This window comes from Urocitellus parryii, chromosome 12 (genome assembly GCF_045843805.1).
Source record: "Urocitellus parryii isolate mUroPar1 chromosome 12, mUroPar1.hap1, whole genome shotgun sequence".
Classification (NCBI taxonomy): domain Eukaryota; kingdom Metazoa; phylum Chordata; class Mammalia; order Rodentia; family Sciuridae; genus Urocitellus; species Urocitellus parryii.
This window is the reverse complement of record NC_135542.1, coordinates 18349714-18471037: the sequence shown is the minus strand read 5'-3', so window position 1 is coordinate 18471037 and position 121324 is coordinate 18349714. Positions and strand designations below refer to the sequence as shown.

Here is a 121324-nt window from a genome sequence, read left to right as displayed (position 1 = left end):
AAGGTGTAGCGGCGCATCGTGGCGGCAAAGTGTGAAGGTTCGCGAGCGCCGCAGCGGGGAAAGTGGTGACGGAGACGAGAACGGCTTTTGCCAACATGGCAACGGTGCCTCACATTTCTACAATACTTCCTAAAACGAACACAGGTAGAATGTCTTTGTGAGCCTTTGGCCAGCAAAGAGCCAGGTCATGTATGTCACCGCTTAAAACTCCCCAATACTCTCAGGCTTCTGCTTTGTCTCGGCGTGAAAGTCCTGTGGGTGGCCCAGGGGCCCTACACGACCGGGTCCCCTCTCCTCTCTGGCTTCGTGTTACTCCACTTTCATTGATACTGGCCTCTCAAGCAGTCCTCCACCTCCAGGCCCTGGCCACGTCCTGTAGATTTGGAGGTAAGGAAACAAGCTGCCCAGAGGGAGCTCCATGGTTTATCATGACACTGACAGCAGGGGAAAGCCAGTGTGGTGTCAGCTCCCTGTGACCCTAGTCCTTCGGGTTGACACCAAACCAGGTGGCTGTGCTGTGGAGCAGAGCTCTGGAGCCACGCAGCCTTGCAGACTCCTCAGCCAGGAGTGGCCTTGGCTGTGGCCTTGGCTGAGATGGAGACTGAGGGAAGGTGTGGGAAGTGCTGTGCTGACGCTTTGGAGGAGGGCAGATGGCCTTGTAGTGCAGCGAGCCTGGATCAGACTGTGGCCAGACCTATCTGCGGGGCCTTGGAGGAGATCACCAGGTCTCCAGCGCCTCTCAGCAGAGCTGATCTGTCATTTCCTCGCCTCTGCACACCAGGCACTCTTTCATCTAAGTACATTTTGAAAAATTATTATTATTATTTCTTATTTTTTAGAGATGGTGTCTCCCAATGTTACCTTAGGCTGGCCTTGAACTCCTGGGCTCCAGAGATCTTGCTGCCTCAGCCTCCAAGTAGCAGGAAGTATATACATGTAGATACTCAAATCTCACTTTCTTAATGAGGCTTGCTTTATACAGTGCTCTTCTAGTTTTCTGTCATTATGTGACATGCCACCCAAAACATAGTAGGAGTAAAGCATCAGTCACTTTATGAGATTTGAGCATTCTGTGGGTCAGAGATATGGACAGAGCACAGAGATGTCCTCCAGGAAGCCTTAAGCTCAAATGCTGGTATCTAGAGTTATCTAACACAGGAGTCATCAAACTAGAGAGTCTGTGGCCTGTTCATATGTGTCAGTGGTTTTGGAATATAGTTGGTGGGTTTTTTTGTTGTTGCTGCTGCTGTTTTTTGTACCGGGGATGGAACCCAGGAGCACTTAACCACTGAGCCACATCCCCAACCCTTTTTTATAATATTTTGAGATAGGGTCTGGCTGAATTGTATAGTGCCTCACTGTTGCTGAGGCTGGCTTTGAACTTGTCGATTCTCCTGCCTCAGCCTCTGGAGCTGCTGGATTATAGGCATGTGCCATCACGCCCTGCAGGAAGAGTCACCCGTGTGAGTATCACCTATGGCTGTTTTTGTGCTACAGCAGCAAAACCAAGCAGTCGTGATGTTGCATAGCCCACAGACCCATGTGGTATGGCCTTCTCCTAGCTGGCCCACCCAGGTCTATTCATCTGCATTGTGCCCACGTCACTGGATGATGAGACACAGGGCTCTGGGTTGAGGGTCTGAATGAGGCCAAGGTGGCTACGTGGGACGGCAGCTGTGGCTCCCAGAGCCAGCTTCCAGTGAGTGAGGCAGAGGCTGTGTGACCTCATGTGACAAAGCTCCACAGTACCACGCTCTTTGGTGGAAGCAGTCATATACCTACCCTCAGGGGGAGGAGCCCTACACCCCAAATTCCTTATTAGAGGTGTGCCAAAGAATTTGCAGCTCTGTTGTAAAATCTCCACAAATACCAAAAACTGAATAAATGTGGGACCTCATCTCTGCAGCTGTAGTTTCATCTTTGCCATACGCCCTTACGTGGCAACTTAATGTCCTAATCATGCCAGTGATCAAAATATGTGAAAGGAGGGGGGGAAAACCAGACTCCATATTACACAACTCTTTCTATGTGTACAGGATCTCTGCCCCCAGAGCGACACCTGGCACTCCCCTGAATCAACACTACAAGGCCCACCATGTTCTGTACCAGCTTAGAACTGTATGTCACATGTGGGAGCACCTGCTGTTCCTTAGCTAAGGAAAAGGGATGGCAAGGGCCGGGAGTAGTGTTCATCCAGGTGTGGGGAAGATTATCCCTGCTGATTCAAGTGCAGAGGTCTGTAACTAAAATGAAATGGCATTGAGATCTCAGTCCATGAGTCAGCGTGTCCAGCACATCAGTGACAGGACTTTAGACTTCCCATTGAAAGATCCACGGGAGCACACCACATCATACGTGAAATGATAGACTCCTCTATGACCCCATTCTAAACCCACATCCTGCTCTTCTTTGTCCTCCTACCCACTGTCTCCTGCCCCTCTCCTACCCACCTGTCCCCAGCCGTGGCCTGTAATTGACTCCTGCTTCCAGTCCACCGATTCCACTTTTTCATAGTACAGACGGATGACCTGACATTCAGACACCTGGATTGGCTCAGGAGACTAAGAATGGCAGTGTGCATGAATGGCTCTGTTCCAGTTTCAGTGCTAGAGAGTCACTTGTTCGTTTATCTTTGCACAGAAATGGACTGAGCTCAATTCCAGGTACAAGACGGATGCATGAGATGCGTCACTGAGACAATACACGGCCCCTCCACCAGGGAGCCTAGGTATCATGAACCCTGGTGCCTGTCCCTTCAAGGCCGGCACCACTCTGGCTGTCACCCACCAGCATCTATACTTGAGCCTCCAATGACTGCATCCTGGTTTTCCTTTGGTGAATCGTGGCTCCCACACTCACTGCCTCCTGCCCCTGAACCTGGAGCGAGGGTTCACCTTGCCTCAAGGCCATTCTCTTCTCTCTTCTTTAAGCCTCTGACTTGAAATCTTCCGTCACTGGAGTGGACCAGCCCTGCTCACTGCCCTCATCTACAGGCGTTGGGGTCCCTCTTGCTCCTGCACTACAGACACTACCTTCACTATCCTTGTCATAATTCTTGGTGGTTTCAGTTCCAGATGAGTGATTTCCAACACCACAGCCTCTGTGCCCTTCTTGTTCCCCAATCAGTGTGCTAAGCAACATGTTATAAAGAAAAACGACAAGTTCTGAAGTTTGCTGGGATACTGGGATGGTGCCAATAAGAGTCAGCTCAGCTGGGCTTGGTGATACATGCCTGTAATCCCAGGGAGGCTGAGGCAGGAGGATCACAAGTTCGAGGCCAGCCTCAGCAACTTAGTGAGGCCCTAAGCAACTTAGTGAGACTCTGTCTCAAAAAATAAAAAAGGCTGGGAATGTGGCTCAGTGGTTCAATCTCTTGTACCAGGAAAAAAAAAAAAAAAAGAGTCAACTCATCAGAAGGCCAAAATCATAGGGGAATTGTAAGTATCTTGTAGTTTCCTAGATAATGTAGATGGTGTCTGGAAGAGACTCCATTCAATGTTCTAAAGAACATACTGAGAGTACAGCTGTATGGTTCTTGGGGACTAGGTCATAGAAAAACTGTCCATCTGGACTATTGAATTGAACACAAGGGTCCAACGGCAGTCATAGTCCTATGAAGTAGAAGAGGTCTCCATGGCTACAGATTCACCAAATCCGAAATCCATAGTTTGTATTAAGAAAAGGATACAATATGGCAAACAGCTATAAAGTGAGATTGTGCGTCAATTCACATAAGGGATCTAGAGAGGCCAGGCATAGGACCTCTTGTTCTCCCTTCTGTAAGGAATATGCCTTGACGCATTTTACCCCTTGGATCAGAAATCACTGATGTGTGCATGAAGCACTTTGGAAACTGGGAGTCCAAGAGGGAGGCTCAGCTGAGATTCTTAAAAATTTTTATTTATTTATTTATTTATTTATTGGTACTGAATCTTTAACCCCGGGGGGACTTTACAATGGAGCTAGATCCCAGTCCTTTTTATTTTTTAAGACAGGGTCTCACTAAGTTGCCAAGGGCCTCACTAAATTACTGAGGTTGACCTCAAACTTGTGATCCTCCTGCCTCAGCCTTCCTAGTTGCTGGATCATAGGCATGCCCAGCTTCAGTTGAGGATTTTTACATTTTGCTAGCCTCACAGCATATTCCTACGGCATAATCAGCTCTATCCACAGAGCTCTCTGAGGGGCTCACTGAGACCAGGTGCAAAGTATCTATCTCACTGTTTTTAATAGAAACTACTGACAAGCTAGTACAGATCTCCCTGAACCTCCTCAAATCCATGATTAAAAAGCAACAATATTCATCTGTGTGCTTCATGGCCTTGGCAATGAGTCAGAGCCATGCAGGAACTTGAGCACAACAGCTCAGGCTAATTCCAAGTCTACTAGAATTAATCCTCACAGCACAATAGTTTTTACAGTTGTTGCAAAATGAAATGGTTTAAGTGAAAGACTGCATCTAGCACCACGAACCTGAAAGGGATAGAGCTTGTCTTTTGTATGTTTTACATCCTTGAAGGGCACTCTATCCAGTAGTAAAGCATTTAGTGAAGCCAGGTGTGGTGGCGCACGCCTGTAATCCCAATAGCTGGGGAAGCTGAGGCAGGAGGATTGCAAGTTCAAAGCCAGTGTCAGCCATTTAGCGAGGCCCTAGTGTGTGTGCTCTCTCTCTCTCTCTCTCTCTCTCTCTCTCTCTCTCTCTCTCTCTCTCTCTCTTTCTCTTTCTCTTTCTCTCTTTATTTGTCAATGGACCTTTATTTTATTTATTTATATGCGGTGCTGAGAATCGAACCCAGTGTTTCACACATGCTAGGCAAGCTCTCTACCACTGAGTCACAACCCCAGTCCCTTTTAAATAAAAGCGTATAATTCAACAGTTTAGTGGCGCACACTTATGATCCCAGTGACTTGGGAGGTTTTGAGAAAGGGGGATCACCAGTTCAAGGCCAGCCTCAGCAACATAGCAAGGCCCTGAGCAAGTTGGAGAGACCCTGTCTCAAAAAAAAAAAAAAAAAAAAAAAAAAAAAGAAAAGAAAAGAAAAATTGGGAATGTAACCCAGTGATAAAGCGCCCCAGGGTTCAATCCCCAGTTCCACATAACAAACACCCCCAAAACAACAATAAAAAAGAAAAGAAAAAGCAGACCCCACAATTCAGCTGTTTTTAGTATAGTTGCAGACCTGTGGAGCCACCCATACCACTATCTAATTTTAGAACATTTTCAGCATCCCCCAAAGAAACCCTGTGCCCAGGAGCAGTCAAACCCCACCCTGCAACTATGAGCTGCCATTGGTCCATCAGCCTCCCTCTGACTCTGTGGTACTTCATATAAATGGAATCATACGTGATATGCCCACCCCACCCACTTTTTGCTGGGAGAATTGAATGTTTTGGATACTTAATCACTGAGCCACATCCTCAGCCCTTCTTATATTTTATTTAGAGACAGGGTCTCACTAAGTTGCCGAGGGCCTCTCTAAGTTGCCGAGGCTGGTCTTGAACTTAAGATCCTCCTGCCTCAGCCTCCTGAGCCTCTCCCTCCTCTGCTGGGATTACAGCACCCGACTAATATGTGGCCTTTTGTGACTGGCTTCTTTCACCTAGAATGTTTATGTGTATGCATGCTGCAGCACAGGTCAGTACTCGGTTCCTGTCTATAGCTAGATACATTTCCATGATATGCCACACTCCTCAGTTGGAAATCTATTTTATCCACCCATCAGTTGATGGATACACGAATATTTAGTATATGAATAATAACCAGAAATGCTGCTGTAAAAACTCATGTACAAGTGCTGTGTGAACCTTTCCAGTTCCCTTGGTAGATACCCAGGAGAGTAACAGTGGGTCTTATGGTAACTGTGTCTTTAACTTTTTGAGCGTCTGTCACACTGTTTGACCAAGTCACCACAACTTTTTACATTTTCGTCAGTAATGTACAAAGATTCCACATCTTCATCAACACTTGGACAATGCTTATTATTTATATATATTTGTATATATATAAAATAAATTGTTATATAAATAATATATAAGCCGTTTCAATTATAATAATATATAATATTTATCATAATATAAGTAAGATTATATATAAATAAATTCATATTATATATTGTCTCATTACACACACACACACACACACACACACACACACACACACACAATTTTTTTTTCACTGTCCTGGGCTTCAAACCCAGGGGTGTTCTATCATTGAAATACACCCCCAACTTTTTTCACTTTTTATTTTGAAACAGAATCTCATTAAGTTGCTGAGGCTGGCCTTAAACTTGTGATCCTCCTGCCTCAGCTTCCTAAGCCGTTGGGATTACACATAGGCATCTTTGTTCCAGGCTTATTCTAGTTTTTAATTAGGAATTTTCTAATGACTAGTGATGTTTGTCATCTTTACGTATTTTTTTCTCCTTTTTTTTTTTTTTTGGTCATTTGTATATCTTTGGTGAAATGTCTATTCAAATCCTTTGTTCCTTTATAAACGGATTTTTTTTGTGTTGAGTTTTAGGAATTCTTTATATATTCTGAATAATAGACACATCAAATATGTGATTTGCAAATATTTCCTGCCTTATTAATGTGAGTTATCTTTCACTTTCTTAATAATTTTTTGAAGCACAAAATTTAAATTTTCTTTGTAAATTCCAGCTTATCCATGTTTTCCTTCATTTTTCATGCTTTACAAACCACATCCAAGATCACGAAGTCGTGAAGATTGACACTGTTTTCTTCTATGTGTTTTATAGTTTTACACTCAGGTCTCAAATCAATTTTAATTTTTGTGTGAGGTGTGGGTTGAGATTTTCTTTCTGTTCTGTTTTGTTTTGCATATTCACATTCACTTCCTCTAGCTTTGACATGCATTTGGATTCCCAAGTCTTCCAGAAAAGACTGCTTTCTGCCATTGAATTACTTTAGCAAGTTCGTTACCAAAAAAAAAAAAAAAAAAAAAAAAATCTCCAGGGCAACGTCATGCTCCTGGTATCTGCCCTGACATGATGGGGTGGAAGGGCCTTTACCTCTGTGGTCTTCCTCCCCGAGGTCCAGATGGCCCGCCTAACCATGACACAAATGTCAGGCGAATTCCAGAGACGGGACATTCCATGAAATACCTCAGCAGTGTTCCTCAAGACTCTCAAGTTCATCAAAAACAAGAGGAGAGCTGGGATCATGGCTCAGTGGCAGAGCGCGGGCCTCACATGTGTGAGGCACTGGGTTCAATTCTCAGCACTGCATATAAATAAATGAATAAAATAAAGATGCATCAACAACTAAAAAAAAAACAAAAAAACAAAAAAACAAGACGAGCCTAGGGATACAAAATGAGTCACTGTGATGCGTCCTGAAGGATCTTAAGGATCCTGAAGGGATCCATCCTGAAATGGAAAAAGAACACTAAGAAATAACGAATGAGATCTGATTTAAATCAATAATAAGGCATTGGGTGGGGGGGCTGGGGATGTGGCTCAAGTGGTAGCGTGCTTGCCTGGCATGCATGCCGCCCGGGTTTGATCCTCAGCACCACATACAAAGATGTTGTGTGCCCTGAAAACTAAAAAATAAATATTAAAATTCTCTCTTTCTCTCTCTTTCTCTCTCTTTCTTTCTCTCTCTCTCTCTTTAAAAAAAATTTTAAAAAATAAGGCATTGGTATTGGTTTGTTAATTCATTTTGTAAATCTTTTTGGTACTTTAGATTGAACTCATGAAGGCTCCACCACTGAGCTACCCCCTCAGTCCTTTTTATTTTAAGACAGGGTCTCAGGAAATTGCTGAGATTACACTTGAACTTGTGATTCTTCTGTCTCCGTCTTGAATGGCTGGGATTTCAGGCATCCACCACCATGTCCCGCTGGTTCATTAATTTTGACAAATATATCATACTAATGTAAACATCAGGTAATCCCAGCAGCTCCGGAGGCTGGGGCAGGAGGATCATAAGCTCAAAGCCAGCCTCAGCAACTTAATGAGACCCTAAGCAACTCAGCAAGACCCTGTCTCAATATAAAAAATAAAAAGGAATGGGGATGTGGCTCAGTGGATTATTGCTTCTGGATTCAATCCCCAGTACAAAAGGAAAAACAAGGGTGAGGGGGGACAGGCTGCATGTATATGAGAACTCTTTAAACCATCTTTGCAATATCTCTGTAAATCTAAGTTTTAAAACAAAGTTTATTTGAAAACATGAATTAGTCACATTTGTGTTATTTATTCCTCAGCTCTATATGCTCCATGAATTTGTGAATTTTTCTCCTATAAACCACTCACTTGATAACTATAGCTTAATAGTACCTCCTCTTTAAAAATAAATAAATATATATATGTGTGTGTGTGTGTATATATACACACACATATATATTTATTATATTTATATATATGTATATATGTCATATATACATATATATGTATATCTATATCTATATATCTATATATATATATCAGGTGTAATTGGACACAATGCCTTTATTTTATTTATTTATTTTTATGTGGTGCTGAGGATCAACCCAGGGCCTTGCACGGGCTAGGAGAGCGCACTATCACTAAGCCACAACCCAGCCCCTTAATAGCACCTCTTGGAATCAGCGGTGCGAGTTCTCTAAATGTGCTACTGCTTCTTCCCTGTACTCTCTTGAGTTTTACCCAGGCTGGGAATGACCTTGGATTGTGTGTTTTCTCATATTTCTCACTAATCCTATCCTCATCTCTTCATTGGATTCAATCTTCACTCCAGACAAATATTTCAAAAATATCGTTAATTTTATCTTCCCAAAGAAATCACCCCTGAAACCTTCATTCACTCTATTTTAGATTGCTTTTCTGTAAGTGGACACTTATAGGTTATTTCTCTTAAATATCCCAATACCCATGGTCTTGGAGTTTGCTTGGTGGTATATAAAGCCTGTCTTTTATTACTTAAAAGTGCAGTCATTGGGCTGGGGATGTGGCTCAAGCGGTAGCGCGCTCGCCTGGCATGCGTGAGGCCCTGGTTCGATACTCTGCACCACATACAAACAAAGATGTTGTGTCTGCCGAAAACTAAAAATAAATATTAAAAAATTAAAAAAAAAAAAGTGCAGTCATGGGTAACTGAAAACCTCATGTTCTGAAAAGTCTTAGTTATGGGGAAAATGGGATGGTTGGTCTATTTCAAATATAATTCTCAATCCCTGTGAGTTGAATTCAAGTTTGTAGATCATGTACTGAAAATGGAATAAATCCATAAAATGATGTGATAGTTCATCCACTGCACTGTTAACACTTACTATGTAAATGAACTTGTAGTAAACTCCTTCATTTTCCCCCCTCTTTTTTTTGTCCTCCAATTCTTTGGTCCTTTTCCCCCATCCTATAAAAATCAAGGATGGAGCTGGACAGTGGCTCAGTGGCAGAGCACTTGCCTAGCATGTGTGAGGCACTGGGTTTGATTCTCACACCACGTATCAATAAATAAAATAAAGGTTCTTTGACAACTAAAAGAAATATTTTTTAAAAAATCCAGGATGATTTCAGTGTGAAACACCCTGTTTTGCCTCCTCCCTCTCCTTTGCAGTTAAAACCCCCAAGACTTTGCTTTAACAACAGTCATTTGAGTAGTTTCTGAGGTGTGAAGGAGGGGTGTGATGGCCTTGGCGGTGGCCCCTGTGCAGGCGTGGCAGGGAGGAGCCCAGGAGTCCCTGCAAGGCTGGTGAGGGAGGAGGAGTTCCGCATACGCGTGGGTCCAGCGAGTAGGTGAAGGCCTTAACATGATTATCAGACATATCAGAGACCCTCCCTTGATCTCTGTGGCCTTGTAAATTCCTCGCCCCTCAAGGGTTCTCAAAGGTGACAGGATGTCACTTTTGTGATTACCTTATGTGAGACCATGACTTATTTCTCGCCTTTGGACCCTCTGTTGCCTTCTTGGCCTGCCTGCTTTGATGAGGTTGGGAATCCCAAGTGGCAAGGAACTATTGGTGGCCTCTGGGTGTTGGAGGCAGCCTCTAGCTGAAAGCCAGCAAAACCCTGCAGCCTTAGTCCTAGGATCACAAGGAATTAAGTCCAAGTGAGCTTGGAAGTGGAACTTTCCCCAGTGGAGCCTGGGATGAGACCACAGCCCTAAGCACACACTGACTACAGCCATGTGAGGTGCAAGCAATGAGCCCTTCAGATAAGCCATGGGACTCCTGACCCACAGAGTAACAATAGATGAGTTGTTTTGAGACACAAGGTTTATAGTAACACTGTTACACAGATATAGTTACTAATATAGACATGTATATTTTGTCACAGATTTAAAGTGAGAAATAAGAATTTAACATACTTTTTTTGCATACCAATTATACATGGGGAATTTTGCTATCTACTGGGGTGGGCACCGTATCAAAAGAGGTCTATTTTATTTTATTTTGTTCTACTTAGTTATACATGCAGTAGAGTGCATTTTGACCCATCATATAAATGGAGCATAACTTCTCATTCTTCTGGTTGTACTGGACGCAGAGTTACACAGGTCGTGTTGTCACATTCGCACATAGGGTCATAATGTCTGATTCTTTCTCCTATCCTTCCCACCCTGCAGAAGGGAGGAAGAGTCTGGCATATGTGAGTGAGTCAAGTGGGTACTTAAAGGCCTTAAAATGATTTATCACTTGCTTCTTATTCTCAAAGGTGATGGGGAAAATGGGATGATTGTCTGTTTCAAAGATAAATCCCAATCTCTATGAATATAAATCCCAATCCCCTTCCCTCCTTTCACTCCTCTCTGTCTAATGCAAAGTACCTCTATTCTCTCCCACCCCTTATTGTGAATTAGCATCCACATATCAAGAAAACATTCAGCCTTTGGTTCTTTGGATTGGTTTATTTCACTTAGCATAATGTCCTCCAGTTCCATCCATTTACCAGCAAATGCCATAGTTTCATTCTTCTTTAAGGCTGAGTAGTATTCTATTGGGCATATATACCATATTTTCTTTATCCATTCATCTGTTGAAGGGCACTTTGATTGATTCCATAGCTTAGTTTTTGGAATTGAGCTGCCATAAACATTGATGTGGCTGTGTCACTGTAGTATGCTGATTTTAAGTGCTTTGGGTATAAATTTAGGAGTGGGATAACTGGGTCAAATGGTGGTTCTGTTTCAAGTTTTCTGATGAATCTCCATACTGCTTTCCCGAGTAGTTGTACCAATTTGCAGTCCCACCAGCCATATACAAGTGTACCTTTCCCCTTGCATTCTCACCAACATTTATTGTTGCTTGTGTTCTGGATAATTGCCATTCTGACTAGAGAGAGATGAAATCTCAGTGTAGTTTTAATTTTCATTTATCTAATTTCTAGAGAGGTTGAACATTTTTTCCTACATTTGTTGATTGATTTTATTTCATCTTCTGTGAAGTGTCCTTTCCTTAGCCCATTTATTGATTGGGTTGTTTTTTTTTTTTTTTTTTCTGGTGTTGAGTTCTTATATATCCTGGAGATTAATGCTCTACCTGAGGTGCACATGGTAAAGATTTTCTCCCATTCTGTAGATTCTCTTCACATTATTGTTTCCTTTGTTATGAAGAAACTTTTTAGTTTGACTCCATCCCATTTATTGATTCTTGGTTTTACTTCCAGTGCTTTAGGAATTGTAAAGAAAGTCAGTTTGTAAGCTGACATGGTGGAGATTTGGGACTACTTTTTCTTCTGGTAGGCACAGGGTCTCTGTTAATAGTGCATAAGTCCTTGACCCACTTTGGGTTGATTTTTTTTGTGCAGGATGAGAGATAAGGGTTTAATTTCATTTTGCTTCATATGGATTTCTGGTTTTTCCAGCACCATTAATTGAAGAGGCTATCTTTTCTCCAATGTATGTTTTTGGTGCCTTTGTCTACTATAAGATAACTATATTTATATGGACTTGTCTCTGTGTCCTCTATTCTGTATCATTGGTCTACAGGTCTATTTTGGTGCCAATACTATGCCGTTTTTGTTACCATAGCTCTGTAGTATAGTTTGAGGTCTGGTATTGTGATGCCTCAATGCTTCTCTTTTCTTACTAAGGATTGTTTTGGCTATTCTGGGGCTCTTATTTTTCCAAATGAATTTCATGTTTGCTTTTTCTATTTCTATGAAGAACATCACTGGGATTTTTTTCAGTGTGTAATTTATTTGTTTAAAAAATGTTTTTAATTGACTTTTAAAAAACATCATAGATGGGCTGGGGATGTGGCTCAGGCAGTAGCGCGCTCGCCTGGCATGCGTGCGGCCCGGGTTCGATCCCCAGCACCACATACCAACAAAGATGTTGTGTCCGCCGAGAACTAAAAAATAAATATTAAAAAAAAAAAATAAAAATAAAAAACATCATAGGGATTTTAATAGGTATTCCATTAAATCTGTATAATGCTTTTGGCAATATGGCCATTTTGACAATGTTAATTCTGCCTATCCAAGAGCATGGGAGATCTTTCCATCTTCTAAGTTCTTCTTTCTTTCTTTAGTTTTCTGCAGTGTTCATTGTAGAGGTAAAAGAAGTCTATTTTATGATGGTGGGTCTATCTAGATCTGTATCCAAGATGCAACCTCAGGACCCTTGATAAAGGTCATCCATGCTTGTTTGGTAGACTATGAGAGGGTTAGGAGGATCTTTGGATTCTGATTCCAGTGTATGCCTAAAGTAACATTAGAAGGGGGAGGACGATGGAGACAAGAGGAGCTGTGGGTCTTCTGAAGCTCCTGGATTTGTGGTTTGGACCTCCACCAGGGGAGACAGTTAGTGGCACGTGTAGAAGGATCTGCTTTCTTTTTTCAGAGGGGGGTGAGGGACTGGGGGTGGAACCCAGAGGCTCTGTACTACTCAGCTACATTCCCTGCCCCCCCACCCCCTTTCAGAATATTGTTGAGATAGAGTCTTCCTAAGTTGCTGAGGCTGGCCTTGAATTTGCCTCAGCCACTGGAGTTGCTGAGAGGATTTGCTTTCTTAAGAGACTTTTGCATTCTGGAGCCGGGGTGGGCAGACAGGGCTGCTCACAATGCAGGAGTGCTGCAGGGGCAGGGCCTCAGTTGCCACCTGCAGGAAATGCAGCGACTGCTCTGGCACTTGAAGGATTAAGAGCCTTGGGAGCATTGAAGGGGAAAGATCAGTGTAGACCTTCGAGTCCTCAGAGAGGACAATGCAGTCAAGGCCAAAGAGGCACCCTGAGAGAACTCTTTGAGCAGAGAAGGGAATGCCCAGGAGTGAGAGTTGGGGGAAATTTTTTGGTGACTCTGCTTCAGACCCTGGACAGGTAGTGGTGTAAGACTGTAGACGGGGCTACCTCAGTTCCCTAGAAATAGGGCTGGAAACAAAGAGGAATGCAGCTGCTTTAGCCCAAGACAGAGAATGGACAGGGGAAACACATACGGAAGGGAAGGATGACAATATCATTCTGGCTGCTGCTTTACAACAGAATGCCCCAAATTTTGCACACTGCTGAACAGGGCTGACCACTAGGTCACACAGGATATCTTCGGATAGTCTGTGCAGAAAGACCATGCCTTAGAATAGTCCACCGAGGGAGAAGAAAGAGAATTTAATTAAGTCTGGTTCCTTTCTGCCTGTTCTTGTTGGTCAAAGTTTGCTTTGTATCTAGGTTTCTGTTGACCTCTTTAGAAGCCAGCGCCCACACCCCACAGGGAAGCCATTTATCCAAGTCTGGATAAATATCTTCTCTCTGCAGGAGAAGCCAGAATCAGGGAGTGGGATGATGGCTTGGCTGCACAGTGCGTCCAGGGGAGAGGGCCTGGCTTTCTGCAGCACATGCCATCTGGTAGGGCCATGGAGGCTGGTGGAGATGCAGGCAGGCCCCAGGTGGCTGAGGTGGGACACGAGGTAGGGGTTATGGAAACTGGTGAGGAAGAGAAACTGAGAGATAACTGAGGTGTGTCCTGCTGCTGCAGGTTTTTCCAGAAAATCCTGGTGGGGGTAGAAAGGGACATTGAAGGAAGGTAAAGCCTGTGGGAAGGAGCAGATTAAGGATAAGAGCAGCCCATGTGGGAAGATTATTAATTTGTCCTCTGTATCCTCAGGCCAGGATATTCTAGGAATATTTTGATTTCAGATAAATGTCTAAAATGAAAACCCGGTTTACGCAAAAAATTTTGAGTTTAAGTGCATGTTTTCAATAAGGGGCATTTGAGATAAGGGTAAGGAATTAATCAAGATATCAAGGCAATGAAGTGCAAGGTGTGTTTGGGGAATCTCAGTAAACACTTTAAGTGAAGACACAAAATTCCAGCCAACCTTACATTTTGAGTGAAGAATTAGAACTTTATCTGTTAGATAATAGGAGTAGTAAAATAAAATACTCCAATTAATAATATGAATATCCTCTCTAACACATTCTCTCTCTCTCTCTATATATATATCTTTTTCTCTTTCTTTCCTTCCTTCCTTCCTTCTTTCTTTCTTCTTCTTCTTTTTTTTTTTCTCTTGGTACTGCAGATCAAACCCAGGGGCATTTTACCACTGAGCTACATTCCCAACCCTTAATTTTTTTTTTTTTTTTTTGAGAAAGGGTTTGGCTACATTGCTTAAGGCTTCCCTAAATTGCTGAGAACTTGCAATTCTCCTGCTTCAGTTTCCCAACTTACTGGGATTACAGGTTTGGGATATCGTGCCTGGTTCGTGGCAATATACTCTGACCCTAGAGATTCAGGCAATGGGACATGAAGTTCAAGAAAGTGTTCTAGCTCTCAAAACTGTGATAGTTACAGGTGGACCCTCAGGACGGAGGGAGGGAGGGATAAAGCTGGGCTTCCTAAGATGAAAGCCTGAGAATGTGTCTGCGAACTTCGGAAACTGCACTCCTCCTGCCAATCAGAGTCTGGATCCCACGGGGTTAAAGTGCACCGGCAAAGAGAGAATAGCAGCCATCTCCCTCGCCCTCCCACCCTGTCTGGAGGCACATACTTCCATTGGGGTCAGTAGGCTGAAGCAAAACCAGCCATAAAAACCATCTCACTGAGTGAGGAGGCAGCTCAGGCTCCCGGCGACACACGCAGGACAGGATCTCTGGATGCCTGCAGCGGTGCATGGGTGCACAGAGCCAGCAGAGGCCGCCGCCCAGCTCCGCGCGCAACTGTGAAAGGGGCGGTCGGGCGCGAGTTGGGCGGGCCCACCTTCGCGCTACTGCGCAGGCTCCAGGGCTGCGGACGCCCCACCTCCCGCGACGCCCCGCCCCGGCGCGAGGCAGGTCGGGAAGGCCAAGATGGACGCGTCCATTTGAACGTCTCGCATGCCTGCCTGTCGTTAACAGTCTAGTACTGTCGTTGCCCGTTCTCCCTCCGGAATAGGGGAGGGAGAGGGGATGAGAAGCTGCGGCGGCCGAGGAGTCACCCCGACCGCTCTGCCGCTGCCCTCGGGCTTCCTCGGCCCCCGCGCCTCCGGGGAGGGGCCGGGGCTCGCCGCGCCTGACGCGTCCCGAGTCCTACAGGTGCGGGCCGCGCCGCCGCTAGCGGGTGGGTCGCGCGCCTTGACGTTCGCCTCCGCCCCGAGGGGCTCGCGCGGGGACCGAAGGGGTGGGACCCGGGGCGGGCCAAGGGGCTTCCCGCCCCAGGGTCGCGCTCTCCGGGGCGCGCCTGGCTTCGCCGAGCCGGGTGCGGCGTCCCGGGTGCGGCCCGGGCCTTTGGACCCGGGCTCGGAGCCGGTGTGCGGAGGCTGAGGCGCTTAGCCTGCGGCTTCCACCACCCGGGAAAGGCCAGGCGCTCTGCGCTCTACGGAGACGCGGCTCCAGGTCCCCGCTCTGGATGGGGGTGTCCTTTTTTGGCGCGGTAGTTTTTGCTCTAGTCGTCAGTGCTGACGTTTTGATTGGCACCACATCAACTTACTCCTCTTACTGTAGCTGGTTATGTTGCCTAAATTGTTGACACATTTGTAAAGTAAACTTGCTTTACTGTAAAAAATATTAAATACGTTGCCCTAATCAGAACAAAAACTTACCATACTGTAAAAAATAAGGCTAATACAATACAAATAAAAATTCTGCAGTTTTCTCTCAGGTTCTAAGAAAATACATTAGAAAACTGCACGACTAAAGTTGGATAAAGTCCCGAGCTCTTTAATGTTGGTTCTTTTGTTGAGAAGATAGGAAGGCCAGCTGAAGTTTGAAATTCTTGTAAGTTTTATAAGATGCTTTTAAGGTTCTGTCCCACATCTAGTGTTCTCAATACTGGTTTTCTAGCACGTGGAGCAAAGAACTTGTGCCATATTTCATGCCATAATTATCTCAGGCATAACATTTATAGTGAAATAACTTTGTGGCTCTAGGGGAGCTGTATAGAAATTACAGAGGCTTTGAGGTGTTTGTGCAGCAATTCAAAGTGACACCAAACAGATCTCAGGTGAGAATCTTAAGTCAAATTCGGTTAAACTTTGTTTTTCTTGAGTGCTATTTCAGTCATGCTAAGGGCTCTTTGTAGTGCTGACATCAAGTATTTCGAGTTCTGCATTTGAGGGTTGCACAGCTTAAATGTTATGCCATGAAACCCATTTCTGGATGTTGTCTCAGGGACAGAACTGGCACCGGTACTATTAAATATACAGTGTTAAGATTTTACCCACTGTCACTCCACATGGAAGTGTTTGGGAAGTAAGAGTGGCATGTTTTCACCACAACTCCTCCATGTCTTTGTAGAAATAAACTGGTTTGATTCTAAAAGCTGACCAGATGTGTTTGAATCTATACAGAAATAATGTTGATATCTGGAACCCATGTCGAACTTCTATGAAGAAAGGGCAACAATGATTGCAGCAGGAGATTTGCAAGAATTTGTTCCTTTTGGTCGAGACCACTGCAAGCACCACCCTAATGCTTTGAACCTTCAGCTTCGCCAGCTGCAGCCGGCCTCTGAGCTGTGGTCTTCTGATGGTGCTGCTGGCTTGGTGGGATCTCTTCAGGAGGTTACAATCCACGAGAAACACAAGGTGCCATAAAGATTCTCAGTGTATTTTTGAAATGTTGAGTAATATAAACTTGAAATTTAAGGCTACCCCCATGCAACTGAGAAAAGAGTAAGGTGCTACTTCCAGGGTAAATGCTAAGGTGTTGTAATTTCAGTCAATGCTAAAATAACAATGTACTAAATAATAGTGTCTTAACTGCTAGTTTTAGACATACTGTATAGCTTGTGATTTTATACTGAGAATCATTATTGTGATTATGCTTCTTTTTAAGCATTTCTGTTAATATGTGGAAACTAGATTTTGTGTTATTTGATGATTAAATGGTAGACATTAGAAATGGTCCCTGCAGTTAATCACTTACATGTTTCTTTTTTTAAAAAAATATTTGTTTTAGTTGTAGTTGGACACAAAGCTTTATTTATTTATTCATCTATCTATCTATCTATTTATTTATTTAATGTGGCGCTGAGGATCGAACCCAGTGCCTCACACATGCTAGGTGAGTGCTCTACTGCTGAGCCACAACCCCAGCCCTCATTTATATGTTTCTGAGGAGAGGGAACTGTTTTATAAGAAGATATTTATAATCCCAGCTACTCAAGAGGCTGAGGCAGGAGGATTTTGAGTTCTAGAGCACCTTGGGCAACTTAGCAAGATCCTGTCTCACTCATAAAAAAGCAGAAAATAGAGGCGATTCCCCCAGACCTGCTCTGTTGGCCTGGAGGTTCTCGCCAGGGAGCAAATCTCAATAAAGTCTTGTTCAGCAGCTTTAAAAACAAAAACAAACCCCAAAACAGATAGTACAGTAGTTCTTTAAAAAAGTTTTTTTTTTTTTATGCAGTACTGAGGTTTGAACCCAAGGGTGCTTTACAATTGAGCTACATTCCCAGCCCTTCTTGTATTTATTTTGAAATAGGGTCTTGTTAAATTGCTGAGGCTGACCTAGAACCTGTGATGCTTCTGCTTCAGTGTCCTGAGTCACTGGGATTACAGGCACCCTTTCTTTCTTCCACTTATTTATGGCTGGGACAAGGGAGGGAAGGTGAATGTTTGCAGCTGTGGAGCAGGAAGTTTGCACTGTGTGTGAACTCCCCAGTGATGCTCTGTGCACCTCACTTGCCCTCTTCACACCCTGTGTACACCTAATCTGTCTATTTAGTCTCCCAAGGATATGATTTTCTTTTTTGATCTCTAGGGAAGCTTTAGTTTTTGCTTGTTTACTTTTGGGAGAATAATACAGGGGTATAATGTAAAACATATAATATAGAGAATTCTTTTTTTTTTTTTTTTAAGAGAGAGAGAGAGAGAGAGAGAGAGAGAGAAGAGAGGAGAGAATTTTAATATTTATTTTTCAGTTTTTGACGGACACAACATTGTTGTTTGTATGTGGTACTGAGGATTGAACCCTGGTCGCACGCATGCCAGGCAGGCGCGCTACCACTTGAGCCACATCCCCAGCCCATATAGAGAATTCTTGAGTGAATTTTTGTTTCTGAAAATCCTGTAAGATATATTATACCCTGTGTACTCTATCCTCTGTTCACTAGAGCACCAAACCTCTGAGAAGTTGGGCTGTATTGAGTTTAACTCCTTAGACAAATAAATCTTGCTCCAGGCTATTGAAAAAGCAAAAAGAGTGCTTGAACATGTCTTATATGTGTTGATTTTAAAGGAAAGCTGGCAGTTAAGGAAAGGCGTCAGTGAAATTGGAGATGAAGCGGACTATGATGAGGAGCTCTATGTGGCGGGAAATATGGTGATTTGGAGCAAAGGAAGTAAAAGCCAGGCATTGGCTGTTTATAAAGCATTTACTGTTGACAGTCCTGTTCAGCAGGTGAGTTGATTTGAATTCTAACATTTGATTGAATATTTGTTACATGTGTTTTTTCAAAAAAGCTTTTGTTTCAAAATTTAACAGAAATGATAACAGTATGAAGTTCCCAGCAGCTGTGGGTACATTTTAACATGTAGTAAACATAATAGCAGGAAAATAAAAATTTCATTTTATGTATCCTCACCTTTTTGTACTCTATCCTTTGCCAGTGACAATGACTCAGTATTATTCTTCAGTACTTCAGTTTTTTATTGTCAACAAAAATCTGTTAAGGATATGAAAATATTTTTAAATGCATTATTATAATTGATTGTAACATAAGGAATAAATAAAAATTATGGCATTTATAGTAAAAGAAAAAGAAAAAGAAAACTAATTTACTACCATTGCAGTTGGCTTTTACATTTAACTCTTCTAAAAAAAAATGGTGAATAAAGGGAAGGAATTAAGCATTTGCTGTGTCTTTTCAGGAAGACATGCAGTCTATCTCTAGTTGATGGAGAATTCCAGCAAGTACATGTAGAAAAAGTGATAGAATTAAAATATCACCATTTCATAACCTCCAGTGTAATAATTGGTTCAGCTAAGATTGTAGATGGTTGCTAACACTGTTGCATGAAAGGGTCATACATGACAGTAAGGTTGTCACCCTGTGGATTCCTTGCTAAATGGAAGGGAAGAAATGTACTTCTGTTTTGGAGTTGTCTATTGATCTCCACCTCAACCACCTGATGGACTGGAGCATGGCTAACAACAGGAAGAGGGACATTGTGTGCCCTAGAGTAAGGTACGTGGTGTCATTCTCCAGGTGTTCTTCCCAACAGTATTTAACTGAATATTTAGTCCTAATTTCTAGTTTATAGACAGGTGAGGACTAGAGGATCACATTGTAAAGTAGCATGAGACGAGTGTGTTGGTACAGGTGAGGTAAGAATGTCTGAAGGTTGGTAATTTTTGAAGCTGGCTGAGGAAGATTCATTATCTTACTGTGTTTACTTGATATATATTTGAAATTTTTCTTAATAAAAATATTTAAAGAGAAAAACACCATGAAGAAACTAGCAGACAAAACCAGAATATAGAAGTGCCTGCATTCTGATCTTTTTAAGAAAGTCATTCTGTGAGAAAGAAAAATGGTGAGGACTGTTCTAAATGAAGAGACTCAAGGAACATCACTAAATGCAGTGTTTTTGAATCCTGATAAATGAGCTCTGGTTGACTCCTAGATTTTTGAAGGGAGTGGGGAAATGGGAAAACTGAGAAGGGGCTGGATGTTAGATGATATTAGAGAATTTTTTCCTCCCTTAGGAGGGATGATAATTTTGTGGTTTTATAGGAGAACATCTTTATTTTTAGGAAGTCACAAGTAGTATTTAGGGACGAAGTATCATGATGTGTTTAAGTAGTCACCGACCTCCCTCTCAATCCCATGAGTACACAAATGTACATACATAGACAAATAGGGGAAAATGTTATGGTTGTTGGGTTAGGTGAAACAGATATTGACTGTATTATTTTAACTTATTGAAAAGTTTTAGAATAAAAAATTAGGAGAAAAACTTAATCCATGTACAATTAGAATTAGAGGTTGGGCCATTGCCGGGAGGCTTTGGCTGGTATGAAGTTCCTCATTTATAAATAATGAAATCTTTGTGCTTTGACACTGCTATACCCTCCTCCTTCTATTAATTATTCTTGATGAGCATTGCGCTCTATTTATTTGGAAGTACAGACTGAATTATTCCATAATTTGAGGGCAGATGTGAAAGCATCTATCCAGGAATGTTTTAAGTCACTGATCTTTTTTAAAGGTAAATTTTCTCCCATGTAACCCACAGAGTATAAATGTGAAAAGTGAATTTCAAAAAGTTTTTTTAGCTTCATTGTTCCCATCTTAATTTCTCCAAGGAACAGTTGCTTGTTTGCTGGGTTCCAAGGTATAGTTATCTCCTTTATCTTAAGTCTCTTTTATACTAATATCACTTCTAAGTGTAATCATAAGATTTGGAATTTCAGTCCTTTTGTTCTGGAAAATGTATTGTTAGTCTTCTTGCTAGTGTGGAGAGAGATAATTTTTTATTTGGTTAAGGAATATTAGCAGGTATGTGTGACTCATTCTGTTTTTTCTTTCTTTTTTTTTTTTTTGGTGGTGCTGGGAATTGAACACAGACCTTGTGCAAGGGAGGCAAACACTCTACTAACTTAGCTGTATCCCCAGCCCTGTCCATTCTTTATTGGTCCTACTGGTGTTTAGTGTTACAGACATGGTGCTGGGTGCTGGGGCTACAAAGATGAATACAGTTTCTGCTTTTGAAAGGCTTGTAGCCTAGAAGGTGGGCTGATCAGCAAATAACTTAAGTGCTATAGCTATGGCTGTATAGTAACTGTATATCCACAGTGTGGTGAGAACACAAGGCGTTGCGATCTGAAGGAGGGATTTTCAAAGAAGATGACATTTGAGTTTGAAATTGGTGAAAGAAGGGGATTCTAGGCAAAAAGAAATCTCAGGAAAAAGAATTGCGGAAAACATAACCTAGGCTTAAGTTCAAAAGTACACATGAGGGTATAGAGAGAGGCAGGTGGGTACTGGGTAGATTTAGGCTCGTATCAAATCAAAGAATTTGGATTTTAAGCTGTATGCATAAGGGAGCCTGCAAGAGATTTTTAAATGAATTTTTTAAACCAACAAGGATTTTTAAACTAGTTTTGTAGTCTTAAGAAGAGATGAGGGGGCTGGGGTTGTGGCTCAGTAGTAGAGTGCTCGCCTAGCATTCACGAGATATTGGGTTCGATTCTTAGCACCAAATAAATGTAAAATAAAGATATTGTGTCCACCTAAAACTTAAAAATAAATAAATATTTTAAAAAAAGAAGAGATGAGTTTGGTGGCAATATACAGGATTGACTGAGAGTAGTGAGGCTGGTTAGGGTTATTATTTTGTGGTAGTTCTGTTGAAAGAGATTGGTGCCTTGAGGAAAGATAGGTGACAAAGCTGAGGGAGTTAGAAAAAGGGCTGGTGAGCTCTTAGAGATCAAGGATAAAAGAGATGTTAATATAGTTACTTTTAGAGACCAAGAAACTAGGATTGAATGGAAGTTGAAGCTATAATAGGGGCAGTGTTGATTTTGGACATTTGAGATTGAAGCGCAGTTCCAATGTGTATTTTATTTGTGAATTTTCATTTAATAAAAATGCTATTAAAAACTCCTACCATTGGGCTGGGAATGTGGCTCAGGCAGTAGCGCGCTCACCTGGCATGCGTGCGGCCCGGGTTCGATCCTCAGCACCACATACCAACAAAGATGTTGTGTCCGCCGAGAACTAAAAAATAAATATTAAAAATTCTCTCTCTCTCTCTCTCCTCTCTCACTCTCTCTTTAAAAAAAAAAAAAACAAAAAAAAAACTCCTACCATTTAAACAAAAAAGTCCAATTAAAAAATGGGCAAAAGGACTTAAATAGACATTACTCTAAAGATGTACCATTGGCTAATAAGCACATCAGAATCTGTTAAGTATCACTGGTCACTAGGCAAAAAACAAACTACAAGTGTGAGATGCCACTTTACATATATTAGGTTGGGTGTGAGCAAAAATAATAATAAAAAGTATTATTGAGACTGAACAGAAATTGGAATCCTTGTGCATTACTGTTAGGAATGTAAAAAAGCTGCTGTGGAAAATGGCTTGTGATCTTTTTTCAAAAAGTTACATGCAGGATCACCCTATGATTCAGCAGTTCCACTTCTAGGTGTCTACATGAAGAAAATAGGGACTGCAGCAGAGGCTTGCATCATTCACAGTGGCCAAAAGGCAAGCTTAACCCATGCAACCCCTGGATAGATGAATGGGTAAACAGAATGTGGCATATGCAACTGGGGGAATAGTACTCAAGTTTACAATGGTAAGAGAAACTGATGCATGCCACCACCCGGGTAAAGCTTGAAAACATTACACTCAATGAAATATACCAGACGCAAAGGGAAAATATTGGAAGGTTCACTTGTATGAGGTGCCAGTCATAGGCAGATCCATAGGCAGGGTGGAGCAGAGGCTGGGCGAGGGTGAGAAGGAGAGTATTTTGTTTAACAAGCAGTTTCTGATGTGGGTGAACAAAATTTATGGACGTGTGGTGGCGAGGTTGCGTCAGTTGTGGCTGTATTTAATGCCACTGAATTGTGTGGCTAAAATGGCAGATTTTATATTGTGTACATTTTAGCAAAGTTAAAAAACACAGACATGCCATTAAATAATTTCAGGGATTGTTGAGCATGCCAGTTAAAGTTTAATGGTTTTTCCTAGTTGATATTTTATACAGTGGTCCTTTAAGAAAGGAAGATGTGCTGGGTGTGGTGGTACACACCTTAATCCCAGCTACTCGAGTGGCTGAGGCAGCGGGATCACAAAGTTTGAGGCCAGCCTGGACGACATAGTGAGATCCTGACTCAGAATAAACAAATTAAAAAGATCTGACTCTGGTAGAGTCCCGTGGGTACAATCCCCAGTTACACCCCCCACCCCTGCAAAAAAAAAAGTCTTAGTTTTTTCTAAATATTTTTTTCTAATGTGAGTCTAGAATCAGTTGGTAAATACCTTCAGCTTTGTATAGGATACAGGCTGTAATATAGCCTGAGCCGGGATTTGAATTTTTGCTGCAAAAGGCTTCTGTCTAGTAGATGTTTTGATTTTTGTCTTCTCTTTCCATAAAATTTAATTATAAACATGTTTTATCTTTCCTTATAATACTTATCATTAGTCGTAATTTTGTGTTTTCTTATGGTATATGTTTTGAGGTGAGGAGAGAGAAAGATATTTGGTAGGTATTTTCATTATTATTTAGATGCCATTAGTTAATAGATTATTATTTAGATACACTTTTCTTAGGTAAGCATTTTGTTTTGATTTTAGGCTTTGTGGTGTGACTTCATTATATCACAGGATAAGTCTGAAAAGACCTACAGTAAGTTTCTTTTTGAAATTTTATTTCTTATGATGATTCCAAATGTTTATCTCATTTTTTTTTTCATTCAAAATGCATAGTCATGGTAATGGTTTAAGCTAAGCACTTTCATATTGTGCATAAGAATGTTTGTATCATCAGGTTGAACTCTTCAGCAGAACCCCCTCCAAAATGTTGTGTGCTTTCTTTTCAGGTAGACATGAAGTAGAGAAATGCATTTGTATATTGCAGAGCTCATGTATTAACATGCATAGCATAGAAGGGAAGGATTATATAGCTTCCTTACCATTTCAGGTAAACTTGAATGTTTTAGTTTTTTGTGTGTTTTGTTGGAGAGCAGTATTAAATTAATTGGTTTCAGAGATCTTTTATGTCTTATAATCAAGAATGCTATTTTTAGTCATAATAATTTAAGTTTTAGTAGCTTTAATGGCTTACCATTTTTCTGTTCTTTGCATAAGAAATAAGTTAATGAAGTGAATTATGAAGGTTTTTTTGGAGAAGTTTTTGTCAGTTTCGTTTTTTTTTTTTTTTTAGAGAGAGAGAGAGAGAGAGACAGAGAGAATTTTTAATATTTATTTTTTAGTTCTCGGCAGACACAACATCTTTGTTGGTATGTGGTGCTGAGGATCGAACCCGGGCCGCACGCATGCCAGGCGAGCGCGCTACCGCTTGAGCCACATCCCCAGCCCTGTCAGTTTCAATAATATTAAAAATACTATTTTGAGCCAGGCATGTTGGTGCATGCCTGTAATTGCAGCACTCGGGAGGCTGAGGCAGGAGGATCTCAAATCTGAGTCCAGCCTCAGCAACTTATCGAGCGCTAAGCAACTTAGTAAGATCCTGCCTTAAAACAAAAAATAAAATGGAGCTGGGGATGTGGCTCAATGGTCAAGTACCCCTGGGTTCAATCCCTAATACCAGAATGAAAGTTATCATTTTGCTTCTGTTAAATAAGGCAAGTGACAGACTGGTTTTTTCCAAAGCTGCTTATATTTTTAATGCCTAGTGCTGTGGTTAAAATTTTATCACATTGTCATTTTGATACTAGCCACCGGTAAGAATTTCACATTGAATTATTCCTTAGATTTGTTTTTATCCAAGAGTTGCTTGTTAGAATTACATTTTTTAAATTTTTATTTATTTATTTATTTATTTATTTTGAGAGAGAGAATTTTTTAATATTTGTTTTTTAGTTTTCAGCGGACACAACATCTTTGTTTGTGATGCTGAGGATCGAACCTGGGCCTCACGCATGCTAGGCAAGCGTGCTACCGCTTGAGCCACATCCCCAGTCCAAGAATTACATTTTTAAAAAAATTATAGCTATTGATCATATTATTTTGTAAAGTTCTTATTGAATGAAAATCCAATGTTCTGTCATGTTTCCTAAAGATATTTTTTAAAGAAAGGGTAGGTTCTCTTACTTGTGCCTTTTCCCACCATTTGCATGACAGGTTGCAAATGTTTGGCCCACAAAATATGGATTGTTGTTCGAACGAAGCAGCTCATCACATGAGGTCCCTCCAGGTCCACCCAGGTATTCATTTGACTGAGTTCACACTTGGTTTTGAGGTAAAATTGCTAACCCCAAAGTTCTCTGAAGTCAGTATTGTACATTTAACAGCTCTACTTACTCTGCACTTAATTATCTACAGCTCCACCCACCCCTGAAGTAAATTTGAATGAGCAGATATATTAATAATGAGTCTCAGTTCTTAGCTCTGCAGTTTTTTCTTTGTGTTACTGTGGGCAAATGATTAGAGCTTTCTAATCTTTAGTTTCCATGTCTACTACAGGAATACTGTCATTTACCTCTTGGATTTATGCACACTGACATAGGACCTAGTAGTGTGTATTAGGTGCCCAGTAAATGGTAGATGGTTATTCATGGTCTGCTGACTTTGTCTTTCTCTAAATGTTGTTCACTGAAGAGCAAGAACATATAGCACCTGCCATAGTGTGGGGCAAAAAGCAGACACTTGCTGAGTTTTAAGAAAATTGCTTACAGATTTTAATTTCTTTCTGTTCTGATAGAAGAAAACCTTTTCCCCCTTTATTTTAAAGTCATATTTAACAAATGTGAACTTCTGTTTACTTGATGTTGTTTTACTGCTTCTTTTTTCCCCCTAAGTACACCTATTTGTAAACAGGTGTAGAGGGCTGAGTTTCTTTCTTGGCTGCTATAGTCACACAGCCACCAAGAAAGCTCAATGAAAAGATGGCTTTAAGTCTTTCACTCTCTGGGTTCTGTAGTGACTGCTGTTGGCCCTATGTTCCCTGGGTTATAGTGATTTCCCCTCTCTGTATGTGTAGAACTATTATTAGAAGAGAGATCTCTAGGAATGAAATAGAAAAAACGGAAAAATAGTAAAGTTTGGGTTGCCTTTTGAGAGGGTAAATTTCTAGTTGCTTATGTAATCTGGAGAAGATATTCCTTTGCAAGGAAATTGCAAAATTTTTGCACAAACGTACTCTTATTGTGTTGATGATTAATTGTGTATTTGTTTATTGCTAGAGAACCATTACCTACTATGTTCAGCATGCTGCATCCCCTAGATGAAATAACTCCACTTGTTTGTAAATCTGGAAGTAAGTGTTTTTTTAAATTTTTTTACATAAAGACTCTCTTTTGACTTTAGGTGAGGGATGGAAATAAGCATGATACAAGAGTAACTTTTTCATTATAAAGGTATTTCATATTAACACAAACTTGAAGACCATGATACCAATTGTTTAGTAGCTATTTTAGTAAATATAAGGCATGTAAATCAAAGAACAGTACTGTTGTATTTATTAACCTATCTGGAGTTGACTCTGTTCCTTAATAATTAGTAAGTTAACAAATGATCCTTGCATGAACTGAAAATGTAGGGCCTTATGCCAGTACTGTGTGAATTTTAGGATTTCACTTTCCCTATTCAAAACAACAGTTTAGTGGGATTTAGAACTTTTTCTACAGGTATTTCTAGATGCTATTCTATAAGTTTTAATAATAGGTAATCATAAATAATGAAGACTGAAAATATGTTCTTTGACATTTTTAGTTTTAGGGCTTTATTCCAACAATATATTCTGAAATATCACTGGGGCTTTTATATTCTGTTTTATAGGTTGGCAAACTAGAGTGTATTGGCTAAATCTGGTCTGCAGATTGTTTTCATACTGCTTATAATATAAGAATAGTTTTTACTTTAAAAAATTTTTTCTGGTCCTGGGGATTGTACCCAGGGGCACTTTACCACTGAACTACATTCATTTCCAGCCTGTTTTATTTTTTATTTTGAGATAGCATCTTGCTGAGTTACTTAGGGCTTTGCTAAGTTTCTGAAACTGATTTTGAACTTGTGATCCTCCTGCCTTAGCCTCCCCAGTTGCTGGGATTACAGGAGTGCAACACCTTGCTGGGCTAAGTTTTTACCTTTTTGAAGACAACTGTAAAAAAGATTTTGCAGTGCAATCCGTATGTGGGCCCAAAAGCCTAAACATTTTACTCTTTGGCCTTTTATAGAAAAAGTTTGTTGATTTTTTTATATTATACTCATAACAAGTTGCAGAGAACCTAAGTAAACATGTTAGAATCTCTGACTGAATGATACATAGTCATTACTGATCCTGGTTTTGAATAATATTTAATGACCTTAGGAATGGCATGTGGGATATCATGAGTAGTAGGATTCAAAACTGAGTACAGTATGATTCTGATTTTATAAAAGGCTTGTGATGTAGGTTAGCATAGTGGTGTGCATCTGTACTCCCAGCTACTTGGGAGTCTGAGGCAAGATGATCATTTGAGCCCAGGAGCTTGGGGCCAGCTTGGACAGTGTAGCAAGACCCCATCTCTTAAAACAACAACAACAAAATCAAGAAATAAAACTCCCTAACATATTAATAGGATAGTGGTATTATTATGAATGACTTTTTATCATTTCTTTATAAAATAATTCATTTTTATAAAATAATTAAATTTTATTTTTTAATATTTTAACTGAGAGGAAAGCATTTCAACATAAGCTGTTAAATAAGGATATGGAAACCAATCCATGGTATTAGAGACGTAAAAGCTGAACTTAGTAAGAAAACACTCATTTTTCATGTATAACCTGTAAGGCAGCAACAGTAGTATACTGTTCAGTACTGATTGATTAGTTATTATAGAGGACAGGTATATACAGAAGAAAGTGTATATATATATATGTATGTACAGTAAGAAGTGACACTGTGCAAATAGTTAATTTCAGTTTAGAAATAAGTTTGTTGTTGAAGGAGTCTGGGACTCTTTATATCTAGCCAATGAATTTGATGGTGAGTCAGAAATCCTCAACATTTAGTTGTATGTATATAAGGGTGAAATTTGTAGCACTTCATCTTTGCTGTATTTTTAAAGAAGTTGATGCCCATAGTAAGCTTATTAAAATTTCAGGGCTAATTACATAGTATTTAATGGGTTTTGTGCTTTAATTGGCTTGGTTTCTCTTACTTTTAGGAATTTTAAGAAGTCAGTTCACAACTTCAGTTTTATCAAGCCCATTGTTCTACACTTGATTGCTTCTATTTTATTTTCATTTAATTTTACATTTTATTTTGTTTTAGTTGTACCAGTCCTTTATTTGTTATTTTGAGATACGATCTTGCAAAGTTTCTAGGCTGACTTCAAGCTTATGATCCGGTAGCCTCAGCTTACCCAGACAATAGCTGGTATTAATGGTGTGTACCCCTGTGCCCAGCTTAACTTTCTTTTCTATTTTATATTTAAGGTCTTTTTGGTTCATCACGGGTGCAATATGTTGTAGATCAGGCAATGAAAATTGTGTTCCTCAACATCGACCCCTCCATTGTCATGACCTATGATGCTGTTCACAATGTGCATTCTGTGTGGACTCTGCGGAGGGTCAAGCCAGAGGTAATGTTACCCTCATTAATAGGGAAGACAGATGACACTGAACGCCTTCACATGTTTGTGGCTGACACAATTGTGTCATAGATTGAGCTTTTTAGGAAAAACAGAGTTGGCTATAGCTCAGTTGGTAGAGTGCTTGCCTCACATGAACAAGGCCCTGGATTCAATCCCCAGCACCACCAAAAAAAAAAAAAAGAAGTTATGTCTTTAGTTAAACTTACATGTATCCTGCATTCTCATAAGGAAGCTTCCTTTTTATTCTAATTATTGTCTCTTTTTTGCCCCTTTGTTTTGACTTAGGAAGAGAATGTTGTTTTAAAGTTCTCTGATCAGGGAGGAACCCCACAGAACGTGGCCAGTAGCAGCTCCCTTACAGCTCATCTCAGAAGCCTCTCCAAAGGCGATTCCCCTGTGGCTTCACCTTTCCAGAATTACTCCTCCATTCACAGCCAGAGCCGCTCGACCTCATCGCCCAGTCTGCACTCCCGTTCACCTTCCATTTCCAATATGGCAGCCCTAAGGTGAACTGAGGGTCCCACAAAACAGATACCTCCTTTTCTAGTTTTGGAAGATTTTGAATTTCCCTTGACAAGTCTTGGATATTCTTAGGGGAAAATATCCACAATCCCTGTTGTGCTACCTTTACTTAGTCCCCTAAGTCTACTATGTCACTTTTCTTTGATGAGTCTTGGTTAGAAGCTGTTTATGCCATCATAAGATTATTTTGTTTCTACCATTATGTGGCAGCAGTTTAATGAATGTTAATTCTAAAAATACGGTGGTAGGTTTCTTTGGCTTTAATTTATATTAGTTCTTTTTTCTTTTGATTTTCATGTCTGTCTCTCCATCTGGTGATATAGATATATGTGTGAGTATATATATGTTTTTGCTCACATATATACATATACACATATCTATCTATTTTTGCTGGTATACATATCAGCAGTGAAGATTCTGGGACATAGTTTTGTTAGTATGCATATATATATATCTGTCTATAGAGAACATAATTTAGACCTTTTTAAAGATATAAACGATTCATTTTCTGAGGAAGAAGTTGAATTTTTAGTTGTACAGGTATTTATTATTTTAACAGGAGTTCTAAATCTTTTTAGAATATGGAAATGTTAAAAAACACTTTTCTTTTCTCATTGAGGTTATGCCATGAGTGACCATCTGTGGAGATTTGGGCAGTGTTATTAGATATGTACTACATGAGCCTGAATCACAATTGTGACGCTCTCTGTTCTCTGTTTATTTACAGCCGTGCTCACTCTCCTGCCTTAGGAGTGCACTCTTTTTCAGGGGTGCAAAGGTTCAACCTTTCAAGCCATAATCAATCTCCAAAGAGACACAGTATTTCTCATTCTCCAAATAGTAATTCTAATGGCTCCTTTCTCGCACCAGAAACAGAGCCAATTGTTCCTGAACTCTGCATTGATCATTTGTGGACAGAACCAATTCCCAGTATAAGGTTTGGAATATGTAATTTTATATTCAAACAAAAGCATTGCTTTAAGTCTTGGAAAATTCTTGGCATCAGGTCTGGGAATCTATCTTGGTGGTGGAGGGCTGGTCTAGTGTGTACAAGGTCTTGCCTTCAATTCCCAGCACCTCCAAAAGAGGTGGGGTGGGAAATAGGCATTTTTCTTAAGGCTTCCTTTTTGTATGTAAAAGTTATTAACGTAGATATTTAAGTTACGGCTGCCTAAGTTTCAGTAGTTTATATAATGTTATTGAAGTGATCATAAAAATATTATTTTGTCATTTGATATTTTTTTAACAGTAAAAATGATTTGAGGTGTTTGACATTTTAGAGAGAAATAGCTAATTTCAATAGATTAGGAAATTGGGAATTTTGTAGTATTTTCTTCAGTTTTACCCTCACTTTCATTGAGTGTAAGCTCAGTTTTTGGGAAACACAGCTCAGACCTCTGTTCTGTGTGACCTTTCTCTCCTTTTATGTTCTCTTTAATTATTCTTTTATGTATGTAAAAGTTATTAACATGTAGATATTTAAGTTAAGGCTGCCCAAGTTTCAGTAGTTTATATAATGTTATTGAAGTGATCATAAAAATTTGGCCATATGCCAATTGTGTGCTAATTAATAGGCCAATAAGTTACTATTCCTAAATAATACAAACAAAACAAACAAACAAACAAGGTTACTGTCTCTGTCCTTGAAAAAGAGACAGAGAACTGAAGGGTGGTGGTACAGGAGGGACAGATACCCAGGCTGGTAGAGTTTTGGAAAGATGGATAGGCATTTCCTGGGCAGGTGAGCTCAGAACAGAAGTTGAGAAGTGAGCAAGGCATGTTCAGGGATTCACAGCTCCTCCCACCCTGATTTGTCCAGGGGAAGGGAAAGTGCTGGGAAAGAGGAGCTTGGGATGTTAATCTTTTCCTCATGCTCTTCCTCCCTGGTCTGTTCTTAGTTGCTCTCCTTATATCAAAGAAGACATTTGGCATTTGTTTTTTAGGGATTGGCTAGCTTCACTTAGCATAATCTGCTCTAATGCCATCCATTTCCCTGCAAATTCCATGATTTTGTCATTTTTTTAGTGCTGCGTAATACTCCATTGTGTATAAATGCCACATTTTTTTTTTATCCATAACCCACTTGTATCAAATGTATGAAAGATGATATGTCATGAGCTTTGTAATGTTTTGAACAACCAATTAAAAAAAAAAGAGCTTGGGAGAAGGATTGCTTTCTCAGCTGTTCTTGTTGGTGAGAGCAGCAAGAAGCACTTTGTATGCTGTGACCCAGGGAGTGCGTAGCAGTAAACGGGGAAGCTGTGGCTCGTGAGTGGTGGTGGCTGAGGCAGGAGAGGTGCAAAGCGCTGTAAGGAGTGTGTGGAGGTGGTTCCTGCGGACCTGGCGTGGCAGTTGCAGGGCTTCTTCAGCTCTGCAGTGTGTTGAGTGATCGTGTGACGTGTGGCAGGTGGGCCTTTTCCTAAGCAGCAAGTCTTAAAGTCGTTAGATTCTCACAGGGGCCTGTGACCTCCAAACAGTTAAAACCCAGAAGAGGGCTAAGGACTGAAGTCCTAGAAACTTAGGGTTTAGGGGCGAAAAGAAATAAAGCTACTGCAGAGTGACACAGCAAGAGAGGTCAGATGGGAGCCGCAGCAGGGAACATTGTAGAACACACAGAAAGCCCACTTCAGGAGGAAAGGCACGCCAGGGTTAGGGTGCAGTGTGCCCTGAGAATGGAGCTTGAAGCTTGGAGTGCAGGTGCCTGGAGGGCAGTGAGTTCATGGGTGACCTTGCCTAGATATTTCAGTCTTGGAGGCTGGTGGGGGAAGCAGGGTAGAAAAAGTAAATGGGGGCTGAGAAAGCGAACCCAGGCATGTGGACTACTCCAGGGAGTTTGTATTTGGGGATGAGGCTACAGAGTGAGCTAGTGGGAGTCTGAAGGATTAAGGAGATTTTTGGCTTCTCTGAACTATGTTAAATAAAATTAATCTTTATGAAATTTTACCTCTAAATATCTTGGTGTTTATCCAAAAAATAAGAACATTTTCTAACCTAACTATAATACCAATTTTACATTCAACTAAATTAACAAGTCCTTTTATTTCATCTGATATTTAGTTTATCACTCTTTTTTGTGTTTTGGGAATCAGACTCAGGGTTTGAATCCCCAGTCCTTAGTCCATCTTTTTTTTTTTTTTTTTTTTTTTTGATACCAGGGACTGAACCTAGGGGCACTTAACCACTGAGCAACATCCCCAGCCCTTATTTTTTATTTTTGAAACAGGGTCTTTTAAAGTTGCTTAGGGCCTTGCTAAGTTGCTGAGGCTGGCTTTGAATTGGTGATCCTCCTGCCTCAGTCTCCTGAGTTGTTGGGATAACAGGTATATGCCATCATGCCCAGCCATCCTTTGTTGGTTTTGTTCTGTTGGTAGTATTGGGGGATTAAATTCAGGGGTGCTCTTCCCCTGATTTATATCCTTAGCCTTTTAGTTTTATTTTTAAATTTGATACAGGGCCTAAATTTGGTAAGTTGCACAGACTAGCTTCAAACTTTCTATCCTCCTGCCTCAGCCTCTTGAATGACTGGGATTTCAGGTGGTTATTAGTCCATTTTCTTTATTGCATGACTTTTATGTGAGAACCTAGGCCACTAGGACTATACTCAAAGCAGGGAAAACCTAGAAAATACAGAGGGAGGAAAGAGTTGATGGAGTGAGGGACCTGAAGGGGGCATAGGTGGAGAGATTAGATTTCTCCTTGGGAGAAGGAAATGTTGGTTGATCAGATATGTAGAGAGTGAAGTTTAATTCACATGAGTGTTTTTTGTCTTCAGGATTATTGCTTGATCCAAGTAGTTTATAGATTTGTTTTTAGAATTTTTTCAAAGATTTTTTTTAAGTTACTGAGGTAGATTTTTGGACCAGTGCTGACAGTCTATTAATGTGTCTGTTGCAGAGAGAAAAATTCACAGGCCTCAAAAGTGTTCATTACATCTGACCTGTGTGGACAGAAGTTCTTGTGTTTTTTAGTGGAGTCGCAGCTGCAGCTACGGTGAGTGCATGTGTTTCCCATTTTCCTGTGTAAATACTTTTAGGCTCTTTTTCCCTTATTTCCTTTCTCTCTCTCTCTCTTTTTTTTTTTTTTTTTGGTTCTGGGGATTAAACTCAGGGCCTTGATTCTGCACAGCAAGCACTTTATCTCTGAGCTGTTTCATCAGCCCCTTGTTTACCTTTTCTTTCTTTTTTAAAAATTTTTTAGTTGTAGATGGACACAGTATTTTTATTTATTTTTATGTAGTGCTGAAGATCGAACCCAGGATCTCATACCTGTGAGGCAAGTGCCCTACCACTAAGCTACAGCCCCAGCTCTTACTTTTTTCTTAAGTATTATTTATATATCATAAAATTAACATGTTTTAAGTATACAATTAAATGAATATTAGTATATTTACAGTTATGCAATCATCACCACAATCTGTTTTTAAACATTTCTATCACCATAAAAAGATTCCCTTAAAATGAAATAAAAAATAGAGATTTAAAAAAAAACAAAAAAACCCAAGGGGCTTGGGTTGTAGTTCAGTGGTAGAGTGGTTGCCTTGTAGGTTGAGGCCCTGGGTTTCATCCTCAGCACTACATTAAAAAATAATAAAGATATTGTGTCTATCTACAACTAAAAAAATATTTAAACAAACAACAAAAAAACCCAAAGCACAATTCCCTTGTGCCTGTTTGTGGATCTCATGCACTCACTCTGTGGGTTTTCTGCCTTTATAACTTAGATCAATCTTTTCTGGACATTTTATGTAAGTAGAATTACACAAGCACGCGTGTTGTTTTCTGTTCAGTTTTTTCACTTTGTACCACATCTTTTGAATCCTTTGTGTTGCAACTCTTACAACTACTTCATTCCTGTTCCCTTAGTAGTCTCCCGTGCAGATGTATCATAGGGGGGTCATCTGTTCACCATGGATATGTGGTTTGTTTCCACTTTTTGGCCACTGTGAATTATGGCACTCAGAATCTTCTGTCTTTGTGAGGACATATGATTTCATTGTTCTTGGGTAGCTACCTAGGAGAATTATTGGGTTGAATGGTAAATTCTTGTTTGACTTTTTGAAAATTACCAAGTTATTTCAGAATAGGCTGCAGCATTTTACATTCCCACCAGCAGCACTTGAAGGTTCATATCTCTTTTCTTGGAGCACACTGGAGATGGTCAGTGTCTTTGTTTGCAGCCATTCTAGTGGATGTGACGTGGCTGAATTTGCATTTCCCTAATGCCTTCTGACGGTTTGTATCTTCTTGTGTGGTTATGAGCCACTCATTTATCTTGAATGAAATATCTATTCAGATCTTTTGCCCATTTATTTGTATTTTCATCTTGAAATAATTATTAGTCTCAGGAAATTCCAAAATAGTAGAGAGGTCCTATGTACCGTACACTTTCTCCCCCCAGAGGTAACATGCTACTTGACTATATTACATGATCAAAACCAAAAAACTGGTGTCAGTAGGATGCACACCCTTCTTTAGGACTTCATCAGTCGTATAGAGAACTCATTTGTGTATGTATGTGTTTATGATTCCATGCAGTTTTCTCAGGTGAGGGTTTGTGGTACTGTTCCCACAATCACAATAAAAAATGCCTTTATTACCTTATGAATCCCTTTATGCCGCCCTTAGAAGTTATGCCTGAGTTCCCACCCTTCATCTCACTCTCCAAGTTGCCACTAATAACTGCAGACTTGTTCTCCATGGATAATTTTGCCATTTGGGAATGTCAGGCAAATGGAATTATTATAGCATGTAACTTTTAAAGGCTGTCTTTCCATTCATATGATAGTCTTAGAATTCATACAGGTTGTTACATGTATCCATTTCTTTCTTTTTTTCTTTTTAATATTTAGCTGTGTTAAGTTTCAAGAAAGTAATGATAAAACTCAGCTCATCTTTGGGTCCGTCACCACCATACATGCAAAGGACGCAGCACCAGTGGAGGTAAATGGAGGCACATTTCTAGAGAAGTTGAAAATTATTTTGCTTCATCAGAATTTTCAGCTAAAAAATTTTTAATTTGCTCAGAGTAGAAAATAAATTTGTCTTTTTTAGAAAATAGACACTGTGCTGGTCCTGGAAGGCAATGGAAACCTGGTGCTGTACACGGGAGTGGTTCGGGTGAGTAACAGGCACACTGGATGCTTTTAGCAGGACTGTCTCCACTATTTAAAATTTGTTGTGCTCCTTCCTGCACATTTGGCAGAGATTTTTGTTACGTTGAAAGTCGAGGCTGGTCCTAATTTGGAGTGGTGGGGCTCACTGTTCTTGGATGCATTGGCACTGTGAACCTGACACAAAAGTCAGGATAGTGTCTATGAGTGGGGGTGAGGGGGGTTCACAATCAGAAAAGAACATGATAAAAATGTCGACGACATTGGTAAGCCCAGCCCCTTAGAGGCAGAGATGGGAGGGCTGAGTTGGAGGTCAGTCTAGGCAAGGGTGAGATCCCAAGTCAAGAAAAACAAGACTTGTGTGTAGACAGTGGCAGGGCATCCTTAAATGAGGATAGGCTGAGTATTAACGAAAAAAATAAAGTTAATTCTACTTTTGAAATTGGCATCTGTAATTTGGTTACCGGTGTTTTGTGAAGTTTCATTATATTGATTCCATGCAGTTTTCTCAGGTGAGGGTTTGTGGTGAGGCTGGTCACTGCACCCAGCTGATAAACAGTGCTTGTGGCATATGTTGGTCACATTTTTCTTTTTTAACATTTGCAAAATTTTTATATAGATGTACAGAATACATATACAGATTTTTATATATATAACAAAGAATTAATATGTAGATACGCAGAATAAGATACATTCTACAAATTTAAATGATGATCTTTAACATATATATAATGTTGAGGATAATAAAATAAGCTTTCACATACTGGGACATTAAGAAGTGGAGCCCTGCCACTGTCTACCCACAAGTCTTGTTAATTTTTTTTAATATTTATTTTATTTCTTAGTTTTAAGTGGACACATTATCTTTATTTCACATTTATGTGGTTCTGAGGATCGAACTCAGTGCCTCAAGCATGCCAGGTGAGCACTCTACCACTGAACCACAACCCCAGCCCCTTGTTTTTCTTAAGTTGGGGTCTCATCCTTGCCTAGACTGGCCTCCAGTTCAGCCCTCCCACCTCAGCCTCCAAGGGGCTGGGCTTGTCAATGCGGTTGACATTTTTATCATGTTCTTTTCTGATTGTGAATCCCTCCCACCCCCACTCGTAGACACTATCCTGACTTTTGTGGTAAATCACTCCATTGTTTTTATTATTAGTTGTGTAATTATGTTTGTATCACTAAAGAGTCATTTGTTTAGGTTCCCTTGTTTTTGAATTTTTATATAAAGGAAGTCATACTGTTCACACTTGTTTATTTTGTTCAACCTAGTTTAATAGGTTTATCTATGTTGTTCACTCATTCTTTGTTCTTTAGTATTACATCGTGTTATTATACCAAAATCTTCACTTTTTTGTTAATTATTGAAGTTGTTCCCATTGCCTCTGACATTTCCTTTGATAAATAGTGCTTTTTTTTTTTTCTTCTTCTGTATAGGGGATTGAACCCAAAGATACTTGACCACTGAGCCACATTCCCAGCCCTTTTTTATTTTTATTTTGAGGTAGGATTTTGCTGGGTTGCTTAGGGCCTCACTAAGTTGCTGAGGCTGGCCAATGCACCCAACTGATAAACAGTGCTTTAAAAAATTCGTATCTTGGGCTGGGAGTGTGGCTCAGGCGGTAGCGCGCTCCTCTGGCATGCGTGCGGCCCGGGTTCGATCCTCAGCACCACATACCAACAAAGATGTTGTGTCCGCCGAGAACTAAAAAATAAATATTAAAAATTCTCTCTCTCTCTCTCTCTCTCTCTCTCTCTCTCTCTCTCTCTCTCTCTCTCTTTCTCTCTTTCTCTCTCTCTCTCCTCTCTCACCCTGTCTTTAAAAAAAAAAAAAATTCGTATCTTCAGTTGGGCATGGTGGTGCAGGCCTATAATTCCAGTGACTTGGGAGGCTGAAACAGGAGGCTCACAAGATTAAAGCCAGCTTCACCAAATGTAAGGCACTAAGCAATTCAGATCCTGTCTCTAAATAAAATACAAAATAGGACTGGGGATGTGGCTCAGTGGTGGAGTGCCCCTGAGTTTAATCCCCAGTACCCCCGCCCCCCCCAAAAAAATAAAAATCATATCTTCAAAGCCAGCCTCAGCAACTCAGCAAGGCTCTAAACAACTTAGCAAGACCCTGTCTCAAAAATGAAAAATAAGGGCTGTGGATGGTGCTCCGTGGATAAGTGTCCCTGGGTTCAATCCCTGGTACCACCCCCCCAAAATAAATAAATAAATAAATAAATAAAACTATACGTGTGTCTCCTGGTCTTGGATATGTGGATATTTCACTTGGCCATGTGATGTCAAGTTGTTTTCCAAAGCATAGGTCGTACCAACTTTCAACTTCTCCCTCTCCCTCTCCACTCCAGCAGCATATGAGTCTTCAGTGCTTCTTCACATTCTTGCTAATCTGTGGTACTACGATTAGTATTTTTTTTTTGTTATTCCAAATTAGTGCATTGTTAAAACCAACTGAAGATGAGTATCTAGGTTGCCCACTAGGCCTTTGCTGATGCAACGGGGTACAATTTTTTTTTCATGGTTTGTTATTGTGTGACAGTTTTCCATCTTGTTAAACTGTTCCCTGCTACTTTTTTGATGAGTGAGAACAGGATTTCTTGCCCTCCCCCTTTTTTGGTCTGTTCCCATTAGTGCTTCTGGGGTGTCAGCTTGATGTGTGAGATGGACAGAAATACAGGGAACTCATCATCCTGTCATTGGTTGGGTCTTGAGGTCTTGAGCTCTTCTGCCTTCTCTCTGCCTTTCAGGATCTTATGTTTGTTTTATATACAGCATTTAGGGTTTTCAGCTGTACTTAGCTGGAAGAAGAGTGAGATGTCTCTCTATTCCATCTTGTTGGAGCTGCTGGGATTTTGATAGGTATGGGTTGAATATAAATAAATTTGGGGCATAATTGACATCTTTATAATATTGTCTTTTGAATTCAGGGCTATGCACATGCTAGGCAAGTGCTCTGCCAATGAGCTACAGACCCAGTTCCCATATTGTCATGTTATTTTTTTAAATGTGTGTTCAGTTCCATACTTGTTCTCCTTTCTGCTTCTCCAGTGATGCAGCTGTCAGGCGTTTTGTTGTTGTCCCACACAGGTCCTTGAGGTTCTAGTTTTGGGTCTCTTCCTCCTCGTGTGCTTCCTTGTTTGTGGGGAGAGGAGGGTAGCCCAGGCTCCTGCCCCCACCACAGCTGCAGTGATGGAGGGGAGATGTAGAGGTGCCCCTTCTGGAAGGAAGGTGAGGGCTCTGCCACAGTCCTTCTTGTCCCTGCAGAGCTGGGATGTAGATCTGTCCTGGCCCTTAGCCTCTGTGCTGGGGGAGGGGTGCCTCCAAGTCCTGGCAGAGGGCATGAGAGGGCTCTGCCACAGTTGCCTAGGCCATGCTTCTTGGTGAAGTGTTGGAGAGGCACACATCTTTTTGCATGGTGTTCACCTAGAGTAGGGAAAGTGTGTTGTTTCTGTCCTGCTTGGTCACGCTCTTGCCAACACTTGACTAAAAGAAACAAGGTTTCTTGTGTGTGACCATGGGCATGTCTGGGCCACAGGCCCCTTGAGGTCCAAGGCCTGCTACATAAGGGTTAAACAGCAACAGTAACAAAGACAACGAGGACCTTCTGAGTCCATTTTCTTTTTCCCATCTTCAGAGTCTTCATTTAATTGCTTTATGAGTTTTGAGCAGTGCTTATTTGTTATTTGGTAGTTAGTAGAAGGAATAATGAGGAAAGTGCTTGCTCCATCATCTTGTGAGCTGGGGGTTTCAGGAAAAAAACTTCTATGTCTTGCTACTTCTCATTGTCAGTTTTGTTTTTTAAGGCTAAGGATTTTATTCTGGCAGCTTTTGTTATTTTTTTAGTTTTTGAGTAATACATTAATATCTATATTGTTAAAATGTCATTTTACTCTGAGCATCTTCCTTTGGTCTCATCAGGTTTTCAGCCTGTATGGACCTGAATTTCTGTGGCATTTTTCCTGAGAGCCCTACAGGTAGCTGAAATGCTGGGAGGTTAGCGTGGATTGTCTACTCACTCTTTTAAGGCCAGTGAAGAATTTTGTATATGTGATGTTTTCTGGGGAAGAAATGTTATAGACTTGATGATGGAAACCAGAAATAGTGAGCCGGAGAGTCGTTAGAATTAGGCCAGATTTCAGTTTTTAAGGCACACCCAGTTTCTTAGCCTCTGAGAGTAATTGTGTCACAATTCTCTCTGCTTAGAGACTTGCTAACAAGATCTGCATGTAACCTCTGAAAGCTTAGGGGCCTTACTGTCTTTACCACCTAAAAGGTAGGAACAGGTGTACTACACTACATGGCGTTTTTTTTGATGATCTTAACATTTTCCTCATCCCCTTCACCCCCGCTTGTGTGGGCTCTCTCATCCAGCGAAGAGGTCATGGAACAGGGTAGAGGAGAGTGTGGCTGTGGAGTCGCTAATCAAAACCTCTGGAGACCAAGCAGGATGCAGGTCTGATTTTACTGCGCAGTTACCATGTATATGTAATCAGGCAGCAGCTAAGCAGATTACAGGCAGCCATCAATGCAATTTCTTGCCAGATGTCCTTGCAGCTACCAGTTGAGGAGGGGGCTATGGAGCAAGTACTGGGACTGCAACACATGGCCTCACACAGAGGGCTGTGCCTCCGGGGTAAGCAGTTTGCTGCTCACCCGCCTAGCACAGGGGAGTGGTTTGTCACTCAGACGCCCTTAATTTATGCCATGTATATAGTACCCTGCACTTATCCCCACACCCCCTCCTTTTTTGGGGTATCAGTGATTGAACCCAGGAGTGCTTAACCACTGAGCCACATCCCTAGCCTTTTTATATTTTATTTAGAGAGAGGGTCTTGCTAAATTCTTGGGTCTGGCTTTGAACTTGCAGTCCTCCTGCCTCAGTATCCTGAACCATTGGGATTGTGGGCATGTGCCAGTGTGCCACTATTCTTAATGAAATGGAGTCAGATGAGAAATTAAATCAAGGTGCTTGCAGTTGCTAGGTGGAGTTTGAAAAATTGTCAAAATATTGTTTGTTTTTCAGTTGTGTTTGGTGGGCATAAAGTTTGACATATTAAAAGAAATTTGTGCTTAATTTGCTTTAACATTTTGTTTAAGATTATAATGCATTCACTAAAGCCAGTACTTTCCCCACATCTCTGTTGCTCCAAGGTGGGAAAGGTTTTTATTCCTGGACTGCCAGCTCCCTCCCTAACAATGTCCAACACCATGCCACGGCCCAGCACACCCCTGGACAGTGCCAGTACTCCTAAGCCTCTGGGTAAACTGTTGGGATCCTTGGATGAGGTAAGAAGTGGATTAGGTGTTAGCAAAACTATTATCTATTTATTAACTATTTATTGTCTATTTTAGGTAGTATTTACAGAATGTGTTTTTGAACACACATGATGAAATTGCCACACATTAACCTCTCCTGTGACCTGTGTGCTACTCTCTAGAACCCTTGAAGGTTCTAGAGAGATGAAAGTGATATATTCTTTTCCAGCTAGGGAACTCGAATGTACTTGGATGGAGTAGGTGTACTGTCTAAGAAATTATAATTTAGGGTAGACTGCTTTTATTACTGTATTATTAGGGTAGACTGTTTTGACCTTTGAGGAACAAAACGTGTTCCCTAGACTCACTGAGGTAAAGATGGATCCAGTGGCATGATGTGGCAGAGCCAGAGTTTCATCTCTGAGAGGCACATTGTACTGGGAGACTGAGTATGGAGTCTAAACAGAAAAGGCCTTGGGAAAGGAGGAGTCACAGACACAGGCCTAAAGGCAGCGAAGTGGAGAATAGTTGATAGTGTGTTGACATCTCCATCTCCCAAAATGGTAGGGACTCCATGGATCTATTGAATGGACACTTAGATTTTAGTTGACTTTGAGGTGAGGTAGGGCAGGAGGGATGGTGGTAATGGTAAACCCCTGCTCATTTCCTGTGTGTGAGGCACTGCCGTGTGTTTCATAAGTATTAATGCATTGAAGTCCTGAGAACGGCTTTATTGACTGAGAAGATGCTAGATGATCCTTGTTTATAACTGGACACAACTGTATACATAGACGCCACTTGTCCAGTGCCATAAAGCTAATGAATAGTAGAGCTGAGGTTTATAGGCTTTCTAACATGCGCTTAAAGGTAGAAAGGATAAAAGCTGGTTTTATTCTGAATGCAATTGCCGGAGCATTACAGGTTTTTGAGGAAGGGGTTGTGAGTGTAATGGTATGTTTTAGGTTTCTCTTGGAATTGGAGGTAGGGAGACCACTTAGACTCTGAATGAGGTCTGCGCCCATGTGAGAGATGCAGAAAAGGTCTAGCTAGAGTGGTACGAGACAAGAGGGGGCCGGTGACATACGAGACCTGGGGAGGTGTAAGTAACAGCTTGTCACCTGATTGGTTTTATACTGCTGGACTTGGGAGAGGTGCTGTGGAACAAAGCTCAGACTTCCCTAAGCTACCTGGCAGGTGCCTGTCTTTGTTAGTTTAGGTAAAGAAGGGTATATTTGAGGAACACCTAAATGCAGATATTTAGGGGAAATTCAAAGGGAAAGTTGGTGCTGGCAGTTGTACTGAGTAATGTCTAGGGCCTAGTTTAGTTTTTAAATATGCACATCATTGAGCTTTTTCTCTTTAAGCATATTTGCAGGACTTTCAGAAAGGAAGCTGGAGAAGTATCACAGGGTTTACGTGATTTGGAAGTAATGTAAAATGGTTTCCAGCTTTTTGAAGAGTTCCACAAACTCAGGAATCACTAGTGTCCTTTGAGGTCACTGGAGACTGTGGTTTCCCACTGGTTGTGGGCCTTCCCACTTCTCTGGCAGATTGTATAACTAGGCCTGGGGCTGGTAGCACAGTCCGCTGGAGCTGCATTTTTCCTGACTGTCGGAATGAAAACTGGACAATAAACACATCTTAGACATGATTGGTTCTCAGTGTTGACAAGATGTTCACCTGGGGAAGTTCTGGATTCAGTACAGAAAGGGCCAGAAGTCATGGCTAGAGACTGAAGATTAGAAGCATCTGTAGTTACCATCAAAGAGCATTTAATTTTTTTTTTGTCTGCATATTTGTCGCTAAAAATATTGGCTCTTATATTTTCAAATAAATACTTGCTTAGGGGAGAAATACCACTAAATATGGGTCTCATTTATCTGCTTTTCATTGCTATCCTTTTTCCCTGCTTTCTTAGTTCCTTAAGTCACGTGTGCCCTGCCTGCCTCAAATTGCAGGTTGTGTGTCTAGCTCTGTGAAGGGTGCTGGTGGGCTTCTCTTTGCTGTGGCCACTCTGGCATCCTCAACCTATCTGTATGCTCCTTTGCCACCCAAATTACAGATGCTCAGAGCAGGAGAAGCCCCTCCCTGTGGCTCCTGTCTCTCTCAGATCTTGGTGGCTCCATCTAAGCTTGGTGGCCTCCCCAACTTTCCAGAGCTTTCCTCCATCAGATGCGTTGCTGTTGTTTCCTGTGGGGAGGTTGGTCTGCTGCATGGTACTATATGGTAGGTGCAGTAGAATGGTTTTAAATCATTACATGAGATCATTTGTTAGGCCATATGCACAAGAGAAATACTTTCTTTTATCCTTAATTTTTCAAAAAGTACTTCATTTGTCTTTTATTTATGACGTTTTACAGGCTGTTCTATTGTCCCCAGTTCCGGAACTGAGGGATTCTTCCAAACTTCATGATTCTCTTTATAATGAAGATTGTACCTTCCAGCAGCTTGGAACTTATATTCATTCTGTTAGAGATCCTGTCCATAATAGGGTAACTCTAGTAAGTATATCTTTAAAAGATTAGGTGGTGGGGCTGGGGACGTGGGTCAAGTGATACTGCGCTCGCCTGGCATGCGTGCAGCCTGGGTTCGATCCTCAGTGCCACATGCAAATAAACATGATGTGTCTGCCGAAAACCAAAAAATAAATATTAAAATTCTCTCTCTCTCTTTAAAAAAAGAAGAGTTAAAAAAAAAGAAAGATTAGGTGGCTTTCCAAGAAATATGGCTGTCATTTCAAATTTGTCAGGATGCAAAGTTTTGTCTGAAAAACAAGAACAAACATTTCATACAATTTTTAAAATATTTTGCAATGTGTCACTTTTTTGGCACCATTTTACTTTTAACTTTAGGTGTTTCTGCTTAAGTTTTCTAAAGTCTCTCTAACTTAGTGTGTCTATGAAAATTAGATACTTTTTATTAAATGCTTTTTTGGAAATGTTTTATAAATAGGTACATTTAGTTCAAGTGTTCATTTTTGTTTGAAAAATACTGTTTATTTTTTTATTGACAGGTAGTCTTGTAAAGCTCAAGTTCTGTGTGTCTTATTTGTTTCTGTTCTTTTCACTAGGAACTGAGTAATGGCTCCATGGTTAGGATCACTATTCCGGAAATTGCCACTTCTGAATTAGGTATGATTGATAGTCAGACCTCACTCTTTGTGAGAGCTCTGGTAAGATTTGAAGTAACTGCTGATTTATATCAGCAATGGGGATTTTAACACTTATGTTGCTGTTTTGAAGCCACCGGTCAGGTTTTTCATTTTGCAGAGAAGTTGTAGACAACTGAGGGCGCCTAGACTGGAGTACCCGTGGAGGACATGCTCATTCTGACTGTCTGAGGTGTCATTTTTTTTTTTTTTTTTTTGGGAGAGTAGGTCTATCTGTGTTGCCCAGGCTGGTCTTAAACTCCTGCTCAGCCTCCTGAGTAGCTGGGACTACAGGTTGCCTTCCTACACCCTGCTTCTCTAGGATTTTCATGCTGAAGAATTTGATGCAGCGAGATTTACAGTATTATAGGGATGTGCTTCTTGGAAGAAAATCTGAGAAAACAGAAAACCTACACAATTAAAATATTTCTTGGCATATTTAGTAATGTTTTTAATTCTAAAGTAAATCTCTCAAGTTTAGATAAATTGTGAAATTAACATAATTACTTTGATTGGATAAAACCTAGTATTAAAGTCAAAATACAATCAGAAATATTTTCAGAAATATTGGAATCTGCTTCAGTTATTACTGAAATGCGATTTGGAAGATAATAGTAGAGAATATTTCTTTTTTTTTAATATTTATTTTTTAGTTTTCGTCAGACATAACATCTTTCTTTGTATGTGGTGCTGAGGATTGAACCCGGGCCACACACATGCCAGACAAGCATGCTACTGCTTGAGCCACATCCCCAGCCCAGTAGAGAATATTTCTGAACATAGAATACTACACAACATGTTAGGATTGAAGGAGTTAGCCCTCCCCCCCCCAAAAAAAAAGAACAGGAAAAAAAAAAGAATGCCTTTGTGATATAAGAAAGTTCACACATGTATTAGTTTCAGACTCTAGCTGCTAAAGCAAAACATTGGTAGATTGTAGACTAGAATGACTTTTAAGAATTTGTTTTTTGCAGGTGTGTAAATGGTATTCCAAATTTGTATAGAGATTCCTTGCTTTTCTAAAGGGTACTTAGCCAGTAATTGCAAGACCAAATACCTAAAATACTATGTCTAAACAAAATATATAAAAAAACAAACAAGGAGGGCTTGGGAGGTGGCTCCAGCAGTAGCGGGCTCGCCTGGCATGCTCGGGGTGCTGGGTTCGATCTTCAGCACCACACAAAAATAAAGATGTTGTGTCCACCGAAAATTAAACAAAAAAACAAAAAAAACAAGGAAGGAAACAAAATAGAGTCTTGCCCCTTTACTGCCAAATAAAAGCACATAGTTCATGTACATGAATTTATGTACTTAAAAAGAGTTCCTCAGACCCTCTTGCAGGATCTGGGTTACACTTACTATGTATTCAACTGTGATATCCTTGTTATTTGGTTTTCTAACATTTTTTGTTATCAGAAATAAAAGTACAAAGCTTTGGTTGACAGGAAACTCATTTAGACCTTTTCTTAAATGCTAACTAAGCATTGCTGTTTGTGGGTGTGTATATTAAATAAATATATATCTACTAAAATATTTAAGCAATATTTCATGTAAGAATGTTTTTCACAGAGTAACTTTAATTTATTGTCCAAGCTAGGACATTTTTGAGTGAAAAGGGGAGCAGTTATTAATTGTTGGCAGTGGATGGAAGTCAGTGTTGTCCCAGGTGAGCTGGACTGTTGCTCACGTACCTTCTGATCCAGAGTTAATGACCCAATGGCTGCCCTCAGACCTCTAGCAAGCCCTATTTTATTTATTAGCTGACTGAAGTTTCAGATGATTGACACAGTAACGTGTGCATCCTTTGGGCTCTTGAGTGACATTTCTCTTTTCATAGTAATTGACCTTCCCATAATAGTAATTTTAAAACTTTATTATTGAAAGGTAGGAAGAAGTGCATACATACAAAGCATATTAAAATTAATCTTTGTTTTAATAGTACAAACATGTGTGCATGCAATTAAGTTCGTCCTGCCCAAAGAAATAGCAGTTCAGATGCTTGTCAAGTGGTACAATGTCCACAGTGCACCAGGAGGACCCAGTTATCACTCCGAGTGGAATTTATTTGTGATTTGTCTCATGAACATGATGGGTTATAACACGGACCGCTTAGCGTGGACCCGAAATGTAAGTAAATTCAATTGTTTTTCTTCATGAACTATTCTATTATCAGTGTAATGTTTGCATAATTGGCAATGTAACATTCAGAATATATAGCAGACAGATTTAAAAATAGCTGTACCTTATAAAATATTGGACTAATGCCAAGGCTTATTGTGTTTATGTATTGTAAATCAAATGTCACTTAATACGTAGTAATTATGATCACTAGTAAAATGTTATTGAGTTTATAAAGTTTTAAAGCACATTTGACTGTTTCTCATTTCATTTTAAAATGCCTGCTTGTTATGTAAGGATTAGTAGTAGTCTTGGTTTTGTTAGTCAAGCAACTAAATCACAGAGATGACAGATCTATGATTTGTTCAAAGCCAGGACTAGGCTGTGCTTCTGACTCTTGGCTTAATGTTCTTTTCTGAAGGCAAGACTGTCTTTACACATGCACTTGAGGAGGAGGATTGATTTCTGGGGGATTGGCAGTCTTGGCCTGAGTATTGACCCCACTGTGGGCATAAGACTGGATGCCTCACCTCTCACTGGGATTGGCTCTTAGGCTCTTTGTAGGTATTTGAGAACCCTTCAGTGTGGTACCTTTAGTATGGGCTGTTTCCTTCCACTTGAGATTACTCCCAGGACAGCCCTGCCTGGGTCACTCTGAAGAAGTCACTCTAGAGCACACTTACCTTGGTTCAGGCCAGTTAGCTGTGTCCAACTATACATTTTAGCCTTGGGCTAGCAAACCCATTAAAAAATCATGTGCTTATTGAGGAAAATTTGGAATATGAAGGAATTAAGAAGAAAATAATAATTATATTTTGTTACTCAAATAGCCACTCTAGGGGTTGAGATTGTGGCTCAGTGGTAGCACACTTGCCTAGCATGTGTGAGGCACTGGGTTCGATTCTCAGCACCACATATAAACAAATAAATGAATAAAGGTCCATCAATAACTAAAAAAAAAAAAAAAAAGAAAGAAAGAAATAGCCACTCTAAACATTTTGATGTTGCTTGTTAGATTAAATGCTATAAGCGGAAATTTCCCACATCTTTAAAAATCGTTCACAAAAGTCCTTTCATTTATATTTAGTTATGATAATGTGGTTTTATCGTAACTAAGAGCTAGAAGTTAAGCATTGTTGAGTCCTTTTTTTCTTATTATGAGTAATTTGCATGCATCATTTTCCACATAAATCTATACCCACACTCTTAGGGATTTCTTAGAGAACGTCCACTCGGTGTTCTTGCTGAGGTCAGCCAGGCACCTGTTCTGCCTTGGTGGTTATGTATGTTGGTGAACCTTTGCCAGCTTCCTTTAAGATTTTGTCTGATTTCTGTGTAAGTAACTGTGAAGTTTGTTTCTCAGATTTGCAGTCATTTATAGTTCTTAGGTTTTGATCTGCAGTTCATGTCCGTTGCCTGTGTTTGTCTCTCCTCAGCCCAGCAGCCAAAGCAGTCCTGTCTGATGAGGTCAAGTCATGCTAGTCATTCTGCCAGAATTCTCCAGTGGCTTCCCATCCCGTTCAGAATAAAAGCCAGAGGCCTACAAGTTGCCCTCTGACTCAGCTCTCTCTTACCTCCCTGTCTCCTCCTTTTTTGTCTCTGCCTTGCGTACATTATCCCAGCCTAACTAACCTCCCTTTTGTTCTCTGAGCATTCACCTATGTTCTACTTCAGGTTCTTTGAACTTGCAGTTACTGCTACAGAAAATGCCTCCCTCAGGCAAGACGCTCAGGTCTTTATTAGATGGCACCTCACTGTGGCCATGCTGGCTACTCCATGTACAATTGCACCCCCTCCATTTGCCTGGGAGCAGCTAAATATACTGTATGTTTAACTTATTTATATTGTGTGTGTCCCTTCTCCCTCCACTGGAGTATAAATTCTAGAGAGGTGAGGGTTTTTGTGTAGCTTTGCTTACTGCTCTCTCCCCCGGGCCCATGGTAGTGGCATGGCTGGATGGTCAATGAAATTTGTTGAATTGATGTCCTGGATACTGTTGTTAAGAGTTTGTGTTTGGGGGCTGGGGATGTGGCTCAAGCGGTAGCGTGCTCTCCTGGCATGCGTGCGGCCCGGGTTCGATCCTCAGCACCACATACCAACAAAGATGTTGTGTCCGCCGAGAACTTAAAAATAAATATTAAAAATTCTCTCTCTCTCTCTCTCTCTCTCTCTCTCTCTCTCTCACTCTCTCTCACTCTCACTCTCACTCTCTCACTCACTCTCACTCTCTCACTCTCTCTTTTAAAAAAAAAAAAGAGTTTGTGTTTGTTGCGGCATATGAAAGAACTGCCCTTTGCAATTTACTTCAAAATTATCTTACTGTGAAAAAATGAAGTTTTCTTTTATTCTAAACAATTGTGGTAAAGCTGCCTACCCTATCCCCAATATTCCATACCTTATTAGATAAGAAAAGATTAGAAAGATAATTCTACATTGTGAATGAGTGCACTTTAGCTTTTTGTCGTTTTAAGTGTGCCACTAACCTGTGAAAATTGTTGAAAAGAAATTATTTTTATAGAGTGGTGCCCCAGTGTGTGGCAGAGAACCAGTTCTCCTCACATTCCCCTGTTGTGGGAGGACTGGGCATTGCCTGTTTTCTTGTGTAAAGAAGGATGTGGCTCTCTGACTTATTGCACGATGGTGTCAAAAAAGGAAGAGGAAAATTGAAAATTACTGTTGCTGTTTTTTCAAATAGATGTAGTCTTAGTATGTGCCAAGGTTGGCCTGAACTCCTGGGCTCCAGTGATCCTCCTGCCCAGCCTCCTGAGTAGCTGGGACCACAGGTGCACACCAAGTGGCTGTGACATGTATTTATAGGACTGCAGAGTTAAACCCTGTCCTCTTTTGTTCTCAGAGTCAGAGCTCAGGATAAAGAGGTCCTCCTTGGCGAGTGGTTTTCATCTTGCTTTGATCACTTTGCCCTTGCTGGGGCGGAGCGTGCAGCCTTCTGACAGTGCCTCATTTTGTAATTTTGGCCTATCCTCCCTGGGGATGTGCCTGGAGCGCTTGTTGTGCTGCAGGTGTGATGGGTCTGTCATCACACGAGTGGGAGAGGAGAGGACATGGCATTGAGCACTGCCAACCCAGGTGCTGTACTCGGTGCTGCCTCATGTGACTAGATCTCAGCTTCATAGGACCTAGGACAAAGATAATTGTACCATAATTTTCCATGTGGAAAAATGAGTTTTGGTGGCTTTCCTCAGTGTTAATAAATAGCAGAACTGATTCTGAATCTTTTAAAGTGGTTAGTTGACTAATATGTTTATGATTTTTGTCTTCTCTTTTGGGGCTGTTTTCTAGTTTGACTTTGAAGGGTCACTTTCTCCAGTCATTGCACCCAAAAAAGCAAGGCCTTCTGAGACTGGATCTGATGATGTAAGCATTATTATTTCTTTCTAATATAAATAATCAGTGGATGATTGTAATGGTTTCCCGCTTCTGTGGTATTCCTATTTGTCTGTATTTCCAGCATATTTTGCTTAGTTTATTTTAATACTGAATAGTAGTTATTTGGAAGAGAAGGATTTGTTCTGTTTCTGGTGGTCATTTATTTACTTTCCCTCATTCACCATCTAAACATGTGTATTGCTGTGTGATTTCAGTGTGAACTTACAGATATTTTATTGTCAGTGTTTTACTGGTCACCTAAAGTGATCACTTCCCTTTTTATGCATTAGTTCTCTAACTGGACTCTTAAATACACCAGATTCCATGTTGTCTGGAAATGGCGTGGCTGTTTTGTAGTTGTTTCTCCTTTCTTAGTGCTGTAATGTTTTAAAAGTTTTTTTCTTATTTCTATAATGACCTATGTGAAGATGAAACTTGAATTTTTTGAAGTGGATGTGGTTTTCTTTTTTAATAATGACATTATAAAGAGGCATCATTGTATTAACAATATTCTTTTTATTTTTCTTAGGACTGGGAATATTTAGTAAATTCAGACTACCACCAGAATGTTGAGTCTCATCTTTTGAACAGATCTTTATGTTTGAGTTCTTTGGAAGGTTCAAAAGTGAAGGATGAAGATTTCTCACAGAACCTCAGTCTGGATTCTTCTACTCTTCTCTTTCCTCATATCCCTGCAATTTTTTTTGTTCTTCACCTAGTCTATGAGGAGCTTAAATTGAATACCCTAATGGGTGAAGGAATTTGTTCCCTAGTTGAACTTCTCGTTCAGTTGGCAAGGTAAATATTATTTGTGTGTTAGAAACAGCCTTGAGGTCCTTAGGTGACTTTCTTTTCTTTTTCTTTTTTTTTTTTTTTTCAAGAGACTTAAAACATCACTATTTTTATTGACAAGGTTTGTAAGAACAGATATTTAAAATCAAAGGTCAATTTTTAGGTCTTCGTTGCTTATTCCATTCTCTTGTATTAAGTATGCTTTCCCCTAATGTCCTAACTTTATCAAGAAACCAACCTGTGAAAATACCTGTTAAATCACTTATATATGGTGACTTTATTTTCTACGTTACCATTAGGAACCTTGTAAGTTTCTGAAATTTACCTTCTTAGGCAACTAGAGCATTTTCTGTAAACCATAGAATTGTGTGAAGATACTGGTTGAGTAAGTGCCTATGGACCATAGTGGGATTTTTAGTTTTTGTCACAAAATCAGCAGAAAATCACAAGAAAATGGGGATGACCATTTTTGAGAGTAGGTATCCTTCCTGTTACAGTGAGGAAGAAACTGTCAAATGTTTGTGAGCCTGGGCTCTTTGTGCAGATTTAGCTTGTTGCAGCTCAGGGCCTTTCGTGAGTTTCAGGCACTCCTAGTGGATCCAGGTGGCTCTCCTAGTAGATTTCAGCAGACTTTGTGGCTCCTTGTGTTTGGCTCTGAATTCCAAAGGTCACATTTGCGTGTTGTTTGAGCCCTTATGACCCTTAGTGAGAGAGAAGATAAAATTGATATTTCCACTTTAGAGTTAAAGAATATAGCACATTTGCTGCTTTGTGTGATCTTCTTTGAGATCATGAAATTTTTTTTTCTGAGATGTGGCAGTTTTAATTGCTGTCAGTTTCACTTATAACAAATCATTATTGTCATGAAAAGTCTTTTGTAATTAATTAATTCCCAAACCCCAATCATGCTCTCTGAAATCAGTGGCGTTTTTATAGTGTTTGACAATTTATAAGGTATTTTTTCACATACGTTTTCTTATTTAATTGTCAGAGCCTTGGAGTATGTTAGCTAGTGTTTCCCACTGTGTAGGAGAAAACTCTGAAGTTTGTGGAGATGACGTGGTGGAGGTCACACAGCTGTCCCAGAGGGGCAGGAGCCTGGAGTGCTGTTCTGTAGTTTCGCCTCCATGAAATGTACCTAGCAAAAGGGGCTTGTGTTGCACTGTCAGTCTGGGTGCCTCAGAGCCCAGAAACACAAGTTGAGACTCTACATTGGATTATCTTCTGTGGCATGAGCACATTTTTAAATTGAAAAGTTCCACTGATGAATCTTAACTCCGTAGAGGGAAAGTGCTGTACCTTCTTCTATATATTTGCTTATGTTTTAGGGACTTACAGTTGGGGCCCTATGTCGATCATTACTACAGAGACTATCCCATGCTTGTCAACACTACTGGACAGGTGTGCACAATTGATCAAGGTAAGCGTTGGTTCCAATAAAGATGCTCTGAACGGTGTGGTGGCATTTGCTTGTGTCTTTCTCAGTGAATGGCAGAGGTTGTATTTCTTACCACCAGCCCAGGGCCCTGACTGGTTTTAAGTCATAACCTCTTCAGCATGTAGGGGAAACTTCACCCTCCCTATGGGGTCTGAATGGCAGAAACTTGGAGAGTTTCTGGTACTTGGGATGCTCCAACCTGGACCTGTGTTATCCTGCTAGTAGCCACTAGTCATGTTATTTGAATTTAATAATAAAAATACATACAAACGTGTGTTGTATATATATGTATAAACTGCACTAGCTGTGCTTCAAATAGTCACATGGGGCTGGTGCCCATCATGTTGGACAGCAAGATGAAAATGTCCTACATTATCACCTTGAGCTAATGGGACTTAGCAGGGCCTCAATTCTTAGATTAGAGGTGGATCCTTGATATCTCTTGTGTTTTCTCACCTTTAGGGTTAGGCCAAAAAGTTTTAGTTAGACTTTTTTTTTTTTTTTTTTTTTAAAGAGAGAGTGAGAGAGGAGAGAGAGAGAGAGAATTTTTAATATTTATTTTTTAGTTCTCGGCGGACACAACATCTTTGTTTGTATGTGGTGCTGAGGATCGAACCCGGGCCGCACGCATGCCAGGCGAGCGCGCTACCGCTTGAGCCACATCCCAGCCCCAGTTAGACATTTTTATATAGTATAGTAAGATAGTCAGTTGTTTACTGTGACAGAAAACATGAGGCATTTTGGAGAACTTGTAGAAATGTTGTTTCGAGATGACATGTACTGTTGATTGATTTTCTTTTAGAGTAAAGTAGTATTGTCTTAATGTATTCTTGTATCTATAAATATTTATTTAATTTTAAAGGTCAAACAGGATTTATGCATCATCCATCTTTTTTCACTTCTGAACCACCAAGCATCTACCAGTGGGTGAGCTCTTGTCTGAAGGGCGAGGGAATGCCCCCCTACCCGTACCTTCCTGGAATCTGTGAACGAAGCAGACTTGTTGTCTTGGTATGTATGTAGAGTGCTGCCTGTCTTGTTGGATTGTTTTTTTTCTTTTAAATTAAATTAAAAAATTACATAGTAAAATGAACTTATTCTTCCTGTATACAGTTTTTGAATCTTAGCATATCATTACCATTGTTATCAGGGTAGAAAACATTTGCACCAGTCCCCAAAAGTTCCCTCACAGTATTTTTCTCTCTGGAGATGGCATTTTGCTATGTTGGCCATGCTAGCCTTGGACTGGAGATTCCTCTGCATTAGCCTCCTGAGCAGCTGAGATCACAGGCACACACCACCTCACTCCGCTTTCCTCGTGATTTATGATCATTCAAGTCATCACCATTGTCATCAGTTATTGCATTGTCACCATTGTCGAACTCTCTTGCTGATTTGCAGCCTGTCACATTGCTGTACCTCGGTTTTCTCTTGAGGATAGTTGGGTTGGTTCCAGTTGTTAGCAATTGTAAGTATAGCTGCTGTGAGCTATCACATAGAGCCTTTTGGGTGAGTGTAAGTTTTCATTTCTTTAGGGTAGGTCCCTAGGAGTGGGACTGATGGGTCATAGAGTAAGTGTATTCTTGTGTTTTTTTTTTTTTTTTTAAGAAACTGTCAACTGTTTTCCAGAGTGGCTATTCACGTCAGATTCCCACCAGCAGCATTTATGAGACTATTTCTTTGACTCTTGTCGGTATTTGGTATTGTCCCTATTTTTAGTTTTTGTCATTCTAATAGCTGTGTAGTGTTGTCTCTCTTTCTCTCTCTCCTTCTCCTTTTTTTTTTTTGCCTTCCTTTAATGGATGTCATGATATTTTGAATTTTAGATGTGAGATTTTTATTTTTGCAGATACTTTCTCACTTGTCTCATCATTCTCTTAATGCTTTTTCCCCACAAAAAAATGTTAAAGCCATTTTACCAGGTTTTTTTGTTTTTTTTTTTTTTTGCATGGGGTTGGGGAGATATTGCTTTTGGTATTATATTTAAGAATTTTAAAATTTGAGTTCAGGCCTTGAAGATGTGTTTTCTTTTTTTTTTTTTTTTTTTTTTTTTATTGGTTGTTCACAACATTACAAAGCTCACAGTCACTAATATGAAGATGTGTTTTCTTATGGAGTTTTTTGAGGTTCACATTTTACATTTAGATCTCTAATTTCTTGTGTTAATTTTATATAAGGTGTGACGTTTGGGTCAAGGCTTTCATTATCTTTTTGGATATCCAGTTCTTGGACACCATTTGTTGAATGACACCATTTTTGTACTTTCATAAAAAATTAGTTGGCCTCATCCTGTACTTCTTTTTCCAGGTCATTGATCTCTCTGACTGTCCACACTGCCTTGATTATTGTAGTTTTGTAGTTAGCCTTGAAATTGGTTAGTTACTACTCCTATTACTCTTTTTAAAAAATTATCTTTACCATTTCAGGGTTTTGTGTTTTTTTTTTTAAAGAGAGGGAGAGAGAGAGAGAGAGAATTTTTTTAATATTTATTTTTTATTTATCGGCGGACACAACATCTTTGTTTGTATGTGATGCTGAGGATCGAACCAGGGCCGCACGCATGCCAGATGGGCGTGCTACCTCTTGAGCCACATCCCCAGCCCCTCAGGTTTTTTTTTTTTTTTTTAACTTTTGTATATTATTCTTATAATCACTTTATAGTTACAAAAAATTCTGTGAACACTTTTTTAAAGGAAATACATCTTTGTTTATTTTTAGAGTTTAGTTTATTTTGAATAGTTAATAAACCTCAAACCTTCATTTAGAACTGGAAGGCATTGATGCAAGTGAGTCCTTGGCATGTGTCCTTCTGTTCCTGAAGCTGCAGCAGCTTGCTGAGGGAGGGCCCAGGTGGCCCTCTGTTGGGGGGTCATCTGAGCTTAAAGAGAACCATGTGCTTTTGTTCCCTCTCCCAAGTTAGCAGACTGCAAATGTCCTGGCACCCTACCCTTTTCTTTTATGTTCTTGAAAAGGGCTTCCCAAGCCCACATGTAGGCTGTGTTTTTTTTTTTTTAATAGCATTGGCTAAATATGCATATCATTTTAACCATTTTTAAGTGTACAGTTTAGTGACATTAAATATGTTCACATTGTTATGTAATCAACAGCACCCATACCCAGAACTTTTTTTATCCTGCCTAATGTAAATTAGGTAGCTGTCATACAATAGCTTCCCCTTTCCCCCTTCTCAGTCCCTGGTGACCTCCTTTCTGTTTCTGTGAATTTTTCTGTTTGTCCTTTTGTTTCTGGCTTATTTCACTTAGCATATTGTTTTTTAGGTTCATCTGTGTTCTAGCATGTATATAAATTACATTCCTCTTTAGGCCGAGTAGTATTCTGTTGCATAGAGGTACCACAGTTCACGTTTTCTTCTGCAGATAGCCACTTGGGTAGTGTAGACACTTGGGTAGTGTCTGCCTTTTGGCTATTTGGCTAATGTTGCACTGAGCCAGGGATATACAAGTGTCTGTTCAAGTCTGTGCCTTCAGTTTTCTGGATGTACCCCTGGGAGTGGAGCTGCTGGGTCAGGAGAGTAGAATGTTTGACTTCTTCACAGTGGCTGTGTGTGTGTGTGTGTGTGTGTGTGTGTGTGTGTATATATGTATATATATTTTAGTTGTAGATGGACACAATATCTTTATTTATTTTTATGTGGTGCTGAGGATCGAACCCTGTGCCTCACACTTGCAAGGCAGGTGCTGTACCACTGAGGTACGCCCTAGCCCACAGGGGCTGCACTTTTTATATTTTCACCAGTAATGCAGGAGGGAGGGGTCTAATTTACCCACATGCTTGCCAATCTATAATTTCCACCTGTTTTTTAAAATTGCAGCCATCCTCCTAGGTGTGAAATGGTGTCCATTGTAGTTCCCTAGTGACTGGCGATATTGACCATATTTTCATGTGCTTATTGCTAATTTATAGATCTTCTTTGAAGAAGTGTCTGTTTAAGTCCTTGACCATTTCTTTTTTTAGTTGGATCTGGACACAATATCCTTATTTATTTTTTATGTAGTGCTGAGGATGGAATCCAATGCCTCACACTTGCAAGGCAAGCACTCTGCCACTAAGCTACAGCCCCAGCCCTCCTTTGACCACTTCTGAGTTGTGCTTTTGTTGTTGTGGAGTTCTTACACGCTGGATATGATCCCAGTCCCATGCTCGATCTGCAGGTGTGCTATCGTCCTGGCGGTTGTCCTTTCCCGGTGTTCTCGGTGCTCAGCTTGCCTCTCTGGGCTTCCATCTTCACATTGTTTGTACTCACAGACCCATGACATTTTAAATAAGAATATTAAAAAATATTTCGACAGTTTTTATTGATGGGCTTTGACTTTGTCATGAGTTTATTTGCTTTAGTGTTTTTGATTCGATGTTTGGGTGAGCAGATATTTGCAATAACTTGTACCAGACCCTTCCTTCCAGCTTGTGGCTCTTGGTTATCGAGTCTCACCGTGGAGATGGTGGAGTCCGTTTACCATCTATCCAGATGAGGGAAGGGAAAGGAAGGAAGTAATCTAATTTTATCAGGGGTCTTTGTCTTCAAGGAACTTTGTTTTATCATTTAATACACCTGATTTATCTCTACTTTGATATTTTTGAATAATGTAATCTCAGCTAAAAAAACAGATTAAAAATATACTTTTATTATAGGCTAAATATTCTACACTTTTTAGAGTGATTCCCCCTCCCCCCCATATCTTATGTTCCTTTTTTCCTTAAAGCAAATACTGATATAGCTCTTTGAGGTTTAGAGTGACAATGTGGAGATTCTTAGTGAGTAGATGTATTTTGGCCCAATAGTTAATCCAAAATGGATTTGAGGTAATTAAATTTTAAAAATCTGTGTGTCATAATACATTGACTTGACAAAGCAGTATAAACCTTCTTTGTTTCTTCTGTTTTTTTTTTTTTTTGGTGAGCAGAGGCCTTATATATTAAATAATTACCTTCCTCTAGAGGATGACCTTGATTATCTGAATTAGTATGCAAATTTATTTGGGTACTGTTTATAAGTAAATATAATGTTTTAATGTTAAAGCCTAGATGAAATACTTCTAGATGCTTATTAAATATGACTAGGGTTATCTGTTCAGATGACTTGGAACAGGTGTTGGGGAGAATTTGGAGCAACTGAACCCTTGTACTTTGTTGGTGGGACAGCAAAAATGGTGCAGCATTTTGGAAAACTGGCAGTTTCTTTTAAAGTTTAATTTGTACATACCACAAGACAAAGCAATCCTACTTTTGGGTATTTACCTCTGTATGAGAAATGAAAACATGTGCTTGCACAAAGACCTTAATCGAATGCTTAAAGCAGTTTTTCTCATATCTGTTATGAACTGGAAACAACCCGAGTGTCCCTTGGTTTTCAGTAAGTAAGCAGAGTTTTGTGTATCTGTATAATGGCATATTCCTTAGCAGCGACAGGATCAAACCACTGACCCTCACAGTAACGTGTTTGTGTGCCATCTTGCTCACGTGGGGCCCAGAGGACCACGTGGACTATGATCCCTTCTATATCATGTGGTAGGGCGGACAGGACTGTGGGGCAAGGAACAGCTGAGCAGTTTCCAGGGCGGGTGTAGTTGACAAGAAGGGGCAGAAGGAGTGTTCTGTTGTGGTGCAGATATTCCATATTGTGAGTCAGATTGGCACTGTGGTTGTATAACATCTGTTCAAACTTATAGCGTTGCACACCTGAAATGGATGAATTTCCTACCTTATGATTTTTCCTAATTATATTTCAGTGGTTTAAAAAAAATAACCATTTCTTGTTTTTTTATACAGAGTGTTGCACTCTACATCCTTGGTGATGAGAGCTCTGTTTCTGAGGAGGCCTCCCAGTATTTATCCAAAATAACTTTAGGTAAGTTGGTATAATAACAGGCCTATGAAAATAAATTTTATAAATGTGAATATTGGAATTGAAATAAAATGTTCATAAGCGTTTGCTTTAGAGGCTGTCTTGCCTCTGGTACTTTTCTAGTTTATATTCCATAAGTGATTTTTTAGATACCAGAATTACTTAGAATCTTTTATTTTCAGTGTGTCTAAAAAGGACTATGTTAGCCTCGAGGAAGACATTAAACTTTGGCTTTGCCATAGTACTGTGCATTTTATTATTTTATGAGTGGTTTGTTTGTGAATTCTCATTTCCAGAATGATTATCAAAATAAAATTTTATTGTCTTTTAGCTCCCCAAAAGTCACAAGTGGACCAAGAAGAAAACAGGTCTTTTATTCTGTTTGAACTTTTGTGTTTAAATTTAAAACAGTATTGTTTTACTGTTCTATTTAATAACTTTGCTTTTTCTTCTCCTACAGTTTTAGTTTCCGTCATGCTACATCAGTTTCTAGCCTAGCTGAAAAGTTAGTTGTCTGGATGACAAGTGTAGGTAAGAACCCCTCTGTTACCCCCCTGACTGGTCCTGCATCCCCCAAGCCTGCTGGGACTGGGGCAGGAGGGAGGGGCTCTGGCTTTAGGGCAGGTCTTAGATTGTGATTGCTCTTCTCCAGGCCTGCTTCCTTTGCTGGTGATTTCACCATCTCTGCGTCAGAATAACTGGGGGACCTGCTTTTTATCCTCAGCACCTTGAAGTCCTCATTATTCACTGTGGGCCAGTTGAGGCTGTATCTGTGGAAACTTTAACCACTGTTCGTTCAAACTTGAAGCCTTGTGATGCTCTGGTATCAGAAATAGGTATTTCTGGCAAAGTCTGAAATTAATTGTATAAATGGTACAAGAATGCTTTTGAAGGCTGAAGGCTGAAGATTTTAGGCACCATGATGACATTCTCTGGAAAAGAGGAAAGAGTTCTGTGTTTTCTGTTCTCCAAACCTGTGTTTCTAGGTTTTAAATTAACTAAAATATTAAAGAAGTGTTTTCAGAAACAGTTGGAAAAACAAAATTAATAATTGCTGATATGAGTATATGATTAAAAATATATGAGGGTGTTGTATAGAGTTCTGTGTTAAAAAATAGTGCTTTAGTGAATATTTCAGATGTTTCTGAAATCTTTTTATTTTTTTGGTTGTGCTGGAGATTGAATCCAGGGCCTTATGTAAGCAAGGAAAGGACTCTTAAAACTAAGCTGCAGCCCTAGCCTGATGTTTCTGAACTCATATCTGAACTATACAGGGCCATCTTTCCTGGTTGTTTTTTATATGCCATTTTGAAAATGAAAATAATTGTTTTAGACTTTACATACTTACGCCAGAAAATATTGGCTGAGTTCTGTCTGTATCATCTAATGTTTAGTGAAAGTGTTATTCTCAAATAAGGAAACATTTTTCATTTCAATAATTGATCAACTTTCTAAACCTTGAATAATGCATAGCTTTATAAAATTTAGAAACTCACTATGGGAAAAGAAGTTTGCATTAGTCTGAGGATTCAAAAAATTAAATATGAAGTATATTATAAAAGAGAGTGAAATATGTATATTTAGTTTAGAGAATTAACCTGAAAGCAAGTATTGCTATCCTTATCGTGAAGCTTTGATGGGAGGGAATACTGACGTGGAGTTGAGGGTCCTGCTCTCTGCTGCTGGGTGGAATCCTCCACACCTCACTACCCACCTACCTATCTGCTACCTTCCCCTGCTTTTCTTCATAGTTCTGTAGTTTTTTTCGAGGGCAGGGGCAGGGGCTGGTGGGCCCTGGGGATTGAACTCAGGGGCACTTGACCATTGAGCCACATCTCCAGCCCTATTTTGTATTTTATTTAGAGACAGGATCTCACTGAGTTGCTTAGCACCATGCTTTTGCTGAGGCTGGCTTTGAACTCGAAATTCTCCTGCCTCAGCTTCCCGAGCTGCTGGGATTACAGGCGCGTGCCACTGTGCCCGGCTTTTGCATTTTTATGTGTTGCTTTATATGGTATGTTATTGAACCTTATGTAAATAAATACTCACCCATGCTAACTCCTGTAGCAGTGCCTGGAGTCATTCTATGGCGACAGACAGTAGAACTTGGCCCTTCCCCCATCCCTTTTTTACCATAGTGACACAGTGTTGCTGTTGAGTATTTTTATATTTGTGTGTGGGTGTACAAGTCCTCTAGATTCTGTCTGGCTGTTGGTGGCCTAAACCAGGTGCACCTCACTACGTTACTGGTTGTAACAGTTGATACCACATGGGCTGCAGGTGAGAATTCCTGGTGCTCTGTGTGCTCGCTGGTGCTTAGTATGGATTGACTTCAGGATTGTCAAGGGAGAGTGAGATCATATTTGCCAGTGGTTTCAATTGCATTACCCTGACCACTCTGTAGGCAGAGTGTCTTATTTCATGTGTATTGACCATTTGTGGGAAATGGCTTTGGTGCTTTATGGTTTTCCTATTGGATTGTCTGTGTTTTTTCTCAGGCTTTTAGGCATTGTCTTTGATATCAAGTCAAGCCATTAGTGTAGTAGTAAGATGAATAAAATGAATTTCTTTTCTTCCTGTCAGGATAGAAGTGTATTATCCAGTCAGAGGATAAGTGGCAATTGGGAAAGTAGCAGTTCTGAATCACCACTGTCCCTTGTTCTCCCTTCCTTTCACCACAGGATTCACTGAGAGAGATTTGGAAACTCTTCCTTTTGGAGTTGCTCTTCCCATCAGAGACGCAATTTATCACTGTCGTGAGCAGCCAGCATCAGACTGGCCAGAAGCTGTCTGTCTCTTGATTGGACGCCAGGATCTTTCCAAGCAGGCTTGTGAAGGAAACCTACCCAGAGGGAAATCTGTGAGTGGTAACATAGGGCAGTCAAAGTTCAGTTTTAGATTAAAAGAAAATCAAAGTAGAAATGTTTTTTAAAATTTTTTAATATTTTTTTTTTTGCTGCAAATATACTTTTAATTTGTCTTTTACATGCCAGGTGGGGTTTATTATTAAATACATCTTATTGATTGTCAATTGGGTACTGGAGCAGGAGATTTTGTGGCTGTTCTGTCTTGCCTAGACCTTTTTACTTGAGTCAGGACAAGCACTGAATCAGTAGATGATCACCATGACTGTTTCCTTGTTTGTACCCAAATTAGTCATTAGCCACTTCATGATTATTGTATAGGAAAAATGAGAACACGTGTATCCTGAACTTGGTAACTATATCACCTTTGTTTCTCATACTTTCTGATGTGTTGAATGTCCTTTTAAGTAGGTATAAATATATCTTTTAAATTACATAAAACTGAAGCCCCAGGAAAAGATTTTTTTCTTTACTAGAGTAGAGAAGATGTCTTAAGTTACCCCTCATGAAATATTGCCCTTCAGTCTTTATCTGCTTAAGAGTAGGTCCTAAGAAGCCTAGAAATGAAATATTTCTTTATATCCAATTATCTTTTATAATCAGCTTCTCTTAGAAATGCAACTTGTAGGTAGCTATGGTTGTCAGCCATTCATTAATTATATCAAAATAGCTAGTAGGGAGGGTTTTGAATGTTCTTAACACAAAGAAATGATCATGATAGAAATCTCGCCACTCTGATCATGCCACAGTGTGTATATGTATTGAAATGTCACATTAAACCCCTAAAATATGAAAAATTATATATCAATTTAAAAATTTACAAGTTTTGTGAGCTGTAGCCATGGCAGAACACTATTAGCATATATGAGATCCTAGGTTTGATCCCTAGTACCATAATAAATAATTAAGAAATGTATGAAACTTCTAGAACTCTAGTTAACTTTTTTAAAAATATTTTTTTAGTTGTAGTTGGACACATTACCTTTATTTTAATGTGGTGCTAAGGATTGAACCCAGGGCCTTGCACATAGGCAGGCACTCTAGTGCTGAGCTACAACCCAAGCCCCTCTAGTTAACTTTTAAAAATAAATAGTACCTCATCAGGGAAGATTCAGGAATGAATCCCCTCCTGATGACTTATGTCCCTGAGGAAACAGTGGGGATTTGGCTCATCTCTTAGTAGTGTTGGAATTGTCACATAGAAATTAGTCCATTAGGTCTTGGGCCCTTAATGAGTCTTCAGCACCTGCGTGAAAACTTACTCCCAACCCCAGAGTTGCCTCAGTCCCGTGCCAGAATGTTTCCTTGGGGATTCCATCTTCAGCAGGGTGCAATACATCTCTTTAAATGTGTACCAAAATATCCGTTCTTAACAAGAAACACATTTTATTAACAATACGTTCTTTCCCTGACCAAAAATCGTCTTCAGTATTTTTTTTTATAAGAGGGAGTATTTCATCACCATTAACAATTACTTAAATGTCGTCATGTAATCTCACCCAAATTCAATTTGTTCAGTTATTCCAAGGTACATTTTGTAACATGAGCTATCTGGGCTTGTATTTTCTGGGTAACTCTCACTCCTGACGTACTGTCATGTGTCACCCAACAAAGAATGTGTTCTGAGAGATGTGTCACTAGGCAGTTCTGTTGTAAAACACCTTGGTACTCATGGCTAGTGCCAGTGTTCTTTTAAGGGATCACTGTCTGTTTGTGATCTGTTGTGAAGGAGCTGTGCTTATGCAGGGCTTGACTATGGCTTCCTTGAAAATTAAATCCCCCCAGAGCAACCATAGTGAATTGGTATGAACTAACAGTGATAATCTGTTCATATTGGTTATTTTTTTTTCATTCTAACGTTGTTGCTTCCACATTAAGTGTAGCAAAAGTTTAATAACATTTTCAAGTGAGATTTAATTTTTTGCTAAAGGCTTATATAACTCTTCTTGGAAACAAGTGGAAGAATCCCATGTGAATGCGTCTTGGTTGTAGTCAGACTGAGTTACATGAACCGGAGCGCCCTTAAAGCCCCCAGCAAGATTCTGAGGACAGGGTGGCAGTCAGTCCCTTTCTTCTTCTTCTTTTTTTAAGTTGTAGATGAACATCGTTCGTTCGTTCCTTCCTTCCTTCCTTCCTATGCTGAGAATTGAACCTAGTGCCTCACACATGCTATGAAGCACTTTACCACTGAGCCACAACCACAGCCCTCTTTTTAGGAAATTTTTATTTATTTATTTTATGTGTTTATTTTTTAGATTTTTTTAGGTGGACACTATATCTTTATTTTGTTTTTTTTTTGATGTGGTGCTGAGAATCAAACCCATTGCCTTACGCATGCTAGGTGAGTGCACTACCACTTGAGCCACATCCCCAGCCTCTATTTTTTAATTTTTTTTTTTTTTAAAGAGAGAGTGAGAGAGTGAGAGAGGAGAGAGAGAGAGAGAGAATTTTTTTAATATTTATTTTTTAGTTCTCAGCGGACACAACATCTTTGTTGGTATGTGGTGCTGAGGATCGAACCCGGGCCGCACGCATGCCAGGCGAGCGCGCTACCGCTGAGCCACATCTCCAGCCCCTATTTTTTAATTTTTTAAAAAAATTTATTTCTTAATCAGACACAGTATCTTTTATTTATTTATTTTTATGTGGTGCACGTACTAGGTGAGCGCTCTGCCGCTAAGCCACAACCCCAACCCCGAAATTTTATTTTTTAACCTCTTACAAAAGTCTTTCATTTGAAACATACTTAAGAGGAAAAAAGTGAAAACTGACCATTCTGTAAAGGCACTGATCAGCAGACAGAATTTAAGGTAGTAGGCGTGCAGTGAGCAAAAGTGGGCTCAGAGTCCACTGGAAATAGTTTCCTTTTTAAAATGGGTAGGGTGTAGATTTTTATAGTTTATTTAGAATTTTTCTGACTAACTTAAATTTTTAAATTTTCCCTCAGTTCAATAAAGAATGTTACCAAGTAGAGAATCGTGAATGCAAAGCCAGCCTCAACAAAAGTGAGGTGCTAAGCAGTTCAGTGAGACCCTGTCTCTAAATAAAATACAAAAAAGGTCTGGGGATGTGGCTCAGTAGTTGAGTGCCCCTGAGTTCAATCCCTGGTACACACCCCCATGCCCCCATCCCCCCAAAAGGAAAAAAAAAAAAAAAGAATGTTTCCAAGTAGGCACTATAGTGCTTTTAAAAAAGATCTGAAGGAGCTGGGCATGCTGGTGGCTGGTATGGTTCCACTAACTTGGGAAGCTGAGGCAGGAGGATCACTTGATCCTAGGAGTTCAGGCCAACCTGGGCAACATGATGTGTAGCCAGGGTCCCAGTGTACCCTGGGAACCCACAGTCCTGCTTTGGAAAACTTGTTTACAAACTGTGCTGGTGTAGTCATGGTGTATTAGCCGTGTGTCCTCACGTTCAGTAATTACCTGTTGCTGTTTGTTAAATTATTATTATAATGAAGTCTGTCACCCAGGTGCTCTCATCAGATGTTCCTTCAGGAACAGAAGCTGAGGAGGAGGATGATGGCATGAATGACATGAACCACGAGGTCATGTCTTTGGTGTGGAGTGAGGACTTGCGGGTGCAGGATGTGCGAAGGCTGCTGCAGAGCGCGCACCCCGTTCGTGTCAACGTGGTGCAGTACCCGGAGCTCAGCGACCACGAGTTCATTGAAGAGAAGGAAAACAGGTAAAGGAGCACATCCATTGTCTCCGGCCAAGTGTTTTGTTAGTTCTGAGACTCTGTTTTCTCTTCACATTTTTAGCATTTGAGGCTCTAAACAGATTTTAAAAGTCATAATGAAGTTAAAACCTAACCACAGTTTTTTTTTTCTCTTTTTTTCTTTAGTGGCACTGCTGGGGATTGAACCCAGGGCCTTGTGCATGTGAGGCAAGCACTCTACCAACTGAGCTACATCTCCAGCTCTCTTAATCACGCATTTTAATTTTTCATCCAGCCTCAGTAAAGCATACATGTTTTCAGAATACCTGTGGCAGTTGAGGGCATAGTTAGATCCTCCTCCTCTCGAAATACAGCAGTGTACTGTTTAGAAAACGTGAATCTAAAACTATTTTGGGGCTGGGGATATGGCTCAAGCGGTAGCGTGCTCGCCTGGCATGCGTGCGGCCCGGGTTCGATCCTCAGCACCACATACCAACAAAGATGTTGTGTCCGCCAAGAACTAAAAAATAAATAGTAAAAAATTAAAAAAAATAAAAATAAAAAATAAAACTATTTTGCTGGTAGTCACCTTCAGAATTGTAAACAGCAAAACACTGCACTCATTTTTCTGTGTCTTAATCAGGAATAGATTTTGAGTGTTTTTCTTTTAAACTTAAATGATTTTTTTTTAAGTGTCATAGGTAATATTCTACAACCATTTGGTTGAATACACTATAACATGTTATAGCCCTTTATAAATTGTTAGACTCAGTAGTAACCGGTGTCATGCCTGTGACCTTCCAGAGCCATTGCCCTTGGATACTTGAACTTAATTTTTAAGTTTTTATTCTTTTTTCTGCCTGTCTCTCCTGTCTGTCATTCCTCTGCCACTGTTTTCTAGTTTTTACTTTTTCTAAAGGCTCTGCTTTAGGGGGAGGAGGCCACCTGTACGTAGCACAGGCTACAGAGGCTCTGAGCCATAATTTCCATATGTAGCTAGGCACTAGTCACCTATAATGAGCAGCCTGAGGTTTGGACAAGTTGAGTGTGGTGCCTAGGAGTAAGGAGCGTGGGCTCCAGAGCCAGGCGGGGCCACTCTCTGCTGGGTGACTTTGGATGAATTACTGAAGCAAAGCTACCTCTGTTGCTCCCCGTGTGCACATGTCTCCCCTCTGCACCCAGTGTGATATATATATATATATATATATATATATCTTTAAAAATTTTTTTAGTTATAGATGGACATAGTATCTTTACTTTGTTTATTTATTTTTATGTGATGCTGAGGATTGAACCCTGGGATTCACATGGGAGAGGCAGGTGCTCTGCCATGGAGCCACAGCCCCGGATGTAGTCGGTATTTGTATAGTACCTGGAGTCCTGCCTCGCACACAGCGAAGCTCCGTACTGCGGGCCGGTGTCACTATCAGTGCATTGCTTCTTAGATGCTCATTTTTAAAAAAAAATTTGTTACTATCTCTGAAATGAGAATGCATCTTTTAGTCAATAGATGTCAGTTCACTTGGTAGCATTTTTCTTCCTTGGTACTTTGTGAGCTCATGAAGCATTTAATTAGTGGCATCTTATATTCAAGAGATACAGTATTCTTGTTATCGCTGTTATAATTTTGGGATTTTTGCAAGGCTGAATTGGATTATGTATAAGATTTCCACTAAGGGGCTAGGTTGTGGCTCAGTGGTGGAGCGCTTGCCTAGCAAGTGTGAGGCACTGGGTTCAATTCTCAACACCACATAAAAATAAATAAATAAAAATGTGTCTATCTACAGTTAAAAAATTTTTAAAAAGTAAAAAATTTCCTCTAAAAAATTCTATGGGAAGCAGCCTCTTGGCCTTTCCTGATCTCGAATAATGTGGCTGTTTTCCCAAGGAAACTTAGAACCGTAAAACTTTCCTCTCCATTGAACTAGAAAAGGAATTATATATGCGTATAATTACGAGGGGAGAGTGCTTATGGATAGCTTCATCTGCAGAGAGAATGTGCGCCCATTGGTTAGCTTCTGAAGGGATATTTCTGTGTTTTTAAATATAACTTTGAAAAGCATTTCTTAGTTACAAGTGCTACTTTCAAAATTTGGTAATATTTTGTCTTATTTTAAGGGCTTATATGGAAAGGAATTCAACATAGAAACAAGTCAGAGTGCTGTGTTAATTTTGTAGGAGAGCCCACAGCAACTGTCTGACCCTGGGGCATGCCTGCTGAGTGGTGGTCTAGTGCCGTCCTGCCTAGCCCACAGGAGTGAAACCTTGGGTCTGTGTCCCCAGGAGGCTTGGAATCCATTCACCTTTCTCTCTGTGTGTGTGTAAACCATGTGGTTGATTGCTGGCCAAAGAAAGGGAGGGGGAAGGAACCTGCAGGTACTGAGGGCAGCCAGAAAGCCACACAGTGACAAAACCTAGAAAGTACCTTATTTATCAGTCAGAGTAGAACTTGACATTTCTTTTTTCTAACCACTCAGGGAGTATTGGATTGGTTTGTAGGCAGCTTGGTTTCATTCAAAGCAAATATGAAACAAAAGAAAGGAAATGTATCTCCCCCTTAGAGTCTTATTGGGAGCAGGAGTATTAGAATGAGATATTCCTGTTTGGGTTCTGGGTTTGCCTTGTGGTGACTTTATCTTACATATTGCCTTCTGTGGAAGTGCCTACCTACTGGTGACATACTTGGCTTTTAAGTTTTTCATCTCTTGGTTTTTACTTTAATCATAGATTGCTCCAGTTGTGTCAGCGAACAATGGCCCTTCCGGTCGGGCGAGGAATGTTTACCTTGTTTTCATACCATCCTGTTCCAACAGAACCATTGCCTATTCCCAAGTTGAACCTGACTGGTATGTTATATTCAAAGGGAAAACACAAATGTGCTTCACTTTGTACTCTATGCTGTGTGTTTGTGTGTGTGTGCATACATGTATACACTACAAATAACACACTATTTAAAATTTATTTTGCATGCATTTTTAGAAATGTTTTAAAACCATGTTTTCAAAGTGCTAATGAACCTGACAATTGCAATAATTAGAATATATATCTTAAATATCCATCAATAACTTGAGCTAATATAGAACATTCAAAACATAAAAAGAATTCAGTATTTGTACATGATATAGACCAAAAACAAAGGAATCAATAAACAAATTCAGACTGAACATGGAGATTCCCAAATGTTTAATTTGTATTGCTTTTAAATATATTGAACATAAAATTAAATTTAGTGAATGCTTCTTTGTAGTTGATTGGGTAACTCGTGTCTGTCAACAGATGCTTTTTATATAGCTTTTACAACTTGGCATTTTTTAACAATAGCATATGATTAGATATCTGTCTACACATAGAGAGGGATTGGCACATACAAGAACAAACAGATTTATAAAGTTCATCTCTTCTTAAAATCTAATTTTTCCTTAATGTCCAAAGAAAAATGTGGAATGAAATGTTTGAAATTAACCTCAGTATCATCGGTCACCTTTTGAGATTTGTTATTCATGTAGTTAAACTGTGATGTGAATCTTTGTTTTAATTTCCAGTTAAGCTTCCTATAATTTGAAAGATTTCAAAGCAGTGCATATCCTAATCAGATCCATGTAAAGTTAAATCAGTACCATTATTATCAACTCCTTGAATTGTAGCCAGACAGTCAATGAGCAGTTATTATTTTTTCCACCTGGCACTAAGTTTGACTCTCATATATGAAGTTTAAGTGCCCATACAGCCTGATATCCTTCCAGGTGTTATGGGGCTAACGTAAGGTTTCAAAAGCAATGACAGCAATCTTATTTTCAAAGATCTAAATTTAATAAGTTTGTTTTGGAATTTTTATTCTTTCAATGTAAACTCCCCTTTGGCTGGACAGGGAGAGCTCCCCCTCGAAACACAACAGTGGACCTCAACAGTGGGAACATTGATGTGCCCCCCAACATGACAAGCTGGGCCAGCTTCCACAACGGTGTCGCTGCTGGCCTAAAGATAGCCCCAGCCTCCCAGATTGACTCCGCATGGATTGTTTACAACAAGCCCAAGCATGCTGAGTTAGCCAATGAGTATGCTGGATTCCTCATGGCACTGGGTCTGAATGGGCATCTTACCAAGCTGGCCACTCTCAACATCCATGACTACTTGACCAAGGTGAGACTTGCGCTCCAGGTCCTGTGCTGCACCTTGTCTGCCTGCTGCGTCAGCCCCTCCTTGCTCTGCTGGCCTTTCCTTCCTGTCCCCCTGAGTCTCTTCATCTCCTATAGGCAGGATCATCTTTCTAAAGTGTGTAAGCCAGTGTGGGCCATTCCCCTGCCAGAACTGTCCAGCCATCTTCCACTGCCCTTGACGTGCCGCTGGGAGCCTATTTGATGCTCCCTGCTTCTCCAGCCACATCCACATCATCTTCCATTGCTCCTCCTCAACTTGAGTGCCCCCTTCCTGCCTCTTTTTTGGGTAATTTGTGCTCATCCTTCAAGTCCTGTTTATGTCAGTTTCTGGTGGTGGCATTGTGGTGGGTACTGGGATTGAACTCAGGGGCACTTGGCCATTGAGCCACATCTCCAGCCCTATTTTGTATTTTATTTAGAGACAGGGTTGCTTAGTGCCTCACATTTGCTGAGGCTGGCTTTGAACTCTGATTGTCCTGTCTCAGCCTCCCCAGCTGCTGGGACTATAGGCATGCGCCACCGAAGCTGGCTGGCTGTGTCATCTTTAGAGATTCCTTTCCTGATAATCCTCTAGCTCATCTAATCTTAAATGGGTTCCTTTGTAAATACTCTTTTATGATACTTGGTACTTCTTAATTTTTTTATACTAATTAAAAAATATTTATTTTTTAATTGTACACAATACTTTTATTTTGTTTGTTTTTATGTGGTGCTGAGGATCGAACCCAGGGCCTCACGTGCTAGGCGAGCACTCTACTGCTGAGCCACAACCCCAGACCACTAATATTTTTCTTATTTTCCTGTTTTCTCTCTCCCTCTCTCCCCTACCTTTCGGTTTTTGTGGTGCTAAGGATCACACCCAGAGCCTGTGCATGTTAGTGCTCTACCACTGAATTACACCCCAACCCTTTTATTAATTTTTTTTTTGGTACCAGAGATTGAACCCAGGGGCACTTTACCACTGAGTCTCATCCCCAGCCCATTTTATATTTATTTTTTCTTTTGAGACAGGATCTTGCTAAGTTGCTTAGGGCATTGTTAAGTTGCTGAGGCTGGCCTAGAACTTGCAGTTCTTCTGCCTTAGACTCCTGCTGGGATTATAGGCCTATGCCACCATACCCAGCTTTTTTTTTTTTTTTTAAAGTCATAGATTGACACAATACCTATTTCATTTACCTGTTTTTATGTGGTGCTGAGGATAAAACCCAGTGCCCCACACATGCCAGGCAAGTGCTCTACCCCTGAGCCACAACTGCAGCCCTGTAATTATTTTTTAATAATGGACTAATTTGTGTATTTTTAGTTTAACACTTTTTTCCTTATTGTACACTATCTATAAGAGAGCAAAGTCCATGTTTACCACTATATTCTTGGTGTCTGTCATTGCCTATCTCATAAAAGTTCTTACTGGAAGTGGCAGGTAGTATTTCATTTAAAAATACATATTTGTTTGGGTAGTGAGTCTTAAGTTTACTCTCCTTCCATCTTAGGGCCATGAAATGACGAGCATTGGACTGCTACTTGGTGTTTCTGCAGCAAAACTGGGCACCATGGATATGTCAATCACTCGGCTTCTTAGCATTCACATTCCTGCTCTCTTACCGCCAACATCCACAGAGCTTGATGTTCCTCACAATGTCCAGGTGGCTGCAGTGGTGGGCATTGGCCTTGTATATCAAGGGACAGCTCATAGACACACTGCTGAGGTCCTCTTGGCTGAAATAGGTATGGGATTAATAGTGTTGAAAGACATTATTGTCATAGGTAAATGTGTCCCACTCCATATGATCCCAGGTTAAGTCATAGTAAAATTACAAAAATTAAGGAAAAACAGTAGTAGCTTTTATGAGCACAGAGTAACTAACAAGCTACAAGTAATGGTTTCCAAGGCTTGTGTTACTGTGCAGATAATTAGATAGGTACTTATTTGGCAGCCCTGTAACAGAATTCCAAAATGAGGTACCTCTGGTCTTAATCACATGTGAGCATGTGATTTTATCCACTGTGTCTTTTCCAGGCAGTGTCTGGCAGTGGCCCACTTAAAACTCAAGAGTTGATTGTTTGGGCCCCTGGTGTCACTTTGTTTCTTCTGCTGGGCAGTAGCGCTTGCAGCGGAGTGGAAGATGGAACCTGCACATGTCCATATGCTTTAAATCATCTCTTCTGATGAAGCCCAGAGCTGTGTAACTGCTGTATAAGTACTTGTTACACATGTTACTCAGGGAATGATGACCGGAAAAGGTTGTGCATGATCAGTAAGAGGGAACCAAAGAATGCAAGCACGCTTCAGTACTGTATCCATGGTGCCTGCTGGGGTTCCAGACCAAAGCCGGCCTCCAGGTCCACTGGAGGCTGTTTCAGAGGACAAACATGGTAGGGCAGTGCAGATTGGGGCTGATAATGGGGTCTACTGTAATGATGAAAGAAATTATTCACAAAACTGGGATGTTCCTGTTACCAAAATATAACTTAAGTTGTTGATGTGAAAAATGCTTACTCAGGAGGTATCCAACACTGGTATTCATCTTCACGGTAACTCAGCATACTGTGGCTGTCTCATAGTGATAACTGATGCTGTCATTGCATGGTCTCACCGCCGAGCATACCTCTCTTACATTGTATGGGAAGATTTGATTTTGATGTGTATGCTTTTTTATACATTGCCATCAGAATTGCTTTTTGAAAATAGATCAATCATAAAGTTTTTTTAAAAAAAAATTTTATTAGTTGTTGATGGACCTTTATTTATATGTGGTACTGAGAATCAAATCCAGTGCCTCATACATGCTAGGCAAGTGTGCTACCATTGAGCTACAATCCCAGCCCCATCATAAATGGTTTTTAAAATTAATTTATATCGTATAACATCTCCTTGAGTTGATGTCTTGTAAAATGCCTGATCATTTCTGTCTTCAGGACTTTTTAGGTTGTTTCTGATTCTTTGCTACTTATGTATAGGTACCTTTATATAATTTTTTCTTTTTTAAAATTTTTTTTTAAGAGAGAGAATTTTTTAATTTTTTTTTTTTTTTTTTTTAGTTTTCGGTGGACACAACATCTTTATTTTTTTATTTTTATGTGGTGCTGAGGATCGAACCCAGCACCCTGCGCATCCCAGGTGAGCGTACTACCGCTTGAGCCACATCCCCAGCCCAATAATTTTTTCTTTTTAATTGCATTTTCCCCCCAGGGGATAAAATCCTAGGCATGTGAACTCTTTTTGGAGGGAGTGCTCTTTATACGTAATACATTTTGTTTTCTTAAAGGGTAGAGTTAGAATTATGGAGTGCATTTTTAAAGTGTGAATTTTATATCCAACCTAACTTTTAGGATCAATACATAGAAATTTTACCATAGTAGCGATCAGTCTTATGTAGATTTAAAATAAGTGAGAATGTATCCAGAGAAAGTGTAGACGCAGTTTGTGATGGTGTCACAACTTTCTCAAGGAGTCATACTGAGCCCGTTTCTCTTAGGCAACTTGAAAGTCAACTCTACAAAATTTGTGAGTTGGAGTCTTAGGAGGCTGGCTTGAACTGGTTGCTCTCTTCCTGCAGGACGGCCCCCTGGTCCCGAGATGGAGTACTGCACTGACCGAGAGTCATACTCTCTAGCTGCTGGCCTGGCCCTGGGCATGGTTTGCTTGGGGGTAAGCTACATGTTCCCATGCTCCACTTGGGACATCTGCATGTCTAGAGGAATGACCTTGACTTTTAACTTGGATGCCACTCTGCCCTGCTGTGATTTAACCTGATTTCTCAGCCCTTCCTTCTGGAAATTTTTCAAAGTTTTGCAGATAGAGAGAAATTGTAATGAAGAGTGGGACCTGAGTGTGTCTTCCCCCTGGCTTAGATAATAGGTATTCATGAGAGAACTAAGGGAAAGAAGTTTCTTGAAAAAAGTTCAAGACGTAAGGTGAAGAAGTGACAGCCCACTCTGATAGAAAACAAAATATATGATAGGAGTCCTCAGAGTCGGCTGAAGTGCTAGCTAGAAATAAACCCTGACCCTCTCTTGCCATTGTGATGTTTACTTTTTATCCCAGAATGCTGCCACAGTAGCATTTGCTTTGTGACACTTGCAATGTCTGGTTGGCCCATCTTTAATTTCATATAAGGGATGTGTATGAAATGACGGCAGACATTTCCTCAAGTGATTGTTCCACTTGGAATGTAGTTCCCCTGAAGAACCACTAGTTCAGTGTATGGTCACACTAAATGGCATAAAGAAAGTTTTTTCTTATGTGCAGTCAAAAAATTCACCATGTGTTTGACCATCTGTTGGAGTTTTGACTTAGCATTTGAGCTGAAGAGGCAGGGTACAGTGGCAAAGCATCATTCTGGGAATGGGGCCTGAATTCGGATCCTGACTAGTGAGTTAGGTCAGTTGACTCCATTGTTGTCTATGGACAGTTACCTCTGTGGACTGTTGAGCAGAACTGCCTTGTTGTACATCTAAACCTGCATGTATAGCTAGGTGACCTTGGGCTTAATCCCTCTTTACCTCACTTTCCTGGTCTATAAAATGGGACTCTTAGTAGTAGCTCTTGGCTAGGGTGTGTGAATTAAGTGAGTTAATTCATGTTAAACATGCACAGAAAGGAACCTGGCAACCTGCAAGTAGCAATAAGTTACTGATTACCGTTGCTGGAAAATTTTACAGGCACAGTGATTCACACTCCAGGTTTCAGTTACACAGCTAATCTTTTCCTTTACTGTAAGGTCACTGACTGTTTTGAAGCTTTTCATGTATTTTACAAAATCAAAGTACTTAAACTTGAACACATACATTTTATAATTTTTATGAGAATAGTTTCAATATTATCTCATAAGGAATGTTTATTTTAATTGGAAAGAAAGCAAATCAAAATACACTGATTTGAAGTTAGTTCAGTGTTTCACCTGTTGTGGGTATGTGTTATGGATTTTCTTTTGTAAGATTTCTCTTCATGCCTCTTGTTTTGTTTTGTAGCATGGCAGCAATCTGATAGGCATGTCTGATCTCAATGTGCCTGAGCAGCTGTATCAGTACATGGTTGGAGGTCATAGGCGCTTTCAAGCGGGAGTGCACAGGGAGAAACATAAATCTCCAAGCTATCAGATTAAAGTAAGTCCAGATAAACTAACAGAACCTAAGAAGTTAATTTGATAACAGTTGTTCTCATATCAACAGTTGTAGATATGCTACTTTGAGGTGTTGACTAGCATTCAGAAACATAGTTCAAAGTCTTAACATCAATGACTTCTCTTTCAACAGGAAGGAGATACCATAAATGTGGATGTGACCTGTCCAGGTGCTACTCTAGCTTTGGCTATGATCTACTTAAAAACCAATAACAGGTATTTGTGTCCTTGCTCAATCTCGCCATGACAGCCTATCTTCCTTTCTGACCTCAGTAATAAATTATCTTACATATTAATTTTCTTTCTGCTAAAGGAACCTGATTTTCCTTCTCTTAAATTCTATAGGTTAGATTACTGTAAGTAATCAGAATTGGCAGTGTAAATTGCTGTCATACTGAATTGTCTAGGGAATAATCACGAGAACAAAAAACTGTAAATGCTCAATGCAGATGTAGGTTTTTACTCCTGAATATTTTCAGCTGGATGCAGAACCCAAGGATATAGAGGGCTGAATGTAACTGCCAATTTCTATTCTTTTCTGTTTTGTAGTTAATGTCACTGGCAAACAGTGTCAAAGGTTCTTTTTGAACATCATTGTGAGGATTGGTTAAGCCAGAAATACTTACTATTATTTGTTCCTGGTTAACTATTTTTAAAAATGATTCTGCTTAGCTCTGAAGCTTTGCTGACTGCCAGACAGCCTGCCTTTCAGTCCTAGTAGTTGCTGACACTTAAAAGTAGACCTTTGACATTTATTTTAACATTTGCATAAGAGAGTAATATAGTTGGGTAGGAGACACATTATATGATAGTGTAAGTCTTTTCATTTAAAAAAATAGAATAAGATGCATGAAACTTTTCAGTGTTCAAAACTCCTCCCTTTAGAAGAGTGAGAGTGTGGAGAACTGACAGAGTGGTCAAAATTCTTGTTCATGTTCTGTTCAGGTGAATGTGTGTATCAGTGCCTTCTTGACCCTGGGAATACTTCAGTGAACAAAACAAAACTAAAAACCTCTGCCCTTGTGGAGCTTAGGTTGTTGGAAGGTGCAACACATACATAATAAATATTTGGTTAGAGAGTGGAAAGTATTATGGAAAAAAGATCACTGGAAGAGTGGGAAGCAGCATTTTGAAGTTTCTTAGGATGCTTGATTCCTTTCCTCTCTATCTGACTATAACCCCGCTGGGACCTCCACCAACAGATCCATCGCAGACTGGCTCCGAGCTCCTGATACTATGTATTTGCTCGACTTTGTGAAACCAGAATTTCTCTTACTTAGGGTATGTGCATTTTCATTTTTCATTTCTGTTGACATGAGGGGAGTTTACTTAGGCTTTTCAAATTTAGCTTTCAGATATAAATGCATTGACAAGAGAGCCTTTTGCTTTTAATTCATGTATATCTGATTGGCAATGTTCTTTTGAAATATCCCAAATACAGCTTCAGGAATTGTAGGAAAGGCAACCACATTGATAATGCTTGATGTGACATTTCTCTTATTAATAGTAATAGAATTATTATTATTATTCAAAACTTCCTTAAAAAGCAGCAAGTAAGGGCTGGGGTTGTGGCTCAGCGGTAGAGTGCTTGCTTGCCTCGCACATGCGGGACCCTGGGTTTGATCCTCAGCACCACATAAAAATAAATAAGTGAAATAAAGGTATTGTGTCCATCTATAACTAAAAAATAAATATTAAAAAAAGCAGCAAGTAACTAGAACTTTTTTAGCTTTTGTATTTTATATATTTTTTTGAATTATTAAGAGTGTAATAATATTGTTAAGGGTGTAATGACAGTAAAAATTTTACAGTTGCCTAAAATTTTTGTCTTTTTTTTTTTAATGTTAAACTTACTCTGTGAAATCTTTTGAATTACGGTGTGTAGGCAGAGCTGTGATTCCTCTCTTGTGAGATTTTTCTTTTATACAACAATTTAAAAATCTTTTCTAACTCCTCTAAATATTGAAGATGACTGGTACAATTTTAATTTTTCTTTAAGAGCTAAATATTTTAATGAGTAGCCTAACTTAATACTCTGCTTATTTTTCAAAGTTGCCATCAACTAGAAATGATTCTTAAATATTATTATTATTTTTTTTTTAAAGAGAGAGTGAGAGAGGGGAGAGAGAGAGAGAGAGAGAGAGAATTTTTTTTTAATATTTATTTTTTAGTTCTCGGCGGACACAACATCTTTGTTGGTATGTGGTGCTGAGGATCGAACCCCGGGCCGCACGCATGCCAGGCGAGCGCGCTACCGCTTGAGCCACATCCCCAGCCCTTAAATATTATTACTGTTAAAAAAATCTATAAACTTTGCCTGCTCTGATTAATTTTATCTGTTATGCATTTTTAAGACCCTTGCTCGATGCCTGATTTTGTGGGATGATATTTTACCAAATTCCAAGTGGGTCGACAGCAATGTTCCTCAAGTAAGTACTTCAATAAATAGTAAACCTTTAATAGCATAAAATTGGTATTTTCCAAAATCCTGTAGAATAATTTTTCTTGTGAAGGCAATATTGATTACTGGGATATCCAGTTAAGACAGAAGAACTTGCATTGTGAAAGTGTGTACTGACCACAGACCTTAGCCTTCCCTTTTGACCCTAGATACCTAAAAATTATGGTTTTTTAAAAAAATCAAAATACTAGAAAAGAATTTTGAAATTTCAGTTCTAATCATACATTTATCTAAGATGATATTTTAATTGGTAAAAATTTTGGATCATTTATAGTTGTTTGAATTATTTCATAGCATGTTTATTAAATAAGCCAAGTGTATTAGTTAAAAATAAAGAGGCCCCTTTGTAAAAACTTGGAATCAAATATTATAACTGTTTCCTTTAGTTCGCTATTCATTTCTTGTGGTCTCTCACTTCATTTGTATTTTGAAACAAATCTAATTATTCTAGATTGTCTGTTTCCCTCAATATTTTCATAAGAAAAATCTCAGAATAAAGAAATGTTGAAAAAACTTCATATGAACATCCATATTTGCCAGTAGATTCAACAATTAATAATTTATTCTGTTATCTAATCTGTCACTTTTGTATGAATTCCAAAGTTGCAGTAATGAACTTTCCTGAATAATTGAGTATGCATATCCTACAATATGTGTGTGTGCACGTGCGCGCGCACACACACACACACACACACACACACTCTCTCTCTCTCTCTCTCTCTTTAGTTAAAGGAGTCAGTATTTTTGTTTCTTACAAGACACAGTTTATATACCCTACAGAGCACAAATCTTAGTGTGCTCCCTGGTAAGATTTGACAAATGCATATGCCTGAGGACATAAGCCTGTGTCCCTTGTTCCCCTTCCCTGAGCCTGTCACATACCCCCATTCTCAACAACCAGCATTCTGCTTTTTTCTCCAAAATATATTATTTTTACTGATGTAGAAGTTTACATTAGTGAAGTATAGTGTACATCCTTTTTGTCTAAAGACTTGCTTCACTCATCATGTTTTTGAGACACTGGTGAGTATGTTAATAGTGCTTCTTTTTTTTATTAAGCTGCGATCCATGGATGCCTCTATCCATTTCTTTCTCCATTTTCTTTTGTGGGACACTTGGACAGGTTCCAGGTTTTGGCTCTCGTGCCTCAGGCTTTCATGAACATTCATGACAACTAGGACCCAGCCCCCAGAGCTCAGTATATCACTGTTGCTGGGAAGCCCAGGCTGATCCAGAGTCACCCAGCTAAGAGGGGCTGGACAAGACTACAGCCTGGCTGTTGGGACTCTGGAGCTTCAGATTTTTGCACTGGACCCTGTACAGGACTTGAGTATGGTGGTCTTTTCTTGTTTCATGTGCACCTCTAGCTCCACAGCTCTTAAGTGATCACGCATCTCCTGTGACCACTCAAATCTGTTATGATTTTTTGGTTTTTAACTTTAGGGAACCATAGAATGGTGACAAAGGACCAGATTTAGGACTCTTCCCTACCCCCCAGTTATTTCCAACTCTGTTCTTTAATGATACGTAAGTGTGATGTTGCCACCAAGGGTGGTACAGATTAATAGAAGTAATGATTATAGCTAACACTTACAAAGGACTTACTATGTGCCAGGTGTTAATTTTAAGAGCTTTCCATGGATTAAGTAGTCTGATTCTCATAGAAAGGTGGGACCAACTGTTATGCTTATTTGTAGATGAGTCACAGAGCCATCAAGAAACTTGCCTGTGGCCTCAGAGCTTGTAGGTGCCTCTGCTGGAATTCAGAGTCAGGCCTTCAAGCTCCTCAGTACATGTTATGTTTGAAGATTCAGAGTATATTTTGAAGACTCAGAGTAGCCTAGAAGTGCCTGCTGTCCAAGTAGAGCTTTCCTGTTACCATGTGATGCTGAGGGCAGACACTTCAGTATGAATGAATCTTGAGATGAGGTTATTCATGTGTGTACAAGTAACTCACTTCAGAGTAGTGTAGTTCCTTAGAATGTCACTCAATTTCTGAGTAAATAACATTCAAAATTTAAAATAAAGTCTATAAAGGAAGGGAGGAAGAGAGAAGAAGTTACCAGCTTTTATTATTCAGCTAACATAATTGCTTGTCTCATTGGGATTATGTAGGAGAAAGGGTATATCAGATTTTCAGTTTATTTATTTGATAGATGCTAGGACAGTTAATTTGTATTATACATTACTTATGACAAAGTTTCCAAATTTAGATCCTCTGAACAAGGCAATTCGATTTCACTCAGAGAGATACTATTTTCTCTTATAATCTGTCAAGACAGATTATCATTTTGATGATATTCAGTCCATAGATGACTATTGTTAGTGACTTGTGAATATTTATTGTATTCCTGATTGTTATTCTCCTGAACAGTCTTCAGAACAGGATTAAAAGAATAAATCTTCACTTTCACTTATGTTCTGTGTACTTTCATGCATTTAGAGAACATGTAGCCTTTTCTATTTGTATTTTTTCAGAGTAAAAGATGAAATCTGTTCTTGGCTGTTAAAGGTAGATATTCTGTGTCCTGTTATTGATAAATTATTCACTCCCTCTACTGAAAGGAAAGGGGTGTCTGCCTGAGCATGTTGACAGTGTGGTTTAGCCCTGATAATGAGCCCAGCGAGTCGCCTCCCCTCTGGGCAGGTAGGCTTGGTACCACAAGCATCCCATGAAGGAGTGTGTCTGGTTGGATTTCTCTCCAGTGGCTTTTTTCTTCTCCCCATCTCCCCTCATCCCTGCCCTAGTTCTATAGCCATCATCTTTGTGTTTTAGTTGACTGTGTGAAATGTTGTTATTACTATATTAATTCTGAATATACTTAAGTCTTCTTGCTTATATTTGTTCAGTCTTATTCAATTCTTATTCCATTTTAGATTTGAAATATGATTGTGTTTAATGTGAATAAAATATGGACCTTTGAATGCAATGGTTTGGTGAAGCTTGTTTTATGTAAATACAGCCACCAAGAGCAGTATAGTGTTCTTCAAATTATTAAATATTTGTAACTAGGACAATGACGTTCAAGTACTCTTGCTTTCTATCTTGACAGATTATAAGAGAAAATAGTATCTCTCTGAGTGAAATTGAATTGCCTTGTTCAGAGGATCTAAATTTGGAAACTTTGTCGTAAGTAATATATAATACAAATTAACTGTCCTAGCATCTATCAAATAAATAAACTGAAATGTCCAAATAGTAGTACTGTTGTCTCTGAGAGCTTTTGCTTATCAGATGTTCACAAAGTTAATTTTTTTTTTTTTAACTCTCTGAATATAGAAGCTCTTTTTGGGAGGGTGGGCGCGTGGATGGGTACCAAGTGTTGAGCCCAGGGACCCTTAACCACTGAGTTACATCCCCAGTCTTTTTTAGGTTTTTAAATTTTGAGACAGGGTGTTGTTAAGTTGCTGAGGCTGGCTTTGAACTCATGGTCTTCCTGCCTCAGCCTCCCAGACTGCTAGGATTAGTCGTGTGCCACCATGTCCTGCTCTGAATGCAGAGCTCTTATCTATCCCTCAGGAAACAAGATTGGAGATTTAACTTGTACCTGCTCTTCTTTCATTCTTTCCATTTAAATTGGCAACAGTTCTTTAAAATTCTGTTTCTGCGGCATATGAAACAGTAAGCAAGAGGGAGACACTTCATCAGTAAGGTTCATGTGGTGCTTCTGGGAACAGCTGCACAGAACATGCTGATTGGTTCAGGTACACTTGAGCATTCCCAGAAGGATGTGAGCTAGGTTAGACAACAGGATGTTTGTGACTTTTATCCCAAGATAATAGATAATAATGCTTTTAAAGGAGAATGACAGTTAAATTTCTCATTATTGTTTTCAGGCAGGCACATGTCTACATAATTGCAGGAGCCTGTTTGTCTTTGGGTTTTCGATTTGCTGGCTCAGAAAACTTATCAGCATTTAACTGTTTGGTAAGAAGTAGCTTGGTGTCCTCTGTTCTGTTCTCTATTTCTCTCTCTCTCTCTCTTTTTTTTTTTTTTTAAATCAAAGTCTTAAGTTGCTTCTTTTAACGTTGAATTTTTCTTTTGTTTTCTCCAGCATAAATTTGCAAAAGATTTTATGACTTATTTGTCTGCACCTAATGCTTCCGTAGTAAGTCTTTTTATGATTTTTCTTGGGACTAAAATAAAACTCAAAGAAAATTCACTGATAATCCAAGTACTTAAGTGTTGTCAAATGTCTCTGCTGTTTGAATTAGAAATGGGGAATTTCAGGCTGTGGTGTATATTTTAGTTTTGTTCTGGGATATTAATGAGGTGAAAATATGATCACCCTTGAAGGATGCACCAGCATCTAGATTTTGTGATGAGAGAATAGATAGGAAAGACCCTGGCACTTGGGGATGATCATTCCTCACATTTTCGGTACTGAATGTTGGGAATGACTTTTTAAAAAGATCAGCACTTGGTGAAGATTCAGTTGCTCTGGTGTAATTTCTGCTCTACTGACAAGAAGGTTGCTAGATTTTATTTCCTGGGAACACCACCCAGACCTATGCAGTGGCTAAATTCACTGGTTGTCAGCCCTGTGAGCTGGGAAGTGCGGGTAAAGGAGAAACTCAGCAGTGGAAGAGTTTGATGTGCTCAGAGATACTGCAGAGCAAATTCTGTAGGGCAGTTATTAATTTTTTTTGATGCTAACTTTTGCCTTTTTCATTTAATTTATCATTTTAAAGGAATATTTATACTTTACAGAAACAGCAAAAAATGTTTAGGTACCTAGTAAAAAAGCCTTATTTTTAAAAATATGTATGTATACATATAGGAAAAAGTATAGAAAAAAATGAATCTAAAATGTCAGAGCTAATTCTCATTGGGTCATGGGATTCCAAGTGATTATTATTTCCTTCTTGGCACTTAAGTTTTTTGAATGTTCTATATTGAACTTAAATTCTTAATCAGTGGAAATACTCGTTCTTACAAATTTCTTTAAAGTTACAAACACTGATAGCCTTCCAGTGATGGTGTGTTTAGTGTTGGTGATAGGAAAGGTAACGCAGGTGTAGCAATGTCACCATTTCTTGTCATCAGACAGGCCCTTACAACCTAGAGACCTGCCTGAGTGTGGTGCTGCTGTCCCTCTCCATGGTGATGGCTGGCTCAGGGAACCTCAAGGTTCTGCAGCTTTGTCGCTTCTTGCACATGAAGACAGGAGGTGAAATGAACTATGGCTTTCACTTAGCCCACCACATGGCCCTTGGGCTTCTGTTTTTGGGAGGAGGAAGGTAAATGAACATGTACTTTTTCCTCAATAAAAAGATCTCATGAGTGAGGTCTATAAAGCTGACCTGAATTTTCTTTTTCAAAAGTATAATTTTCTGTTCTTGGCTCTTTGCTTTTTCATATATAAATGTTGGAATTTGTCATGTTCCAGTCTAGATGATCTGACAAAATATTGATTGATATTCACGGATCATGTGCATCACTCTTAGGGCAATTGGACTGTGCCAGTCTTAAGTCTCCAGTCTGTGAATGTGTGCATGCCTTCATCTGGTAGCTCTAGCTCGTGTGACTGGCCAGCTGCTACAGTTCCTACAGGACATGGGCTTTCCCCTTTAGAGACCGAGCCCACCATTGACTCACCTTTCTGGGAGAACAAACAATAAAGATTACCAGGAAGGTGTGAAAGTTTTCTTAAAAAGTTTTATGTAATTGTCTTCTTTTAACTGTTTAGAATTAAGAACACTTAAAGAGATGTTGCAATAAAAACTCGTCTCAGTACATGATTTATGAAAAAAACTTTTTCCTTTCGAAGTAAGCCTCTGCTTTATCTTATGCCCATACTGTCTTCTGCCATTGTTCCACATGACCTGACTGCTGGCTCAGTTTCTGTATTGAGTAGATCTTCCCACTCTGCTTCTGCTTTTTTAGTGACTTTGGTTTCAAATGATTACTTGTACTCTTTAACAACATTTATCATTCTAAAGGAACATTTATGCTTTACAGAAACAGAAGAAAAATGTTTAAGTACCTAGTAAAAAGCCCTTTATTTTAAAAAGCCAGGAACTGGAAGAAGAAGGTGGCATGCTTTACACATGACTTTGAATATTTATAACTTCTAGGATCGCTTCCTGGTCCTCACTGCTAAGCTATTGTAGGTTAAAACCTTGCTTATTAATTCTGAGGTTGGATCAAACAAATGTGGGATGTTGTTTTTACTTGAAGTACTTACTACATGACATTGAAATGATTTGAGGACTGACTGAAAAGTGAGCCGTTTGTACATTGACACACCTATATTTATCAAGGCTCTTTACCTGTGTGCTTTGTCATAATACCCTGGTTTCCTCATTCTCAACAGTGCCTTTGAAATATGTGCATGAAAATTATTAACTGTCCCTATGGAATTTGCTCTGCAGGTACTCTCTGAGCACATCAAACTCTTCCATTGCTGCACTCCTCTGTGCCCTCTACCCGCACTTCCCAGCTCACAGCACTGACAACCGGTGAGTCTAGGGATTCCGTCTTCCAGGTGATGTTCCTTTGGTTCTATGAGGGGTTAATTTGGTTGTATTTGGTTTCATGAAACTTGTTCCATTGTTTGCATTGTTCTGTTCTTACACTTTGCCAATTTTCTCCATGGCAAAATCTTTAAAGAAGTTTTTCTTTAGAGTGTCAGACCAGAAGTCCTCCAGGAGTTGGACATTGAATGGCTGGCCAGTCTGCATCCTTCTGAAACCTGTAAAACTGCTTGGAACCCATAAATAGGCCAAGCAAAGTAAAATTTTGTAGAGAGGAACTCATCAAGTAAAGGATAGTAGTCAAGAGATGTGCAAGAAAATACCTTTTTTTGCTGTAATAATTTAATTCAAAGAAGCAGTCAAATGATAACAAAAGTTTTTGCATTTTATAGCTCAAACACTTTATTTTCCCCAGAAATTTCCAATTAGCAGATGTCTTGTGTATGGGGAAAGGAGGAAAACGGCTTCTTAAAAGTGACATCTCAGATAACCACTCTGCTTAACCCCCTGTTCTGCCTAGAGAAGGGACAAGAGACTCATCCTGTGGTAGAGAGGTGTCAGGAGCAGTCCTCTGGTGGTAGAGAGAGAGGGGTCAGGGGCACTCACTGTAGTCACCTAAAGCATCATTTTAAACTAGAGCATATCCTATAACCAACAATAGAAGAAAGAGGGCTCTTTTAGGAAAGTGTCCTGACCTGAGATCCCAAGTCTGTTGATAGGCCAAGCATAAGTATGAAGTTCATATAACCCTGGGATCTTGTGTCTGCCATTTAGGAAAGATTTTTTTTTTTTTTTTTTTTGGAATTGCTGAAGTCTGTCTACGGCCATACCACCCTGAATGCGCCTGATCTCATCTGAATTGCTGAAGTCTTATTGGGTAGTGTACAATAGTTGGGTTAGCTATTTTAAAAGAAGGAATTTAGTGATAAGCATCAAGAATCTTCATGTCGTTTATAAACATTTTTACCTTTATTGGTTTATTTTTAGTGGACTTACAGAGTGGGTAGATCTGGGTAGGAAGAGGGAGGCTATTTATAATTTTTAAAATCTTGAAGTTTCATTTTCTTACTCTTCTGTGGGATCTATAAACATAAAAGCTGAATATTTATATTAAAATGTAAATTTTAAAGTTGAAAAAAATTTTTATTAAAAACTCAAAAAGTACACTCTCTCCCCGAGACAGACAGACAGACAGACACACACACACACACACACACACACACACACACACACACACACACACACTCTGCCATTATCTGACCTACCAATTTTTGTTGTACTGTGTATTTCAAGGGTGTGTATATGTACAAGAGCTTTGCACTCTGAGAAAATGAGCCTTTTTCCTTACCAACACTTAAAAGGAGAAGGAGAAAAGAACTGGAAGTAAATCTCTGAGAAGGCAATGGAGGTACCTGTCAAGCAGAGAGAGCTATTTGGGAGGGATAGATTTTTATCAGTGGTCAAGTATTTTATCAGTATTTTTTTTTTTATTTAAAAAAATTTTTTTTAGTTGTAGTTGGACACAATATCTTTATTTTATTTATTTTTATGTGGTGCTGAGGATGGAACCCAGTGTCTAGCACATGCTGGGCGAGCGCTTTTCCGCTGAGCTACAACCCCAGCCCCTATTTTATCAGTATTCGTGAATGAATACTTTCCTGCAAAATGTTGTAATTGGTAACTCAGGTAAAGAAATCTTGGGTCATGGATCATGTAATGCTTTTTATTTTTTTATTTTTATTATTATTATTTTTTTAGTATTTATTTTTTCGTTTTCAGCAGACACAACATCTTTGATTGTATGTGGTGCTGAGGATCGAACCCGGGCCGCATGCATACCAGGCGAGCGCGTATACCATTTGAGCCACATCCCCAGCCCATGCAATGCTTTTTAAAAGAGACCTTCTCCATTACTTTTTTACTAAACTTGTCATCTTCCGTCAAGATTGCTCTTCCTTTGAAGGTCTGTTGCAGCTCTGTCCTTGGCAGCCCATGGGCCCCACCATCTTGGGCATCCCTTTTGTTTTCTGTGCAGGTATCATCTCCAGGCACTGCGGCACCTCTATGTGCTGGCTGCAGAGCCCAGGCTTCTGGTGCCAGTGGATGTGGACACGAACACACCCTGCTACGCCCTCTTAGAGGTCACTTACAAGGTAATTTTTGTGATCCATCTGGGCAGGTCAGAATGGTTCAAAAGTGTTATTTAGTAAAATGTGATAGTAGGGAGTTGAACTCTCATAAAAATTGCACCTTGCCTGGTGCAGTGATGCACGCCTCAAATCCCAGCTACTTGGAGGCTGAGGCAGAAGAATCACAAATTTTAGGCCAGATGTGGGAATTTAGCAAAAACCTATCTCAAAATGTGCTGGGGGTGTAGCTCAGTGGTAGAGCACAAAGACTCAGTCCTTTGTTAACACTCCCACCCCCAATTTAAGCTTCTCAAGTTCTTGTGCAACCCGCCAGCACATGGACGCTCATTTACAGTCCCTGGGTTACTTTTCCAGGCACCATCAGCTATCTTTTGTCCTTGAAACTTACAGTTTAAAAATGTTCCTGGTAACTGTACATGGCTTATAGTGGTGTCTGAAAGACTACTTGGGTAATGTATGATTGGGTTAGAATTATTCTTAGGTTTGTTGACTGAGCACTTGAAAACCCAAAATTGTATATTTGATGAGTGATCTTTTATTTTGATGCATGAATAGGTTGCAAGTCACATATCCTTCCTTTAGCAAATTGTTCAGTTCCTTCTGTGTGTCAACACTGAGCTAGGTGGCATTGGCATATTCCCTGAGGAGCTTCTGTGCCATGATGAGCCAGACAAGGGTGCACTGAGAATAGGGTGTGACTATGGGAGGATTTGCAGAGTACAGAGATGAAGTGTCCTTGTCCTGCTCTGGTGGTTGGGGCAGTTGTCATAGTGGACATGTGCCAGGAGAATGGGGCTTTTTTTCAGCACAGGGGACAACATGTGCATAAACCCAGAGGCCTTACCAGTGTGGCCCCTCATGCTGCTGGCTGTGAAGGGCAGAGCTTGATATCATGGGAAGTGACACATGCCCTTTAGAGGAACTGAGACTCATTCCCTAAGACTTGAGTACAGAGAGGATTTTAGGCCATTTGGTGGTCTCTGTACAGTCTGCAGGGAAGGGGAGGTGTGGACTGTAGACGATTCCTCTGGAGTTTCTGCTGACCACTGGGTAAACTGCGGCTGTACTTTTATCTTTGTAAAGGGCACTCAGTGGTATGAACAAACCAAAGAAGAACTGATGGCTCCGACCCTTCTTCCAGAACTCCACCTTTTAAAGCAGGTCAGTTGGGTGTGACTTAGGGATGTCTGTCCAAGGGTTCAATTCAAGAGGGGTGTCACATTAACAGTGACTACACACAAGCCTCTGCCCTGTATTTGGTTAGAGCAGGGCAGAGGCTTATGTGTAGCAGGGGGGAGAGTCATGAGGAACAGAGGTCTTGTCTCAGAGAACTTTCCCCGTAGGCTCGGTGCCCTCAAGAAGGGACCCACTTGCAATGTCAGGTTGACCTCAGTGTCTCCTCCTACTGAGTTAGGATGTCCTCTGAGAAGCATGGATTTCAGTTGATAACATGAGCACTTTTTCAGTTTTTGACTGATTGTGTTTACATTTATCTTGACAGATTAAAGTTAAAGGCCCAAGATACTGGGAACTGCTCATAGATTTAAGCAAGGGAACACAGCACTTGAAGTAAGTATATTGAATTTTGAATTTCTCAAAATATACCTTTTAGAAAATGAACAGAAATGTAGGGAGGTATAAATTATAGATCGTTGTCTGAGTGTGATCACCCTTTGATTTCTTCCAAGATAGTGTGTAGGGTAGGTATCGAATAAAGTGGTCTTAATCTTTGATAATAGAGTTTGCATTAGGAAGTGAAGACTTTAATTCAGAATAAAGCCCCAAAATATTTACATTTATTCATTGAAAAACTTGAACTGACTTTGAGACAGCAAATGGATTGTTTCTTGGTACATTAGTGAAAGATTTAGTTTAGGGAAGTAAGGCTGATACATATGTCCACAGCGGGGACTTCGTCATGACAGCTGATGGTCCCACATGTCTTTCCTGTTGTGCCTCTTTACTATTCTCTTGTTAGAATATTCTCATAATTTAAAATTATAGTAGATTGTTTTGAGGTGGAAATAGTCATATGCAAGGAATTGCTCAGACTGTTAATAATTTAAAAGTTAGGTAGTGTATAAGTCTTTTAAATATCCAGAAAGTTAAGTCATGTAATATTCTTTTTTTCATTTTTGTCCCATTTTTATTTTCCCACTCTATACAGTAACTGGCTTTTGTGTTACTATGATTTTAGATTTGTAGTATTATTTCCTCTCTGCTGCAGAGCAATGAATAAATGTACGTGTATTCCATACATAGTGATAAGGGACATGGGAAACACCAGGAAGTGTTAGTTAAAATACCACCATTGAAGCTCCTCTTGCAACAGATGATGAAGATGCCTTCTCCTTTGACAGGTTCCGTGACTAGGCAGGAAGGGAGGTGGGACTCTATTTCAGGCCTTCTATTGAGGGCTATTTTAAGTTAGAGACAGTGAATCACCATTGGATTTGGTGGGGGATGGTAGACTTCCTCTCCTGTAAATGTGACGTTGGAAAACACTGTTTTTCTAGCCATGAACTGCCAGTAGTGCCTTATAGTAAGTTCAGCCTTTTTCTTTTAGGTCTATTCTTTCCAAGGATGGGGTCTTATACGTTAAGCTCCGTGCAGGTCAGCTCTCCTACAAAGAAGATCCGATGGGGTGGCAAAGTTTGTTGGCCCAGACTGTTGCCAACAGGAATTCTGAAGCCCGTGCTTTCAAGGTAGAACCGATTGGTAAAAGCAATTGGTAAAAAGACAGGAGGAAATAGTTCCAAGTCCCACTAGCTTCTTGTTGCTGCAGATTATGCTGTCTGATTAATGTTGGGTTCCTTTGCTGTTTTACCTGATGGCCTTAATAAAATAGGGTCAGTCAGTACTCTAAGTAAGACTTGCATTGTGTGGCAAGGACAGTCACAATATATCTTAGCACTATAATTTAGTTCGATAATTTTATTTATTAAAAACCCACAAGTCAGTGAATATTTACTTAATTCATAGCAAAATAAGAGATTTTTGTAAGCTAGCAATTATTATTTTCCATTTTTAAACCATCATTTGTTTCTTAGATCTTGGTGAGGATCACATGATGACAGATATAATAGGCTTCCTTTTTTAGTTTATGTTACTATTTCCCTGCTACTTAACTGCCAGTACAGTTTAAAATGAAGTTTAAATGAAGTTTAAAATGAAGAAATGGTTTAAATAAAAGAATGAATGCATACTTTCATCCCTGTGACAGGTTTTGTGTGTATCTGTTCTACATTCTGAACTTGAGGTTTCCTACACTAGAAATTTGTTCATAATCATTAAAATCTCTGAATTTAAACCCAGTTTTTAGAAATTCCAGGAGCAAGTATGTTCTTGCTCATGATGCGTAGTCCAATATAGCCAGGACCCTAATTATGTATAAGCAAGGACTTGTCAGGTCAATCAGCTACATGGCAGCCAGAGGATTGAATGAGCATTCTTTCTTCTTCCAAGTAAGGAGAAAGTAGTTTATTTTAATTCCATTCACATTTCATGTTAGGTTAATTATTTTTGATAGAGCTTTTATAATAGTTACCAGGATTTAAATCTGTAAATAGTTCCCAGGGTTGACATCAGCAAATTTTGTCTGGCAATATTTAATAGGTTGTCTGTGAGGCAATCTTACAAAGTTTAAGTTAGGCTCTCTATCTCAGAGACTAATCCAATTTGTAAAGAATTGTAAATTTGAAGTTAAGATTTGAATTTCAGTGGAAAAAGAATATAAAAGTTAAAGATGGGTTAGGAGTCTACCTCAGTGGTGGAGCCCTTGTCCAGCATGCACAGGGTCTGGGATTGATCCCCAGCACTGGGAAAAAATAAAGCAAAACCACAAAGAGATATCTCAACTTCTTGCCTGATGGGAGTTCAGAAATAAAATATGGACCTTGGTGGAAAATAGCTATACTTTCATATTCCACATTCAATCTCAGACCTTAGATTCCCCATTTCCCTTCTCCCTGCCACGCAGCCGCCCTTCTGCATTCATCTTTGATATTTGTTATTCCAAGTACCTCAGATAAGTGGAATCCTGTGGTCTTGTCCTTTTGTGACTGGCTTATTTCAGTGTTCCTCCTCCTCATTTTCCAGTGTCAAATAGGCTTGTGCATTAGATAAAGGACAGGGAAGCCTTTTTCAGGGGAGTTGTACAAAATAGAAGACCTGCCTATTATTGGCCTTTTGATAAACCAGTGGGCCAAAGGCTTTGTGTGCCTTCTTAATGGAACAGGCTGAGGAAGCTCTAGCAAAGTTGGCACCATCTTGCTTCTGTGTGGACACTGTGAGGCAGGAGAGCAGAGTTCTTGTAACTCCACATTATGATTTGAGCAGAAAGGAAAATGATCTTTTATTATCTCACTTATGTTGATGTTTGTCTCTTTAGCCAGAAACAATTTCAGCATTCACTTCTGATGCAGCCCTTCTGTCATTTGCTGAATATTTCTGCAAACCAACTGTGAACATGGGCCAGGTAAGTACCGTGTGGTTGCTGAGCTCTGGAACAAGAATCCGTTGTTACTTCTAGCTGGAACCACAGAAAGCATCTCTAAGAGCCATATTTGTCTTTGAGATCCATGACTTGCCTCAGATGGTTTTTGACAAGCGTAGAGTTCCCTACTTTAATTAAATTCAGGAGAAATAATTATAAATTTCCTACCTTAATAAGAAAAACCAGTTAACATTCCTCAGACACAGTTTTGATGAGTGGTAATTTCGGATATTCTTTTCTGAATTCATTTGTTTCCAGTGTTTACCAGCTTTTTTGTTTTTATATAATTTCATTAATTTTGTTTCCTGTGTATATTATAGCCTTTCTTTCTGTTGGGAATACAGTGTTCTCTTCAGAATATCAAGGGTGCCCAGTGGCCCCTGATTTGACCCGCTATCCCAACAGGGAAAGAGTGGATGTAAGAATCAGATGATCTAGAGTTGAAGCCTGTTGTCTAAAGTGTGTGTTTGGCCTTGGGGAAATTCTCAGTCTCTCTAAGACATCATTTCCTCATGTCTAAGTTGGGATTCTAACAGAGTGCACCTTGCAGTGTTGCTCTGAGGGTTGAATGATGTGACCTTCCCTCTTATTGGCTAATTCTCACTATATATTGGACTCTGTTGAGTACTTTACATAGTTTTCTTACTTAGTTCTGACCCTGAGGGTAGATACTTTATTACTCTGGGTTTAGGGATGAGGAAACTGCCTCTCAGAGATGTCATGTGCCCTGGATCACATGCTAGGAAGGGCTGGGATGTGCGCTAAAGGCCATAGGTCTCTGAGAATGCTTGAGCCTGCCCTTCCCCAGCTGCCCTTCAAACCTGCTTCCTCCAGACTTGTTCTGGGAAATGTCTTCTCTTGTGTCTTTGTTGATGCTACCTTCTGGACCCTGTGTGCTCCCCTTGGGACCCTGGTCTTCCCAGCCCACCCAAAGCAGATTCTTTGATGTTCCTCCTCCTCCTTTTGCCCTAGTTGATCTATTATTCTCTTCCAAGGCATGTGCTATCCTTCACTGTCCTTTGGGACCTAATTTTGTTTGTTTTTCATTGATTTTGAGTGTAGCCTGTCCTGTGAGTTTTAAAGACCTTACCGTTGTATCATTCACTGAAGCACATTAAGGGTGGGCCATAGTGGTGGTTGTACAATTGTCTCTTGAGTCGATTTTGGAAAATTCTTTGTTCTACAAAATACTTGTGATTTTTCCACAGAAACAGGAAATTCTGGATCTCTTTTCTTCAGTGCTTTATGAATGTGTTACTCAGGAGACCCCAGAAATGTTGCCTGCATACATAGCAATGGATCAGGTATAGTTTCCACTGCCTTTTACTGATCTTATGAGCTGCATTTAAAAAGGACTGTGGTATTACACATTGAGGAAGACGATTAAATCACTTTGCCTTTTCATGAAACGGATCACTGTTCCTTTTTTCTCTTCCAGGCTATAAGAAGACTTCGAAAAAAAGAGATGTCTGACACATCAGAGCTCTGGCAGATCAAGTTGGTGTTAGACTTTTTCAGCTCCAGAAGCCATCAGGAGCGGCTGCAGAACCACCCCAAGCGGGGGCTCTTCATGCACTCTGAATTCCTCCCCGTGGTGAAGTGCACTATTGATAGCACCCTGGACCAGTGGCTGCAAGGTAATGACAGCATTGTGCCCTGATGTGCTTGAAATACGCTGGGCCCCTCCTTTCCTCTTCTGACAGTTTTTCATTGAAAGTAGGATACACTAAGTATTAGCCAGAATGCCTATAGAGGGAATGCTTCCTTCCAGTGAGGTGAGTTAGACTCTGATTGTCTGTTTCTACTTTAGAGAACACATGCAGCCCTCCCTTAAACCTTACATAGAGTATATGCAGCATTTTAATACCACTGGGGCCTTGTCTTATCCTCCCTGGCATCAGATGACATTGTCTTCTGCTTCTTGTGGGTGTTAACCTGTTCTCACCTGAGGCCAGCAGCCACTGCCTTCCTTTTTCATGTCTCAGCCAACATACACTTGAAGGTGACATGTGCTTCTTGAGTGGATGTTGTTCACCTGCCTGTGAGCCAGTGAGTGAGCACCAGGGACACTGACAGTGGCTTTCTGCCACAGAAGCGCCGACTTGTGATTGCAGAAAGGCGTATTGTCACATATAACTGGCCATATTTCTGATTCTGAGGCAAGCAATGGGCTCTGTGTTTGTGGAGATGTGTCTTCTGGTTACGTAGCTTGGCATTGATTTTCCATAGTCCACTCCTCCAACTTCTCAGTCTATTCAGTTCATTCATATGCTTCCAATGAATATCTGATAGCAACCTGCTTTGGGTTGATACTGGCCCTTGTAGTATCAGTAGTAGCAATTCTTGCTTGATTCTTTATGCTATCAATTATCAGTAGAACCCAAGAGTTTGAATATAATTCAGTTAAAATCTATCCCTCTAGGAAATAAGTTTCTGGGGGAAAAATCAAGTGGTAAACCACATTGTGGGGGATTGACATGGGGAGCAGCAGTTTCAAACTCCTGGTGTTCATGTTTAGCAGTTGTATCCACCCTTTGCTTTTCTCTTGGGATTTAAAAGATCACATAGTTTTAAAACTTTTTTAAAAATAATCATTTTTATTCTTATTTTGGGGGAAATACACAAATTATTTCATACATTTTGTATTTTTCTTTTTATTGAGTTTTGCATTTGATTACTGGTAGCAGACCTGTGCTATTGATGAGAACCAGGCCCTTAAATCTTTCCAGGTTCACTGATTTGCAAAAATCACACAACACAGTGAAACTTTGGCAGTGACTGGAGCATTTCTTAAAGTGCTGCCCTGGGCTGTCCCATTTGTTAGGGCATTGGGTGGACTTCACCATCTTCTGACCTTCCATTTAATTCCACTTGCCACTCTGATTTACCAAACTGTGAGCGAGTTCATTTTCTAATGGAGAACCATAGAAAAACTCCTGTTGTTTTGGCAGTACAGGAGATCCAATCTTGCACATACTAGGCAAGCGTCTACCACTGAGCTAACCCTCTGTCCCTTTTACATTAATTTTATTGTATTTTGAGACCAGGTCTCACTGAGTTGCTGAGACTGGTCTTGCCTCAGCCTCCCCAGTAGCTAGAATCACAGGTGTGTGTCACCACGCCCAGCTGAGTTCTTGAAGAAAAAGCAGTAAGGCACTCCTTTGCACCCTGTTGTGTCCTCAGCTCAGTGCCCTCTCATTCCTTCACAGCTGGGGGCGACGTGTGTGTGCAGGCCTATCTCAGCGGGCAGCCAGTGGAGGGGCCTGAGCTCAGCATGCTGGCCTGCTTCCTCGTTTATCACTCTGTGCCTGCCCCACGGCACTTGCCGCCTGCAGGACTGGAGGGTAAGTGTGTGTCGGTCTGCTTGCTTGTGCCACCAGTCCCTGTGTGCTTGGGCTGTGTGGTGAGCTACTCTCTCCTGTTCAGCCTTCCTCTTCATTTGTGCTTCATTTGTCATCATTGAGAATTTTTTCTGAAAACAAAACTACATGTGCTTTACATCTACCTGCACTTCTATTTATATTGAGAAGAGGATGGATTCTTTCCACACAACTGCCAATCAGTGTATCTAGCGTTATCTACTGATACGCTAACTGTTCATGTTATTCCTATTAGTTAATTTTTTAAAATTAGTCTACACTGCTCTTTTTTAATATTTATTTTTTAGTTATAGGTGGACACAATAGCTTTATTTTACTTTTATGTGGTGCTGAGGATTGAACCCAGCCTCATGCATGTCAGGCAAGCACTCTACTTCTGAGCCACAACCAGCCCTTCTATTAGTTGATTTTTTTAATTTAAGTTTTTAAATTTTTCTTTAGGATTTTGTGTCTTTAAGATTTTTATAATTATATAATCTTAGCTTTTGCTATTATAAAGTTTTAAAATTCACAGGAACCTCATTTTGTGTATGTGTAGGTTTTCTTATGCTGGAGAGTGTAAAAAATTAATAGCATTAAAACTACTGTATTTTTTAGAATATGGAAACAGACACAAAGTTTATCCAATGGGGTGAATAATAAAGTATGATATCACTTTTAAATCGCTGTCACTTCAATTGAAGGTAAAAAATATTTTTAGAAGCACAAAAGCTGTTTTCATTTAATCACTTAAAATTTAATGATGTTATTAGTTTATTGCTGTTTTGAAAACCTCAGATGAAAATGCATTTTATGGAGGCGTCTAGTTATGGTCATGATGAAATTGCTTTCATTGGACTGACTCTCCCACAAAAACAAATGTAAAAGCTAGACAAAGCATTGGGAATAGCTGCTGTGTGTATGTGTGTGTGTGTGTGTGTGACACACGGGACTGAACTCAGGGGCACTTGACCACTGAGCCACATCCCCACTCTATTTTGAATTTTAATAGAGATAAGGTCTCACTGAGTTGCTTAGTGCCTGGCTTTTCCTGAGGCTGGCTTTGAACTCTTAATCCTCTTGCCTCAGCCTCCCTAGCCGCTGGGATTATAGGCGTGTGTCACTGTGCCAGACAGAATATCTGTTTAAAGAAACTGGTCGTGACCTTGCTGGCAGGACGTGGTTGAGAGGCAGTCTTCAAGCAAGTCCTTGAGGAGGGGCACACAGGGAGAGAACTCTGGGATTACCCCTGCCTGTGCCAGCTCACAGCACAGGAAGTGGAGTCCCAGGCAAGAAGAGCAGTGCTGCTGGGCCAAGGATCCGGAGGTTGGCTTTATGATTGTCTAGGAGGCTCACTTGAGGTGGGAGGGAACAGAAGGAAAGGTAGCTGGGTCCTGGAAGCACTTTTCCTTTGAGGCTCTCACCAGATCTTCACCTGTGTACACTTGGGGCCAGACTTGTGGAGCTCTAACAGAAGCCAGAGGCTACAAATGTGCACAGGTGTTTTAGCACCTGCATGGTGCTGAGAGACAAAGGGCACAGGTCAGGCCTGCCAAGGGAAGTGGCTCTGCTGTGCAGCCTGCCCTTTGCATGAAATGGTATCATCCAGGTCTTGTGGGGAGGTAAAACTGATGCCGTCCAGACAAAGAGCAAAACCACGAAGGCTGTTTGCTTCTCCCTGCCTGGTGGGAGAAAAGCTAGCCTCCTTAGGAAAAAATACCCAGAGCCTCTTTAACAAACAGTCTTTAGTGTTGAATAAGGGATTATAAGTCATAACAAGAAAAAAAAAAAAAACAGGTTATATAAACAGGCCCTTATATGATCTAGATGTAGGAGTTAACAGACTGGGACTTAAAATAACTAAGACTCATATTTCCACTGAGGCACGGTGGTACATGTCCATAATCTTAGCAATTCGTGAGGCTGAGGCAGAAGGATCTCAAGCTGGAGGCCAGCCTCAGCAACTTAGGGAGACCCTGTCTCAAAATAAGAAGGACTGGGGATGTGGCTTAGAGCTCTTGCCTAGCGTGCATGAAACCCTGGTTTCAATGCCCAGTACCACCAGCAAACGCAAAAAACAAATAAGACTAATATTTCCAAGAAAATGGACATTGGGAAAGATAGCGAATTTCACTAGAAACCCAGATTCAATAAAAAAGTTAATTAGAAGTTCTAGAAGTGAAAAATAGAATACTGAAATTACAAATTCAATATATGGGTTAATGAGCATATGAGAGATCCATGAAGAGGATGACAGGAGAGGGGAAGGTAGAGAGGTCGAAGCACAGAGAAAAGGGTGGGAAATACAAGACTCTGAGAGGCGAGGAGCACAGTGAAGGAGAGCCAGCGAGCGCATGTGGCTGTGGTCACAGAGTAAGAGGAGAGGTGAATGAGAAGAAGCAACATTGAAGAGATGGAGGCTAACGATTTTGAAAAATGTTGGTGAATGCCAACCCACAGTGATACAAAAGAAAATACAGTGAATCCACACTAGCTCTGTAATAGTCAAACAATAAAAGGAAAACATTTTAGAGCGTAGACTTCCTTTTTAACCTAGGATGGAGCTGAGGGACCTGATTTCCCCTCTTGGCTGAAACAGAGAGTGTACTGGGTGATCCGTATTGAGGCTGTATCTCAGGCAGAGAAGAACAGTGAGAGAAGAGATGAGAAGCCGAGGAGGAGCCCTGTGACTCCCCCACTCACCTCTTTAAGGGAGTTTCCACGCTGTCGGGGAGGGAGAGGGAGCCCAGGCAGAGCCAGAAGTCCCCTCAGTTGAGGATGGGAGCTCAGGGGACGGGGAGCAGGGGAGTGGGAGTCTGCAAGGTGGGGACCCAAGAGGAAAGAGCTGCACACTGAGCATGCCTGACTTGGTAGAGGGCCCCTCCAGAGTCCGAACTCACCAGTCAAACTGTGTGGGAAGGAAGGCCTGGTGGGAGGAGCTGACCAAGTGGACTAGAAGGCACCTTGGCAATTGTGTGCACAGGGCCAGGAGTAAGCCCGTTCCCACAGGTCCCTAACTCCAGGGGCCTTAGGCTGATGCTTAACAGTGACTTGCCTCAGTGAGGGGAAAAAGTAGCCCTAAGCAGAATTTTGGTTCCACCTAGCAGTTCTTAAAAGCATGACACCAGACGTTCCTATTGATTTTCATGTAATTTAACTTTATTTGAGAACAAATTCTGTAATACAGAAATACCCAGCACTCAGGAAAGCAAAGCTTGAAGTTCCTGGCATACAATAGAAAATTGTAAGGCACACTAAAAGACGGGCAGGAGGGCCTGGGACTGGGACTGGTGGCAGGGAGGCTGGAGGACGATGGTGCTAGGGCCGTTCAGGGGACACCCTCAGACCTCTCTGGCTGTAGACCTGGGCTACACAGTGGAATCACCTGGCAGCTTCCAAGACCCTGCACTCTGGCCACACTCCAGAGTGCTGTGCAGGCTTTCTGGGACCAAGCGGGAGGGTTGTTCTCTAGCGGAGGAGGCATTGAACTGGTTCCGAGGCTTGTCCTCTGTCTGTGTGCTTGTTTTAGGAAAAGGATCCAGTTTTTGGATTAGGAATTAAACTGTCAGGACCCGTAAAATAAAGTTACTTAAATAGTAATTGAAGGTGGACAGGTGCATTTACTAATTATATTTAAATACTATATATAATTATTATTAATAATTTCATAGAGTTCACTGTCTGAAATGTAGGATGAATAAGTTTAAATTTTTATATCAAATTCTGTATAAGAGTGCATTAGGGAAATTCATAATTTGAGTATTACCCTGAGCTATTGTTTTCAGAGGGAGGAACACCTGTTTTCAGCACGAGGGTGTCTCGGAAGCTTCCTGGGCAGGGGCATGTGGCTAGAGTTGACAGGTATGACCCTCCCCTTTGCGTTTCTCCAGGGAGCACGAGCTTTGCTGAACTTCTCTTCAGAGCCAAGCAGCTGAAGATTCCGGTGCGTGCTTTGCTGAGGTTGGCTCCTCTGCTCCTCGGAAATCCACAGCCGATGGTTATGTGACTGCGTCTGGGATAAACCTACCTTGAAATGGGACTTCTGCACACAACGTGACCAAATGTCTAAGCTAAAGAAGCATTTCTAAGTTTTATAATACAGCTAGGGGAAATGACCTGAACACACCTCACTGTATTTTAAAATCTGTTTGAAATATTCCAGAGAATCTTGCTATCAGCGTTAACATTATATGATATAAAAAAGTGAGTTAAAATTTACTTTTGTAAATAAAGTTTTTGGTTGGTTTTCAAAACTCCTGATGATTGCTTTAGTTTTAAAGTCTTTGAACTATGGTGGTTCAGGTGAAGTGTTGGTGCTCAAAAATGTAAAGTTTTAACAGAAGCTATCTGGTAAAGTTTGACTTTCTACTTCCCTAAAAGAGCTTTAACATTGCCTGAAATGTCACAGGTGTCCCATCTAAAGTAAGGTTGTTCTTCCCGGAATGGTGGGAGACATTCTTTTGGTGTGACACCTCTCACAGGAGCTACGATAAGACTTGCCGATGGGAAGTGCTGTGGACTGAATGGTGGCCCAGGTGACATGTTGAGTCCTCACCGCAGAGTGATGGGACTTGGAGAGAAGGCTGTAGAAGGTAACTGAGGCTAAGTGAGGTCATGAGGGTGGGTCCCTGCTCTGATAGAACTGTGACCTCAGGAAAAAGGAGAGAGACCTTGCTCTCCACACCATCTGAGAACACAGCAAAAAGGAGGCCGCCTGCATGTCAGAGGAGCCCTCGCTAGGACCCCCTCTGCTGGCTCCCTCATCGCGGACTTGCAGCCTCCACAGCTCTGAGTAATGGATTCCTGACGCCCGAGCCACCCCCAATGTGTACTCTTCTGTTGTGACAGCCCGAGCAGACCAACATATGAAGCCTTCTCTAAGTAGCTGAAATATGAAATGTCCAGGACCCAGGAGTCTTCAGAAATGATATTTAAAAGAAAACATTCTGCACAGGATTTAGAGAATGTCTGTGTGCCACACACGTCTCCTGCTCCCAGCCTTGACCCAGGGGGAGGAGCTCCCTGCTGGACTCTGCCCAGGCCCCAGGCTTCTGGAGTGGCCAGGGCCATGTGGCAGCTGGAAGCTGCAAGATGTCACCCATTGAGTTCACGTTTCTTCCATATCCTGAATTGTGATGTTTAAGCCTAAAAATAAATATTAAAGCAAAAGAGAATGTCTCCATTGAGATTTTCCCAAAATCTTGTGTGCCGCTTTCCTCTGCAGGGGGAGCTGGACTTGAAGGGCTGCAGCCAGAGGCCAAGCGTCCTCCCCTTGCCCAGCAGCCTGCTCCGGAGTGAATCATGGGAAGGATGGGCTGACTACTGGGGCAAGACTTGCTGCCCTCCACGCTTAAACAGTTCTTCTTCTAGTTACATAAAAAAGTGTTGAATTAGGAAAAGTCCATCTGAGTCAAGATTTGAATAACCCAGGGAGCACTTGTCTAGCACCCTCCAGGCCCTGGGTTGTATCCACAGCAATGAAAAAAACTGAGGCACTGCCCAGGCAAGAGTTCCCCCCTTTACTCGCAGTGGTTGGCGGGTGATGTTCTTTTCTCTCACCGTGGGAGGACTTGGGAAGCGTTTCATATTTAGATACATATGGACTCCGAGGGGACAGAGTGAGGCGGCAGAAGGTGTGGCCACAGCATCCTTGGGCCTGCCGAGGAGATTGCCGGCGCTTGCCCTTGAGCAGGCACATGAGGATCCTCACAGGTCACTTTCAGCTTTCTACGAGACTCGAAAAGTCTCACGTCCAGAAAGTTAAACCTCCTGAGAGGCATGTGGGGGTGCTGAAGAAGCCCATCTGGTGGGGAAGGGTTTGGGTGCTGAAGTGGCCCACGTCACCTCAATTAAGGCTGGAAGCCAGCTGGTCACCTTGGTCGATGGGCCGCGAGGCAGGTGGAGTAGCAGCCATGTCTCTGTTGCGTGACTCCTGCTCCTCAGTGACTCCCTGTCCATCTTACCTGATGTAGGTAGCTAGGAATATGAGTCACCACTTCTGTAGCCAGCCGGAACTGAAAAAGCAAGCGCACATTGGGACAGGTCCTCCTTCCCAGGTGGGCGCCGATGCCTGTGCTCCTCCCTCGAGGGGCTGTCTGAGGCAGAGACACCAGGCCTGCTGCCCTCAGCAGGCTGGGCTCTTGAGCCCCTGTCTACTCCCCACCCTGAGCTGCCACCACCACCTGCCTTAGCCCAGGAGACTCAGGCAGTAAGGCCCAGTGTCCCAGTGGAAGGATGGCGCCAGGCGGAGCTTATGAACACGTTAGAGAAGCAGACAAATGAACGCCCTCTTCATGTAACTTCTTGGAGGTAGACTCACTGTATTGGTCTGTGTGTTGCCTTTTCGGTCACATTATAATGGATATCTTCCAAGTTTTTTCTTTTAACTGAAAATATTTGTTTTGTGTGGTATAACACAAAATTGGCATTTTTAAATAAACACTTTACACTAAACTCAAAGTCTAAAAACAGCTATCTTAATTCCCACTTCTACTCCCACATGCTGGTGTGAAGGCCAGCCTTGCCTCTGTAGTTAATGGGTCCGCCTCGAGTCTGCCTTGTGAAGCTGTAGACCGTGTGCTCCAGGGACTCAGAAACGCTACATCGTGAGGGGTGGTCATGTCCCTAAGGGAGCCTACAGACCAGTGGGAAGTTAGTGCCACTTGTCTTGCATTCATTTTTGTGTGTATCTTTCACTTAAGAATACTTCAGGGTGGAGTGTAGCTCAATGGGAGATCACTTGCCTGGCGACATGCAAGGCTTGACCCCAGCCGCACACACACTCTAAGTGCTTAATGTAGCATTTCAGAGGTTAAGAATCACTGGCTGGAAACGTTGAGAGGTAATGTGTACATTTCTGAAGTTGAAGGCGTTTTCAGCCCATTGCTAGTAGTCGGCAGAGCTGCATCCTCTCTGCCCCTCCAGATCTGGATGAGTCAAGTGCAAACTCTCAGCTCACATCCCGCACAGCTTCCTCCAAATCCCCATACCAGTGTCATCTCACTGCACATCCCCCCTTGTTTGTGCGTCATTTCACGGAACCCAGGGCCTAGCTGGGGACTGGATGTCCACTTTGGGTTTTTGATACCTCTTCTCTATCTTAAAGGGTTTTCCCTGTGGTGTCAGGTTGGAAGAGCCCATTGGAGGCCTGAGGGTGGAGCTCTGTGCTCCCAGCATGGTTGCAGCAGACAGCTGTGTCCACTGGCTACAGCAATCTAAAACCAGCTAGAATAGGTGTCCCTACCTCTGCATTCCTAGTGTGTTGCTAGGGCTTCTGTGCCCTCTGGTCACTGACTCCCCACGTCCACACCTTTTCTGCTTGGGTTCCTGTGCAAACCCTGGGATCTGAAAGTCGTGTAGTCTCACGTGTTAAGACAGGCACTGGACATGGACCCCACACTGAATAGGAATGGACACTGACATGCAAAGTCTTATTGTGAAATCCTAGAACTTTAAGGTCATTTAAAAATTGCCCCAAAGGTAATTTTATACAATATTTTTGGATTTGCCTGTGGAATTTTCCATTTACTGTGTCATGTCTGTGCTCAGAAAGTTTTGGATTTTGGAGCATTTTAAATTCCAAAATTTTGGATTAGGGATGCTCAACTTGCACTTGACTGTGGAGTCCCTGGGAACCTTGTAGTTGGCAGAAATTCCCTGCCAGGTTCTCTCTGGCCCTGGCAGTTTTTACCTATAAGCAGCTCTGTAATAAAATTGCCCATCTAGAATAGCTACACAGAGCTGTAAAACTTGAACCTGAGCAAACCAAATCTCAGGGGACCAGCCTAGGCCTCTGGATCATTAATGCCTGGCCATGTTCTCACCTCCCTGGGGTCTGGATGCCCAGACCCAGGCCCAGGGCCTCCCACCCCATCTGCGTGTCCTTCCTCATCTAAATGAAGGATTCTGAGCCTGTTTTTTCCTTCCCTCTGTATCCAGATCATAATTCCTTCTCTTACTTTGGGAATGTTTACCTGATTTACCTTCGTTTCCCCAAATCAATGCATCCTGAATCTCTGGGGTATCATCTCACACGCAGTGTAGTATGAGTCGATCTGAAAATTTTTCTTCTGGTAGTGAGTTCAAATTTATTAAAACAATACGGTTGGTCTTAGCAGTGTCTTATTTATATATTGTATTTGCTCTATTTCTTACATTAAATTTCTGTGTATCTGTTCTGTTTTCTTTGCTCTTTTAAATCTGTTGTATGCATTACTTTTGGCATTGGGATGATCGTGTTTGTGTTCTCATCTCCTTCTGGTACCTTGGCTTCCACTGTTTTCTTAGCTCTCCTCCTCATGAGCCCTTCCACTCCCCTCCCTCCCTCTCATCTTTCAAGCTGGGCTATGTCCATATTGCCAGGATGTACGCTGTGGTGGCAGATGATTTCTTATTTGTGCTTTCGTTTCCGCATTGGGTCTATGTACCAACACGCTCAGCACCGCCACCCTTTGGTCCCCTGGCTGAGACTTCTTGGTCATCTCGTGGGATAGGACTCCGTCGGGTAATCTAGTCCATTATGTAGGAAGGGCTGCTAGTAGAGTCCCAGGACCCTGCCTGTCTGCAGGGGCTCTGCTCCTCCTCTCATGGCTTCTCTCCTTCCGCGCTGACTCCTTCCCTCCTTGCCACCTTCCAGTAGTTGATTTGGACTCATCCTTCCAGTTCCTCCTCCTTGGTGGTCCAAGGCCCTCCCTGGACTTTCCCTTCTGCCTCTCCCTCTCCTCAGTCTCCATTGAAGCTCCTGTTCTGGGGGTCTCCTGCTGGACCCTTCCCAAGGGCATGCAGGGGTTAGGGCTTGGCTGGCTGACATCCGCTTAAAGATGGGCAGTGGTTCATTCGGCTGGTTTGGATTCCCAGCTGCAGGCCGCCATGGTCCATGCTCACCCTGCATCCTCTTTCGTCTGTCCTGCCTGTCTGAGGGAAGCCCCATGATGCCTCTACAGCTGCCTGGAGCCTGGGAAGAGGCAGCTGTGTCATGGGAGGGGGAGGGGGAGGGGAGGCAGGGGTGGGCGGGAGCTACAAGAAAAGAGAAAGAGCCATCAGAGCCCGGTGGAGGCAAATTCCTGTGCATCACACATGGGATTACATGGAGGATGGAGCCACCCGCACTTCTCTGACTGACGGGACCCAAGGGGGATTCTGCTATTTGTTTTTGGAATTTTGAGATTCCTGATAAATACATGTGGTTGTTTTTGATCCAATAAAACAAAAACAAAAACACAAAAAAACCTGTGGATGAATTCAAACTTGGATGCACAATTAAAAAATACTATCAATAAATATAAGAGAAAGTCCTGGAGACTGAAGTGGAGTAAATTATATTCCATGTAGGTATGATTATGGTAAAACAAACCCCAATATTATAACTATAATGTACTAATAGAAACAAAAAACTTACACCAACTGTGGCTTACAGCAACCTGCTCTCCTCTCTCCCCTTTCTGTGTCCCCAGGCTCAAAACAGGCCCATTCCTGCCCCATGTGTGGCACAGGATTGTCCCAGTATAGCCTTCTACCCCGCAGAATTTCTTGTACATTTGACTAGTGGCCTCCCCAACCTTAGCAAAGCCAAAGGGTAAAGGAAATCTAAACCAGAGGAAGCACACTGAACATGAGTGGACAGGGGATGGTTTTCTGCCAACACATCTTCTGGTATGTCCCCCTCAAAGCTCCATGTGGGCACTGTCTTCCTTTTGTCCCCAGGAATTATATATATATATATATATATATATCTTATAATATATATTATATAATTATATAATATTATGTAATATAAGTATTATATATAATAATAATTATTATTTTTTCAGAGACCAGAGAGCTCTCTGGTAACTCCTTCTGCCCCTGAGAAGAGACGCCAAGTGCATCCTCAAGGCTCAAGCTCAGGGCATTTGCTTCCTGTGGGAGCAAAATGCAAAACACAGGAGCAATGTGGGGATTCATCTTCTTTCCTCCCAAGAGCCGCTGTGGTAAGAGTCCCTTCCCCAGAAAGAATGACCTCAGTGTTTTTCATGTATTTATGTTTAAAAATTTCAACTCAGATCAAAATTCTGCAAAGATTGTTACCCAGAAAAAAGCATTTCCAAGAGGGTTCCTTTAAAAAAAATATTCAATTTAAGACTTTTTTTTTTAAGTACTGGGGACTGAACCTTGGGGTGCTCTACCACTGAGCTACATCCCCGTCCTTTTTATATTTTATTTTGAGACAGAATCTTGCAAATTTGCTGATGCTGGTCTCAAACCTGCCATCCTCCTGCCTCAGCCTCTAGAGTAGCTGGGATTACAGGTGTGCACTTGCCTGCAAACTGAGACTCTGTGTTGCACATTACATAACCCTGGAATCACAGAACTTTGATATAAACCTTTTCTTTACCACAGGCGTTCTCAGAGCCCTCACTCACATGTGGGAAGAAATTCAGGGACAGGTTGCAGCAAAGCCTCTGCTCCTGCCAGCCCAGCCTTGGAAGTGGCCTCAGGGACACGGCAGGGGGTGGGGGACTGGCCCACCCTGCAGGGGCCCCAGCTAGGACCCACTCTCACCTGGACCATCTGCAGCTCCTGCTCCACGGCCCTGCCTATTGTTCCCAGGCCCTGGGAACCTAGGGGGCGCACTGGCGCACCCTGCTCCAGACCCAGTGGTGTGGATTCTGGGCCTGGATCTGAAAGGGAAACGCAGAGGTGAGCCTGGAGGACGGCCGCCCATACATCTCCAGGCTGCCTCCTGTCTCCCAGCCTCCCTGGTTGTCAATCCCCACAGACCTCCTCACACAGCTCTGGGGTGACCCAGGCTCGGTGCCCCATGGCGTGGAAGAATTCCACCTTGAGCTTCAGGAACTCCTTGTAGAGGTCGGGCCAGTGCTCCTTGCCCAGCAGGAACTGGAAGATGCTGCGCTTGGGAGTAGGGTTGTCCTCCTCCATGTCGGAGGCGATGTAGCTGTCATGGGAAAATGGGAAGCTTGCCTGTCCCTAACCACAACTCCCTGCCTCAGAAGGACAGGCGGGAGAGGTCACAATGGAGCTGACCAGGAGACAACCACCTATCCAGGAGATAGGGTCTGGGGAGGCCTTCTCTGCAGGGTGACCTAGATCTGCTGGGCCCAGGGCACCCTTGACTCCAAGCCTGGGGCCTGTGCTGTGCTCAGTTGATGACCCTGTTCTAGCTGCCCCTTGTTTCTCAGGGCTTCCTCCCTCAGTCTCTGGGCAGCTGGTGGTGCTTTCGGGCTATTTTCATCATCTCAGGGCCTCTTCCCTTCTCCCATGACCACCTGGTTCTTGGAGGTCTCAACCACTTTGTGGTCAAGAACAGCCCCAACTGGGCATGTGGCATGACTGAGCCTTGCTGATGGGGCGATAGGAGACATGCCATTTGGGGACTTGGGCAGATGGAGCACTGCCCTGAGGGGTTGCTTACAGAGCCAGGAAGAAGTGGACCCTGTTGTAGAGGTGTCCAGGAAGCCCAACACGGCCGAAGTACTCCACCACCATGGACAGCAGGTACTGTGGGGGACACGGGGAAGGTGGCCTGAGTGGGCCCTGCCTCCCCATCTGAAGGCCAAGACACCCGGGAGAGCCTGGCTGGGGAGCTCACGTGGACATGAGCCGAGGGGCAGGGCAGAATGGCAGTGTGCCCCTTCTTTTTTCTGGCCTTGAGAGCAGGCCCCTGCAGGCCTTCTCCTGGCATGACTCAAGACGCCTCCCGGGCAGCCCCCTGGGGGTGGGACCCTGAGGACCCTCTGCCCCTCACTTGGGGTCTGCAGATACCTTGTCAGACACTTTGAGGAAAATGTCGGCCTCCAGGAAGCTCTGGATAATGGGATCCTCTGCAGAGGGAAGCAGACAGCAGCCATCTAGAGACGAGTGTACATGGGGGAACCCCTATGTGGGGCCTTCAGAGGGGCTCTCCAAGTGAGCAGCTCCAGGAGGACAGCAGCCGCCCTGCCCCAGGAAGGGCTGGTCTCAGCATGCGCGTCCCTCCCCTGGCCCACTGGAGGCAGCAGGGGCGTGAATGTGGGACTATTGCTGAACCCTCAGTGGGGGCATGAGGGCTGAAGGGATTTGATCTGGTTCTCAAAGCTTAATAGTACCTCCACCTGAAAGCTTAGACATGTCTCCGACTCTGGGACACCTCGGCCTGATACTTTGTCACGTGTGATGGTGCTGTGCTGCCTTGCCCTGAGCACTGTGAGATGGAGGCCGCAGCCCCTGCCTGCTGGGCCTCCTTCCCTGCAGCAGTGAGCTGCCCCCTCCCTGGGCTCCTGTGGCTAGAGCTTTCCCCTGAGAGCACCAGGCCCTGTGTACCCTTCCCCTGGCCCAGGACAGGGACACTTGCACAGGGGTGCCTTCTCCCATCCCCTGCCCTCGGAAGAGCCCTGTGCCCAGAGCCCTGTGATGGTGAGGATGCCCACACCTGTGAAGTCCAGTGGCTTGCGAGGCTGAAGAGCTGAACTTGGAAAGCTTAACTCACGTGGCTAGTGGATGCTGTGTGGGACAGTGTGACCTTGGTGTTGTCCCCAAGCCGCCACACTGGGTCTGCTTCTGGGCCTGATGTCATCTTCTCAAGTGGCCCTTCTTGAGCCTCCTGCTTCCTGACAGTCCCCTACTCCCCTCCACCCGGGTTTCTTAACATCTTCCTCACGGCTGCTGCCGAGATCCCTGCTTCTGCAGGTGGTGTTTGTTTTTGTGTCCTCCGCTCTGTCCTGACTGGTGCAGTTGAGCAGTGGGTCTCTGAGCCAGCAGGGGATGGCTCTCCAACCTGCAGCCCCTTCTCCTGCCTCCCAGGACTGTGGCTCAGGAAGAAGCGCCCTCACAGCTCCACAGGACCAGGCGCTCCACGTCACTGCCACCTGCACTCTGGGAGGGAGGCCAGCCCCAGTTCTCTACAACTCTTAGTTTCAAAGAACCCTGAGCATGTCACCAGCTGAGAACCCACCCAGAAGTCGGTAGAAGGCTTCCTGGTCCTCAGGGCGGTAACTGGGCCTTCTCCTCTTGTTCATCCTCAGTTTTGTCCCCTGAATGTGGTCAACAGTCCATATGTTCTTCTGTCCCCTCCTCCTCCAGAGCTTCAGCTGGGAGATGGCTTCTGAGGAGGCTGCTGTGGAGGCGGCAGAGCTGCCCTCCTGGGTGGCTGGGGAACACAGGCCCCTGGTGAGCAGGGCTGCGGCCCCCGGAGCTCCTGCACCCACCCGCCCGGGCCCCTGACCCCAAAGATAAGACCTGTCTGGGAGGACAGGTGCCAAGTGCTCACTGGCCCTTCCTAAGGTCAAGGACGCTTGAGGGTCCACCAGGGACGTACCTGCCTTGGCATTTGCCCGCTTCTTCTTCTGGCCCTTCTTCCTCCTGCTTCTCTGCTCAGGAACAGCTGCTGAAGAGGCCAGAGGGCTACTGTTCTGCGGGGCTGCAGGGAGAGGGCACCCTGTGACCATTGGAGGGACACTCCTGGGCTCCTTGCCTGTCACCTGCCTTAAGGAACTTGCAGGTGACACCTAGCAACATAAGGCAGGAATGGCCACCATCCCCTTTACCTTTCTCTGTAAGAGCAGGAGCTAGTTGTTCACCTTTTGTCAGCAGGTCAGGGTTGCACTCTGGGGCCTCATCCTGGGGGCCATTTGGCCTGGGTGACACCTCTGTGGAGACAAACCAGTTATCCTGTTGTTCATCTCTCATAGATACAAAAGCCAACAGGAAGTGACCACCTGGTTTACCTTGACGCCTCCTTGCCATGCCCTTGCAGAGCCTGGCTCAGGCGAGTTAAGAGAAGCGAGTCAAGAGAAGCCCCACAGGGCTGGGGCCAAGGTGTCTGTCATTCATCCATCCAGAGACCAGGGGCAAAGGGGCCACTGGCCACACACACCTGCCTCCCCATCCATGACTGCTGCGCTTCTGACCCTTCCTGTGGTTCTTTTGGTTTGGAGCTCAGAGGCAGCTGGTGTGGACCTCACAGGAACCTTGTCTTCCCTTGGGACAGAAGCATGTAAGGGACCCCGTCTGATTCCAACCAGAATCTTCCTTCTGCTTGACCTGCTTCTTGGGAGACAATAATCATTTAAATTACAGTAATGGTAGCTAACAATTATTGATTACTTGTTAAACTTTAGATGCTGATCTGTGCACTAAGAAATACCTCGTTCCATCCTTATAAAGTGTGAGGCAACTGTTACAATTCACCTGATTTGTGGATGAAGGACCGTGACTCAATTTATCTGGGTTTGTCCCTTGACCATGGCCAGAGCTCTTGGGATCTGCCATGAGCACTCACGTCTCAGCTGAAGGGAAGAGCGGCAGTGAGTGCCAGGTGTGTTCCCATGGGGTCAAGCTGGGTGACACACATACTTGTTTCCTTTGTCACCAGCTCTATGTGCAAGTCCTTGGAAACAACTGCCAGTTCACAGGCAATTGAGGCTGGCTCCAAACGATGCCAGAGTGGCCCCTGCCACCGTGCCGAGCTCCCGAGGCCCTTGAGGCTGCCATGGTGGCCAAGTTCCTCTGGGCCGCCTTCCCCCAGCTTCACTTGGCTCTCCTTCTGCCCACTGTTCTCTCTCCCTCCTGACTTGAGGCCTACTGTGTCCTGCTTCATCCCCTGCCATTCATCTGATGTTCAGAGCCATGCCCCCTCCTTCCCTGGGATGCCTCAGAGGAGCACAGCTCAGGACGGGGACCGCCCAGAAGAGGAAGAGTGACACCCTCCCTGTGAGAGCAAGGTCACGCTCTCTCCAGACCAAGGCCCAGGGCTGAGTCCATGCTCACCAGACAGTGTGGAAAGAGCACTGGCCGTAGCCAAGCGTTCAGGATCCAGTGGCTTCCAAGATTCCGGAACCCTTGTCCTGACCACTGATGACCTCATGCATTCTACCAGGAGCTGTGCACACAGGAGAAGCCCACAGACCTCCAGAGAATGGCATGTCCTGGTCTGGACACTGGGGTCACCTCCTGACATCCCAGCTCCACTTCCATTTAAGGCCTTGTCCTGTGTTCAAGTCCATTCATGGTTCCAGGTGAAAGGATACGTCTACACATCAGGGGACTGAGACAGCCCCACTTTGAGAGTGGATTGATCCCTCATCTGTAATAAAAAGTCGTTTTTTAATGTGTTCAGCTATTATCATATTAAAATGAAAAAGTTTAAACTTTTATATTGTCCTTGTCCTGAGATAAAAAGTCACAAGCAACTAAAATTCACAGAGATCCTGACTCTACTTCACCAAATTTTCCCTAATGGTAACAACTTGCAGACCCATAGTGGAATCTCATCACAGAAAATTGAGATTGGTACAATCCACCAACCTCATTCAGATTTCACCAGATTTAAATGCAGTTGCTTATGATTGTGTACTCAGTTCTTTGCAGTTTTACCTGCTGTGCACACTTGTATGACCTCCATCGGGATCACATAGTTCTATTATGAGGATCCTTCATGCTTACCTTTTATAGCATTCCCTTCTCCCCAGTCCCTGGCAACCACCAATCTCTTATTCAACTCTATAATTTAGGTATCTCAAGAATATTATATAATTGGGGCTGGGGATTGGGGATATAGCTCAGTTGGTAGAGTGCCTGGGGTCAATCCCCAGCACCACACAAATAAAAAATTATATATATAAAGTATATAACTGGAACCAGGCAGTATTTTCCATAAATCCTTCCAAGTTGCCTGAATCAACAGTCAGTTCCTTTTTACAGCTAAGCAGCACTACAGGGTGGTAACTACATGAGTTAGTCAACTTTCTGTTACTGTAACAAAATACCCGAGGCTATCAATTTAAAAAGAAGAAAGGCAGTTGTGGGTGTGGCTAAGTGATAGAACACTTGCCTAACTTGCCTACCAATGCTGTATGAAGTCCTGGGTTCAATCCTCAGCATCTAAATAAATAAATAAAAGGTTTAATGTTGGTTCACAGTTTGGGAGGTTTTAGTTTATGTTTTATTGGCCCTATTGTTGGGGTGAGGCAGCATATCTTGGCAGGGAGCATATGGCACAGTAAGCTGCTTGGCCAGGAAGCAAAAAAGAGAGGAAAAGACCCTAATTCCTTCCAAGGACATGCTCCCAGTGACCCAAGACCTGCAATAGTTCTACCTCTTAAAAGTTCCACCACTTACTTCCCAATAGCACCAGCACTGGGGACCAAACCTTTAACACAGGGGCCTTGGGAGGACCTTCCAGATCAAACCACACCTGAACACGTTTGGTTTTGTAAGAACCTGGCGTCTGTGTTCTAGAGCACCCTCCCATCTCACATGCCCACCAGTCTCTGATGGGCAGTGCTTATGTGACCGCTATTTTAGCCGCATATCCCTGTGGTTTGATCAGCATTTCCCTAAGTTAATGCGGTTGAGTACCTTTTCATGTGTTTTTTTGTCATCTGTGTGTCATTTTGGTGAAGTGTCTGTTTATATCTTTTTAAATTGAATAATTTTCCTTCTTTTGACTTTCAAGAGCTCTTTATATATTCTAGTTGCAAGTCCTCTGTCAGATATGTGGTTTACAAATATTTTCTGTTAGCCTTTATATTTTTTTCTCTTCCAAAGTCTTTCACAAAGCCAAATGTTTAAATTTTGTTAGTATTTAAACAATGTTTAAATTAAAAACAGCTTAGTTATCATTTTATCCTTGTTTGGAATGGGTCTTTGGTATTAAGTCTAAGAACTTGTCACCAAGACTTAGGTTGATAGATTTATCCTATATTTTTTTTTCTAAGAAATGTATAAATAGTTTTAAATTTACACTTAAGTCTGTAATCAGCTTTGACTTGAATGTGTGAGGTTTGTGTGAGATGTGAGGTGTAAAGTTTAGGTTGAGTTTCATTTTATTCGTTAATGGGACATTGCTCTACCATCGTTTTGCTTGCTTGGATTGCTTTTGTGCCTTTGTTGAATGTTGTTTTTCTATTTCTGGGTTCTGTATTATTATGTTCTGCTAACTATGCTTTTCTTCTTTCACTTGTTTCAGGCGTGTTCTTTTTTTTTTTAAAGAGAGAGAGAGAGAGAGAGAGAGAGAGAGAGAGAGAGAGAGAGAGAGAGAATATTTTAATATTTATTTTTTAGTTTTCAGCGGACCCAACGTCTTTGTTTATATGTGGTGCTGAGGATCGAACCTGGGCCTTACGCATGCCAGGCGAGCACGCTACCGCTTGAGCCACATCCCCAGCCCCTCAGGCGTGTTCTTAATTGCTCTCTGAAGATCTTCTGTCTTAGCAGATGTTCTCTGACACTGTCAGCAGAAGGAGGGCCTTGCCTTGTTCTGGCCAAGCCAGAGTGGGAGTCCATCTGCTCCATTTGGCTCTGTCACACTGACTGTGAGGGGACGCCTCCTTGCTGCTGGTGGGGGCTGGGCCCCAGGGTCTCCATGCAGCATCCACCCTTCCTGCAGAGGCTGGGCACGGATGAGCTCCTGGATCTCACTCGCCTTGTTTAACACCACCCAGGGGAGGCTGGGCAGTCAGGGCGCCATGTTAAACCAGCGGGGTGGGAGTCCCCCTTCTCCACCCAAGCTCTGTGCTGCGTGCGGCCACCTTTCCGTCTCCTGGTGTTTGGTTGGCTGGGGTGATTATCAGACAAGGTCACAGATGGAAGTTTTCTGCCTGGCTATACTGGCCTTTCCTGACCTGGCCAGCCAGAGCAGCTCCTCTGGGGGCTTTTCTGTGTTACTTGTTGGCATAATTCCCAGGTTGCTGGCTTCTCCAGCACCGAGTCTGGACTGGACACCAGAGGACTTAGGACTGTGTTATCTCTCATGTCCTGATCCTCATTAAGGCTTCTGTCTACTTTTGTGTCTCTTGTGTGAGGGACAGACAGACAGAAGTTCATTTACTCCATCTTGCCAGTGACCAGAAGAGTCAGGAAGAAATCTGAGTTTCCATTTAGCCATTGTTTAAACTTCATTCAACAGAGGAAGAGGTTGCCCTGAAAATAAAAATTAAAAATAATTTTAAAAACTATTAATTGAATTAAAAGTAAGCATCAGCAAATCAGGAAGAAAAATGCAAACGGAGAGTGTGTGGCAGCTTCACCCCTGCTCTCTTTCCCCTCCAGTGTGTGCTGTTATTCCCAGCGATGGTGAGAGTTGAGGTACATGGCAACATTCAGAGGATACGGCACTTTTCTTTCTTTCTTTCTTTTTTTTTTTTTTTTGAAGGAAAGCATGGAATATGGTTCTGCAATTAAAAACCAAAACCATGTTTTGGGTGGACCTCAAGGCACTCAGCTCCATAAATCAGAATCGAGGGTTCCACACTGCATGACTCCACTTAGGTAGCTTTAATAAAGTGGGAAACCACGCAGAGGGAGAGCAGATTAGTAGTTGCCATTTCGGGGGGAAGGGCTGGGAGGGAGGAGCTGTGGCTGTAAGAGAGCATGGGAGTCCTGGTGACAGACATGTTGTGTGTCGGGTGGTCGTGTCACGCCACATGTAATAAAACTGCATGGGTCCCCCACCCCCCCACACAAAGTGCATGTAAAAGTGGTGAAATATAAATGACATGAACGGTCTGATCAATGGCAGTGTTGGGGCTCAGATTTGGGTCATACCTCTCCTGCTGGGGTCAATGTGCTATAGTTAGTGGGTCATTACCACTGGGGAAGAGCATGAGGGACTTCTCTGCATCTCCTAAAACTAACTACGTGTCAATTTACAGTGGTTTCAAAATAAAAAGTTTACAACAATAACAAAAAGGGGGTTGGGGAGAGGAGAGAATGGAGCTGTGTCACACTTCCATCCCTCTAGGCTTCCTTCCTTCCTTCCCTGGTCAAACCTGGACAAAATGGAAGCCCAACTTGGTTTCTGCTCCATGGCCCTGTGCTCACAGAGCATCTTGTCCTCTCAATTGCATGGAGCTAGTGGCTCTTTCTCCCTGTGCTGTTGCTTTGGCTGAGTGACGTGCAGTTTGGTCCCCTTCTGGAGTTGACAGGACACCTGACTTCTGCAGGCCCAGTTGCTCCTCAATGGGCCCTGATGCCATGGGGACAGCTGTTTCCTCTGCAGTCCTGGGGCTGCATCCACTGAGCCCTGCTCTGTACAATGATGCTGAAGGGCAGTTTCTCCCCAGACCCCCTGGGGCCCCTTTCCTACCAGTAGAGAGCAGGTGTCTTTCAGGAAGGTCCACATTTCATGCAGACTTTGGTCTTGAGGTCTCTGTTGTGTGCCAAAGGTGAGAGAAGTATCTGTGAATTAGAAAGCTTTTGTGACTATTTGGAGAAAATCAGAATTAAACCCTAGAGTTATGAGACACTTACGTTGTGCCAGGTACTTTCAAATCTCTCAAGGTAAACTATGGGATCCACCTGCTGGGTCAGCAAGATGAGGTGACCCTATATTAGTGAGATGTTATCACCTCACTTCAATAGCAAATGGTTTTATTTGTAGAAACTGAGATGCAAAGAAATGAATGAGCTTTGGGAACTTTGCCGTGACTTGCAAAATATCTGCCTAGACAGGTTAGAAATTCATATATATTTTAGTGCAAAGGAGACATGATTCCTAGGTACAATGCACAGATTTTCTCTGAAGTTAGAGGATGAATGATAAGGAGGTCTTGGAGGTGATATGAATGTTTTTAGATTCAATTTCTAAAACATGCACAGTCATCACCTCTGATTGCAGATGGCCAGCAGTTGGTTCAGGATGAGATGTACTTGACTTTCCTACATTCTGAACTGTTCAGTTGGGCTTGGCTATATGTAAGAGAAGCACAAGTATCTGTGGCATAAGCAAAGGGGTGGGCTGCTCTGGTTAGCAGGTAGCCTAAAGATGTGAGTCATTTCCTCAGTGATGGTCACAGTGGCAAAGCTTTAGAGTAAAAGCTCTGCATTTCCTGGGGATTTCGAAGATTGGTGGGTGTGAGAAGCTCTGATGAACAGTCGTGGAGGACACGCCCTCTGCAGGTGAGCAGTGAGCCTCGGACTCTGGGGCAAGTGCGGCCTCTGCCCACAGACAGGATGCTGTGTGAGCGGAGAAGGAGCAGCCTGGGCTAGGGCGACATTAGGGTCTGGAAAGTCCAAATGCAAGGATTTGCCCCTCAGCCCAACAGCTCTCTCCCTGTCTGTCCCTGCAGCGTGGTTGGGAAGGTGACCGAGCAGGGCTGGTTGGCAGTCTGCCTGCCGCAGCCTGGGGCATTCCCTTGCTGCCGGGTTCTGGGGAACCTGAGCCGTCTGGTGACTCCCACACCTCAGCAAAAGCCAAGTCCAGAGTCACTCACTGTAGCCCAAGAGGCTGGGGATGGGCCACGATGTTGTCCACGTTCCACATTCTGTGGCTGGATGTAAGTTCAAGGTGGAGATTGCCAGCCTAGCTGCTGTACGCTGTTTACAGAAAACCCACTTTAAATACAAAGACACAGGTGAGTTAAAAGTAAGTGGATGGAAAAAGAAGAACATGGCCATGTCTAGAGCCATGGGGAGGGACTCGCAGAGGCACAAGGAGGCGAGGCTCACTGGGGGCCGTGGGCCTGTGAGGTGGCATGGCAGTCTGGGGTGGTGGGGAGAGTCTGGGCCAGAGAGTGTTAGAGTTGGGATTTGAGTGTCCCTAAAGATCCATGTGTTGAAAGCTTGGTCTCCAGTCCCCAGCTGCTATTGGAAGGTAGTGAGCATGGGCCTCATGGAAGGAAGGGGTCACCAGCGGTGGGCTCTCAAAGGGGATTTTGGGAGCCTGGCCCCTTTTTCCTCTGTCTGTAGAGGTTCTGTTTGGGATTGGGGTCCCAGATGACTTCAGGGCTGTGGCATGCTTGTGCAAAGGCATAGGATGCCCGGTTGCCATGGCAATGCCCTCCATGCTAGAGTCTTATCAGCGTCGACCTTAGTCTTAGGCACAAAACTTCTGGGTTAAAGGAACTTGCTTGCTTGGTAACTACCATGTTTCCCCAAGCTCCGGTGCTCCTAACAGTAACTTCAGACAGTGAACCTCCTTGAGAGCTGCACAAAGCTCCTGACACTGCATATTGTAACTGTGAAATGTAACTGCAGAATACTCTAAACAATAATGTGGTTATGGTACCAATGACCTAATGGAACCTATTGGTATAAATAAACATGACTGCTTGGACAAAGGGCCACTCTGCCACCTTCCCTGCCTCTGCACCTTGTCTCTGTGTCTCCCTTTATTTATTTCTTTACATCTCTCTTTGTTTTCCAGCTGCCATGAGGTGAGCAGAACTCATCTTCCCTATGCTCCTGCCTTGATGTGCTGTGCCATCACAGGCCCCACACAACAGGACCAAGCAATCATGGACTGAAACCTCTGAAACTGAGCCAAAACAAACCTTATAATTAGATTATCTCAGGCGTTCTGTCACAGTGACGACATGCTGATTTACACAGACTCCCCTTGCTCCTTGACTCTTTCCCTTGGAAATAGTAGATTCCTCTTCCCTCAAGGAGGCCTAGAAATGCCCTCAGCAAGCAAGCTGCCTGAGGATCTCTAGGTCCACAGACCTTTCTTTTTCTGGGACCCTCTGCAGTCCTGCTGGATGTCCTGGCCAGGGAAGGAACACAGCAGTGGTACAGCCAAGGCCTCGTACTTCTCCACTTATAGGTCTGAGGGAGAGAAAGAAAAGCAGTCCCCTCATCATGGTAGAAGGGCTTTGAGGACTGGAGTACATATAGGAGAAAGTGCCACTCAACATGCAGTTCCTCCAGGGTGTCATTATAATAACACTTTGACACTAGGAGTTCAGGAATCCTTGGTTCCCTGCCAGCACCGCTAAACCCCATTTTCTTATCCATAAGGGAGTGGACTCCCTTCCTCACAAGGTTGTTGGGAGGCCTGGCTGATGTGCATCTTACCTGCAAGGCCTTCGCCAGCCAAGGCTGTTAGATGCAAGGCTGCTGGGGAAAGGCTGGGGTTGGCTTGGAGTGCCCCCTGGAGGGGAGAGGTCTGAATGGCAGCCCGTGGACGTCCTTGATACTGTGAAGAAACTTCCCAGACAGTGGACAGTGTAAATTGATTCACAGGACTTATGTACTTAGGGAGTTTTACTTTACAATTGTTGTGACAATGTCACCAACTGAAGTGGTTAACATGTGGAAATATTATTTATGTGTAATGCAAAGTAAGCCAGGTGCCTAGCTGTTCCATGGGATTTTGAGGAACTACCTCCAAAATGCATGGAAGAGTGTTTTGAAGGAGTTAACAGTTACCTAAGCGTGGGGAATTGAAAATGTCCTAATTGGACAGGATGAGCGGTGTGCATAGAGCAGTTGATTAGAAGCTCGAACACCTGCGTGGAGGCTGGTCCACATTGGGCTGTTCCTCTCCCAGGGAGGTGGGAGGCGTTTTCAGCTCCTGCCGGTGGTCTGTGGTCACATCTGTAGGCTTGTTGGGTAGATGATTGTGATGGTTAATGTGAATTGTCAACGTGATTGGACTAAGAGATGCCCAAAGTTAAGAGCTTCTGGCTATAGCAGTGAGGGTGTTTCACACTGAGAGGGAGACACAGCCTAAATGCAGGCAGCGCAGTTCGATGACTGGTCAGGGCCTGGACAGAACAAAGGGTGGAGGAACAAGGCAGTGGCAGCAGACGCCAGCTTCAGTCTCTGGAGTGGGTGCTGACTGCTGCTGCGGTCACCTGAGGACCTGAGTCAGACTCTAGCTCCTTCCCTCTTCCAGAGCAGACCGTGCAGGGCGACTCTCCAGGGAGTTCCAGGGCCTCCACCTGGGACTGGGGATCGTTGCTCCCTCTTGTTCTGAGGCTCCAGCTTCTTGGACTGAGCCGCTCTTGGTTCCTCTGGCTACCCTGCCTGCATTCGGCCATCGTGTGACTCCCAACTTCTGGTCGTGAGTCCACTTAATAAAACCCCCTTAAAGTCACACCTGCATATTCCCCCTGTTGACTCTGGCCTCTAGAGAACCCTAATACAATGATGCCCAAGGGGAGAGTGGGCTGTGCTTGAGCCCTAATTCCCATGTATACATGCTGGGTCGTGAAACCAGTGTCTCTGCAGAAACAGCCTCGGGGGCTCTGCACACCACAGGTCCACGCATGGGACCACAGAGTGGCTGCTAAATGCTCTGTCCAGGGCATTGCTGTGAAATAGGAATTGCTTTCTCCTTGGCTGCTGCTGAGCCCCGACATGGCTGGAGGTCGGCTCTCCCTATTTGGCCCTCTGTTTGTTTAAAGGGAGAAAACCCTTGCTCAAGGAATCAGGCTCAGTTTCCATTTTCTTATTATTTTCCTGTTGATTTTCATCGTTATAAGTTAAGTGCCTGGGTTTATGTGCCCGAGCTGAGTTCAGTGCCTGCCTGCTGAGTTCTTTTAACAGCAGGACAAACAAAAACAAACACGACAGGCACACAAGGGACGGATCGTGGTTCCGCACGAGGGTCTCTGGTGATGCCTGGGAAGGGACGGCGCGTGGGTGGAGAGGAGTGGGAGCGGCCGGCACCATGGCAGGCGTTCAGGTGATGCAGGCTGGTGCAGACACAGGATGGGACATGGGGGTGCTCAGATTCTGTGGTGGGTGGGGAATGAAGGGAAGGTGGGAGGCGAGGGTGGAGGAGGTGGCCTAGAGCACATCAGGGTCTGTGAGGGGCCATGCCTCTTCCTGGGAGGAACCAGGAACAGGCCACGAGGGACTGCAGGCAGAGAGATGGTCAAGCTGGGGTGCAGGCCGCTGTTCTCACCCCCATAACCTGGCCATGGAGCCAGTGGGCAATGTGTGATTTCACATGTGAAAGGCTCTTGAGAAGGGCCGAGTGTGACCTTTCAGTGGCCCGAGGGAGTGGGGGAGGAAGCGACAGCAGCCCCCCACCTACCCTGCTGTCTCTGTGGATGTGAGGACCTGGGGGCAGGGTCCCTGTAGCTGGGCAGGGGAAGCTGGTGGCTGCCCCGGAAAGGAGAGAGAACTCACACTGTCCTGTAGGGTCCCAGGACATCAGCCCAAAGGACTCTGGTGCCACTTGCAGTCCCATCTCATGACCAGGGGTTTGCCTGTCCACCCCCCTCCCCCACAAGAAGCCCTTCTGCCTGGGTTCCTGTCCCTTGGTACACATCATGGGGCCTGGAGGAGGGGCCCAGATGGTGACTCAGCAGACCCGTGGCTGCTTCCTTCTCTGCACTCCGTGCTCCATGCCTCTTCCCCTCTGCCATCTCCTCGGCCACCGTCTTTCCTCTTGTCTTCCCCTGCTGCCCCGCAGGTCCTGTGAGGGCAGCTTGATGGCCAGGGAGGGACCGACAAGGTAGGGAGACACAAGTCCGTTTGCAGGAGCTGGCATCTCCTTGGAAGCAGAATCTCCCTTTTTGTATCCATGAGAAATTTCCAGAAAGAGAATTGGAACCCATGGGGTTTTTCTGTCCCAGGCCAAGGTGCCACCTTGGCGGTGAACAGCTGTCCCTCTTCCTTCGTCACTGTGCTTGCCTGTGGTCAGAGGCTGCTTCTGCTGCTGCCTATCTGGCCTGGCTGGCAGGTCTGTCCCCAGGCTGGGTGCCACTGTGGGTTTGCCCTCAGGCCCCACAGCCTGGCCTACAAAGAACCCGCCCTGTGGGCTTCTTGTTTCTCCATGGTCACGTCTGGCTTGAAGTCAGGCTGGCATCTGGAGAGCTTCCCGTTCACCTGAGTTTTATGCCCTGCTTTGTGGATGGGCTCCTAATGCATCCTGGGGTGGAATCTTCTGGCTGCCCCTGGACCTTCCTACTCTGCTCTGCCTGGGTGGAGAGAGAAGGAGAGGTCCAGCTGCCAATGAGCCCTGTGTGCTCCGTGTGGCCAACACCGACTGCCTGTCAGGTTGAGCTGTACCTGCCTCCCCTTCCCGCCGGCGTCCGAATCCTCCTTGGCCACTGTGTCTTTCCTTCCCTGTGGCCCTTGTCACCCTCCGCCATCCAGCATGCTGAAGTTCACGCTCTGTCCACTTACGGGGTGGAGTGCATGCTCCCTAGTGGTGTGGGTCTGCTTTCGTCCGTGGATGTCTCCTGCCTGCGTAGAGTGGTGTCTGGCACTCATGTAGTGTGTGCATAAATGAAGGACAGCTACTCAGGATTCATACGAGTACCAATTCACCAAAAGAAAATGCTCAGTGGACTCAGAAGGTGGGACTCTGGGGTGGGAGCAGCTCCCTATGAGACGCAAGAGACGCACCAATGAGGAGTTTTCTGGTGCCTTTCATAGAGGTTGATGTCGCTCTCATGGGACTTGGATAGTTCCCCTGAGAGCATGTTATCACAGAAGAGCTGGACTGGCTCTGGCTCTCTGCCTCCCTGTGGTGTCCAGTGATCCGTGCCATCCCTCTGTACCCGCCATTCTGATGCCATCTGCCATGAGGCACTCCCAGGGGCCAGATTGTTGGTGTTGCTGAATTTGGACTTTCAGCCTCCCAAACTGAGCTGAAGAAACCTCTTTCTTTTATAAGTCACAAAACTGTAGGCATTTCGCTACAGCAACAGAACGTGGACCAAGCTCCCGTTCCTTCCTGGCTCTCTCCACCTCCTGACCATGACATGGGGCATCCTTGGGGCTGGTCTGCTGTGTCCTCTGGCTACACTCTCTTCCTGTTCAATTTCATTCCTGTTTCTGTCTCCGTGTATCCTTTCTCACTCACTGAGGACACCCAATTCCATGCCCCTGGCCACTCCTGAGTGGCCTCGTACCTCTTGCACTGCGTTTGTCCAAGACTATGCAGCTTGTAGGGCAGTCTCCACCAGCCTCCCGGGGCTGCCCTGCCGCTGTCCTCCCGTCCTCCTCATCTCCACCCCACCCTCAGGCTCCCTTAGCTCCTACACTCTGGAGCTGCTCACTTCTTCCCGAGGGCTACACCGGCCCATCCCAGGGGTAGTGACCTTTCCCTTGTTGACCCAAGTAGAACTTCCACTTGTCTCCCTCATCCTGTCATGCACGCCCCAGGCCATTCTCCACCCAGAGCCAGAGCAATCTTCAGAACTCTCATATCTGATGGTGTGTGCAGTGAGTCCCCTTGCTGGAGGTCGAGGTGACATCTTTAATGGAGAAGGCCACTGCCAGCCACCATCCCTACTCTCTCTGACTGACTTCCCAGTGCCCAGGAGCAGAGTCCTTATGCCCAGGGCTTCTGCAGATGCCTCCCTCTGCTTGGAGTGCTCCTCTTGCCTGCGTCACCTGGGTAGCGCCCACACATGTCACCTCCCCAGGGAAGCCTCCCGGGCTGCCCGCCTTGTACGCCCTGCAACAGCTGCACTGCCTTTCATTCCGGTGCTTTCTACTCTGGCCACTTGCTCACTGTCTGTATCCTCTACTGTCCTGGAAGCTGAGTGGGATGTCATGCTGCTCTGCCCATGGGGCTGGCACATAGTAGGCTTTCAATAAACATTTGGTGGATGAACAGGAGCTCTGCTGAGCGTGGAGCTGGGCTTCCCTCGATTCTTGGCATGGTCTCCAGATGGCTGTGCAGCTGGTTTGCTTTCTCCTCTGGGATTCTCTGTGCCCTCGAGGCCCCACCAAAGGTCTGCTAGACTCCGCCCCTGCCCCTGCCAGAGCCTCTCGCTCCACCCCTGCCACTTCTCACTACCAACCAGGGGCTGTCGGGCAGGGGCCTCTGCCCTCTGCTTTTCTGCTCACCCTTCTCTCTCCCTATGAGTCCGACATCACGTCTCCCCGCTGCCCTGCCTGATGTTCCAGCAGCACCAGTGATGGCTGATTTTCCAGGACTTGAGAAGAAAGCCATCTGCTGGCATTAGCAGAGACACCTGGGGAACAAGGGACCAAGGAGCCAGACCTGCAGCTGGCCTGCACTGTGGAACGCCTTCAGGTGTCCTGCTGTCCTTGAGACCGAGGTCTTCACATGCTTCACACAGGTGGGGTGACTGGAGCATGGCCTAGCCTCTGAGTTCTGTTTCCCCGTCAGCATGGCCTAGCCTCTGAGTTCTGTTTCCCCGTGAGGACCACTAAGGGGGCTGGGTAGGTTCCACCGACTGCCGTCTCCAGCTCCTCCATCTCCAGCTCCTCCGACTCCATGCTCATCCCAGGACTCTGTTCTGAGAGGCCAACTTCAGCTTTGCAAATCAGAAAGGAAGTCCCTGGGCAGGAGAAGCAGGAGGCACTTTTCTCTGTCCTTTCCCTACACACACTTTCTTCCCCTCCTCTTGTACCCCTGAAGCCACCCCTTCCTCCCACTCCCAGCCCCCCACCTCCAGATTTCTTTAAAAGTCAAACACAAAGGAAATTGTCAGGAGGGAGATTAGGTATAAGACCTTTATATTAGTCCTATCTTCCAATTTCCTGTGGAATTGAACTTCTCTCTTTCTTTCATGTGGGACTTAATACCCTGTGATATGTATGAGAATGTGCCAGGAAATGGAATTTCCATCCCCATTCCGCCTTGCCTTGGGCAGAGAGCCCAAACCCTCTCCCTTGCTCTCTTCCTGGCTGTAACAGGACCTGTCCTGCAGCCCACAGGGTTTAGCTGTAGCATCTCATATGAAAATGGCACCAGAGAGCTCTACCCAGTACAAAGTGTAAATAAGTGCATGTGGGTATGATTTCTAAATCTCCACCATAGGCAGGCCGTGGACTGCAGGCAAAATCACTGCAAGGAGCCCAGAAATGAGCCAGATGGTCCTTCTGCACCTGCGCTCTCCTCTGGTGTCTCCCAGCTCTCTAAGCAGCTACTGCACAGCAGGCTCCTGCCTCAGTTGCCTCTGGGAGGAGTTGCCTCTCTGGGAGGAGGCCAGGGCAGCTCTGCCTCATACCAACCTGTGGGCGGACCCCAGCCTCTAAGCAGGACATGGGGGGTGGGTGCCATAGGATTCACATGAGGTTTTTCTTCCTTTCTCTTCAAGACAGACTAGAACAGATTACAGGGTCCACTAGAAAGAGCGAGGAGAATGCCCAGTTTCTGGAATCTTCTTCCTGAGGGATGGGTCTGTCTCTGGGGGGTTTGCCATGCCAATGAATTCTTTTCCTAAGTTTCAGGTGTGGCTCTAAATTGGATACCACTGATTTTTAAAAAATGTACCTTTCAGAAAGGTGTAATCCTGTTTGGAGTGGTCACACTTGGAGATTTTATATACTTGCTCCCATTATTGCTCAAAATTCTGTGAAGAGGCTCCGAAGGTGAATATCCTCAGTGGTGGTGAATCTTCCTGCAGTAAGATTTGGTTTGAGCACATCCACATGCTTGTCAGCATTCGGACCAAGGCAGGTGATGAAGCCCTCGCGGGTCTTTCTGCCTGGGGTCTAGAAGGCAGTTGCTCATATTCCCCGAGAAAAGCCAGGAGATGAAGCAGCGCCTGGGACAGTGGGGCTGTGCATCTGCTGGGGAACTTTTAAGCAGGATCTTCCTAATTATTAGGAGACCTCTCAGTTATCTGTATGATGGTGAGTTTGCTTTGACAAACATGGATGAAATAGAGACCAGTGATGGTACAGTTCCCAGCAAGCCCTGACTGAGGCTCAGTTCCCTGTGTGTCAGAAAGCCGTTCAGACCCAGTGAGCTGACCATGCTGCGCCTCAGTTTCCTCACCTAAACCCAGAATAATAGACCCCCACCTCACATAGCTGTTGCCAAGGTCGAAGGAGACTTTTTTTGGAGGGTGCTGGGGATTGAAATCAGGCATTCAGCCACTGAGCCACATCCCCAGCCTTACTTTGTATTTTATTTAGAGTCAGAGTCTCACTGAGTTGCTTGGTATCTCACTAAATTGCTGAGGCTGGCTTTGAACTCTCAATCCTCCTGCCTCAGCCTCCCTTGAGCTGCTGGGATTATTGGCGTGTGCTACCGCGTCCTGCCCAAGGAGTCTATTAGTCAAATGCTAATGTTGATGAAGAATGTTATGAGTGAAAGTTGCAAGTCTCAGTGGATGTGGATATGTTCCACTCCTCCCTGATCTGAGCACACAGTATGTCGTGCAATGCCATGGCATGGGATCCCCGAAGTGTCCTTCTAGGTCCTTCGTGATGCAAGAGATCCAAGGAGCTGTTTCCTTAGATAACAGCTCAGATGACTGGAGACCTGGCTGCGGAGCACGGGTCTGGAGATGGGTTCAGAGTAGGGCAGGTCCCTGGCCACAGTTCCCAGCCATCCGCCTCTCTGTGGGTAGGTAGGCTCTCTCTCCCCGGCAGGTGGAGAACCCTGTCATCTTTAGCTCTGGGGCCTAAACCACTGGTGGCCGGTAGGTGGCATCAGTTGCACACCACCCCCACTGGCTTTGCCGCTAGGAACTTCTCAAAAGGGAAAGATCTATTTCTAATCCAGCAGGGGCTTTATGGCAATGCTTAATCACATGGCAAGGAGCACGCAATAACTACTGGTATTTCTGTAAACACGCATGCTAAGAAGCAGCTGCCAGTCGGGGATGAGGATAGAGGAGGCTCATCGAGGTCTCCTGAGGACAACCTATATAAGGAAAGCTCTTTGGGTTTT

General features: G+C 42.4%; 2 protein-coding genes and 1 non-coding gene across 5 annotated transcripts; 1 reads left to right on the top strand and 2 right to left on the bottom strand.

Annotated features, from left to right (window-relative positions):
- Nucleotides 1-15217: 15217 nt before the first annotated feature.
- On the top strand, nucleotides 15218-97171 carry Anapc1 (anaphase promoting complex subunit 1). Of its 3 annotated transcripts, none has more exons than XM_026380053.2 (48): nucleotides 15218-15448; nucleotides 16702-16938; nucleotides 18590-18751; nucleotides 23659-23710; nucleotides 23904-24004; nucleotides 25168-25250; nucleotides 26229-26302; nucleotides 28468-28613; nucleotides 28911-29131; nucleotides 29875-30084; nucleotides 33042-33137; nucleotides 34996-35086; nucleotides 35198-35263; nucleotides 40417-40551; nucleotides 42882-43022; nucleotides 43592-43652; nucleotides 45609-45796; nucleotides 49088-49162; nucleotides 49704-49972; nucleotides 51295-51386; nucleotides 52267-52415; nucleotides 57192-57270; nucleotides 57599-57635; nucleotides 57728-57798; nucleotides 59949-60127; nucleotides 63604-63818; nucleotides 66519-66637; nucleotides 67660-67931; nucleotides 69439-69673; nucleotides 71506-71597; nucleotides 72920-73054; nucleotides 73205-73287; nucleotides 74274-74352; nucleotides 75426-75500; nucleotides 78586-78662; nucleotides 79370-79460; nucleotides 79588-79641; nucleotides 80580-80773; nucleotides 81908-81994; nucleotides 84045-84162; nucleotides 85243-85320; nucleotides 85661-85728; nucleotides 86726-86864; nucleotides 88550-88636; nucleotides 89863-89958; nucleotides 90093-90291; nucleotides 91864-91998; nucleotides 95904-97171. In XM_026380053.2, exons 2-48 carry the CDS (start codon nucleotides 16726-16728, stop codon nucleotides 96017-96019), a joined length of 5835 nt encoding a protein of 1944 aa, XP_026235838.1. In that variant the 5' UTR covers nucleotides 15218-15448; nucleotides 16702-16725; the 3' UTR covers nucleotides 96020-97171. The 3 variants fall into 3 exon arrangements, with proteins under 3 accessions (XP_026235838.1, XP_026235839.1, XP_026235840.1); XM_026380054.2 differs by having other exon boundaries at nucleotides 15218-15473; XM_026380055.2 differs by lacking the exons at nucleotides 15218-15448; nucleotides 16702-16938; nucleotides 23659-23710 and having other exon boundaries at nucleotides 18699-18751.
- Nucleotides 63978-64050, bottom strand: Trnav-cac (transfer RNA valine (anticodon CAC)). The gene has a single exon. It is a non-coding gene; the product is annotated as a tRNA-Val (tRNA).
- A 5440-nt stretch (nucleotides 97172-102611) lies between the features above and the next one.
- LOC113175729 (putative speedy protein E7) lies at nucleotides 102612-105675 on the bottom strand. Its single transcript, XM_026380052.2, has 7 exons — nucleotides 105534-105675; nucleotides 105305-105406; nucleotides 104942-105136; nucleotides 103774-103832; nucleotides 103424-103509; nucleotides 102772-102946; nucleotides 102612-102671 (listed from the first exon to the last, which is right to left on the bottom strand). The coding sequence occupies exons 1-7, from the start codon at nucleotides 105673-105675 to the stop codon at nucleotides 102612-102614; spliced, it is 819 nt and encodes a 272-aa protein (XP_026235837.1).
- Nucleotides 105676-121324: the final 15649 nt, after the last annotated feature.

Bases quoted from the DNA above. Each gene is read 5' to 3' on its own strand.
- LOC113175729 (XM_026380052.2), bottom strand. From the start codon at position 105,675: ATGAGAGATGAACAACAGGATAACTGGTTTGTCTCCACAGAGGTGTCA. The intron at 105,137-105,304 runs GTACGTCCCTGG...TGTGTTCCCCAG, and splicing joins GCGGGCAAATGCCAAGGCAG to CCACCCAGGAGGGCAGCTCT. The intron at 103,510-103,773 runs GTATCTGCAGAC...TGTCCCCCACAG, and splicing joins TCCTCAAAGTGTCTGACAAG to TACCTGCTGTCCATGGTGGT.
- Anapc1 (XM_026380053.2), top strand. From the start codon at position 16,726: ATGTCGAACTTCTATGAAGAAAGGGCAACAATGATTGCAGCAGGAGAT. The intron at 18,752-23,658 runs GTGAGTTGATTT...TTTTGATTTTAG, and splicing joins TTGACAGTCCTGTTCAGCAG to GCTTTGTGGTGTGACTTCAT. The intron at 33,138-34,995 runs GTGAGTGCATGT...TTTAATATTTAG, and splicing joins GAGTCGCAGCTGCAGCTACG to CTGTGTTAAGTTTCAAGAAA.